At 35.0% G+C, this 144179-nt stretch overlaps 1 pseudogene; it reads left to right on the top strand.

The window, feature by feature from the left end:
* The first annotated feature begins 102846 nt into the window (after positions 1 to 102846).
* LOC100064034 (mitochondrial calcium uniporter regulator 1 pseudogene) lies at positions 102847 to 103462 on the top strand (annotated as a pseudogene).
* The last annotated feature ends 40717 nt before the right edge of the window (positions 103463 to 144179 follow it).

Here is a 144179-nt window from a genome sequence, read left to right as displayed (position 1 = left end):
TATCTTCTCCCCTCTATGCTCACATCAATAAGATACAACTGACAATTTCTTCCGGACCTAAATTCCCTCTGTGTCTGAGTGGGACACAAACAGAGTCCGTTACTCTTCTTTATTCACTTTGTGCATACATTTGTTATCCTTGTCAAAGTGTACTGAAATAATATCTATACACATTCCCTCTTTCATCACATGTGGTGCTCCTAACGAACATGGCCATGTCTTCTTTATCTTTGTTCCGCCAAAGTTTAAGATAACAGGCATTTAATAATTATTGTTGCATGAAGAAAAATATGTTTAAAAGCATACATTAAAGACCAGCGAGTCCCTTAGGTTAGTCATTTTGATCAGAAAGGGATGTCAGAGCCAACATTTGATGCTTTGGAATTTAACACAACAACAACATTTTAGTGACATTTTATAACCTATTGTGTGTGTTTTTTCCCTGTGTTACATCATGTATTTTAAAAAGTATTTGGAGACACTTATTTGACAAAGTTAAGTCTTTACTTAAGAAGTTGCTATTCAACTTTAAGTCATATTCTACTTTTTTAAAAAAGAAATGAGTAGATTGTACAGACTAGAACTTGCCATTTTTACTTTCTTCAGCTACAGGAAATGATCGGGTATTCAACGTATGTGAATAATACGTTTTGCATTTCCAGACCCCAAATAAATAGCCAAATCCATTGTTTCCTCCTCCAATTCATGTAGCAAATTTAAATCAATCTATTAATATTTGAACATCTTTTGATTGCCAGCTATTAACATATCAAAGCTATACCAGCCAACCTGAATTCAGTGAAAACCAGAAAGATCTAGTTATTGCGATTAAATAGGTTGATTGAAGTTTTATGCCAATGGGAATCAATGGAGACTAAATTGAATCATAATTCCCCCTCTCCATGATCTCTGCTCCTGTCACCTATGAAAACTTTATGTTCTAATCTATATTGAGACTCTGAGGCAAAGTTCAGAGAACAGAATTGTCCATATCACTGTCATTGCCATAGCAGTTATTCAGCTTCTGCCCTCAAAAAAACATAGCACAGAGAAAATGCAATATTTCTACATGACCCTAGAAAGCCCCAGAAAGTCCTATAAAAGCAAAGCAATCTATCTTGCTGTCCTAATTATTAGGGAGCTATAAACACCAGTCACGCTACTCTGTTGAGTTATAAAAGGTTGATATTATAAGGTGTGAAAAAGTGTGGAAGGGATATGATTCACAAAATGTTTTCTGAAGCTTTAGTTCAGAGAGTAAGTAAAAGGTTGAGCTGGCTATTTTTTCCCTTAACCTGAATATATTGATCTCTTTTGGCTCAGAAATCAGATTATGGAATTAAAAAAAAATTTCTATCAGGAGTAAGAAATTAGCACAAAATGTCTTCAAGATATTAGAAGAGTCTTTTCTTACACATCATAAATCTCAACAGTAAGATCTAACATACATCATAATAAGGATGAAGCAGGGACAGTCTTAAGCAATGGCTCATAATCTTCCTCACAACTTTAGACCAAATTCAACTCATCTAACCCTTCGGAGTCTGTGATTGGTTTTGAACTCCCTGATAGCAAGGCATTTATTTATAGAAAACCCTGACTACTCACCTATCATGGATTAGACTCTTTTAAAAAGGTTTCTAACCAGAAGATTTAGGAATTATATTGTCCTGCACTTCAGGTCACCCTGATTCTGCAAAGTCCTAAAAGTGTGATTTCTCATCATAACTTCATCTTTGAGGGCAAAAGAACTATGACACTCTGTCTTACTGTCCATTGGGCATTTTGTTGGTTGCAGCTTTTCTGAATTGCTAAAAATACTGTAGAGAAAATAAGTAAAAGGTTTAGTTTCCATCTTTCCTACTATGTCTCTGGGCCATATTTTATTCTCTAACATCTCTCATCTAATTAACTCTGCATAGTTTAGTACTCCTTTGGATTAGGAAAATATTTTGGTTGATTTTGCATATCGTTGAAACACTAAAAGAATACTCCTGAACATAATTCACAATTAAGCTTTATATTAATATAGTACAGACTTAAAGTTAACACTTTAGAGGATATGAGTAGAATTCAAAATGATTTATTAAAATGGTCTGAAAGTATCAGAATTAATAAAATATGACAGACATAAAAATTTTGAATATGTTGCCTTGTAGAAAAGAGACAACACAAATGTATAATTATTCTTGTTCTGCTAACAACTCCCAAAGGAGAAATGGAAAACTAGGGCAGTGCTATATCACACTACCTCAGTTATGTATCCATTATGTCAATGAAAAGGAGAAAAACCTATACTAGTCCCTTGGAAACCTTAAATAAATTTATCGTTACTTTCTCCCTCTTCCCTACCTCACCCCTAGGAAATGAGTGTGAGCTTCTTGTGGTAGGTAGAATAATGGCTACCCAAAGATGTCCACATTCTAATCCATTGGATCTGTGAAAAATACATCATATTGTATGACAAAGTGAGATTAAGATTGCAGATGGAATTAAACTTGCATATCGGATGACCTTAAAATAGGAAAATTACCCTGCATTATCCAAGTGAATCCAATGTAATCACAAGGGTCATTAAAAGTGGAAAAGAGAGGCAGAGTAGAGTCAGAAGGTGATATGACTATGGAAGAATGATCAGAGATACAACTCTGCTGATTTTGAAGATGGAGAAAGGGGACCCAGTGGGAAGCAAGGAATGTAGGTGACCACTAGAAGCTGGAAAAGGCAAGGAAATGGACCTTAACACTGCTGTTAGTAGATTCTTATTGTAAAGACTACAAATATAGTTCTTTAAACTGATAAATATTTATTGAACACCTATTTTGTTATGAAAGGAATTCCATTAGACTCTGGGGGACGTCATGAGATCAATCAGACACAAAACTTCCTATAGGCTACCACACAAATAAAGATTTGAAACTTTACTAGCTCACATTTTGATGTTAAAATTTTAAAAAGTTTAGAAAAATAGCATAATTAGGCTTTTAGCATATTATAGTAAATACTACCATGTATCCAAGAAAGCTCATCTAGAATAGCTACTGTAATGGAGAATTATTGGTTTCACCTTCTGTATTAGTTTGCTTAGGTTGCTGTAACAAAGTTCGACCAACTGGGTGGCTTAAGCAACAGAAATTTGTAGTCTCACAATCAAAGAAACTAGAAGTCCACGATCAAGTTGTAAGCAGGGTTGGTTCCTTTTCAGGGCTATGAAAGATAATATGTTCCATGCCTCTCACCTAGCTTCTGGTGGTTTTCTGGGAATCTTTAGCATTCCTTGGCTTGGCTTGTAGAAGAATCACCCCATTCTCTGAGTTTATCTTCACATGGCACTCTCCTTGTGTGAATATCTCTTTGTCCAAATTTCCTCTCTTTATATGGACTCCAGTCATATTGGATTAATGCTCAACCAAATGATCTCATCTTAACTTTATTTACATCTGCAATGATCGTATTTCTGAATAAGGTCACATTCTGAGGACTTCAACACATGAATTTCAGGAGGGACAACATTCAACCCATTACACCTTCCCACAATTCATTCCTGCTAGTACTAGCAACATTAGCTCTTTTTCTTTTTGGGAACCCATTTAAGATGCCTGAATATGAATGAATCTCACCTACCTCTGCAGAAACAGGCATATGTTTTAAGCCAGGCTAATCAGTGCTGCATCTCCAGCCACAGTGATTGTTCTGGAGACTGGAATATGACTAAGCTAAGCTAATGAGCACCATAGCTTGAAGTTTTGCTCCAAGTATGGGTCAAGAGACCCTCATGTGGTTGATGTCAAAATGAAATCTTAGAAGAACTCTTGACCAAATTCTTTATTCTACCATTTGAGTAGAGGTTGACTAATAATGAAGCCAACACAGAGAAAATTGGAGCACTGAGAGAGAAAAAGAGCGTTCTGATACACTTAATAATTTCTATCTATCTGTACCTGAGAGCTTTCCTCTGAACAATCCATTTTATAAATAAATGAATTCCCCTCTTGCATTTAAACAAGTGTGGCTTGGATTTCTGGCATCTAAAACTAAGACATGATCTGCCCAAAGTCATTTCCTGAATGACCAGTCAGGGGCAAAATCTCAGGTACACTGATAATTGCAAAGTGTCAGTAATACAAAAGTGTATTCAGATGTAGTATCTATGCAGCAATGAAACCTCAATGACACGATTAAATATACAAATATGATTTGAACTGTTTTTACGTAAACATTCTATATACTTTTGATGGTCAGTCTGACACATTTTCAAATAAAAATAAAATTACATTTCTAAATAAAACGGAGGACACTGTGGAGGTACTTTAACACACTATATTTTATTTAATCAGTTATTTGCCCTTAATCGTTATTATGGGAAAATTCATACTACTTTATTCTCTTACTTTGCCATATTTTTCTTTATCAACATACATATTAGCAAGAATTGTGTTTCCCAGTATCTTCTTCCCTGTATGGTTCTGAATTAGAGTTGGCCAAAAGAAATACTCACAGAAGATTTGGATGGTGAAGTAGCAGTCTTCATTATTGGAAGGTTATTGTAGTCAAATATGGTGACAGAGGTACCTGGCAAGTCACACTGTTCCATCTCTTTTCAACTGTTGCATCTGTTATCCAACTGTGTCCCCAGGCTCATCACTGGATGCTTGGATGGAGTCCATAGATGCAGTAGGTATATAGAGGCAACAGCTTCCCACAGATCTTTCTACAAGCTCCCTTTCTTGAACACATTGCAGGGGCAACAAGTGATGGATGTCTCAGATTTCCCTGAGAGTGTTACCTGTCTACTTATACCAGTGCTTCAGTCAGATTGTTGTTGAATCTTTTCTTGATCCTCCCACACTTCCTTCAGCTGCTTTCTTCACATCTGTGTAAGGTGTAGTTTTCATAATAAATCGCTTATACTTACCTCACTCATGGTAACATTACTTTCCTGACTGAACCCTGACTGAAAAATGTACTAAAATTACTGTTTATTCAGAAGCCATGCTAAATCTTAAGCCTCATGCTCTCATGTTTTCTCAGTGCATGACTATTTACCTGGTTCTTTTTCCTGATGCTCAGAAGTGTGGATATTTAATAGAGGAAGTTTGTTTGGGTTTATATAATAGTTTTATTTAAATGTTAACTATCTAAGGAACTTTTTCAACCCCATTGGAACTGACAATGTCATGATTATTCTTTCTTTCTCAAAATTTAATTCCAAAAGAAAATCAAAGACAAAAATTTAGAATACAAAATCAGTAGTGGCAAAAATCTTATTTGTTTTGTGTATTACTTTATACCTAATACCTACAACAACATCTGGCATATGGTAGAAGCTGCATTAACATTTGTAGGATGAAAAAATCAGATGAATTAGATCTTTCTAATTTAAAAATTATTTGTTGAGGAAAACTATACATTTTTTTAAAGCACCACCCACTTCCACTCCTAGAAATAACTGGTTTTTTTTCTCTTGGTAAAATTTTACCTCATCACTTCAAACAAGTGATTCATTGGGCCAGCCAGCCACAGTGGCCTAGTGGCTAAGTTTGGTGCACTCCACTTTGGTGACCTGGGTTTGGCTCCCAGGAGCAGACCCATACCACTCATCTGTCAGTGGCCATGCTGTGGTGGTGGCTCACGTACAAAATAGAGGAAGATTGGCAGCAGATGTTAGCTCAGGGTGAATCTTCCTAAGGAAAAAGAAAAGTGATTTGAATGTGAGATAACATAGTCTACATATCTGCCATAATTTTCTTATCAAGACTTGATTTTGTGACTCAAACTGAACTCCGCTCAAGTGGCTAAAAGTGATTTGTCTCAGTATGTGCAATTGATCAGAGGTACCAAATTAGTGTATTCTCTTGGATATTTCATTATTTTACTAAGGAAAAGGAGGCATTTGGGGACAGGCATTGTGCATTTAAAGTTTTGGAGCTCCCAGAGCCATATTTACTCCCATGTGGAGGAAGCTGGTTGGCAGTGAAATGAATATTGCCACTATGCAGAGAAGCAGAGATTGGAGATCAAACTCTTCTTTGAGGTCTCCAAAACATGTTTCCAGTTCTCTTTAAGGCCCATCTGTAGCCCCACGTTTCCTATAGTTGAGGTGATACAGGTTTCAGATGAAATAATTCAGCATCATTACAATACTTTTCATTTATTTTGCTTATGTTAAATCCAATTGGGTTTCTATCCCTTGCAATTAAAGTAGTCTGGACTTTATTTGTTAGAATAGAACAAGCTGTGTTGCAATAACTAGCAAATCACTCTGTCTTAGCGGCTTGACGCAAGGCCCAAAGTCTCCCCAGGGCCCTTCCCTTCCAGGTGGTGATTCAAGTTTTCAGATCATTTCAGCCGTATGCTCAGTACCATCTTAATACATTGATCCAGCTGTCACTCCAACAGCTGAGGTAGTAACACAGAGAACTGACAAGAGCTGTTAAGCACTTGAATTAAAAGTGGCAAACATCACTTCTACTCAAGGCCCATTTGATAAAATTAGTCATATGGCCCCCAACCTAACTATAAGAGAAACTTGAAAAAATAGGTAAGCAGATGGAACATTTGGTGAGCCCCCTCTCTCTTAAAGAAGAGGGATACTGTCTTATTTATGTTTATGTCTCTAGCATCTAGTGAGATAAGTAAAATTTAGGAAATGTTGGTCCTAATTGAATAGCTTCACTTAAACATCTGTAATATAAGGAAAGAACATTCCCTTTAAAAACTAAAACACATTTTAAACATAACACATTTTGAAAAAACGTAGACATGTTTATCCTACACTAAAGCTTATATTTATGCATATTCACACATATAAATACATCTGTTCCATAGACCAGTGATTTCCAGTGAGGAATGAGGGCAGGCAATGTGAAACTTCTTCAGAAACATATGTCATTTTGTGAGGAAAGGAGGAGGATGTGGCCTGACAACCCTCATTTTTGGTTTGATTGGCACTGCTTAGTGAGCCAATATTACTGACAGGAGGATGAATTAAGGTATATTACAGCAAACAAGCGATAAAGAATCACTTTATTAGCCTATATATAACTTTATTCCTATGAGAAAATGCAAGGGAAACCTCTGAGGATTAAAATGAACAGGTACGTACAGCAAAATTTTTAAACATTTTATCACTGAAAAGGATAATATTAATTATCCTAAAATGTAAATTTTGAATAAATAATGCTACAATTTTATATAGCCCTTCAGTCTTATGCATTTATGGGATGATGAGAATTTGTTTATTTCAAGAAATCAAAGATGTATTACCCCATTTAAGGCAGAGAAGAAACAACTCTGAAGGTGTCATTCTCTGAGGAGCTATTCTCCCTCTTAACTTTCTATTGACCACAAATTATAAAATTGGTCATTGAAATGCTATATATTTTTTCAATAAAAATCTTTTTGTGACTCATTTCTCCATAGAATTTGTTTGCCTTCAACAAAGCCTTATAATATCTGCAAGAAAATATAAATTTCCTCATTGTTGAAAAATTTTTAAAACTTTAATTGATAGACCTCTTCACTTTGCAAAAGCATTCTTAATGTTATATATTTTTTAATCCCAAGTCTCCCAAGTGAATTGAAAATAATTTATTTTTAAACCATTTTGATACACAGCAATTGACCACTTATGTGCTAAGTAAATAATACTTCTTTTTTACTACTATTCATGCAGTCTGATAAGGAAGCCCATTACATCATGTGATTTCATTATAATAATTAAAATGTATTTGCATGTGTATTTTCATATGCATAAATATGAATAAATCCAGAAATGACTCTTTTTAAACTTAAAATTTTCATCAAATACTCTCCTTCAGTAGGCACAAATTAAGTACTTAATGCAAGGGAAATGCTGCTCATTGACTTTTATTTCAAGATCAAAAAACAGAAAAGGAAATTGAAGGCAAAAATCTCATTTCTTTCATCTGTTAGTGAGATATAATGATTAAGCTATTAATACAATCTCATGGGCTACTTAGGTCATATTTGATATTTGGGAGGAAGTAATGGCATTTCAGGGGCTCCTGCTGTCAGCATCTTCAGGCTTGGTGATATTTAATCATTTACATTTAAGATAATCTAATAGAAATTCCCACTTAATAAACAACCTTTGATATTCTGCCATCTCAGCCTAGGGGCTTCATCCTTATTTTTCATTTTTGAATTCATCTGTGCCTACATGTCTCCTGATAACCTGCTATCATTGAAACCTGTCTGCTTAACTGAGATAAGCTGGAAAGAATTGATATGCTAGCTTTCAAATAAAGCCTAGAGATGTGGAAAAGTAAAGCTTTCAATGACTCATGTATTCCCTTAACTAGGAGAGATATCAAGTTCTTCTGAACTACCATGAAATCCAGTGAGTGCTTTTCTGATCTGTAATACTTGCCTACCGGTAATAGAGAACAGATCATATTGTTCAAATTCATCTGTTCAAAGTCTTAAAATTCCAGCTGAATGAAACTACAAAGGGGGAAAAACAGACGCTTTGTTCACAAAGTCATCAGGATCTGAGAGACTGATTTTGATCAGCACTCTAAACTAAGGAATCTCCTTGAGGGAGAAAGAAAGGAACTTAGAGCTTCATACCAGAGCTATAAAACAGAATCTGAAGAGTATTTATGGTTATAATCTACACAGATCACTTGGTGCTCTAGCACCATGCTCTTGATCACAGAATAAATCACACTTTAATTTTAACCTTTGCAGTCCATCAATAGATTCAATATCAGAAATAATTCAGGACTGACACTATTGGTTTACAGGTAAGTTTAACAAGAATGGGGAGGCCTAGTGATGTATTAGTTACCTTGTCAACTGAGGCATAAAGATTCATGACTCTTAACCTATGTTTCCATCACAAACTCAGAGCTATAAATAATGCAAGCAGCTAATCAGGCATAGAAAAGATATATAGCATCATTGAAAATCAGTTATTTGTACTGTTCAAGCTTTTAAAAATGTATCCTATAAAGTAATCTGGTGACATAACTCATAAAGGATCTGTGCTGACTCACAACCTGTATTCAGTATGTATTTTAAAACTTTTATTAGTTCCATAGTACAGCATTATTTCTTAACAGTTACAGTCTTTTCTGGACAGAATAATTTAGTTTAAAGTTGTATTATGGTTTACACATAATATCAATTGCTAAGATTTAAAGTGAATTCCAAGGTAATAATTTGTAACTTCTTTTCCTTTTTCATACTAAGAAGTTAGTAAAAGAATTTCCAAGAGATAGTAAAACAAAACAGAAACTAATGCAAGTTTAAGAGATTGATTGAAAATTGTGTACACAAGAGGGCTGAGAATTTTTTCTCTGGACCCGTATTAATTTCCTAGGGTGGCCGTAACAAAGTATCACAAACTGGCTTAAACAGCAGAAATTATTTGTCTCACAGTTCTGGAGGCTAGAAATTCTAGATTAAAGTATCAGCAGGGTCGGTTCCTTCTCTGAGCTGTGAGGGACAATCTGTTCTGTGCTTTTCTCCTAGCTTCTGGTAGCTTTAGGCATTCCTTCGCTTGTAGAAGGCATCTTTGAGTCTTCACATCGTATTTCCTCTGTACATGTCTGTCTCTGTGTCCAAATTTCCCCTTCTTATGAGGACATCAGTCATATTGGATTAAGCCCCACCCAATGAGCTCATCTTAACTTGGTTACCTCTGCAAAGACCCTATCTCCAAATAAGGTCACATTCTGAGATGCTAGGTTTTAAGACTCCAACATATTTTTTGTGGGGGACATATTTTGAGCCATATTAGACCCCAGCAGGCCACCACATCTTGAAACATTGGGTTCAGTGAAAACATACATGATATGATTACAAATTTGTCTATCCAAGAAGAGCAAGCAAGGCAATAATTGTGGAACTAGGTGGGTATATTTCACATTGAAAGGAGAATGATACTTTTCTCCAAATTTTATTTCAACCTTTTAGCAATAATTATCTATAGGAAGGTTGTGAGATCATGTCACTCAGTCACAATTTTTGGAAGTTGACGATTGTATAATTTTTTTATGATGTGTACCTATTGATATGATAATGAAAAAGAAAAAAAAACAGAAAAGAAGGGAAAAAAGATGGAAACCATGTGAATCAGCCAGAATAGACTAGTTTATGCCAAAGAATCTACCAACTCTAAAAGTTCTGTCCCTTAAAACGACAAAAGTTTATATCTTGTTCTTACTACATTTGCAAAGTGGATTGACCAGGGTCCATTTAAACTTCACACACTCAAGGATCCAGGTGAACTAAAGTTCCACTATTTCTTGTCTTCCCCTGGGAATTATGAGATTCCTCATTTGCAATAATAGGAGAATGGATCATAAAGAATCACACTCCAGCTGTTAAATGTTTCATTCCAAATGGGACACATTTTTATTCACATTTTTTTTGTGAAGTCTAAGCTTCAAAATAGTCCAAACTAGTGACAACTTAAATATCTTTTTGAGACAAAAAGATTACATATTATTGTTAGAGTCGGTGGCAAGCCCTAATTAAATTCCAGGCACAATATTCCCCTTTCTCCATAGCTGAAAATACTTAAATCTTCTGTTAGCCTGAACCCAGTCTTGTCCCTAAGACCAAAGCTTTTCTGAGACAGAGGGTCCGAAATAGTCTCAATCCAACATTTGATCTCAGAGTTGTCATGTGATGCTCTTTCATTTTCCTCTTTGCATCCTAGAAATGGTGATTGGATTTTAGTATTGTTATGAGTAATGTTCTTAAAGGTACAGTATGTACTCTTAAAAGTATTAGTATGTATTCACAAAAGATCCAGGTTCATATCACCTCCTGATTTGATCAAGAGCTATTTCCTGACTATTCCAACGATCAAGGTTTGGTAATTTGTTATCCTGAGGTCCTCAAAAATCTACCCTCTTCTTAGTTCCATGTGTAATTTTTCTCTTCTAATCTCTCTCCCACTGGACTTTGATCTCCTTAAAGGCAGTGAGTGTGCATTACTATCCTCAGAGGAATGAGGACGTAATCCAGTGTGTAAAGCATGATACATAATGCATCTTTGTTCAGTGAAGCCATTTATTTAACTTGCAGGTCTTCCACATAGTACTTTAACTATTTTATTTGAACTTAACTTATAAAATGATAAAATAGACACAGTAATATGCAACACATGCTTGAAAATATATATTCAGACAATCCCCTATTTACAATTGTTTGACTTTTGATTTTTCAACTTTATGATTGTTCAAACGTGATAGGCATTCAGTAGAAACCGTAGTTCGAGTTTTGAATTGTGCTCTTTTCCCAGGCTAGTCATATGTGGTACAGTACTTACTCATGATGGTGGGCAGCAGCGGCAAGCCACAGCTCCCAGTCAGCCATTGATCACGAGGGTAAATAACCAATAGGCTTCCAACCATTCTGTACGCAGACAACCATTCTGTTTGTCACTTTCAGTATAGTATTCAGTAAATTACATGAGATATTCAACCCTTTACTATAAAATAGGCTTTGTCAGATGATTTTGCCCAAATGTAGGTTAATGTAGGTGTTCTGAGCATGTTTAAGGTAGATTAAGCTAAGCTATGCTGTTCAGTAGTTTAGGTATATTAAATGCATTTTTGACATGACATTTTCAACTTATGGTGGGTTTATCGGGACATAACCCCATTGTAAGTCAAGAAAGATCTGAAGTCATATATATATATGTATTATGCATAAACCAAAGTAATACCTTACATATTTAGTACAGTAAAGGTTGTAGGTAGGTTGGTAGTAACTTCCTTTTCCAGCATCACTTTTCTAGGCCACAGTTTTTGCCTTATTAATTACAAAATACATCAGATCTCCAAGTCAGAGCTTTTTTTATTATTATTTTTTAATTTCCTTCCCAAAGAGGAACTAAATTTGTCCTAAATTCAAGTCTAATGGATGAGATACTGTTACCTGCTGGCCTAAACCTATAAATTTCCTGGCCACTGATTCCCCTGTCTCTGTGTTCTCCCCTCCTTCTAGGAAATCCTCTATTGTCCTTTGACTTGAGCTCCAACACCTATGCCCGGCTTCAACAAAAGTATCTTTTCCCATATTATTTCATCTACAACAGAACTGATCTCCCAGCAAAACAGACATTCAAATATCTTTTCTAGACATCTGTCTACATGGCTGGAAATAGTTCTTGGGTTCTGTTCCCAGGTTTGCCTAATTTTCACTGTCCGAGGAATTTTACAGGCCAGGCTTGGTCACATCCCAAGAGAGAGTCTACCAAAAGTTAACTTTAAAATTGTACCTAGGACTCATCATCATCCTTTCTGTTTAAAGACACGGAGAAGTGTACTGGATATGAGAAGTGTACTGGACCTTGCAGTGATTTTGAAGAAAAATCAAAGAGCACAGGCTAATACAAGTGTCTACTATTTCATTCAGGAAAAGAACAGAAAACATAAACAAGTATGGACAACTGTTCTGGATTATACTATGAAGACCTTCATGATGTTCTAGAGTGTGTCTGACACACTGGTTTTCAGTTGGGAATGATTATATTAAATGAATGAATTGTCTAAATAATTCACATCCATTAACAAAAGATGGTAAACTTTGATATACTATGTATATGAAATTATAGAAGAATAGAAACCAACATATTTGAAAATCTAACTAAATCTTTTCTAGACTAGGAGTTTTGAAGAGAAGGAAAGGACACTGAAAAGAAGGTGCCTACGAGAAAGAGATACAGACCTCACTGCCTCCCTGCAGAAGTCAGAAACAGGTATCAAATAAATATTTCCAGGGCAACCCTCAACTTCTTTTCCCTGGACAAATAGGAAAGAGAATAAAGTGTTCATAAGTAAACACAGCATCATTTCAGGGAACTACATAAGTCAACAAAGAAAAAAAGAAAAGAAACTCTCCCCATACTTGGTAAATTCAGATTGATTCACTTTAGAAAGAGAGAAAGTCTTTTACCTCACAAACAAAAATAACAGTTTTAAAAGAAAATGTTGGTTAAAGTTAGCTTTACCCTAATGTAACCTGGCATTCAACCAACAAACCAAAGGATAAGAGAGAAAAATATTTTCTTGTTTGATGGACACATGCTGGTGGAAAAAGAAAGGAATGGAACAATTTTTAATGCCATAAGTGGTTCTTGCCTGGAGTACGTAAAGGGCAATGAAAGACAAAATTGGGTCAAAGGATTTGGAACTGTAGGAGGCTAGGTTGTGCTAAATTATTTTGAAAGCAGATCTCATGGACAGAAAAAATAAACACAACAAGAAATTACCAGTAATATGTGATATTCATTTGAAGTTTAGGGTAAAAAATAATTCCATTCAATGTAATTCTCAAACATCACTGTTAAACATCTATTATTATCATCTCCACTATAGAAATGGGAAAACTCACAAGGGCAGAAATGCAAGGCTACTGCTGTTCCAGAAGGAGTGATTCTACTCCCTAGTTTGCTCACAAAGGTAATGGTTTATGCTTGTTTCTGTGAAATTATACAATAGGCATAAAAGACTTGGGAAGTAGAGGTTGAGCAGCCCAGCTGGAGAGAGAGAAATACAAACGGTCTTGGCAAAAGGGTTGTCATCTTCTGTAGTTTAAATCAGGGAATAGATCTAGGATTTGTGAGACAGGAAATCTGTAAAATTATAGAGCCTCTTTCAGAAAAATGTATCATGATGAAAAAAGTTAAGTACAAAATCAGTATTTTTATATTATTGGAAAATGAATTATAACATTTTTCAAAATCTAGAAATATTGCATAATGCATTTATTAATTTACTGTATGATACACTTTTACAAGAATCATTTTGAATGTGAAGGTAATCAGTAATTCTGCATGAATATATAAAATTAATCTCAAATTATAGCATACACAGGAATAGTTCAAATACATTTTTAAATTGCTACTTTGTTGTTTTGAGCTACATAATTTTTTAATCAATGTATCTTATGCTATCTACACTGATTTCTTGATAAATCCATGTAAAGATTTGTCATTGGAGTACTTCTTTCTTCAAGCCATATCACCACGCATGGTGGACATGTGGCATGTTGTTTGTCTGAAATCAGCAGTCTTCATTACAGAGAGATGCATTAGATACACTAAGACAAGATATTATATGTTAAAATGCAAAATGCGTGAAACTCCATGCATAGACAGGCTTGCTGCTGATGGAACTTCTCCCGTTTTTTCTCTAAAATACTATTCTGATAAGCTTTTTCTTTATAATAAACCCTGTTTGTGTATGTGATATTTATTGCTGTACACTTTATATTGAGTATATTCCTATATTCCTGATTGGAAAGAATTTCCATTCTGGCTAATGTCAATGAAAGCTGAATCCTCCACTTATAATTTTTCTTTTTCTTTTTTTGAGGAAGATTAGCCCTGAGCTAACATCTGTGCCCATCTTCCTCTACTTTGTATGTGGGATGCTGCCTCAGCATGGCCTGACAAGTAGTGCATAGATCTGCACTCAGGATCCAAACCAGTGAATCCCAGGCAGCCGAAACAGAACATGCAAGCTTAGCCACTGTGCCACCGGGCTGGCCCCCTCCACTTATAATTTTACACAGCTGATGACTGGAAGAATTTTTCATAGACTAGTTTCTGGTTCCTCAATTGTCAACCCCTGTTTCTCCTCCACTCCTCACATTGTTCTGATGCTTGACTCTGTAGGTCCTCCTCACAATGGAATGCAGCATTTGGCACTTCACTTTAACAGAATGATATCAGATATATCTGAACAGTTTGCAGCAGATTTTCTGTAATTTCATCCTTGCACCATGAAAATATACAAAAAAATACAATATACACAAAAGGGCCTCAAGCTATCCAAATGTAGCTCAGTAAAACTTAACTAAAGGTGCTTGGAGTGCAAATTCTGCTAGATCCCAGAAAAGCATGTAGCTTCAGCAACATTGCCCAATAAGAGGGGAAAAAAGGGGTAGAATAAGTGGGAATAGAAACAAAGATTGATTTTAATGTATGGTGGTTAAAATTCTCTAGTTCTGCAACTAAAAAAAAACACGTGAATACATTGCTAGAGCTAATTCCAGAACATTGTAAGAGTCTGGTGCAATTCAAGAAACTTGAAGCTTAAGCTTTATTTGCGTCACAGGAAATTTGCCACAGAAATAAATCAGCAATCGTTATTTCATTCTGTATGTTGGATAGCATTTATTTTGTAGGAAAATAAATAGTCTTTTGGAAGCAATGAATTTAAGAAAACAAGAGAGTAAGTTTAATAATCAATTACAATCTAAATATATTTTTCTCAAGAAATTTGATGATGAAAGTATAATGAGGAATGGTGAAAATTGCTGGAAACTGATGGTTTAACACATTTAGCTGCAGAGGAATCACATTGACATATCACCTTGAACGTTTTACTAATTTTCTATTCCGTTGATTTTGTTTTCACAAAAAGTGAAGCCATAGCTGTGATGTGTCGGCTTTATTAGCATAGGAAAAGCTTTGCAAACACTTAAATGAAGGCAGCGTCATCTACTTCCAATAGAAAATTAATTTATTCTAATAATGGTTCCATCATTTTATATAATTCATGTAATCAAAGCTTTTGGAAGTAGATTTGGTTGATGATAAAATATTTGATATTATAAATGCTACTGAAAATTAATCTAAAAAATTCAACATTAAAGTAAATACAAGTTTTAATGAAATCATGGTCAGGATAATGTTCTTATTATACTATGAACCTCAATATAGCATAAAATGTATATTGAATTGTTTGGAATGCATTCATAATTTATAATTGTATCTAATAAAGACATGATAATCAGTCAAAATAGGAGGCATAGTTTTTGAAATTAAGTGTGATTAATATAGAGAAATAGAGTATCTTAACTAGAAAAATTTTGTGACTAATTAGATATTTAATCTAAAAAATGTATATTTTAAGAGATCAGCATTCACTTGGTCTCTTTACTACCTTTCATTAAGATTGTGCAAACATTTGAGGTTTTGAAAAGCTATGTTTTTACTAAATGTAAGTCTACAATGGCATTGGATAGTTTCATAAATTTCTTAAATTTGATTGTAATTTGTTAAAAGTATGTGAACATTTTGAAACCAATTATTCAATTTGGGGAGTTTAAAAAACTACATTTTTTGTAGATTCTGGTGAAATGCAATGATTGGAAACAAAGTTTGTAAATGGGACAGACCTTGAGATTTATCTCCACAAAACAGAGTAAAACTAACCAAATTAAAAGCTGATAGAACAGATAGTAGACAAGGTTTAATTTTGAAAATCTATAATTAAGCTTTGGAATTTTTCAATATATTGAAAGAATCTTGATGAATCTACTACTTTATATTCACAGTTTTCAACCAAAGGTGATTTTGTACCACAGAAGACATTTGGCAATGTCTGGAGCCATTGATTGTTATGACTTAGATGGTACTACTGCCATCTAGTGTGTAAAGGCCAAGGATGCTGCTAACTATCCTGCAATTCACTTACAGACCCCCATGGAACAGAATGATCTGTTCTGAAATCTCAGTTTACTGAGGTTGAGAAACGCTGTTTTCATTGGAAAAATTTCTCATTTATTCCAGAATTGAATGAAATTAAGGCCTATGATTTTGAACCATCTAGTGAACAGCCAAAAGAATCATACATAAAGACTACTTATTTGACAAATGTCCTATAAAAATATTCATCAAAGACAAGTTTTCCAAAAGGAGAGAAAAAGATAGTAGCTCTGAAAACACTTACACTGAAATATTTACACATTACTATGTAGAAAGCAGAATTGATAATTATCTCCATTTTTTCAGCATCTTCTTGTCAGATATATGTCAGATTATTTCATTAGGAACAATATCTAGTGTTGGAGTCGCAGCATCACAGAGTATGGATTTGTGCAGTGCTCAATTTCACTTTCATCTACAGGTTTCTCTCAAGGGAAGTAGCCTATGAAAGCTGGTATATTTTCCCAAGTACGTAAGAGTTCTGTCAAACATAACTTCCTCCATTTTATGACCACTCATGAGTGTGCCTGTTTTACCTTTCCAAAGTTAAGTTTCTGAAAGGCTAAGGTGCAAGCTAGACTTTCTAAATTCTAGTTTATCCAAATTTACTGACTCAGCGTTTCTTCATCTGCTGCTGTGGGAGTAAATTTAAATAACTTAAAGCTGACTCCATTTCATTACTGGCCATCCTGCTTCCATGACTATATAAGAAAACACTTTCATGATACAGACATGTTTATTCTACTGAAGTTTCTCTCCACCGTAAACTTGTTTTACAATTTCCCCTCAATATACCATTAGCACTCTTCAAAGTAACTCATTTGAAGTACATTTTGTATCAAAATGTACAAAGCACATATATATTTACATATATCTTTATTGACCAATTAGTTTTGCATTGTCCAATACAGTAGCCACTAGCCCCATGTGGCTTTTGAGCACCTGATAAGATAGTCCAAATTGAGATGTATTGTAATTATAAAACTCATACCAGATTTCTAAGACTAAGTTTGAAAAAAAGAACGTGAAATATAAAAACTTAGTGAAGTTTTGCATTGATAATCTTCTGAAATAATATTTTACATATAGTAATATGTAATTCAACTTTTTTAAAGTTACCATTGGGAAATTTAAAATTATCTGTGTGACTTTTAATACATTTCTATTGAACAGTGATGCACCAGATTATGAGTCCTACTAAGAAGAGCCTAATATCTCAATCATCTTTGTATTTCTCACACCTAGCAGAGTAAACATCTATTAGTTTGTACATTAAATGAATTGCATGGAAAATAATGTTGTATAATAAAAGAAATATATAAAATACATCAATACTACAACAAACACCAGTCAAGTTCCATGGGTTTGTTGAAACATATGAATACGAAAAATAAGAAGTTAGAATGTAGATTCTTAAAAAAAAATTCTGAAATTTATAAGAATAAAAATGATTAAGCAAGGGAATATAACATGCACAGAAGGAAAAGAAAAGCAATACAATATATACTTTAAGATATTTGGGATCAAAAATTTTAAGCCACATTCAAAACAAAAACAAATACTGAAAATTTTTCAAATTAAAAGTTATCCACTGTCTTCCAACCATCCTACTGTATTTCTATTTTAAAATGTAAAGATGGGTAGCTTTCTATTTTTCTTATTATTTAATTGATAACACAAGCCATCTCTATTCCAAATTATAGCCTCAATGAGGATCCTAAAGTTTCTGAGCCAGTGGACCATCTGTGAAGTCTGCATCCACTCAACCGCAGCTGACTTCAAATCAAGAAATAGAGAAGGAAATAAGACTCCCCGTTGTCTCTGTCTCCGTCCTCCTAGGCTTCAGCTCAGGCATTTCATCTGGGGGAATGGATCCCAGCTGCCTCAAGGTAAGGACTATCTGTGGGCAACACAAAAAATTGAACCATTTTGGATAAAGTCAGCACGCCATTAGCTTTCTTATTGCCTACAGAAATTGCAAGTTTTACTGAAAAGGAGATTTACATTTTAATTTGGAGTCTCTTAGTCCCAAAGTACACGCAGAGTTCCTGTCAAGAATCCTGGCTCTGCAAAAGAGATATTACTACAAGTAGCAGATCACAAAAGACAAGAATGCTTAAAAATTGTGGTTCTACTGATAATCCTGAGAGGAGACTTAAAGAGCTAACTGAATCCATAAATGGGTGTTTTTATTTTGATCTGTGTAGAGGGGTTTGAGAGAGGAAAACAAAATAAAATTTTAGTCTGCATTATGTGCTAGGGACTATCCTATATGTGATTAAGTTAATCTTCTGGACAATCCTGTGATGAGTATATAGTTCTCTCTATTTTAAGGATAATAATACTGGGTAATCTTCATGCCTTGATTATCCTCCTTTCTAATCTGAAACTCATCTTCCCTTTTGCATCCCTGTTTCTTTCAATAATAGTTTTGTTCTTGGGACAAAATGGATATTGTCTCCCAAAACTGAAGGAATGCATTCAACAGCTTAAATACTTTATTCTATGGTCTTTTGCTTGCCTTCTTCCATCTTTCAACCAGAGCAAACTGGGCTGGGTTCCAGGGTACTCTCTCAGGGGATGCCAACTGACCCCTACATTTCTGCTGAATGACTTTTCCGTCCAGGAATTGGAGACAATGCTCCCACACCTTCAAACTCATTGTAATATTATCAGGCTTCATATATGGGGTTTATTCAGCACAAATGTACCTACCTGGCCTATTTTTATTTTGTGATTTTTACCAGGACCAGCTATGACTGATTCTATCTCAGCAGTTTTTGTTTTGTTTTCAGAAATTTATTAACCAATCCCCAAAATAGATCAAGTTAACCAAAAGGAACAAATTTATCTTAAAAACACAATCAAACTGTGATAAGTATATAAGGATTGCACATTAAGATAAGTGAAATGCCTCCTGAATCAAAGAACTATCTCACAAAGTGGTATTGGGAAAACGGAGCTCATCATTGGTTCAGTGCTGATATGGGACCAGCCAAAACCATCAAGTAACGCAGCTGGAAGGTATTTATTTAAAACTGTCACCAGAGGTCAGAATACCATTCTAGGTGACCTTCAGGTTTAATTGCAATAGACATACGTATTTTTAACCAAATTTTCCTTCTTTTCTTTATTTCTCTTTCTTTTGTTGGTCTCTAGTAATCTTTTGTTCCATTACTGTGATGTTGAGCAAGTTACCCAACACCTATGAGAATCAGTTTTATTACTTCTAAAACAGGAATAATAATGATTTATAGAGTCACTTGATAACTGATATAAGAACGAATGTGTAGAGTCACAGTATTTTGTCAGTACTCACTAGTTTCATTGCTCCATAAATATCAGTTGGCGTGTTCCCTCCATCCCATGATTCACAATTGCTAATTTGCATTCATTCTTCAGTTTATACATTGGAGCACATGCATCTGTTCCTGTGGTTATTTCTTCATTCCAACAAGAAATATTTTAGTAAGCATATATACTAGCAAAGGGGAATTTCTCAAGGAATGAAGATTATACCTTCTTCATTTTTCACATACCATATTGGTCAATATTTGCTATATCCGGCATGAAGCATCATACTCCCATCTTCAATTGTATTCAGTTAAAACACTCAACTTCTCTGTATAGACAGTTTAGGGCTCTCCATGGATAAAGGGTTAAAATATCGAAAATATTTAACAAAATTAGACTAGTGATATTAGACAGTACAGACATAGGATTTGAAAGTGTAGTTCTGATGTCAGAAAGAAGACCTGGATGCAAATCTTGTGTAAATCATTTAGTAGTTATATGATGCTGAGAAACTGCTTTACATCTTTAAACCTTAGTTTTCTCAACTGCCAAATGGAGCTAATTATATTAATAATAATTCCAATTTATGAATTGCTTACTATGTGCCAAGCACTTATTTAATCTTCACAACAGTCTTAATAGTACATGTTATTATCATTTTAATTTTATTCAGGAGATAACTAACACATAGAGAGGTGGATAATAAGGTCACAGAGCTCATTACTGGTAGAGCAGAAAATAGAGCATGTGAGTCTGACTCCAGAGCCGATCGAATTAACCACTCTGTGGATGCCTGTTGCATTGGGTTGATTTGAGTATGAAATGAAATCATGCATATAAAGAGCTTAGCAGACTGCCTGCTATGTAGTAAATACTCCAGGTATAATAATACCAATTACAATTGTAATTATCATCATCAATATAATGATAGGATTGCATAAAGAGCAAAAGGAATCAGAATGAAGAGAAAAATGCTACATGTTTGTAACATGGGAACACAATACAATGAGGCAAAGATGAATGGAATGCCATTTTACGGTGTACAAATCAGCTCTGAGTCTTTCTGTTGAACTATACTGGGTTGCAAACTAAGACCAAGTTGTATTGTATCTAATACTCAGAGCTTTTAATTTTTAAGAATAATCACTCCTCCCACATTCAGTTCTGAAAATGTACCTTATATCTTCCTCCTATACTATAGCTACTTAAGAGTCACCAAATATTTAATTATATTTCCAAAGTCTGAGAATAATTTAAGAAATTATAGTATTCCCTTGGTTTTTTTAGTGTCAATAATATTATCTTCATATCAGATTTTTTTCTACCAAACTAACAGTGAAATATGCAATTTACCTGCGAAAGAATTCCCAGAATGACATTTAAGTTGTCCTGCAGATGCAAGAAATCCCTTACTTCATTAACACACCAAAGAGAACATATAACCAGCTTCTTAGTGAGCAACTCCAGTAATATTAAATAATTCCCTGGCTCATAATTCAGTGGAAGTACAATGGAACTATAATTCACATTTTAAAATCCCAGATAGCCTCCCACTTCTACATAAAAGTGTCATGTAAACCAGCATTATTGTTAATAAACAGCAAAGCCACAGGTCCCCAACTGTGTGAGTTCTAGTAGGAGGCTCAGAGTCCCCATGTCATATTTCAAAATCAGTCCTTTTCATTTTTATTTCTCTCAAGAAGCTTAACAATATAGAATGTGTGAAAATCTCAGCTTCCACATGATGTTCTTTATTAGTGTACTATAGACACAATCGTTGGGCACTGTTACCAAGCTGTTATCTGGAGACTACAACATTTCTGGTACATAGGCATTCTCAAAAATGTGATAAGACATTTTCCATTACTTTAAACCACAAGCACAAAATTTCTTCATTGTCTGCCTTTATCTAAACTAACATCAAACCCTGAAAAGTCACAATGAGAGTTTGCTACAATGACATGTATTTGTGTAATTTTACACAGGCTTCCAGTTTGTGAGAAACAGAGAATCACTCCATTTATTTCTAGAAATTCAGGTTAATAATATGGATACTTATGGAAATGACAGTAGCAGGAAACTTGACCCTTTGGTTGAGCCTCACAGAGGCTGTGATATCATTATAACACACAGCAATAGTCCTAACATGTTAACAACAACTCTACTGATTAATTTCTGAAGAACAATAGTTGTTCCCAGAGAAGCTTGAAGTCTCTGATTGCACACTTAGTACTACATCATTAACATGACTCAATATGCAAGCCAATATGATTAGTTAAATTTACTTATTACCATATTTATGTATATATGTTACCATAAATATGTGTGTATATATTTTCATTGATCATATTGAATATATATTCATTGAATACATTGAACGAATATATATATATATTCATTGAATCATTGATTCAATGATTCATATAATCATTGGTTAAAAATAGCTGTAGCCTGGTAATGGAGTCATATTATAGAACCTAGTTACACGTGTATAAGTACAAACTTAAACTTCTCTCTCTTGAGGATGCTGCAAAGGCAATCCCCTCAGAAGGAACGTTAAACTATGATAAGTGAATGAAACCCAACAGACCCCTTTCTAGACCACTGTCAACTTCTGAAAACTTAACTCTAAAATATGTTTTTAAATCTCCTGTAATATTCTAATATGACATAGTATGTCCGTTCAAATTCATTATGTTATTTGCTCAGACATAGTACCTCTAGTAAATGAGAATTTTTAAATGTCTTTTGGTATAAAAATTAATGGCTTTAAGGAGTGTCTCTCATTCATGAACAACAAAGCTGTTAAAATATTAAAGTGCCTTGTCAAAAGTTACGGAAATGCAGAAACAATCTTCTTGGTGCCAAAAAATGTTCATTATCCCAATTAGAATTTACTCTGTTCCACTGTAAGTCTTACAGTTTCCATTTTCTTCTGATTGCTCTTTCCCTTCTCAGCAAGCCAACAGAATAGAAATGCAAAGGTGTAGCACTGCATCTCAAAAGTTCACCTACTCTATAGGTTCCCATGAAAGGAAAAAATGAAGATAGCTTTAAATTGCTTCATTTAGGGAAAAGAAGCATTTGCTTTGTCACTCACCATAGTTTCTACAGGTCACATTAAATAAAATTATTTATTTATTAATTTATTGCTATATTAAACACTACGAAATTGCTGAGATAATTAGAGGAAGAAGTTAAAATAGGTCCTGCTATTACCTCTAAAGCTTAGTAAAAGAATATGTCAAGTTTTTTCTTATTTCAGGGAAAATATTGTAGATATTTTTACCTATAAAATAGGTAAAAAGTATACATAGCCAAACATATGCTACATTTTGCAAGGTATCATGTTCTTCCTTGAACAAGAACTGCAAATTATCCTTTATAAATATAGTACACCATAAAATGGACTGCCATTTTTCCCCCAAAGTTAAATTTGAAGAAATAAAAGTGATAATAATTAATGAATTTCACAACATGCTCTTTCTTGCTACAGGTATGTAAATCATTTTAAGCTGGATGTTCTCCTCAACAACGGAGACTTTCATTAGAGTTTTTCTTCCTTTAAAAGAGTCATTATCTCGTATTGAGTAATATAGAGTTACCTGTTTTGAATCTGTTATTACATCTCCTCAATTTCACTAATTAGGTATCTCTCACCTTAGTTTGCGGCTAAACAGAAAGGTAGAAAGTAGAGTAGGAAATACTTCTGAATTTTCTCAGGGCAGATCTTTGTACAAAGATTAGAGACTCATACTTTTGGTGCACTGCTTGTGGGAGATTCATTGTTTATCACGTGTATAGTGTGATAGTTCTCAAGTGTTGGGGGCTGTGGAATAGGAGGAAGGGAATTTCTCTCCAGCATACCTATGTTTATGCCCTTATGCCCACAGTGTATCTCATAAAGCCATAATCATAATGGGGAAGCTGGAGGTCATGTATTTTGATCAAGCCTCCTGTGTGATTTAAAAATGCTGGCCACTGAACTCTTGAGGACCACCAGCCTTGATTATGAATTACACGACAAAACAGGTATGTAAGAAAAATATTAACAAACCTTGTCAGATATTAGTCATGGCCTGGTGAAAATCTAATCTCTTACTTTGGAGAAAGCAGTGTGCCCAGCTACTTCCTATATTCTGTGATATTTTGGAGTGGCCATGTGACAGTGTCTTGAGAGTGCAATGTGAAAGAGTTGGCAGTGTGTGCTTCGGGGAAAAATTTTGTGTTCCTGATAAAAAGGAACAGGTAAAACCAGCACATACTTATGCTCTTGTTCCTTTCTTTCTGTCTGATCTCTGGAATGAAGATAGGATACCGGCAAGATGCAGCAGCCATCTTATGACAAACCTAAGTATGGCAGAGAAGGAGCTGTCAATCCTGCACTAAAGTTTACACCTGCAGATTGCTTTCTAAGTAAAGACAGTAAAGCCCTCATTTGTTTAAGACCTTATCAGGTTTTTGTTACAGACACCTAAATATATTCCTGAGTAATACACTGACAAAATATTTTTATATTCTTGAAAGATCACATGATAATTCCACTTTATCTCAAAATAGGGTCTGTTCCTCTTGTATTTCTCACTGTCCTATTTTTTAATATCCATTTCCCCTGCCAGCTGTCTTTATTTGATCTTAAGCCTTCCTTTGATCTTTCTCTACAACTAATAACTTGTACAGTATTGTCAGGGGCAGAACCGAAATGCGCAGTGGTGTTTGAGTCATGTCTACACCTGCAGTTAATATGGGAGAGCCCAAAAGCTTGGAAAACTCTAGATTCCTGAAGATTTTTCTTTGATTGAGGCAGAAACATATTTAATTTCCATGATTTTTAATGATCGCCAACATGTTGGAAACACATGTATTTTGGGTATTTTTTGGTAGGGGGAGGGAATAGGCTGACTTATGGCTCCCCAAAGACCTCCACATCCCAATCTTTGCGACCTGTGATTATGCTAGCTTACTTGTCAGAGGGGTTCCGTAGGTGTGATTAAGTTAAGGATTTTGAGATGGGAGGCAGGGTTATCCAGGTGGCCTCAAGGTAATCACAAAGACTTTGCAAGTGGAAGGGAGGAGAAAGAATTTGGAGTGATATAGCCAGGAGCCAAGGAATGCCAGCAGCGTCTAGAGGCCGGAAGAAGCAAGCAGTGGACTCCCCTAGAGCTGCCAGAGGGAATAGGCCCTGCCAATATCTTGATTTTAGCCTGTAAGACTCATTTTGGACTTCTTTCCTCCAGAACTGAAAGAGAATGCTTTGTGTTGTCTAAGCAACTAAGTTTGGGGTAACTTGTTACAGCAGCAATAGGAAACTAATACTCGGGGGGGTGGGGGAATCCAATACAGGAAGAACATTCTATCCTTGTGTCATTTAACCCCAAAAAGTGCTTATTTGTCTATAGATATAATTTTATTGACAAGTGCTAATGGACAACAACAAAAACCATTTCTGAGCTATATAATGTTCATTTACTTATCCACACATCCATTTATTGATTCAAACACTATTTGTTTCAAAAAGATAATTGTCTCCCAAATGCAAATCACTGAAATAAATACTGTGTTTGGAAGATATACTGTTAAACTCTCTTTTGAGCTTTAATCTCATTTATCCTTTTTATATATAGTCAATACGTTTTTGTCTAAATTTGTAAAACTATCAGGTTTCAAATATAAACACATTTGTCACGCTATTTTAAGATTTTGTTTGAACATAAACTACTTGCAATTGACTGGTGAATATGAAGTGCAGCTATGAATCAACAGGCCTATTTACTCTTGCCTAACAAGAACCACCTTTATACATATGAGTTCTTAAGGACATTGCTGTAATTGTGTACTCTCTCTGTCCAGAAATCTAAAGCCACTTCTGTAGGTAGCCAAGAAAAGTTGTCTTTCCTCTCACAGAAGGAAAAGAAAAATTATAAAATAACCCTCAGGCAGGGAAAATGAGCTCCACTTGCTTTTTCTCTCTGTTCTCATGATCTAGCTGTTGTTCAGTGAGACTGTGGAGCAAGCCTTTCCCACGGTCCCTCTAATCAGTGCCTGTCATGAACAGTCTTAAGTAAATGCTGAACTGACATCAGCATTCACACAAATTCACTCAAAGAGTAAAGTCAACCAGTGCATACTCAGGTGATAAAAATATGGAAGAAACATTACAGAATAGTAAAGAAATGACTGAAACTATTCAGGAAATATTGAATAAGAAAGGTAATTATAGTCAGATTTTTTTTTAAGATTATACTCTATCTCTCGTTTTTTTTTAAAGATTGGTACCAGAGCTAACATCTCTTGCCAATCTTCTTTTGTTTTTTCCTTCTTCTTCTCCCCAAAGCCCCCCCACCCCCACCAGTAGATAGTTGTGTATTCCAGCTGTAGGTCCTTCTAGTTGTGCTGTGTGGGACGCTGCCTCAACATGGCCTGATGAGAAGTGCCATATCCGTGCCCGGGATCCAAACCTGAGAAACCCTGGACCACAGCAACAGAGTGTGGGAACTTAACCACTCAGCCACGGGGCCGGCCCCTATAGTCAAATTTCAATGGAGATAAAGACATAGATTAGCAAATATTGATCAGAAACGTAACTGGTTATTTGGTGTTAACCAGAAGTTGAAAAGTTATGCATAAAGATAAAAAAAACAAAAATATGAGTCAAAAAATGTGTTGCTAAGAACTTTGCTTGTTTACTATTTTAAAAATAATCAAATTTCTTGTTTTTAATTTTAATATCACCTCAATATTTTGGGGGGTGTGGATAAATGAAACAGCATGGATTAATTGTAACAAACAAAGAATCTGGAGGCGGATTGCCTGTGTATGTCTCTTAGTTCTACCCCTAACTAGCTGTGAGTCCTCTGGCAAGAACTTAACCTCTCTATGCCTCATCTATAATATGGAGATCTTAATAGTGCTTACCTCAAAGGATTGCTATGAAGATGGCTTAAGTTAATGTTTATAGAATATTTAAAAAGTTACTGACACAGTGAGTACTAATATGTATATATATATGTATTTCTTAAATGGATTTATAGAATTTTGTAAACAATGATTTTAATGGCAAAAATTACATTTTTTCTCATTAATATTACATTTCTACTTCTTTTATTAACACCTCCTGCAAATTATATTTCTATCTAAAAGTATAAAATAAAAACCAATGTGCATGTTATTCCTAATCAATATTCTAAATATTAATCATAATAAACTTTTCTTATAAATTTATCTAAACTTCAAATTTTGATAAATTATAGCTCTATGCTCTGTGTTAATAGAAGTAACTATGGATAATATACTATAATTCAATCAAAAAAACAATTAAGATTCATAGGTCCTTTCACTTTTAATAAGGTTGAAAAATGGTCTTTTATGTCCCAGCCTCTGATGCGTGCTTGTGTTCTGAATTCCCTGCACTGCAGACTTTGTTTAAACGAACGAAGACTTAGCAGGTGTATGAAGAAGCAGGAGCTGAGGAACACTGTCTATGAATTTCATGAAGTTATTTGGTTAAAGTTTGTGCTCATTAACTAGAATGTGCTCTTGGACTTTGATTTTAAAAAGTGTGACAGGTGAGAAATCCAAACGAGTTTATTTACGCCACAGTTCGACAGGCTGAAATGAGAAGTGGCATTTGGAATAGGTTCAGTGCCATGACCTCTTTCAGGATACAATTTATGACTTGTGAGTGCACATGTGAATAATATTAAGCCAGCTAAAACTATGCCTGGATAAATCTGCCTTACCCAGAAAACGAGCAGCAGTGAACAAAAACTAGCATATCCTAATTCTTTATCTAGTTTATGTAGGTGTCTCAAAGGAATGCTGGACATGCAAAAAAGTCAAATGAGGCAAAGTCAAATGAAAAACAGCAGTATGTTTGCCAGGGTGACTATAGCCAAGTGTAATACATTAATATTAACTCTCAGTTTCAAATGTTTTGTCAAGAATAATATGGTTCCAGAATATATGTTTTGCAGGAAGAGCTTGCAAAGACATCAAAGTATAGTTACTTTAATGAGCAAATTATAGAACAGTATGCAGAGATGATCCCATTAACTTGAGAAAAAAAAACAAAGACACATATATGCTTGTATGTGAACAGAGTAGTATTTTTAAATGGATAAAGTATAGCTGAAACTCGGTAAACCTATTAAAATGAAGGGACTGAAAATACAAAACTTATTTTACACCAGTAAGCAGGGGTTAGGTATAGGTTTATGTGCTTTTTGGACTGGGCATGAATTGATATATGTTAATTATATTAACGTGCTTTAAATATTCCATAACTGTTACAGTATTATTTTGTATTTTTCAAATATTCTACTTACTAGATTAAGGAGTGAACTTTCACCTCTAGAATAATGGAGTAGATGCACTTTTCCCCATTCCTCCCATTAATATCACTAAAATCCCTGGGCATCATATATAAGACAGACATAAGAAGACTCTCAAAGGCAGAGAGAAGCAGGCAGAGCAGCTGGGGACCTCAGAATCTGAGGAACAACATGATGGTGAGTCCCCTGGGTTTTCACTTTGCTTTGTATATCCTGGCCTAGGTACTAAAGAAACTGGCAACCTGGAAACACCAAAGGCTAAAAAGGCCTCCCCAAAAGACTGATCTTTCTAGCCAAAGAAAAAGGAGGGGCAAGTGTGGCAAGACACAAAACTTCCAGACAGTAACCTACTTTAGGGAAACATTACAGAAAAATGTTTTTCTGTAATGTTCATTCTTGCTTTCTGGCAATAAGCAACTGTCCACTTTCAGTGTCCTTGAAGACTATGCTGGGAGCCCAAAGTTTCACTCTCACCTGGCAGTAACATTACCTGCTGTGCAGTGTCAGAAAAGGTCTGGTGGAGAGTTCAGGCTTTCAACACTGCCCAGAAGCAATGAGGATACCCTCAGCATGTCAATGGAGATAACGTGGAATAGCTTGAGAAGGATAGGTATTAAATCCTCTCTGAAATTTTGGTAGAATTCCCCAAGGAAGCTGTCCGGTCCTGGGGTTTTATGCTTTGGGATGCTGTTGATTACAGTTTCAATCTCTTTCCTTGTAATTGGCCTATTCAGATTGTGTGTTTCTTCTTGATTCAGCTTTAGGAGGTTGTCAGAGTCTAAGAATTAATCCATTTCTTCTAGATTATCCATTTTGTTGGCATATAGTTTTTCATAGTATTCTCTTATAATCTGCTGTATTTCTGTGATGTCTGTTTTTATTTCTCCTCTTTCATTTCTTATTTTGTTTATCTGAGCTTTCTCTCTTTTTTTCTTTGTAAGTCTGGCTAGGGGTTTGTCAATTTTATTTATCTTCTCAAAGAACCAGCTCTTTGTTTCATTGATCCTCTCTACTGCCTTATTTGTTTCAATATCATTTATTTCTGCTCGGATTTTGATTATTTCTTTCCTTATGCTTACTTAGAGCTTTGTTTGCTCTTCTTTTTATAATTCAGTGAAGGGTAATTTGAGATTGATATTTGGGATTTTTCTTGTTTGTTAAGGTGTGCCTGTATTGCAATGAATTTTCCTCTTAATATGGCGTTTGCTGCATCCCATATGAGTTGGTATAGTAGATTATCATTTTCATTTGTCTCCAGATATTTTTTGATTTCTCCTTTAATTTCATCAATGATCCATTGCTTTCATAGCATCTTGTTTAGTCTCCACATCATTGTCCCTTTCTCAGCTTTTTTCTTGTAATTAATTTCTAGCTTTATAGGATTATGATTGGAAAACATGCTTGTTATTGTTTCAATTTTCTTAAATACATTGAGGCTTATCTTGTTTCCCAACATATGGTCTATCTTTGAGAATGTTCTGTGCGCACTTGAGCAGAATGTGTATTCTGCTGTTTCTGGATGGAGTGTTCTCTATATGTCTATTAAGTCCAATTGGTTTAGCTTTTCATTTAATTCCACGTTTCCTTGTGGATTTTCTGTCTGGATGATGTATCCATTGATGTGAGAGGAGTGTTGAGATCCCCTACTATTATTTTGTTATTGTTAACATCTTCCTTTAGTTTTGTTAATAGTTGTTTTATAAACTTTGGTGCTCCTGTGTTGGGTACATAGATAATCATAAGCATTATTTCTTCTTGATGGAGTGTCCCTTTGAACATTATACACCACCCTCTTTGTCTCTCTTTACTTATCTTGAAGTCTACTTTGTCTGTTATAAGTATCATGACACCTGCTTTCCTTCATTTGCCATTAGTTTGGAGTATGATCTTCTACTCTTTCACTCTGAACCTGTGTTAGTCATTGGATCTGAGATGTGCTTCCTGGAGTCAGCATATTGTTGGATCTTGGTTTTTAATCCATCTCATCACTCTTTGTCTTTTTATTGGAGAATTCAATCCATTTACGTTTAGGGTGATTGTTGATGTATGAGAGCTTAATGCAGTCATTCTACCACTTGTTTTCTGGTTTTCCTGCATTTCCTTTGTTTCTTGTCCTGTGTGTTTTGGTCTATCCATTGAATTATATAGTTTATCTATGATGGGTTTCTTTGTTTTCTCCTTATTTATTCGTTGTGTCCCTGTTCTGCATTTTTGATTAGTGGTTACTCTGAGATTTGTATTCAGAATCTTGTGTAGAAGATAGTCCATTTTCTGTTGGCCTTTTAATTCCTTAGTCTAAACCAATTCAGTCCCTTTCCTCCTACCCTCCTAAATTGTTTTTCCCATATCTTATTCCATCTTGTGTTGTAAGTTTGTGGATAAAATGACAGGATTATGTTTGTTTTTGGTGTTTTCCTTCCCTGTAGCTTAATGCTATAGTTGAATATTTGCTATCTTACTCTGGTTCTGTCTACCTATTTTTCTCCTTACTGTGTGTTCTGTGTCCCCTTTCTCCCCCCCTTTTTTTTTCAGGTATTAAGGTCTTCCTCAGGATTTATTGTAGGGAGGGTCTCATGGCTATGAAGTCTCTTAGCTTTTGTTTGTCTGGGAAAGTTTTAATTTCTCCCTCAAATCTGAAGGATATTTTCATTGGATAGAGCATTCTTGGCTGAAGATTTTTGTCTTTTAAAGATTTTAATATGTCATTCCATTTCTCCTAGCTTGTACAGTTTCTGAAGAGAAATCCACTGAAAGCTTGATAGGGGTTCCTTTGTAGGTTATTTTCTTCTGCCTTGTTGCCCTTAGTATTCTTTCTTTGTCATTCATTTTTGACAGTTTTACTAGTATATGCCTTGCAGTAGGTCTTTCTACGTGACAAATCTAGGAGGTATGGAAGCCTCTTCCACACAGATTTCCCTCTCTTTTCCTAGGTTTGGGAAGTTCTCTCCTACTATTTCCTTGAACGTGCTTTCTGCTCCATTCTACTTCTCTTCTGCTTCTTGAATACCTATAATTCTTATGTTGCATTCCCTCATTGAGTCGGATATTTCTTGGAGATTTTCTTCATTTCCTTTTAGTCTTAGTTCTCTCTCCTCCTCTGTCTGGAGCATTTCAGCATGTCTATCCTCGATTATGCTGATGTGTTCCTCTATGAAGTCCACCTGAGCATTCAGGGAATCTGTATGTTGTTTTACCTCTTCCACTGTGTCTTTCATCTCTAATATTTCTGATTGATTCTTCTTTATAGTTTCAATCTCTTTTGTGAAGCAACTCGTGAACTCATTGAATTGTTTCTGTACATTCTCTTTTACGTCATTGAGTTTTTTGATGATAGCTATTTTGAATTCATTGTCATTTAGATTACATATTTATGTGTCCTCAGGAGTGAATTCTGCGTACTTGTCGTTTTCTCTCTGGTCTGGAGATTTGCTGTAGTGTCTGATGTTGGAAGGTCAGGTCTTATGCATTCTGATAGTTTTCAGTTGCAGTTAGCCCCTATCGCCATTGGGTGGGGGTCGAGAGCCACATATTCTGAGCCATCCACCTTCAGCTGAGATCCCAGGCATTGAAGCAGCATGGAGCAGGGTGTGTGGGGGGAGGGGTACTTCCTCCTGCATACACTTCGGACTTTCTCAATCAGCTCTCCCTATATGGTCTCCTGGGGTGTTGGCTTGATGAGGTCAGACCCCAGGAAAGCTTTCACTCCGTTAGAGGGCTTCCATCTAGGCTGCAAAGGCATTAGGGAGTCCTTGGTGATCCTGTGAATGAGCGACCTCTGCCCAATTCCTTCCCTCATGAACCCTCCTTTGGTTATGATCCCAGTCTTTAGGGAAGGGAGCGAATTCTCTCTTACCCTGTTCCAGCTCCTGCAAGGGGGGCTCCAGCTTCTCTGCCCTCATCATGTGGCTGCATGTCTCTCTGAATTTTTTGTGTCGTTAAGATGTTTTCTGTTGGAGAATGGTTGCCTCTTTTTGTTGTATGTTGGAGGGGAGAGAGACCTGGGGAGGTTCACTCTGCCATGACGCTGATATCACCTCAATGGAGATGACATGGGAAGCAGTAAAGGGGCACTCCTAGCCTTTTAAGCCAGAGTGGTATCACTGGAGGCCAAGTTGGGAGCATCAACCTGCAGTAACAAGCTCAAGGAAGGAACTTGGAGTTTCTTCCTCATCAGTGAGTAATGCAACTGCACCCCCTTTACATGCCAGCATGATGTCAAACAAGAACTGATAAAATGGCATATTTAACTAACATACAGAGTCTTACAACATAATACCCACAATATCCAGTATTCAACTGAAAATTACTGATCATAAGAACCAGGAAAAACCCAACCTGCATAAGAAAAGATGATCCACAGATGCTAAGATCACGATGACACAGATGCTTCAATGAGCCATTATGAACACACTTGAAAGAAATGAAAAAATAGAAAGTCTCAGCAAAGAAAGAGAAGATATAAAGAACCAAATGGAAATTTATAACAGAAAAATAGAATAATTGACATTTAAAAATCAATAGATGCTAAACAGAACAGAGAAGACAGAAGAAACAATCTGTGAATATGAAGAGTGCACAACAGAAATTACACAATTTAAACAACTGAGATAAAACAGAATGAGAAATTATGAATACAGCCTCAAAGAAAAGTGAGACTTTTAGAAAAGATCTAAAATTCATGTCCTCAATGTCCTGGAAATAAAGTAAAATGGTAGTGGGGCTGTAAAATATATAACTCAAGGAAATCATGACCAAAATTTCCCAAATTTAATGAAATGTACAAATTTACAGACTCAAGAAATTGAGTGAGCTCCAAAAGAGGATCTTCCCAAAGAAGTCTAATTAAGACCTATCGAAATCAAACTTAGGAAAACTAAAGACAAAGAAAAATACCTTGAAAAGGAGAGAGAAATAACATCTTACTTATAGAAGAAAAAAAACTTATATGACAGTAAATTCTTCATCAGAAACCATGGAGGACAGTAGAAAGTGACACATTTTTCCAATGCTAAACAAGAATTGTCAACCCCAAATCCTATAACCAGTAAAGATATCTTTTAGGAAAGATGGGAAAAACCAAGACATTTTCAGATAAAAGGAAAAGAAGAGAATTTGTTGCTAGCAGACTGACCAAAAATAATAGCTAGAGGAAGTTTTCTAAACAGAAAGAAAATGAAAAAAGAAAGAATCTTCTAAGGTCAAGAAGAAAGTATAAAGGAAAGAGTAGAAATACAGGTAAGTATAATAGATTTTCTTTCCCTTCTTGAGTTTTCTATGTTGTATTTGATTTTGAAACAAAAATTATAACACTGCCTTATGTGGTTCTAAGTTATTAAAAGGAAATGTTTAAGATAATTATATTGTAAATAGGGAAAGGTGAAGTAAGATAAAATGGGTAAGATTTCTCTACTTCACTTGAACTGATAAAATGTTGACACAAGCAGACTTTAAATTACGCATGTATAATAATACATAGACAGTTACTTGAAAGCCCATACAAGGAGATACACCAAAAATACAGTAGCAATAATTTGAAATGAAATTCTAGAAATGTCAAATAGTCCACAGGAAGGCAAGAAAAAGAGAACAGAAAATAAAAACAGAAGTATATAGAAAACAGAGAAAAATAAAATGAGAGGCTCTAAAAAAGTCAATTACAAGACAAATATAGGCAGATTGGATTAAAAACTAAAAATCATAATCCTACTACATGCAGCAATAAAAAGAAATGAACTCCTGACATATGCCATAATTTGGATGGATCTTAAGGGCATATGCTGAGTGAAAAAAGCCAAAATCAAAGTCATAACATTTTCAAAGTGACAAAATTTTAGAGATGGAGAACAGATTAGTAGTTGCAGAGATTAAGGATGGTAGGGGAAGGGGGGTGCGTATGATGGAACAGTTCTGTATCTTGACTGTGGTGGTGGTTATAAAAATCTGTACGTGTGATAAAATGCCAAGGACTATAAACACACACTGTACCAATGACGATTTCCTGGTTTTGATATCGTACTGCAGTTACATAAAATGTCATAATAAAGGAAAACTGGGCAAAGTGTACATGGAACATCTCTCTACTTTCTTTGCAACATTTCCTGTGAATCTATAATTATTTCAAAATAAGCGGTTTATAAAAAGAAAAAAGGATTGAAAGCTACATGATAAGTAATAATAGAGTGGAAAATGATAGATGTGTCAAAAGCATAAGAGATGATACTGAGTGAAAAGTGAAAATAATAGGGCTAATTATAGGTAAAGCAAACTTTGGAGAAAATAGGAAGTGATTATAGAAAATGAAAATGTTGAAGGGTGGGTGGTCAAGAAGCGTTATTTATTTTGTTGATGTTCATTGAGAGGGGTGATTATATTTAGAGTGAAATTAATAATGAAACAATGACAATATCACCTCAAGATTTTTTTACCCCGCAGAATTTAGTTACTTTACGTGAAGTGTACCTGTCAGCATCTGGTAAACTAATGTGCTAGGTACAGCCTGTATATATTATTATAGATTAAAAATTACTGGTTCCACCTTAAGCACTCCACATGCTTGTTTTATTCTTGTTCCACAGCTTCTGATAATGAAATGTTTTTATTTAGGCAATTTTATATTTTAAATTGTATAAGGCATTAGCTATACCAATTAGAGAGAGAATTGCCTTGTCTTTTATATAAAATATCTTGTTAAATTGCCACAATGACCTGGTAGGTATAATTATTGCAAAATTGAGAATCTCAGCCTTTGGATGGGTGAGCAGCTCGCCTCAATTGCACAGCTGGCCAGTGGCTAAATGTGTGAATTCACCACTTTGAAATTTAAATTCTAGGGTTTGTCGACTATTCATGTTGCCTCATCATGAATGTTGTTGAAAATATTTTCTACTATATCACACACACACAAACACAAAAGTCATCTTGAAGAACTTTAAAATAGATTTATATCATAACTTCTACTTAGAAAAGCAATCTGCCCTTATTTTATGGACAATATAAATCACATTACTGATCTTGTTTCCAGCTTGACTTTGTAACTTTTACGGAAAAAAATAATCCAAATCCTAATCAAAACTCTCATTTTAAAATTATAAAGAATACTACAATATAAGTTTTGTGTATCAACTGGCTCTCTAGTCTGTCCAGAATGTTGACTTTAATGTCTCATCATCCGGGTGTTATATCATCTGTCTGTCTGTCTAATTTATTGTGCTGCAAAGCTTAAGTAACTCACATTTAAGCCTTTTGTGGAAAGTGGCAGAGAGTAATCAATGTGTTCAAACTACTTAACTTTAATCTCCACTGTGGACTAATCTAGCATAATATTATAGAGTTCATAGTTAAATTAATTCCTAATTTTAAAGAGTATCCTTGATTTTCTCTTAATTAGTTCTTTCCCTATTTAACGTCTATACACTTCACTTTCAAGAAAGCAAAGTGCTTTTTATTCACCTGCTTAAAAATGTGAAAAGTCCTTGCTATGAATTCAGTTCTCCTATACAAATGAATTCATTCCAGAGGATTATTTACGTAAGGATAAAAACTGAAAAGTGAAAGGGAACATGATGCAGAGACAATGTAACAGAGATAGCTATTGTTCTCCAGCACTCGCTCTCCACTTGCATTTTATAGACATAGTATTGAAAATTTTATCTGGACACGTGGCTGCCCAGAATAAAGAATAGGTTTCCCAGCATGATATGCAGGTATGTAGGTCTGTGTCATATTTGGGCCAATAGGTTGAGAGCAGATGTGCTGTTTGAAACTACTAGGTTGTTTCCTTAAAGGAAAAGAGCATGTCTTTCCTTCTTTACCCATTCTTCAGGTTTCTGGACCATGTTCTGGTGGTGGAGCTATTTTAGACCATGTGGACAAAGTAACCACTTTGGGGATGATAATGCCACCATATGGAAGGAGCCTGAATTCCTAGTCAACTTTGTGTAGTATGTCAAAATATCATACTTCCAGAGTCTACACGATCATTTTTGTTGTTAGTTCCATTGAGTTGATTTCAACTCCTAGTAACCTTCAGCACAGCAGAGCAGAACCCTGCCCAGTCTTTTGGCACCATCTTCTCACCTTCCCGCACTAGATTAGACAATGGTCCGCTGCTATTCATAGGATGTTCGTGGCCAATTTTTTCAGGAGTGGGTAACTAGATTCTTCTTCCTAGTCTGTATTAACCTGGAAACTCCGTTGAAACCTGTCCATCATGAGTCACCCTGATGGTATTTGAAATACTGCTGGCATAGCTTTCAGCATCACAGCAATGTGCAGTCCCCACAGCATCACAACGGACAGCTGATGTGGTTCCCTGACTGGGAAACAAATCTGGCTGTGGTGGTGAGACCACCAGACCCCCAGACCAGCAGGGCTGGCTCTAGGCTACCCTATCAGATAGAAATAATCCATACTGCTTATGATGATGCTATTTGGGACCTTTGTTCAATGAAGTTAAACCTACATGCTAAATAATGGATCTACGAAGAGCCTCTTCAGTTTCTACTCTAAAATGTTGTAATCTTTTCCTCATAACAATGATGCAAAATATCACTCCAAATAACATAATTAGAGGTTTAAATAATAAGATTATTTTTCTTTACATTTCCACCCTAAATCATGCAAAATAATCACCTCTATTTCAGTTTGATGTGATATTTTTTAGCATTGTTAATTAAAGCCTGAATATTTGAATTTGCATAGAGCTGGAACACAAAGATTGTGAATTTATTTGCTTTCTTGTATCAGCAAAGATTAATGGGTAAAGGAAAAAATCTCTTTCCTCCGTTTCTTCGTTAATGAAAAATCCTCAAACTATTTGCTATATTTTTTATTGTACCAAGTCATATTATTAATAGACATTTTGTGGATTTTTTAAAAATGATTTGCTCAATAGCTTTAAAAGAAACATTTGAAATAAAATAGATTCTTAGCTTTTCTAATTTATCATTCTCGGTCTTGTCTAACTTTTCACTTCTGGTTAAATTTATTACAAGACTTTATCTATAAAAAATTATTCCTGGTAACCTATAATCAGAATAACAAGTACTAGATGACTATAGGGAATTTTAATGATACAGGCATAAATTTCTCTATGATTTTTCTTTTTTCTTTTGAGGAAGATTGGCCCTGACCTAACATCTGCTGCCAATCCTCCTATTTTTGCTGAGGAAGACTGGCCCTGAGTTAGCATTCACGCCCGTCGTCCTCTAACTTTATATGTGGGATGCCTGCCACAGCATGGCTGACAAGCGGTTCGTAAGTCTGCACCCAGGACCCGAACTGGCCAACCCTGGGCTGCCAAAGTGGAATGTGGGAACTTAATTTCTGTGCCACTGGGCTGGCCCCACTATATTATTTTTGAGTTGCAAAATTTGTGGCGTTTATTTATTCAATTTAAATCACACTTGGCTCTAGCTTTCCACTTGCAAAGGTTAGTGAGAAATCCATAATATGTATCCTTTTGGTATATTTTATCCCATTCCCTTAGTTTATTCTGAGACCCTGGGACTTATACCAAAAGTAAAATGGGGGAGGAACTACTGGCCTGTGGTAAACATTAGTCACTGTTGAGACAGTTATTGTGCAGGGTCACATAGATTTTTCCATGAGAAGAATTGTGTTGGTGGCATCCACTTCTTTCTTATACAGATCAAAGTCACTGCCCTTTACTATAGCTCATAAAACAAAATAAAAAGGACAATGGAAAATGATTTTTAAATTAATTTAGTAGGATTTTGAATTAAAGACAACAAATCTTTAGGTTTTTTCTTTGCAGTTACCTAGTGATATAGATGAATGCTTCTCCAAACTCTTTTCTTCCATCAATCTTTCAACTTCATAGCTCTTTTGGCAGGTTGCAAGTAGTGTCAAATGAGGAAAATTAATGTTGGAATTGGAGTGGTTATTAGTTTGTCAGCCTGTTGTGAAAGATTTCATTTTGTTATATTTTCACACGCCTATTATTTGGGGGCAGGGAGGAAGAATAACAGACTGTGAAATTCAGGTCATGGACAAAAGGTGGAGTGCTCATTTCTTTTTCAATCAGTTGGTCATCAGTACTTAGGTTTTCTTATTTGGGAATATAGGCTTATGCTGCGTTTCCCATTTTTCATTAGCACAGCACTAAAGTAATATCAAAGTGCTCTTATGAGGTAATGAGAAGCATCTTCTCTTGTCAGTCTAATGGATTGTTTGTGAAACGTGTTCAATAAAGTTGTCCTTGACTTCCCTCACTAACTCTAATGCCTATAACCAGCTTTATGGTGAGGAGATGTTGTAGATGAAATATATGTAGCAAATAATATCATTTTTTCACAGTTGAATGAAATTCTTTCTTAAGTAACACAATTACATTTAAAGGATTTGCCAAGGAGACACTGTACTGTGTCCTCTCTTCTTTTGAATAAGATGTCTGATCAATATATCACAATCATACAAATATATATATACACACTTACTACACATATAATTTAAAGCACACTTGCCTTTAAAAAGGTGTTTACTGTTTCTCTCAAAATATCATTCCTTATTTATCCTTCCCATGGCCTCTATACCTCTTGCAATAAAGTCCAGTCTTGCTGCTTCTACTTCATTTACCGTCATCAACTTGCTTATGTCAGTAATGTCTGCTACAACTAGGTTGCCCAGAAGTTGAGGTTAATATAACATAATGAGTATTGTTGGGAGATCCTGGCTTCAATTATTGCTATTATCCACACACCTAAAGGATTTCTAGATAGAGAAAACCCTTAGACAAATGACGAGAAGCAAGATGTCAACAAAATGAAGATCTTGGGAAATAACCTGTGAGCAGTCTTGCATAAGTCATTCCCATTAGGTATTTCTCTCTCTGCCACACTAATGAACTCCACTCTCAAGGGTATGCGTGACTTCCTGGATGCCAAACTAAATGGACCAGGTGGACCACTGCCTCCAATATCTGCTTCGCTGACAATGCCACCACAGCTCTTTGTGTCTTCCCCCCACCCCTGCTCTTACTATTTTAGTTATCTATTAAACGTATTTTCCAAGGGTTCCATTCTCAGACTTATCTTCCTTCTGCTTTAATGGAAACTGAACCAATTCTATCCATCTTACATCTTCAACTTCCATCTATGCCCTCATCATCACTCAATTTAGTTAGACAGCCCTCTGCCCTCCTGACCTCTAGCTCTCCCTTCTTCTCCTCTTCTTTCCTCACTTTTCTTCTGCTTTACTTTTCTCCTCTTTCTCTTTCTCCTCCTTCTTAATATTAAAAATTTTAATTTTGGAGCCGGCCCGGTGGCCAAATGGTTAAGTTCACGTGCTCTGCTTCGGCGGCCCAGGGTTTCACTGGTTCAGATCCTGGGCGCAGACATGGCACCGCTCATCAGGCCACAGTGAGGTGGCATCCCACATACCAAAACTAGAGGGACCTACAACTAAAATATACAACTATGCACTGGGGCGATTTGGGGAGAAAAAGCAGAACAACAAAAAAAGAAGATTGGCAACAGTTGTTAGCTCAGGTGCCAATCTTTAAAAAAAAATAAAATAAAGTAATAAAAAAGATTTAATTTTCATCCCTTCACACTCCCATGATTCAAACTGTCCTTATTTCATATCTTAGATATGGTAGGAATAACCCTTTGTGATTTTACCTTGTCTGCTTCATCCTCTGTCTGCCCATCCCTATCCCTCTGCACACATATATTCTTAAGTTCTACTAACCTTGTATTGTTGGATGCCCCCTAAACACTATATTAGATTAAGACTTTGGTGTTATATCCTTGTCTGTTTATTCATTCATTCAAAATATATTTTGTAAACACCACTTACATACAAATAATTAAAAGAAGACAAAATCTTTCCCTTTGAAAATCACCTCATCTAGTGATGGAGACAGAACATAAACAAAAGGAATGAAATATTTTTGTTAGAAGATATGAAATTAAATATAGAAAAAATAAAACAGGGAAGAAAGAGAAGGATGGCTCGGGCAAGGGTTACAATTTAGATAGAGTAGTCAGGGTGAGACTGGCTGAGGAAGCGATAAGAGTAAAGATGTCTTGTGGTATGGTATGGTGTGGTAAAGGCCGTGAGGCTATCTATGTAAAAGAAGTCCAAGGCTGGAATAACACCATATTCAGGGGCCTTGATGAGGCATCATGTCTAGTTTCTTCAAATAAGAGCAGGAGATTGTGTGTGCCTGGACGGGTGGAAGAGTAGTGACAAAAGCGGTCAGTTACCTCAGAGCCAGATTGTGTCGGGCAGGGAGGGTCCTACCAAGATTTAGACTGACTCTGAATATGATGGGGTGCCATTGGAAAATTCTGAGAAGATTACACAATCTAGATAACATTTTCAAAAATTCACTCTAGCTACTTTTGTTAAAAATCCATTGAGAAGACACAAATGATTCAAAGATACCAGTTAAAAGGTAATATCAATATTCCAAATGAGGGATAATAAAATGGAACTAAGGTGATACCATCAAAAGCCGAGAAGTGATTAATTTCTGGGTATATTTCAGTATCTCTACTCTAACCCCACATAAATATCCTTCTCATCTTTCAAAGTCCTCTAAGTTTTAGTGCCACAAAGGAAGCTTCCCAGAAACTTACGCTTTATATCTGAATTCCCAATATTTCTCATATACTCCTTTACAACTGTGGTTACTTCATATGCAAAGTACATTGCGGAAAATCATATTGCATGATGTCTTGGCTCTTGTTAAATGTTCAACAAATATTAGTTCCCTTCTCGACACTGTCTATAGTTAAAATACTCTTCCTTAGTCATCCCATAACTATTAGTATTTGTCAAAGAATTTGAATTATATTTAGTTTTAGAAATTGTAATTAATTGTAAATATAATAAGTATCATATTATATTTGAAACCATTCTCAAACATTCTAGTCTCAAGAACACTTTGTATTCTGAAAGATTATGAAGGACTCCACAGAGCTTTTGTTTATGTGACTTGTGTCAAAGGTGGCTGGTAAACCAGATATCTGAAAAAAAAGGCTCAGATTTGTAACATTTGTGATTTGCATCAAGTAAATATTTCTATCTTCTCTGATTTTTAGCTGCCAATACTTTGACAACAGCCTCTCGAAATTCCAGAATATTAAACAATTTCCTTTCCTGTGCCAGTATGACCCAATTCCAGTGCATTCTTGACTATATGTATTAATATTTATATATTAGAAATGAAAGTTATTTTTAAATATTTATGAATTTATATAAAAATAACAGTAATAAATCTATTAAATATTGGTAGAAATTACATTAAAAAACTAAATTTTTGAAAAACAAAGTAGTTTTGAGAAAAGTGGCATTATTTTCCTTATTTGCAAACTTTTTAATGTTTGGCTTAATAGAAGACAGTTATATTTTCATATCTTCTTTATTTAATATGTGCATCATATATTTTTTGTTGATATATACAGAGAAAATCCAGCCTCACTCAAATATCTTATTAGAAATAGATATATTTTAATGATTTTTTTAGATAATAGTGGATATTATTCTTTGACACTATTCCAAAGCTTGGCAGTTGCTAGCTTCTAAAAGCTAGTTGCAATGTGGATTGTGGAACATTATCAGTGAACTTTTTTGTTCAGTTACATTAAAATCCATTGATCTAGACTGCATTTGGAATGACTCATTTAATGTATGATTTTGTAGCATTAATCGAAAGTTATTTTGAAAACACTGCTCACTGTTACGCATATCTTTCAAATGCTGACATATTTTATTATGTAATGTAAAAAAATGCCATATGTTGATATTGCTAGCAATCTCATCAGGAGAGTGTTTACGTATCAGACAGTTCTCCAGTTCAAGGTGTTAAATACACGTTTTCCAAAACTTTAATTTTCTCTTGAAGACCCAAAGTTTATCACTGGCAACAAATACTGCTATTTTTCTTCCTTGAAATGACAAGCTTTGTTTATTATCAAGAACATGCCTCTCGAATACCCAATGTCTGATAGCCATTCTTTCAAATGAATATGGTTTTCCCTTGGAAAAAATGAAGCTAGTCTAGCTTGCAACTCAAACAACTGCACAAATTATTTTTGTCAAATCACTCATCATACTTTAGTTTGCAGCAGAAGAACTTATGTATATTTCCAATTTAAAAACCCATATACTCAATAGTCGAGATTTAACAACAATAATAAGTTTACTGCTTCTTCAGCACATTCCTAAGTGAAACTGATTTTTCTTTTCCCTTTGTGTGCATGGTAAAGAAGAATGTTATGACTACTAGTTAAATTTTGTGCCCCTGCCTTTATTTGGACCAAGACACCAAAAGTCTACATTGCTTTTTCACCATCCTTGAAAATATCAAAGCACTGAAAAGGGAAAGTCCTGTTTGATATGATAATGAAACAGCATTAACATGCAGATTCCCTGAAAATGCACTGAGGACCTAAGAGCTGCACAGGCCACAGTTTCAGACTCATAGTTCTAAATAACAATTACTAACATTTATTGAGGACTTTTTTCTTTTTTGAGGAAGATTAGCCCTCAGCTAACTGCTGCCAATCCTCCTCTTTTTGCTGAGGAAGACTGGCCCTGAGCTAACATCCATGCCCATCTTCCTCTGCTTTACATGTGGGACGGCTACCACAGCATGGCTTGCCAAGTGGTGCCATGACCGCACCGGGGATCTGAACTGGCAAACCCTGGGCCACTGAAGCGGAACATGTGCACTTAACCACTGCGCCACCAGGCTGGCCCAGGACTTCTTATTTTATGACAATGAACTCAGTACTTTCTCTTTCCATAAGCTAAATGACTTAATCCACAATTTTTATTAGGTAGATAGCGTTATCCCTATTTTCTCAGTGGGGAAATTCAGATGCAGAAAAGTGAAGTAAATTACCTGGTTTTACACCAGCTGGCAAATGGTAGATCCAGGATTTGAACTCAGGCAATTTGGTTTAAAAGTCTGTCCTCTTAACCATTACATTATATTGCCCCTCTAAATGTTTGTACATCTGTTTCATAGTGTTTCTTTGTAAATTAGGGCCACATATGAATCTGTACCAACCAAATGTATAACACATAGCAAGAACTCAATAGATATTGATGAATTACTTTTGAAGAAGTGCCCGAGATACTCTATGTTCATGATGCTTCCATTACTTTCAATATGTTTAGCAAAATCACATAACTAAAAACATCTGAGCCTTCCCAGGAAAATAGCAAAGAGGGAAATGTGAACCTCCAGACTAGAAAGATAATCCCAGTGGAAGAGATATTACTGATACAGTTGGAAATCTTGCTGCTGTTTTAGTATTTATGACTACTCCATCCATCCATTATCAAATGTTTTACTACAGTCTTCAGAAGCATATGGCTCTATAGCGTTTTTGCTTGAGCACCTCTCAAATCTTCTGAAAATAATATCGGAAAGAATTTAATGTTTTAAAGACCATATAGAGTTACCTTTTCACACACTTCTAGGAAAACTACAGGTTTCTATAAAGATATCCTATGTAACAAGCTCCAAAAGATTAAAAAATAAGTAGTTCACATTAAAATATGCCATTTAGAGGTCTGATATTCAATAATGAATTTTAATTTAACCCATTCTTCAGTTGTTACATTTTAATTTATGTGTAACATCTGTCCTAATCTATATAGTATGAAAAAAAGATGAATGAGAGCTCTCAAAGTGTTTCTTTGTATGAAATATTTCAAAACAGCGTATTGCCTCCCAAACTTCTAAAACTTGTAAGCAGTTGTGTTTAGCTGTTCAGATATAGAAAGCTATTTTAATAGAGAGGTGCATTACAGTACCGAAATCTGTCACAGCAGTGTTTTCAACATAGATAAAACCTAAAGTATTTACAAAAAGCAAAATGAAAACAAGGAAGGCAAAAGAATGTTCCAAAGCATATATACAAGTTGGTAAAGATATGAGAAGAAGGAGGTTGTCATCAGTTTCACTAGCACTCCAGCTTCATCACATTACTTTAGGTAATAGGTGATAAGTTGTTCCACTTATCCAGTACATTTTATGCCATCCATTACCCTTATATTTGCCTAAGGAAATTCATGTTCTGGGATATTAAATTCTATTAAAGAATATAGTGCTGCTAAGTAAATTAGTAAAATGAAGACAGATAGAAAGTAGTTTACTAGATTTGTATACAATTGCTGCCATTAGACCTGTCTTAACTTTGCTCATATTAACTTGATATTTCATAGCAATACACAATGGTATACAACTGAGTAGTAATCCTGGGATTTATTTACTTTGTATGATATAGGCAAATAAGTAGAAACGTTTGAATAAGAAGTCATCATGAAATGACCTATAATGTACTAATTCCTCGTGAGTTTAAGCATAGATCCAGATCTCATGGTTCAAAACAGAAGAATTTGGGATAGTGAAGAATCTCATGATTTATTTTATACTATCCAAAATTACTATATTTTATCTGTTAAATTACCCTCAATTGATTATACATCTCTAAATTGGTGGAATAAAATATATAAAAATAAACAATTCTGAAGCTAGAACAACAATTTGAGCCTACTTATTTGAGAGGGTACATCATCTACTATAAATTAAGAAGACCCCGTTTATGCATGGTACCAAAAATCTTTATCTAAAGAAAAGTTATCCCTGCTGTGAACAGTGTGCACTATTTAATCTAAAATTAAAAGGATCAAAAGTTTTAAAATCTCATTTACTGCTCTACGACAATCAGTTTAAGTATTTCAGGAACATAGAGGAGGAATAAAAAAGATATCTATCAAAGAGGTTAAGTTGGCAGTAAAATACATCATCAACTGTGAAAGAATTAAAATAAATAAAAACCTCCCGAAAAGTGAATTGAGGAGAAATAAAGCCCAGAGTGTGCAGGTTCCACCCCTGCACTGGGGAATTGAACAGGAATGGGCTTGAAAGAGCATGAGACCAGAGGTGAGCGTCTTGAGACAGCACAAATTTAGAGGAGAGGGAAGCAAGTCGAAAGGAGATGTCTCTTGAAGGCTTGGTAATGACAAAAAAAGAGAAGCATGTGACAAAAATTGTGGATCCTACAGAAACAGCGTAACATAAAAAGAAACTCTAATCCCTCACTTCCCCTTCAATAAAGACGTTATCTGTTTAAGAAATTACCCTTCTCTATAGCAATAGAAAAGTCTGCTATGAGCTAAGAAACCTAGTCAGCCACCCCAAACCATCACTCTTGCCTACTTTGAAACAACTGTTACTACTCCTGCAAGAAAATACAGGATCTTTCAAAATTAACGGATATAGCAGGTAACTTCTAAGAAAAAGGCTATTTTAAAAAGAAAGGAGAAATCAGAATCAAAAAAATTCTGCAGTTGAAAATATTCTCCAAACTACTAACCACCAAGTAACAAAAATAATATAATATTCTATAGAAGCTAAATATTTTTAAGCAATTGGATATAAGCCAAAACTGGATCATAAAGCTAAACAATAATATAGAGATGGCATAAGACACAGAAGGGGTGAAATGAATGTTGACAGCTCTCAGACATAAAATTTTAAAAATTAAGATGAATTCTCTAAAAACTGAAGACTAATTTCAAGTTCCTGATGGGAGGAGAAATTTGACTGAACTTGTAATGAGGACCCTGAAGAGCGGAATGAAAACTGCCAGGACTAAAAAGATAAAATAATAAAACGAAAGTAAAGATTTGACAATAAATGGACAAAGAAGATCTAACTATTTTATTATAGGGAGAAGAAAAAGAAGGAGAAGGAGGAAGAAGAGAAGGAAGAGAATGGGAAAGGAGGGAAGTTGGGGGAAAAGAAGGAGAGGAGAATGAAACAATAGATCCTAACCCAAGAAAGCTTCCAGGATTAAAAGGAAATTAAATCTCCATATTTAAAGAATCAATCATTTGCATGGAAACATTAACTTAAGCCGACCAACTTTGCATATACTCTAATATAAGTTTTTGAGACACAAAACTTTTTAAAAGATCCTTGAAGAGTGAAGAAAAGAAAATCACTTACAAATGAAAGATAGTCAGTTGGGCATGCAACATCTTGGTAGCAATATGGAAATCATACAACAGTAGGGCACCCTTTTAAAGAAATTCAAGAACGTGTGAGTCAAAGATTTTATATGAGCTGAGCTATCTCTCAAGCATAATAGCTATCAGAAAAGATTGAAATGTTTAAGAATTTAGAGAATAATGTAATCATTAGTTCTTTTTGAGATATCTAGTAGAATATAAACTTTACTAAACTAAGAAATGATAAGGTAATCTGGCAAATAGACTGACCATTAATGTTTTATATATTTAGTTGACTATTTAAGACTAATACTATGATGAGGATGGGGGTAGATAATGACATGTGAATATTATGTTTTCTAATATAATAGAAGAGTTATAGCTTAAAAATGGAAGAAGAAAGTAGAGAGAAAAGGTCAAGTAAAGTAAACTTATTGATTGCTACATTGGAGACAGGTAGGATTCAAAGTTTACCTTTTAATGCTCTATAGCAACAATTAGGAATCTAGGTAAGCTAGATATACTGGAAAAGAGTATAGAGATCCCTCAAAAAATTAAGAATGTGATCCAGCTATTCCACTTCTGGATATTTATCCAAAGAACATGAAATCATTTGCACCCCTGTTGGTCACAGAATTATTCACAATAGCCAAGACTTGGACAGACACTAAGTGCTCATCAGTGGATGAGTGGATAAAGAACATGTGGTATATCTATGCAATGGAATACTACTTGGTCAAAAAAAAAGATTAAATCTTGCCATTTGCAACAACATGAATGGACCTTAAGTGTATTATGCTAAGCAAAATAAGTCAGACAGAGAAAGCCAAATACTGTATGATTTCACTCATGTGGAAAATAAAAATAAGAACAAACAAACACATAGATAAAGAGATTAGATTGATGGATACCAGAGGTGAAGGGGGTAAGAAGAAGGGCAAAAAAGGGTGATAGGGCACATGTGTACAGTGGTGGATGGTGGACAGTAATTAGTCTTTGAGTGTTGAACATGATGTAGTTTACACAGAAAACAAAATATAATGATGCAGACCTGAAATTTATGAACCAATATTACCTCACTTAAAAAAATAAAGAAATCCAGGTGACAAAAAGGGCAAAAGCATTACAAAAAGATAAACATAAAGCAAAAATAACATCATCCCTATAAAAACAAAGGAATGCAGAAAGAACAAAGAGAACAAAATACATACAGAGAGAAATACAGTAAACAACATTATACATAATAGTAAATACAGAATAGAATAATAGGACAAATTTGAGACTAAACACATCAGTGTTATTAATAAACATGAAGAAAATTTGTGTGTAGTATACATATTTTTATTAGAGTATAGACATGTATTCAGATATATCACAAACACACACAAGATCTCTTATAGTATGAAACATTAATTATGATTCTAAAATACTTAAAGTTGTTAGAGAAAAAGGGATTAGGGCTAGAGAGCTTTAGACTCGAAATACAATATTAATTTTTTCTTTGGGGATGTCAATAATCAAGGTGTTTTTGTGTTTTACATTAAATGTACACAAGCACTAATAAATCTCAAAATTTCAAAAGAAAATAAAATTCATTTAAATTTAATGCAGAAATAAAACTCACAGTTTAAATGTTCTCCAACCCACTTAACAGAACAAATCTACAGCATTCAATTGGAGAAATAATTGAGAACCAAATTTTTAATGTCATATCAATACTGTATGGTCAAATATGATACATTAGATCATAGTTATTAGATCTGATGATGAAAACTAAGCCTTCCAATAAAAATAAATGGAAACCACATTGTATAACATTTAAGAGGAATATACTTTTCTTCCTTCAATCTTATGGATGTTTCATTCCACCCCATGGGTGCTGATATGATGTTATTGAACAACCTCTTCATCCAAATTAGATTTAAAAGACAATGATTCTAGAAGGCCAATGTTACTTAATTCCTTTTTTCCCCCTCTGAAATTTTTTTCAGAATTACTGATAGATCCACAAAAAGAGACGTAAAATTTCAACGTTTGTAAACTAGTAATACTGATCAATAAGCTGGCAAGCAGCAGGTGGAATGACCTCTAAACAACCTTCTTAGTTGCCATGAGTCAAAACGGAAGACCACAGAAAGGTCAAAGACGGTATAATATTTCTATCCATTCTACCACAGAGAGATAGAAATCTCATTGGACAGGGGAGAAATAAAACCTCTGTTGTCTGAAAATGGTCTTAGTATTAACAGAATCAGAATAGTCTATTGGTTTTTCTACATTAATACTATATTCTTTACTTTCAAAAATAGAAAAAATATTAAGCAAAGTAACATATCTAGCAACAGAAGTAAATATAGGATGCTATGTTAAGTCTGGACATCTGAAACTGGCAGGACATAGGGAAAAGTCTAGAAGAATAAATGATTGGAATACTCTTGGTATTAGAGTTATGCCTTCACTCTTTGGGGCAGGATAAATACTGTGACTACTTCAGAGCAAATAGCACTTGTCTTTGTGTGGAGTAGGGTCCCGGGGTCTTTCCTTACAACTGCAGATGTGTCAAAAGTAGATGGGTACATGAACAAATAGACCATCCCTCTAAATTATTATTTGAAATGAATGTTCACTAGCTATGAGTAGATAGTAATGGTATTCAGGGTACTCAGGGAGAATATATCCACTGTAATCCCAGTTAGGTCAACAAAAATGTTTTAAATGGCAGTAAGTACAAGAGACCAGTGGGGAACATTCTTTGTATTTGAAAAAATAGAACATGTTCAAGATACTGCAGCACATAAAATATTTTGGAAAAAATTTACTAGTAGTACTTACAAAAGAGACCTCATCTTGTTCCCAGTGTGCATCCACAGAGCTTAGCCTTTTCCTAGCAGCTCAATAGGTATGTAATGAAGAAACAGTAAGTTTGATTTCTTGCTCTTCACTTTGTTCTACCAGCTTTAATATATTTGGGCCAGTAAAACACTGCTTTATTTTACTTTAGCATAAAAGATTTTAATATCTGGTGAATCAATTCCCTCCAATTATTTTTCTTTTAAAGTTTTCCTTAGCTGTTATCAACCATTTACTCTTCCAGATGATGTCAGAATAATTTTGTAAAGTTTTAGTCTTATCATCAGAGCTTTAAATGGAATGAATTTAAATTTGTATAGCGTTTTATAGGAAATTAGCATCTTTATAATATTATGTCATCTTATTCAGGAACACAATAGTCTATCACTTTCCTAGTGTTTTCTCCTATGTGCTTGACTGGCTGGCACGCCTATTAAACACATGTAATAGAGGGCACAAGACAGTTCACGTCCTCAGGACTTGCTTGTGCAAAAACACAGGAGGGAAACTATTTTTAAATTCTGGTTTCATGTTGTCTAGTTAAGCTTTTTTTTCTCCATTTAAATACTTCATAGAGAGAATTGTAATGGTGTTTGGATACTCCTGTTAATGCTATGATTTGTGTCTTTTTTTAATATTTATTATTTTAAATATTTGTATATGACATTAATGAAAACTAGTGATTTTGGTAATATATTTTCAATTAAAGCACTTACCTGAAACACTGTCTTATAGGAAACACCATTTGGTAGTGTTATGTATCATGAGTATTGATATTGATTAGGATTGAATTAAAATCCCTTCTTTGCCACTTCCTATGGAACCCTTGGCAAATAACTTTTAGGTACATAGTAGGAGAAACAGTTTAAGTATCAAATTGGCTACCTCTTGGTAAACCCAGGACGATGTCTGACAGCAATTTAACTTTTCATTTAGATTAGATGATATGTAACACCTATTGTCAAGAGTGTATTTAGGTGAATTCTGAGAAAAAGAAAGAACGCTGCCTTTTAATATTACATTTCACTATTAATAAACCACACTTGCATTCATTGATATGCTGTCAGTGGGAGGGAAACTCCCCCCTCCTACCATGGTGCAAAAACAAGAAAACAGGAATTTAAGCTGTTCAAAATCTAGTTTGCTTACATTTAAAAAAAATCAGATGTAATCTATATGACATATGCATATACAAATTCATACATGTATCTCAATACAATTTTAGAATATTAACCAAGATTCTACTCTGTTACTTTTCACACATTTTCTTATAACCTTGTGACTTCCGCTTAAGAAGTCAAAGGCATGCATTGCCTCAGGAAAGTACTCAGAAGTCAGACACCAAAGTCTTTGTGATTTACATGCCAAAATGGACTCTTGAACCTCATGAAAGAGATGATGATTTTGAGAAATTTCTCCAAAATTTACATGAAAATTTTTATATTTACAGCAATATTGAAAATAGTTTATAGTAAGCACCTGCATACGCTCTTCCTAGATTTTACCACTAATGCTTTACTCTATTTGCTTTATCACAAATCTATCCATTTATACATAACTCTACTCATCTTTTGTGCATTTCTTTCTAAGGAATTTGAAGACATCAGCATACTCTGTTCTAAACTCTTTAGTATGTGTGTTATTAAAAAAGAAACTGTTGAGTTGAATGTCTAAGCTGTGTAAGATACAGACCCAGCTAAGCCACAAGGATAGATTGGTAAAGAACAGATGGGAGACGATTACTTCACCCTCTATGTTTATGTAAATGCTACTCAGTTTGATGAAGCACATCCCAAAAAAAGAGCAATAGAAGAAACATTGGTTTGCTGTTCGTCCTTGTAAATGTTAGAAGCCCCGGTGGAGGAGAAAGCACATGCTATGGGAGTCCTAGATATATAAAAAGGATTCGAGGTCTAGCAGACTGCTTTGCTTTTTTTTCCTGTTGAAGTGTGGGGAAAATACAAAGATGTCACGGGAGTTTGTTGTGCCAAGATGATGCCCTGAGTCTCCTCTTTGCAGACAAGAGTATGATAGAGCATGTAAGTGTTTCCAGAAGGGTGAAGAATGGCTAAGAAGGGCACCAACACATGTAACAAGATAAGAAAAAGAGCTCATGGATCAATGACCAGGGATGGTGAGAAGACCAAGGATGGCTTTGGATAAGACACTCCTTCCTTACTGATATACAGAATTCACATAGCTCTAATGACTTTGCCATCCTTTGGAAGATGAGATGGTGAGTGGAAATCTGAAACTGAATTAGATTAAAGATGAAATAACTTAGAAAATACTAAATTCGTGATTACCAGATATTTGGTCCTGTCCAAAATGTCCATAAGACATTGGGTCCACACCAAAATGTCCTTGATATTTGCAGGACCATCTGGTCCTGTCCAAAATGACATCAGAGGTTTGGTCCATGCCAACTGGTCTTTGATATCTCATCATATTTGACCGTGTCCAAAACATCCGTGGAGATATTGAGTCTATGCCAAAAGGTCCTTGATATTTGGTCCTGTACAAAATCATTTGGCATGGACTAAATCTGCTCATGGGTGTATTGGACAGGACCAAATGTCAAGGACCAAATATCTTATGGACCAAATGTGTAGAGGTTTCTCAAAGTTAATGGAATAAAATAATCTTCTGTAGTCAAGCAGGGTGCAGGTTTGCATAACACAAATGTGTGTAACTGAAGAAAGAAATGTAATACTATTTTTGGTTTCAGGATAATGCTTCTCCTCAGAGACTATTCTCCACAATAGTATCCTCAGATAATTTGATACTGGGGACACAGCTGATGTTCATTTTTTTCTGTCATTGTTTTCAATCTACAATTAAATTGTGTTAATTTGCTATCCTACAAAACTGATAAAAGAGAACCTTAAAATACTCTATGGTAGGTTAATAACTTTATCTTTGTATTTATTTTGACCATAAGAATTCTTGATAAACATTTTTCAGATAAAAAGAGATTGTATTAGTCAGGATTTGCACTGGCATACTACAATAACAAATAAACTCAATCTTTAGCAGCTTATATCAACAAATGCTCAATTTTTACTCAAAAAACCATGTCTATCCTTATCAAGCATCTTACTCCACTACATCTTTATTCTAGTACCCAGCCTCTATCTGGGTGCATTTCAAGTCATTGTGAATGAGAGCAAAATGACATGCGAAATCACGCACTGGCTTTAAAGCTTCTACCAAGAAGTGGAATATGGCACTTCTACTCACATTTCATTGGCCAAGCCAAGTCAACCTCAAGATCTCCAGGGCACACATACATAATCCTGCTACACAGAGGGCACAACCAGAAGAAAAATTGGATGTTTAGCAAACATTAATAGAACCTATCACGATGCTAATTTAACATATAATAAACATATTAACTTCACATTTAGGTAATTTTGAATTCTATTAACATATATCATACATATCCTTTTTTTCTAACACTTTCTAAGTACTTGTGAAATTTGATTTCTGGTCAGTTGTCTCAATATCTTACCAAGGGGAATATATGGTGATTTTGCTCACCTGACAACCATTCTTTTTTCTAATTGTCAGGGTGCCTGAAATGTATTTTAGGAACTACATCTTTCCCATTTTGGGAATTTTATTTTAGGTGGTGTATTTAGCACGTATTTTAGATGGTGCTATACATGTAACTCCAAGTTTGGTTCATGTGACCCTGCCCTGGTCACAGAGCACAGATACTCTATAGCCACAGTGTGACATGTGCTTATCCAAACCATGCCGTTTGATCACTCTGCCCAGCTTGATTCATATCTGTTGAGACATAACCGTTAAGATGTTTCAATCAGAATCAATCCTGGACATGTGTAACAGCTTGTCAGAAGGACAAAACAAAACAAAACAAAAACTCTCTCCATTTTTTTGGAGCCGGGAGGATGTAGGCATACCTGCTAGCAGCCATTTTTCACCATGTCACGTAAGTGAGTTAAATCAAGAGATGTACACAGGGCGAGACCTGATGACACGTAAGTTTGAAGAATGAGCTGTATCTGAAAATGGAAAGGAAAAAGGGAAAGAACAGAAGCAAATGGCAAGGGCCCCTATAGAACATGTAACCTATGAAGTTACGTACTTGTGAAATAAATGCCCTTTCTTTCAATAGTCAGTTGGAAGTGAGTTTTCTGGTTACCTGCAAGCAAAACTCCCAACTGATTCAAACACTATTCCAAATAGCACACGTGTTTCCACAGCTAATTTGCCATAATTGCCAGTCTCAGGCCTTTTTCATCTTGGCAAAGGTACTATAGTCCTGGATCCTGTGAAAGAAGACAAAACAACTTATTCACGTTGATCCTGGAAGTAAGACAAGATAAATAGGCTTCCAAAGCTCAAAGATGGGCCAACACCAATTTAACAGCATTCTGGAAGTCATGAGTAGAGAGAATTGAAAATAATTACTTTTTGAAGAGATAAGAACACATGATTTTCCAGGTTGGGCTAAAGCCGTGAAGACTCAGATTCAGGAATCACAATGGATTCAAGCAAGAATAAATAAGTTTTCCGTGGAAATCTCTATCAATAAGTACCTATATTTTAATCATCAAGATATCACTTTTTCTTTCCATAGAAAGTGATAATGAAGAATGATGACCTCATGTCTAGACTTATGCTTTTAACTCTGCTTCTGCTCAAGGGGTACTAATGTGTTTCAAAAGCTATCAATCACATGCCAAAAGCTGCCTGGATAATTACCTCTGAGATTTTCTGAAAATTTTTCATCTTTTTTAATAAGAATATAATTTCCGTGATATCCTCTCATCAAGACACATATCAGATTTTGGGTATCTGCCTTCTATTCAATAATCTATAAAACCTCATCAAGAGGATAGTCTTTTTATTGTGATTTTCAAAGAATTTAACAATGAAATGTATATTTTCAATCTTTAGACTCATGCACTCATAAAAACCTTGTAGGGACATCTTCACATCCTTTACAAGAATCTAAATACAGAAAAATAAGACAGTAAACAAGCTTCACCATATAAAGAGAAATCAAGATTGTACTAAATTTTTTAAACTAATGCATTGAAGACAAAGTATTTCCTCTAGACAGATGCATAAATGTTTTTAATCTGATTTAAAATAATTTGAAAAGGATGGTGTTATTATGTTGTCAATATGCCAGAAAACTTGACAAAGTAGAAGTGAATTCATATAGAAAGTAAGATCTGCTATCATGTAATGCAGAATTACTCTGTATAACAAGGAAAATTAGAAGAAAATCAACTGAGAATTGTAAAGAAATGTCTATTTCATTTGAATGCTGGAATGTTGAATATAAGTTATCATCAAGTGGTACAATGTATCCAGAAACATATCACATGATTTCACTGAGAATATAAGTACAATTATGAAAAGTATTACAAATAAATCAGTATACTAATCAAAGGAAGATGGTTAATGCAAAATGTTTCTATTTCACCGTTCACAAATGTATAACTTTACATACCACTTGAATAGAGCATATCACACCTGAATATTCGATATGCAGAGTGATCATATGGTAGCTTATGTTTTTGATTCTTATAAGTTGGTGAGAGGGGTGCATGAAACGTTATATTTGGGATCCTTTCTATTAATTACTTTATTTATTAAATACTTTATCATTACAAGAAGTCATCCTATATTTGTCCCTAGATCCTAGCTTTCTCATTGGTACGAGATCTGCATCAAATAGCAGTTCAGATAATTTGCATACCATCTAAGTGCACACCCAGAAAAATCAGACGGTGTGAAGCAAAACAGGAGAGGGGTTTGGAATTTCACATCCAAAGTGATAGATACTGAATGCCCTTCTAGGACCAAAAGGAAAAAAGAATCAATTAAATTTTCATTTCGTTGTGTAAACTCTGATAGAAAATCATTACATTCTCTATACGAATATTTTCAAAAAATTTAACCTTAGGGCTCTGAACTCATCATTTTAAGGTAAACTGCAAATATAGCTTCAGTATTCTTTGAACATCAACAAAATCAGCAAATGATTACAAATGGCAATTGTAATAAGCCCTGGGTATGGTTGACGTATGAGATAATTACAATGCTTTGCTGGAAAATCTAATAAATCCCAGAATAGTTATTTTCTAAAATCTATTTTTATGGAAATTAGAACCTGAATATACCATTTATTACAGCAAGAGAATTATACAGCTTTTTCTGACAGACTCAATCAAAAACTGTGTCGATTTATGAAAAGTAATTGTTTCTGAAGACTGGGGAAAAGTACTTTATTTCTAAAACTGAGTGGTTTAATATTAAAATGTATCAAACTTTTTAACTTTCACAACAAAATGAATTTAATAAGATTAAGCTACCTGTTTTGACACAGAACTCAAGAAAATAAATAAATATAACAACATTTAGACTATATTTGACAAATTTTTAAAACATAATTCATTTATATGGGGCCAGCCCAGTGGGGTAGCAGTTAAGTTTGCCAACTCCGCTTTGGCGGCCCCGTTTGCCGGTTCAGATCCGAGGCATGGGCCTACGTACCGCTTATCAAACCATGCTATGGCAGGTGTCCCACATATAAGAGGAAGATGGGCATGGATTTTATGTCAGGGTTGATCTTCCTCAGCAAAAAAAAAAAAAGAGAAGAAGGATTGGCGCTGGAGGTTAGCTCATGGCTAATCTTACTGAAAAAAAAAAACATAATTCACTTATAGTATAATTGTTCATGAAATAAAATATTTTATTCAGATCAGATGACTTATTTATTTTTCCCTCTATGTCTAAATGCTTTATGATTTTTTTTAATTCTCTTTTACTGTTATTCATGTGTGGATTATTCAAGGCTGTAGAGAAGATTATTCAAGGTAAGACATTTTAGAGGGTTTGAGTTTCACATAAAGTCAATCATTTGGTCTTAACAGAGTTGACAACCACGTAGCTACTTTATCATTAATTCAGTTTAGCCAAGTTTTTTCTCAAAACAATAATCAATATTAGCTCAACTGAGGACAAAATTTTCAAGTTTAATAACAAAGAGTATATACTACTAATATAGGTACATGAAAATGTGTTTATTTACATAATCAAGTTTGGATTTCTTACCTACATGCCCTCTTTCCTGAAATATTTTTAACATATTTTTATAATTTGTTTAAATTTTAAGTGGTATATGTATAAAAACTAGAAAAGGGAGAAGCTTTTATTTTTCTTGTCTGTATTTTTCTTGAGATATAATTGTCATATAACATTATATTAGTTTCAGGTGTACAACATAATGATTTGACATTTTATGTATTGCAAAATTATTCTTTTTGTCTTAAACTCTTAACTATACAATAAATTTTATATATACCTAAAACATTTGCTTCTTTCACTTAGTAATATGGATTTAAGTTAATCCCATGCTTTTTCATGGGTTGATATTCATTTAATTTTAGCAATGAATAGTATTCCGTTGGCTGGATGTGCCACAGTTTGTTTACCCATTTGCTTACTGAAGGACATCTTGGCTGCTTCCAAGTTTTGACAGTTGTGAATAAAGCTTCTGTGAACATCCATGTGCAGGTTATTATGTGGAGATAAGTGTTGAAGTCCTTTGGGTAAATACCAAGTTCTACACTTGCTGGGTCATATGGTAAGAGTATGTTCAGTTTTGTAAGAAACCACCAAACGGTCTTCCAAAGTGGCTGTACATTTTTGCATTCCCACCAGCAATGAATGAGAAGTGCCTGTTGCTCCACATCCTCCACCAGCATTTAGTGATGCTAGTGTTGTAAACTGTGACCATTCTAATAGGCCTGTAATGGTATCTCACTGTTGTTTTAATTAGCATTTGCCTGATGGCGTATGATGTAGAGCATCTTTCCATCTGCTTATTTACCATCTATATATCTTCTTTGGTAAGGTGTCTGTTAAGGTCTTTGGTTCATTTTTTAATCAAGTTGTGTTCTTATTGTTGAGTTTTAAGAGTTCTTTGTATATTGTAAATAACAGTCCTTTATCTGAAGTATCTTTTTATTCGAGATATAATTGATACATAACATTGTGTAAGTTTAGGGGTACAATGTGTTGATTTGATACATTTATATATTGCAGTGTGATTACCACCATAGTATTAGCTAACATCTCTATCAAGTCACATAATTGTCATCTTTTTCTTGTGGTGAAAACAATTAGGATCTAGTCTCTTAGCAACTTTGAAGTTTATAATGCAATACTGTTGACTGTAATCACTATGCTGTGCATTGCATCTAGAGAACTTACTTATGTACTAGTTATAAGTTTGTGCCATTTAACAGCATTTCTAGAATTCCCCCAAACCCAAAGCTCTGGTAGCCACCATTCTGCTCTCTGTTTCTGTAAGTTTGGCTTTTCTGGATTCCACATATAAGTGATAGCATGCATTACGTTTTTTTCTCTCTGACTTATCTTACTTAGCAAATTCCCTCAAGGTCCATCCATACTCTTCAGAGTTCATTGACCTCCCAGCCTTCCAGGGACACTAGGATCTGGGGCCTACATGAAAGAATGTGTCTGGGCTTGGGGCCAGAGATGGTCACTTTGGCCCTGGCCCCAAGGCACAAGTTAATAAGAAAATGTCCTGCGTAACGTTCCTTGTCTGGGCTAGCCACCCCAACCAGGACCTGACTGAACTATAGAAACATCCCATCTGTGAGAACAAGAGAAAATAACTTAAAGTATCACATGTCCTAAACCCTGAGTCAGAACCCAGATAAGTTTAGGATAAAAGGGAGTCCCAAGCATAGAACAATTGGGAGTCTCACTGAGGAAAGGACGCTTTGCCTTAGACTCAGACAATTGGTGTTCTTGCCTGCCGTACAAACTATTGGGACTTCCCTGGCTGATTGTGGTGTGGATGTTATAAGTACCGATTTGTTGATCTTTGCTTCCCCGCTCCTCATTCTGTTCCCCTTTATCAATAAACTCTAATTGCTTAAACAACCAAGTAGCCTTGGCGTTACCTGTCATTCTTTGCCCTTTGTGGCTGCGGGCAACACATACATTGCAAATACAAGGATTTCCTTCTTTCTCCAGGCTGAATAGTATTCCATTGTATATATACTACATCTTCTTTATCCATTCATCCATTGATGGACACATAGGTCGTTTCCATGTCTTAGCTATTGTGAATAATGCTGCAATAAATGTGGGAGTGCAGATATGTTTTTTGATATACGGTTTTCATTTCCTTTGGATATATACCCAGAAGTGGGGTTGTTGGATCATATGATAGTTCTATTTTTAATGTTTGAGGAATCTCCATATTGTTTTCCATAGTGACTGAACTAATTTACATTCCACTAAACAGTGCATAAATGTTCCCGTTTCTCCACATATTCTCCAACACGTTGTCTCTTGTCTTTTTGATGATAGCCACTCTAACAGGTGTGAAGCCATATCTCCCTGTGGTTTTGATTGCATTTCCCTGATGATTAGAGATATTGAATCTTTTCATGTACCTGTTGGTCATTTGGATGTCTTCTTTGGAAAAATGTCTATTCAGTTCCTCAGCTCATTTTTTAACTGGACATTTTTTTATTATGAGTTGTATGAGTTCCTTATATATTTTTTTATATTAACCTCTTATCAGACATATGATTTGAAACTATTTTCTCCCATTCTGTAGGTTGCCTCTTCATTTTGTTAATTGTTTCCTTTGCTGTGCAGAAGCATTTTAGTTTGGTGAAGTCCTACTTAAGGATTTTTGCTTTTGTTTGTTGTGCTTAGGGTGCCACATCCAACAAATCACTGCCAAGACCAATATGAAGGAGCTTCTTCCCTATGTTTTCCTCTAGAAGTTTTATTGTATCGGGTCTTATCTTGAAGTCTTTAATCCCTTTCAAGTTAATTTTTGTGAGTTGTGTGAGATAAGGGTCCGATTTTCTTCTCCTGCCTGTGTTTACACAGTTGTCCCAATACCATTTGTTGAAGAAGTTATTATTTCCTCATTGAATGTTCTTGGCTCCTTTGTCAAACACCAGTTGACCACATATTGGGGAAGGCTTATTTCTGGACTCTGTTCTATTCCACTGGCCTATGTATATATTTTTATGCCATTCCCATAGTGTTTTAATTACTGCGATTCTGTAGTATAGTTTGCAGTCAGGAAGCACGATGACTCCGGATTTGTTCTTCTTTCTTGGGATTGCTTTAGTTATGTGGAGTCTTTTTTGGCTCCATACAAATTTTAGGATTATTTTTTCTATTTGTGTGCAAAGAAAAAAAAAAAACTATAGGCCAATATTCCTGATGAATATAGATACAAAGATTCTGAAAACAGTGTTAGCACAATGAATTCAAAAACACATGAATAAGATCGTATAACATGACCAAGTAAGATTTATCCCTGGGAAGGAAAGATGGTTCAACACATGCAAATCAATAAATGTGATACACCACATTGATGGAATGAAAGATAAAAATCATATCATCTCAATAAATGCAGAAAAGTATTTGACAAAATACAACATCCTTTCATGATAAAATCCCTCAGAAATTGAGTATAGAAGGAACATACCTCAAAAAAATAATGCCTGTGTATAAGAAACCCACAGCTAACATCATACTCGGTGGTGAAAGGTTGAAAACTTTTCCTCTACGATCAGCAACAAGACAAAGGTGCCCAGTCTCAGCCCTCCTACGCAAGATAGTACTGAAGTCCTAGCTGGAACAATTAGGCAATTCAAAGAACTAAAAGACATCAACATTGGAAAGTTGTCATTATTTCCAGATGATATCATCTGATAGATAGAAAATCCTAACGACTCAACCAAAAACTGTTGAAACTAATTAATGCATTCAGTAAAGTTGTAAGATATAAAATCAACATGCAGAAATCAGTTAATTTTCTACATGCAAACAACAAAATATCGGAAAAAGAAAAAAGGAAAACTATCCCATTCACAATAGCATCAAAAACAAATTACTTAGGAATAAATTTAACAAAGTGAAAGATCTGTACGGAGAATGTAACAGGACTTTGATGAAAGAAATTGAAGAACGCACAAACAAATGGAAAGTTATCTCATGTTCATGGATCAGAACAGGGAATATTATTAAAATGTTCATACTACCCAAAGTCATCTATAGATTTAATGGAAAACCTGCCAAAATTCCAACAGCATTTTTCATAGATATACCTTTTATAAACTTTCTGTGACTCTGTGGCTTGTCTTCTAATTCTCTGGACATTGTCACAGAAGAGAAGTTTTAAATTTTAATGAAGTCCAGCTTATCAATTATTTGTTTCATTGCCATATTCAAAGTCATCTAGATTTTGTCTTATGTTATTTTCTAGGACTTTTGTAGTTTACATTTTACATTTAGATCTGTGATCCACGTGGAGTTAATTTTTGTGAAGGATATAAGATCTGTGTCTAGATTCTTTTTTTTTTCACGTAAATGTTCAGTTGGTTTAACACTATTTATTGAAAACTTTTTAAAAAATTTCTCACGACCCTTTCTTGTACTAGAATTTCCTTTTATTAGAAACTTATTTAGCAGATGCAAATCAAAACAAACAAACAAGAAGTCTAAGGTGATAATCAGAGATTTTATTGCATTTGTTTTGTTGTTCCTCCATGTTCTTTAAATAACTCATAGTTTCTAAGAAGTAATGTATTCTATGTGTTTATTCTGTTTTTTCCCCTTCATGTTGCAAGCTTTCCCAAGGTGTCTTGTGATTTTTGATTATCTTATCATAATTTACAGTGAAACTAGTTCAGTTAACTGTAACTCAGTATCTGATATGTTTTTCTATAAATTGGCAAAGTAAATGTTTGAATTGGAGCCCATAAATAGGTAAATCGGGAGGTCTGTGCCCTGAGAAACTAATGTCCACATTATCTGCACAATTTCTTCTCAGAGAGTTTATTCTACCTCTGTAGAAATGAACCTCAATGAATGGGCATTCATCTTATGATGTGCTTATGTGTGTGTGGTTGTGGGGGGATGTTCCATTTATAGATCTTTAATTGCAATTTCAGGCTTCCGTCTTACTCCTACCATCTGTCAGACATGGAGTTTCTTAGTACTTAAATTCCTACAGATTCTGCAGAGCAAATGAGCTCCTGCTTTATGCGTAGATTTTGACTTTCTTACCTGTGTCTCAATTTCACTCATCATGGTCTTTTATGTGCCTTTCATGTTACAAAATGCTTTTGAAATATTTCATTCAATGATGAACCATGTCAGTTCTTTTCATTCTTGAAATTTTTACCTTTTTCTTAAATTGCCATCGTTTTAATGGTGTGTTTCTAAGGGAATGCGGATGAACACATATTATGTCCATCTTCCTAAACAAGAAACACTATATGGTCTTTATATTGCAATTATCTTCAAGATACTGCTGTTATCTGATTATTTTTCTCTCTCTTCATTTGTTTTATTGGTTGCCTAATCTCATTTCAATCACACTTTAAATTTGGTAAATTCCTAATAAAATTCTTTTGCTTCAAATAGGCTCTTTGTATTCATTTACGTTGTAGGTATGGGAAACTACTCAATTTTTAATTCTCTACTTTTCTCAATCTGTTCTTCATAAATATTCTTGTATCTCTTTTAATCTCTCTCTTTACTCTTGAATCTTCAGTCTCTTCTTTGAAACATGACTATAAATCCCCTGAATGGTCAGCGGCACAGTTATTCTCCCGTAAAAAGATAAAAACTGATAACTGGTTTTTATGCAAATATAAATTAATAAGATGTAAATCACCAAATTACTGGGCCATCTTCATAAGTACATACAGGTATTGTGCTGATAAAATTGAATAACTGTATAGTCAGAGATTGTATGAGATTTGATATATAAAAGCCATATCATGGAATGTCTTTCAGGATGCATTAATTTTTTTGGAGTTTTTTATTCAGATGAAAAGAGAAGGCATTGAAAGGTTTTGGTCAGAATAGTGACATGACAAGTTGTATTTTTTTATATTTATTTAAAATGTAAAATGTATTATTTTGCTTCAAAGTAATTTATGTACATGTCTGGTAAATTGAATTAGTGGTCCTGATTCTTCACTCTCCTATATAAGAATTACTTGTACACATTCTTGCCAAAGTCTTACAGTGGAGAATACTTCACAGCCTAGGCCATTTGTTGTGTTTTGGCCAATGGAATGTTAGTGGGCATGATGTTTGTAGAGGTTGGCTGTGTACTTGTACTTACACGACTGTCATTGTTCCCTTGAGCTTCTGCCATCTCAATAAGAACACCATGGGTAACAGCTGACTGAAATTTGGCCTCCAGAATGAGACACATGCAGCCTAGCAAACTAGCAGATCCAGAGCCCGGGGTAGAATTGTACCAGCTAAACGGCAGCTATGTTAGTCAGAAAGACGTGCTTATTGTTTCTATGCCACTGATTTTGTGAGTCTTTGTTGTACAGCATTATTGAAAAAGTAACTAAGTGATATAATACGGTAAAAAAAATCTACCCAGAAGAACCTAAAGTTAAAAAAGAGATCAACTGCCCCACATTCCTAAATTTATTCTTCTGTTCCCAATGAGGATCCTTGCATAGCTCCGGAGAATGTGTTTCTGTATGTCTCTTGATTTTGTTAACTATAGATATTATTTATTAATGCAACAATAGAATAGGTGCAGATTTCTCTCATAGAACTTTCACTCCCTCCATATTTTTGACAGTTATATTGCCATGTTATTTTTAACACTTTTTTAACACTTCATAATATATTTCAATTTCCATATCCTATTTTATTAACTTCAGACACTGTCTCTTGACCCCCTCATCTATGATATGTGGTTATTGACATCCTAGACATCCCTTCTGACTTTTACTCACCATTTCTACTTCAGGTTTCAGTTAACTCCATTATCATTTTCACATTGATAATATTAATAGTATATACATTCAGTTTTCAAGATTGATTCTGTGATAAAGCTAGGTATGCCCAGGAATGAATTTTTCATTCAGTTGGTCTCAATCTAGGCATTCACCAATCTGCTGAGTTTTGTTTACGTTAGTTACCCGACATTTAAGCAGACAAGCTCAGCATCTGCAAAACAGTCAGGATGGGTGAGGCAGATAGAAAAAGATCACCTGAGGATGGCAAAACAGAGCTTTCCAAAGTACTTGGTGGGACCAGAAGGTACTATTGTATCTGTGGTCCCTTACGGAGTTCCAGGAGCCATGGACTCTTTAACGGGAGTATGTTCACTGTCTGGTTTCGTGTAACTGCCTCTGTATATACAGATATTCATATTCTTTTGATTTTCACCTTTTAAAAGAAATACTTTCATAGACATAAATAACTTTGTCTTTTAAGTTTCTGTCATTACTCTGTTACTGAATGCCCTCATAGTAGCCATAATTAAAAATACCGAATGATGATTTCCTGTAGCTTCATTATAAAAAGGAAAATAATTGTATGATTATTACTATGCAAATGTTCCCAACACCTATGTCATCATCCTGATTAAAAGCCAAAGAGGATTTCAGTGTTACATGGATTAGGCTCTTTTACATTCTGTCAATTGCGCAAAACTATGCTACATTTTAATTTTCCTTGTATTTCTTCACAATTCTTTTGTACACTTTTTAATCTTGTTTCTGTCTTTTGTTTCTTTGAGGAAGATTAGCCCTGAGCTAACATCTGCTGCCAATCCTCCTCTTTTTGCTGAGGAAGACTGGCCCTGAGCTAACATCTGTGCCCATGTTCCTCTACTCTATGTGTGGGATGCCCACCACAGCATGGCTTGCCAAGCGGTGCCATGTCCACACCCGGGATCCGAACCAGCGAAGCCCTGGCCGCTGAAGCTGAACGTGTGTACTTAACCTCTGCACTACCTGCTGGCCCCTTTCTATTTTTTTTTTTTAATGTTTTTGTTAAGCATTTTTATTGCTGATAATGGAAGATTGTGTTGGTCGTGTCCTCAAGTTTATCCACATCATCGATCTTATTCTCTGAATCATAAGGTCCATATTCTCACCAAAGTGTTCCTCCTTTTGGACACTTCTTTCTTTCTGCCCCAATACAGATCAGGTGTTAAAAAGACTTGCTTCAAAATTCCAGTTAAGCTTGGCATTGCATTTTCCGACACTATGATCTTGTATTAGATGTTCTGTTTTCCACATCTCATATTTTCTTTTTTCTTGGTTGCATCTTTTGTTTGCTGCTTTCTTTACAAATTTTCAAATATGTATATATATATGTGCTATATATATTTGATATATCTGATATATATATATATATATCATCTCACCCTTAAGAGATAATTTACGTTTTAGAATTCTAGGTAAAAACGAATTTGTTTATGAGACGACTGCTGCCATTATGAAGTGTCACTCTTCTGTAGTATATCTTCCTTCTTTGTCTAGTTAAGTTTATTTTTCATCTTCTAAAAACTTTTAAAGTTGTCTATTTTATCCTTGGTGTTCTGCAATGCCACAGGTAATTTTATTTTTGTTAATGCATTCTACTCAATGAATTGTTTGAATTTTAAAATTTGTTTCCTTCTTTAATTCAAAATAACTCATTTTTGTTAACTATTTCATTACTAACTTCCCTCTCCCATGTTATCTGTTTGCTTTGTTTTTCTTTGCTGAACTATTAGGTAACTGCCCCTGTAGCACTTATTTTTCTCTTGTATTTCCCATTTCGTTGCTTGTTTGCTATATTCTAGACTCTTGAATTCAACCTTCTAACCATTCTAGTCAGTACTTTATATTAAAAATAATGTTACTAATGTCAAATAGTGCTTATTCTATTCTCTTCTTTCTTCAAAATATCCTTATTTTGTTAATGGATTTTATCTTTTAACAAATTTATCTAAGAGTACTAATTACTTTTATAAAAACTCTCCTCAATTATTGTCACTGTTCATTTTGGTGTTTTTCTTAAATTGTGTATCTTTTATGTATCTGTTGATGCTTGTTTGGGCATTTATACTGAAAATGGAAACAATAGGCTGATTAAAATCACAGCAGGCAGGAGATCCCTTTGCTGTTATATTCCTCAATAGTTCTTGAACGGGTAACTAGCTAGAAGTTTAATACCCATTTGTATTTTTCCAAGCAGGTTTCACTTTAGGGGCCATGGGGAGGGGGTCAAGAAGCAAACAGAGCCCCCCAAAATGTGAAAACAGGGAGAGTTTTACTCAGAGGTGCTCACACGAAACTCCTCGAGCCCCTGAAGTAGTTTGTTCAGTTTCCTCAGAGATTTTGCCAGGAGACCAAAAGGAAGACAGCAGTGCTAAGGAAGGAGGAGGGTAAAGCGAAGATAGAGTTGTTTCTGTCCAGATCACCCAACGTGCTTCTTTACTTTTCACTTCACTTTGCATCTCCTGACTCCAGCCTCTCCAGGACTCTGAAAAGATGAGCTCCCAACTTCACGTCAGTCTTCTCTTGCCTACACTCTGGAAGGTAGCCTCTTGTTTTATTTCATCCACTTCTCCACTCAGATCCACTGTTTATATTCCTAAATTTTTTAATGATATTTTTAATAGTAACACTCTACTATTGTAGATTTATGTTATTTTATATTTATCTAATTATTTATATGAGACTTTAATAGACACAAGATAAAGTTTTCTGTGATGAGTTTACCTTCTTGAATTTGAATCACGTATGGATGATAAAACTCTCATAGTAACTTTCCACCCTCCCCTCCCCATCTCAGGGCGTGAAGCAAATGACTCTTGGTATATTTGACTCCAATTCATACTTAATTATACTCACTATTCTTTAATGACCTTACTTTCTTAATCTTTTGCCCTAAAAAAGTCTATTGTCCTTTTACTAGCATGCTTTCAATGAACATTGTTGATTATTTGGAGCATTCTATTCTCGAATATCGCTTGCTTGATCCTTTTATCTTGAACTGTTAACAAACCATTTCTCTTTAACATTGCAACATACAAGTTCATTCTTCTAAATCCCATTTTTTACATTAAGAATGGATATGGCAGGAAATGGTTATAAGGATAGTGTGATGGTCCATTCTAGCTTGAAATGTGGAGGAGTGACAAAAAAATGGATAGATTCAAAAGATATTAAAGGATAAAGTCAAAAGGACTGTAAATTGACAAAATGTATGAGATTACTTTTCTAATTTATAAAATTAAATGAATGGAATTACCATTTAATAAGCTACAGAACACGATGAATAGATTTCATCATAGACACCATAACATCAGTTTTGACCTTTAGTAGTTTGAATTCCTTGCAAGACATGCATGAGAATGCGTATATAGACAATTGTACTTGTATAGTGAGAAGTTTGGACCTGTGGACAGTGATTGTAGTAAAATGAAGAGTGAGTCATCTAAGAATAAAAATATGGAGTAAGAAGAAAAGATGGGCCAAAAGAGGGAGAGCATTGATAAATTCCATCATGTAATAGTCTGAATAGAACATGAGAACTCAGAAAACAAGCATAGATTGAAGCATCAAGAGAAGCAGAGAGAAAAATAACACAGCAAGTGTTTAGGGAGTTGTAGAAAGAAGGCAGCCTAAGGGAGCCTGAAGATCATGTCCCGGCCAACAAAGAAAAGCATAGGCCGTTTGCTCAGCCAACAAACCATTTTCAGCACCTATTATGTTCTAGGCTTTTGAACTAGGCCCTGGGGATACAGTGGGAAAAAAAATAATCTACGGCCTCAAGAAGTAAAAATGTAGCATGAGAAATTGCCATTGCACAATTAAATGAAAGTTTGCAATACATACCAAAAAAGACAAACATAGTATGCTATGAAATTGTTTAAGCATAATTTGGGGGTCATACATGCCGTTTTGGAAAAAGTGATGCTTGAGCTGTGACTAAAAGAAGATCAGTACCTCTAGTCTAACAAAGTTGGAGAAAGAAGATTGTGGATGGGATCCCTCAAAGAAAACTAGTTTTAGTTTCTCTGTCTAGAGTTTATGCAAAGAAATGAAAAATTAGCACAGATTTCCAAATATCTTAGCAATCTGCATGCACAGCTGAACCTGGTTCTGATGTGCGGGAGAGAAGGACAGAGGAGGCGAGCTACAGAGCCAGTTTCCATGAAACTGATATTGCAACATACGCGCTTGTGTGCTCTATGATGAGAATCGGAGGGATCACAGTCTCAAGCTCACCTGTAAGGTTTAAAATTATTGATGGGTCACAATTTAAATATTTGATAATTTAAACTATGAATTTAAAACTTTGACAGTAAATAAAGAAATTATTTGTTTTTGAACTTTCTAAACCCCAATTTCAATGGCAATTTTATTATTCTTGCAAAAACAGAGAGAATATTCAAATAAGTCTGAAAACGTCTCATCAGTTTCTACAAGTTGAAGAATATGTATCATCTTAGATAGATCATTTTCCTAATAACGGCTCTTAAAATGAAGTACCTCACCTATACAACTTCGTAAGTGATCTCCATCGTTTTCTTGACCTTTTAGCAGACAAAGTTTTCAGGGAAAAGATCATCTTGGTAACTTCTTAAAAGTCAAATGGAAATCTAAAGGCTATTTTCAAGAATTAGAAAAGGCCAAAACACTTAAAATCTTGCAACATTGTGTTTTTTTCACACTACAGAAAGTGTCTTAAACTGGCAGTTTCAGAAGGAAATCATTTTAAATTTGTCACTATGTGCAAGTTGCTTTTAAATTCTTAAATAATTGCTTCTACATTAGTGTGTTAGAGATTTGAGAGAAAGAATGTATTTCTGAGTCACCCAGTATGTAACTGATTACCAAGGAGTTAGTATTTGTATACACATATAAAATAAAAGTTATAAAATATTAAATATAATATATAATACACATATATGTAATGTATAATATATAAAGTATGTGTGATATATATACACATGTACATATGCACATATACTTACACCTACATACACATACACATTCAGAGCTCTAGCAAATAGTTTCAGATATTTTTGCTATGACAATTTGGATAACTAATACAAAATTTTTAAAAAAATACAAATGAAGAGGAATTTTATATTTATTACAAAAAGAACATAAAAACAAAAATGGATTTTATTGAAAGCCCAAATACTTTCTTTTGACATTTGTATAAGTCTTTTAAAGCTAAAAAGAAACTCATGGATTTGAACTTCAAATCATTTTCAACGAAGACTAGAATTTAATGGAGATGCCACAAGGATTGCTTTGAAAGAGCAAAGGAAAAAAAATAGAAAGAACAGGAATTTTGAGCATTTGTTACCACTTTAACCAAAATAAGCAGGTTTCTTTTTATTAACATATATTGAAGTTCCTCGTTTCTTTTTTATCAAAAAGAAGCAGCAGCAAACAAGTTCAGGATGGAAAAAAGAGGAAAAGTAAATGACATATCTATTCCAAATCTAGTCTAACATCATCACTGAATAAAACCAAAAACAAAGATTCAAAGAGGATGAGACTTGCGCAGTATCTGTGACCAGCCCCAGAACCTTGATGGTTATTTCATCTCTACCCCACCTATTTCGATCTTTTTGTTTCCTTTTCAAAGACAGGGTCACAGATTGATGGAGGTGGGAAAGGTGCAAACATATGAGTACTGTCTCTTATTAATCCTTTTTTATCTGTATGGTAGGATAAATACTTCTTGGTCAAATATCCTTTACCTGTTCTAGCTAGGCGAGGGAGATGGCCATTGATCTCATGGGAGGACAACAGCCTCAGTGAGGGACTCTTTCATCACCTCAACACATTGATATCTAAGACCTTTTAAAACTCTGAAGTTCATAAAGGAGAGGTTAGCTAGATTTAGTTCAAACATTTGTTAAGTTCTAGAAGAAATTCAAAATGTGCTAGAAGCAATAGGTATGTTTGCAATGAGATAATTCAAGTTAGAATTTGCTTGAAGGAGTTTTAAACTCAATATCGGGAAAGCATGGAAGGAAATGTTTCCTTCTATCTCGGTAACGGGAGAACAGGGAGAGCTTCATGGCGTGATCTTTTGTATAGGCCAATAAGTGTTCTTGACTTTCGCTCCACAGGGAGACATATCTTTTTTATGCTACACCATAAGCAAACCTGCTCTTTGATCTGGAAGGACACACTGTCTCTATATTTCAAGGCCGTTTGCTATACAAACATCTTTGAAAAGATAGTCTGGAACAAAGGTAGTCAGTGTCCACGCCTCTGCTCCCAAGATAGGCAGAAATGTGAGGGACCGATAGAGAATTGTCTCCCAATAGAGACAACTAGGCTACTGCCATAAGCCAGGGCAGAGATGCTCTATGCCTGGACTAGGGCAACAACCAGGGGAATTAAAGGAAGAGGAGTAAAGCCAAAAACATCACACAGGTCCAATAAAGGATGTTAATATGGGTTGCTTGGGAAAGGGGAAAGATAAAAGTAGAAGTTACTGAAGATTTGGATATGGATAAAGAATACATATTTTTGATAGCAAAAGTAACCGTACTTGAGTAGCTGCTATCCTGATTAATTGACAAGCAGAAGATGACCCAGAAATTCATGTATAAATGATTCACAAAAACATTGTATTTGTAATCTTTATCAGTTAAAATATTAAAGTTGTTACTTGGAAATTGGATGTAGAAAATACTAGTTCCTCTATAGAAAATATTATCTTGTTATTGAAACTTATATATACATAGTAATTAGATTGTTTGACAATCAGTACATTGGATGCTAAGTATATTTGAGTTGTCAGAAAAAAAAAAAAAGGTCTTTCCAGAGCTAAATGATAGGCAAGTGCATTTAAGTAATAAATAACCTTGAATTTAGTATACATTTATCAAAGAAAAAACATTCACATGAGAAATCTGGAGATAATGGTGAAAAACAATCATGGTTAAATAGATATATATTTCACTATGAAAAAATTGCAAGTTTTATTCACTCATGTTGTCTATAACTGATAGGTACATGATTTATTTTAGCTACAGTTGACAATTTAGTTATCGACAAAAAAATGGAAGCCCCTTACTTTGTATATTAGTAATCTGAATCATAAAAGCATGCAGAAGTTAAACAACAGAAAACTTTATTTGTACACTCAGAAAACCCAAACTGTGTGTCAAAGAAAAACGGTAAATATTAACAATGAAAATTTAGAGTGTGATTTTGGATTGATAATTAAAATCAGTTTAAAAATATAGAAAAGCAAGTAAAAATCTCATATACTCTTTTGAGAATATTTATATGGTAAATACATTATAAAGTAAACAGCAGAACAAGCAATGCTACAATAATTTCCTCGAATTTGGGCACAGGTATTTGTAATCAAACTCCCTGGACTTTAAAACTGGATTTAAAATATTGCGGGGAAAATGAGGTATGTTGTATTCTTAGCTCTGCCCTATCCCTCAAAGGAATATTGAAATACTTTACTTTGAAGCATCTATTGTTCTTAAAATTTTTTTCTTAATTTTGTGATGTTTTAATGTCTTATTTTTTCGCAATTCATAATCAATAATATTATTTTCCAATTCAGTCAAAATAAGTGATATGAATATGCTATGATGAAGCCTTATCAGATAAAATTCACTGTATAAGACAAAGCAATTTCTTCATAGTATTTCAGATGAAAGTAGGTATCTGCTGGCACAGAAAGCTGTGTTCTGAAAAATCAAGTTTCTGATGTCATTTCCACTTTTATGATTTTTTGGTTTTATAACTTTGTCCCCTGTCCTACCATCTGTTCTAAAATTTGATTTGGAGGGATGGAGAAAAAGTGAGAATGGAAAAGGAAAAGAAGAATGAACAAGAGGCAAGAAACAAAAAAAACATTGTGCTTGCTCTCAAGAAAGTTAAGGGTAACCTTAAAACTGCCTGAGAGAGAATGGGTAGGCCACTCTCTTTCCCACTACCTTATGGCTTGAATATTCAAAATCCCTATCCTAAATGAACCTAAGAATTTTTTAAAATTCTGATGAAACAAAGCTGCAAGTGGAAACCCCTGTGAGTACTATTCCCTGGGGATTCTCACAACAATTCATATTTTAGAACAATTCTCTGAATCAAATTATCATAAAGCACATTTAAAACTAAGAAACAAAGGTCTGAGTCCACCAATAGTTTGTGTCTTAAAAGGCCTAAAATCATTCAAAAAGGAATAACAAAAAAATGTAGGACGGGCATAGTCCTAGTGGGCAATTTACCTAAAGCGAGTTCACAAAAGATTTTGTCACTGACTAATCACCCTGAGAAACTCAAGAGCGGTTTCAGGAGCACTTAATTGTTTCTCCAAATAGTTTTTGTTGTTGTTGTTATATTAAGAGATGCATTCATCACCCACCCTGAACCAGACGGAGCCCCACCTCAAGAGCAAGGCCAGAGCAGATGAGCCCAGAGATGCCAAGTGAGCCTGCACAAGCAAATACCCACCTCTCCATTATGAATATTCATTCCCCACCAGAAATAAAAGGTGCCTGCTTCCCTTTATTCTGGGAGCCAGCACTTTGGAAATGATGCCATGTTTACGGCAAATAAGCTCTACTGTGTGTGACAACTACTTCTGGTGGGGCTGATTTTAACTCCGCAGGAGGCAAGCCCACTTTGGTTCAGTAAAAATTTGTTTCATTTCACTATGCAGACACAGCTTCTGAGAAAGCTGGGCCTCTTTGCCTCTTAACCTTCATGACTAGAACAAAAAAGTTAGAAGAGGCACGGTTGCTGCTCCTCCCTGCTCATGGGCATTTGCCTATCAGTTGTACTCTGCAGACTTTTAAAGCGTTTCTAGAAAGAGAGGTGAGCAGTTGAAGGACTCTTTAACACTACCTGCATGATGCTCCTCACCCCACAGTTAAAAGAGAAGTGGAAAGGGAAGAGTGCCTGTTGCTAATTCATTCTCTTCCTTAGAAGTTAGTGCTGCTCTTTGTAAGCAAACTGACAAATATTAAGAAATTAATAGCTTACTTTCCTGCAATTGAAATTCCCAAAACCCATGCTTTCTCTGACAATGTATTTAAAGCAATTAATGAGCTGGCAGCTATTCAAATAAAACTTAAAAATTGTTTTCCAAAGAAAAACAGTTCTTTTATAGCTATTTTGCTACTCTTAGATCATACTAATAATCAGAACTAACTAACACAGCTGTCATGATACAGGCATGAAATGTGGGCATGTATAAAAGAGAAAAAGATGCATAGCCAATTTACCTGACAATCCTTTGGGAAACCACCTTTCATTAGTCAAATAAATGTATAAAATATTAAATGACAGACTTACTGTCTTAAAAAATAGGAAATATGCATATAAATGTAAAGGAAATATATTTTTATTTGACAAATGTTTGTAAAACTTATATTTTTGAAATAAGAATTGTTTCTTGAAGTTCAATAATAAACATATAAATTTTTTCAAAGCATGGAAATAAGTTCCTGGAAGGGAATAATAGCCACTTGAAGATATTTGCCTGAAGGGTAATTCTTCTCTCTTTGTAAAAGGATGCATCTATCATTGGCAGTGTAGATGCTGATGGAGAAATGGAGCAGCCAATATCCAATTGGGTCAGAGGGTTTAATCCGCTGATCAAAGAGAATGATATATTTAGGGGAGCGGAGAGCTCAAACTTAATCTTCATTTTGTAAATACCCTAAATGTAATTTCTTGAAGGCTTTTAATTTCATTTGAAGGATATGTATGTGAACATATGTATTAGCTTATACAACTTCCTATGTGGTATATAAACGCATGTTTTCTCTACTTTTTTTATATTTCTCTTCACCTTAGGAAAAAAATCAAGATATTTTTTCGGATGAAAATATTCTATTGAAAGAGGAAAGACAAAATTAATTCACATAATTTGTTTAATTTTAGTGTTTATATTTATAAGTTTTAGACTGTATTTGTTCTCCTTTAAGAATGAAGCTACTTCATGCATTCACATTTAATGCCTGGTTATTAAGTTAATCTAGTTAATAATTTAATCATTTCTATCATCCTTCTGTAATTCTGGCTTTCAACTGATCCAGTATGCGCATAGAAAAGGGCAACTGTCAAACATGTAAATTAGAAAATAATCACTTTTTCCAGGATGTTTAAATTCATCAACTATGTAATGAAATGTTCTAGTTTTCTGCTAGTTTTTGTTTGTTTATTTTATAATACAGGTCTAAGATAGACCAATTATGCCCTACAGTACTACTGAATTGGCCAAAGATCAATACCATCAAGATAAATTTAGAAATCAAAAACTTGTACGTTGATAATTTTTGTATAATTACATTTTTGGCATGTGATACAAAACTTTATTTACCAGATGGTTATGGAAAAAAACTGATGCAGGAAGCATAGTAGGAGTGGAGGAGAGCATACAAAGTCTATGAAATATGCCAGAATACTGGAGCCTAGAGAAAAAGATGACTGTCTTAGTCCAGGCTGCTATAACAAAATATCATATACTGGGTGGTTTAAACAAAAAATCATTTATTTCTCAAAAGATTAACGTGCTGGCAGATTTGGTTTCTGGTGAGAGCCTTTTTCTTGGTTTGTGGACAGTTTACCTTCTTGCTGTCCCCTCCAATGGAGCCGGAGGTTACAGAGAGAGAGAGACAGAGACAGAGAGATATGTCCTATCTTTTTATCCTAAGGGCACTAATCCCATCATGAAGATCCCACCTTCATGACTTAATCTAACCCTGAGTACCCCTCAAAGGCACTACCTCCAAATACCATCACATTGTGGATAGAGTTTAAACATATGAATTTGGGGGGACATAAATATTTAGTCCATAGCAATGGCCAATGAGAAATTTCCATTGGTGAAGGAGCAAGGTAATTAAGCAATTTTTACAAGCATAGATGGATAATATTCAATTTTTCATAGCTTGTTTTTCTGCAATATACATTCCCTCTGTTTGCATAATCTTACAGTAAATTTTGTTTCCTACACATGCCTTATAAGTTTTCCACCACCATGATCACCCAACAGGAATTTAAAAAAGAGAAAATTTGAGTTGCTGTGGAGTAAAGAGAATAGCAGAATGAGATAAACTCCAGGTCACAATAACATTCTGTTGAAGCCAAAGATTGAAACTTAGATGTTTAAGTAAAAATAATCGTGAGTTTTCTTGAAAATTCCATAACTGTGGAGTGACTTTGAACTTCCTACAGGTCATTGGATAAAATACTTAAGTTTAGCTAAATCTCAAAGTGTCAAGCTAATATTTGGGTCACACCGTTTAGTTTATATTGATGTCTCTTTGTGGTTAAATTTTATAAAATAAACTTTTACAGTAACATAAACTATCTTACAGTAACCTACTTTTAAAAATCATTTTTAATACTTTGAAAATATGAAAATTGTATTACTTATTGTGGACAACAGCATGCTTTGAGCACTTGTTTGTCTTGTTTATTAACAATTGGTCCAATATGGTAAAACACTTTTAATCTTTAGCCTAAATTCTCATTTGCTCAAATCCATTTAGGAACAATTTAGACTGGAGATTTGTGGCAAGCTATAATGTGGTAGAGATAAGAAATATTTGTGAGAATTTGGATGCGAAAGACCAATTAAATTTTGCAAGTAAACAGGGAGATGGTAATTGTAGGAATCTGTATCCTCAGATGTATCCTTGAAGAGCCATATTACCTCTGTGAATTCATTATAGTCTCAGTTTTGATCCCAGACTTGTAGTTTCATAAATTCTTACTTGTTAGTGTCTCAGAGAGTCTTGGAGAATGTTAATTCATGCTAAAAAAGAAAACCCACAAAAGCCTGAAATATACAGACCATATAGTATATTACATATTTTTAAGCTAAATTATAAATATAGGACCTAAGAAATTAGTTCTTTGACTATGCTTGAGTAGGATATTTTGAGTAGGTTACTTTACAGAAAAGGAAATTGTCAAAAAGTCTCTTGATGAGAAAGGACTTAGAATAAAAATATTAATTACTTGATTTAATTTTGTATGGCATTGACCTCTGACAGTAGGATATATCTATCTCTGAAACAGAGGTAAAAGGCTAAAAGTAATCTTTAAATCTTCCTGAATCTTGCTGGTAAATTCCCTATTACCCAGAAATGATTAAAAGATATGTTTTCATTAAGATTCCTTTTGCTGCTTTGTTTCTTGGAACCAGAATGCTGCTGTCAAATATATTTATGGGAGAAGTAAAAAAAGAAGGGGCAGAGTTTTGTACTAACTCTCAGTTTGTAACTATGAGAGGAGACAGCTGCACAGAGTGGACCTATATCAATGTAGCATAGATGGAACAGAGAACTATACTGTCAGCACAGAGAAGATCAGCTTAAAGGAATGAATTAGCCTTCCTGGAGCTCTCTTAGTTGTCAGTGTAGCATGGAAGTTATGCATATGATCCCCAAAGCCTCGCCGAATGAAAGCTAGCAAAGCTGAGATCCAGCACCAGGCAGCAGAGTCTCTATGGCAGAGGGAGTGGTACGAGACTGCAGGGGTCTTGTATGGCACTAACTGGACCAGAGATTGTATGGAATGTGGCTAAAAGACAAGGATGTCTACAGCACTGTGAGACAAGAACAAGGCAATATAGAAGGACAGACAGTGAGCCTTGAATTAGCCAAATGAACAGATCCTGGGTTCAACACTTGAGTTTTCAGTAGCAGATGCCAGCAATCTATATAGAAACCTGAGAAAGGCACTAATGTGGAAACCAAAGGGCAAAGAGGAAAGCAGTGGATCTTTTATATGTGAGTCCCAGGTGTCCACACCCCTTCCACTGCAATTTCGTGAACGTCCTGAGTATGCCCTTTTAGGGAGTGAGAGAACATTCCAGAAGAACAGATTCTTACTTAAGGGAGTACCTAAAATAGACTACTTAAATTAGAAAAGATTGACATACTACTGTATTTTATCTATTATAAGAAACCATAATTTATAAGATGAAATCTAATTTTAGAGACATTAATTTGTAAAAAAAAAAAAAGTTCTTTAAGATGGAGGAAAAGATTGTTAATAAATATGCTTAAAATTATCTGTCACTCTCTACTGTATCCTACAGGCTATTATTCTTGGCTCTCTCGCCTGGACAAATCAAATTTAAATGGGACCTCTCAATACTTGGAATAATGATCCATAGGCATGATTGTCTATTCAACCAGGAATTATTTCAGCAGTCTAAATAATTAACCTGAATTAAGAAGTATTTTCATAGTTTTCTTCCTTTTCCGTTTTTATTTTCTGAAATGCCTTCCTTCCCCCACCTCATATGTATCTGAAGTCACAGACTACAGTGAAATTCTATTACTCAATTTGTTCCAACTGCACGGAAAAGTGGCTCTGTCAACACTACTGAGGGTTGGGATATATCCATTAAGTGTATGTTAATTAACATCAGAGCATTTGCTCAGATAGTTATTTGGATTTATGATATAATTTTCAAAATGAATCTAGAATTGAAATGTGTGTCAGGGAACACAGTTGCTTTTTTACTAAGCTTCCCCTTTGAGATACGTGTAAATGTAACAGGAGGGTTTTCTAGGTTTATGCAGCTGCACTGCTAAGTAAGATAATTTCCAGCTAATCCCTATTTTCCTTAGGTATCATTCTCCTATTTAAGTGCTAAATCCATTGATGCATTCTCCTTTTATACTTGCAGTAGCCGGGAGTAGACTTGATGTTCTGAGAGTACTCTACTTCCTGTGCTCATTTTGGGGAACCTTTGTAATATATTTTGCAAATATTTTGAAATTTGAATTCTCCCCTATACTATATCATGACAATACTCCTTTCTATACAGTTTTAAATATTTCTTCATGTAGGTATACCCAGATTCACTTCAAGTGACTGAGTGAGTCTCATGTTTACTATACGTTTAAATCAGTAATTTGCATTTGTGGTTTTTACAGCCCACTAGGAAGACTTGTACAAGTGTTTTTGCTTGTCATAATGCTGATGAGGTGTTCTCATACCGAATAACTAGGGAACAATGATGCTAAATGTCTTTGTATGCATTAAGACTGTCTTACACAGTAAGTACTATGCCATGGGGCTTTCCAATGGCCAAAAAGACACTGTATGGATGATAAACTTGTTTATAATGTATCTGAGCCTAAGACTTAATGCTGTTTCACATATAAATGGGAAATATTTTTGCATAAGTTCAAATACACTGATCTTCTATTCAGAATGTAAGCACTGAGGGAAAGTTACTTGATACTGTTAATAGTGGTTCTTGTTTTAAAATTTTACCAAGATTTTTTCACTGGAGTTGCCAACACATCTGTATCTCTCTGCATATGTTGTTATTGTACACTTATGCCTGTGCATTTATGTATTGAAATAAGCATTTTATTATAAAGGATCTTCCTTTCAGGCATTATATGTATTAATAAAATTTCCATTTGATCATAGAATTGGTCAGTTATCACCCCAATAATGCTGCGTTAGAAATCAGCCACAAATGCAGTAGCATACAGCCATGTACACTAATATCTTGATTTTGTGTAGACTGATTAGATAGTCAGGGTTTTGAATGATTTAGAGTAGACTGGTCCACAATCAGAAAGTTGAGTTCAGGTCTGCTCCAACTGTCCCCTATTCTTCTGGACCAGAGACAATCTGAGACATGTTCTTTCATTTCAATGCAGAAGTATAAAATATATAGCCCAAATGAATGAGCACAGCTCAAAGTTGTGTTGATATGGCATCTGTTAAAATCAGTTGGCCAAAGCAAGTCGTATGGTCAAATCAAAAATCAAAAAGTGGGGAAATTCACTCCACTCATCATGAGGTCAAAGTAAGACATATGTCCAAGTCCAACATTAATGAGGTAAGGAAGTCTATGTCTTCCATGGAGGTATGATAAGGGGATGGAGTGAATGTTTTCAGGAAAAGAATCTAAAACAATACCCATTATACAGATTTTTAAGAATTAGAGAATTATGTCATAATAGCTATGACTTGCATTCAAGACAGTAGGGTACTTTAAAAAATACTTCCCATTTCAAGTGCACATAGAATATTCAAGGTAGATTATATTGTGGGTCATAAAATAAACCTTAAAAATTGGAAAGACTCACAATCTTATAAAATAGGTTCTCTGACCATGAACCATGCAGAAAAATGCTCTCCCAAATATATCCACATTCTAATTCCCTAGATCTGTTAATATATTATCTTGCATATCAAAATGGAATTTGTAGTTGTGACTAAGTTAAGGATTTTGAGATGGGAATATCATTTTGATTTATCTGGATAGGTCCAAGGATCATTATAAAAAAGACACAGGAGGGTCAGAGTGAGGGAAAGATATGCGACTGCAGAAGTAGATGTCAGTGTGATGGCTTTGCTGCAATGGGGCCACAAGTTGAGGCAGGTGAGAAGCCTCTAGAAGATGGAAAAGGCAAGAAAACAGAACCCCAAGAACCTCCGGAAAGAATAACCCTGCCAAAACCTGATTTTAGCTCAGTGAAACTGATTTTGGACTTGTGAACTCTAGAACTATAAGATAATAACTTCATGTTGTTTTAAGCCACTGAGTTTGTGCTAATTTATTACAGCAACAATAGGAAACTAACATACACATTACCTGATTTTAAAACTTACTATAAAGCTAGCAAAGCAAACAAGTGTGATATTTGCAAAGAGAAAGACAAATAGATCAACAGAACAGAATAAAAGAGTCTGAAAATAGACCCAGACAAATATGGCCATTTGATTTTTTGACAAAAGTGCAAAATAAATTAATTTGAGAAGGAATAATCTTTTCAACAAATGGAGTAGGAATAATTTGTTATTATCATATACAAAAAAGTAAAAGAAAAGAACCTTGACCTAACTGTGATACTTTATACAAAGATTAATCCAAAATTCATCATAGATACAATTATAAAACAAAACCAAAAAACCTATAAAATTTTTAGGAGAAAATATAGGAGGAAATCTCCATGACCTGGACTAGGCAAAGGTTTCACATACATGATACCCAAAGCATGATGCACAAAAGAAGAATTTATAAATTTACCTTTATCAAAGTAGAAAAGTTTTGCTATGCGAAATACAATGTTAAGACAACAAAAAGGCTGAAAACTGAAGGAAAATATTTGCAAGTCACATCTAACAAAGGACTTATACTAACAATATATAAAAAAGTGTCAAAGCTCAGCATTAAGAACATAAGCAGCAATTTAAAAGTGGGCAAAAGAATAAAATGCATACCTTACCAAGGAGGAATGAAGGACAGCAAATAAGTGTAGAAAAGTAAGTTTAGAATCATTAGCTATTAAAGAAATACAAATAAAAACCACAATGAGATAATATTAGAATGGAGAAGTACAAAATAAAACAAAACAAAAAACTTAAAATACAAAGGGCTGGTGAAGATTTGGAACAATTGGAACTCTTCCACACTGATAAGAATACAAAATGGTACAGCCACTCTGGAAAATACTCTTCTCCTGTGTATTTACCCAAGAGAAATGAAAATCTATATTCACACAAAAACCTTTATGCAAATATTCATATCACATCTGTACATAAGAGTCAAAACAGGAAACTATCCAAGCATCCTTCAATGAGTGAATGGATCAACAAAAGGTGGCACATCCACGTGATAGAATACTACTCAGAAAACAAAAAGAACAAAACATTTTACATCCAATACTTCTGATGAATTTCAAAGACATTATGTGAATGAAAGAAGCTGGACTCAAAAAGTTATGTAGCGTATGAGTCCGTATATATTTTGACATTTTTAAAAGACAGACTCCAGTGATGGACAACAGATCAAACATCTATCCTAGGTCAGGACCACACTGTTTCAATTCCTGTAGCTTTGTAGGAAGTTTTGAAAACAGGAAGTGTAAGTTTCCTAATTTTTTCTCTTTTTCAGGATTGCTTTGGCTACGGCCCCTTTAATTTTCATATGAATTTGAGGCACATTTCTTCAAAAAATACTGTTTGAGTTTTGAACAGGATGGGCTCAATCTGTATGTCACTGTGGATGGTATTAACATCTTGACATCTTACCATGCCCTCCGTGGTTTCTGATGAGAGATTGGCTCTTAATTTTGTTGTACATTATGCATTGCTTCTCTTCCGCTTCTTTTGAAATCCTCTCTTTGTAATGGCTTTTGATAGTTTGATTATGATTGTCTACATATAAGTCTCCTTGACTTTGAGTCAAACTACTTGGAGCTCATTAATCTTAGATTTGTAGATTTTTGTATTTCATCAAATGTGGGACATGTTTGGCAAACATTTCTTCAAAAATTTTCCCTGTCTCCTTCTCTCTCTGTTTTTCTTCTGGGGCTTTGATGATGTACATGTAGATCGGCTTATTGAGCCTATCCCTTAGGCTCTATTTAATTTTCTTCAGTCTTTTTTTTTTCTTTCTACTCCTCAGACTCAGAAAATCTAATTGTACTATCTTCAAATTCACTGATTCTTTCTTCTTCCTGCTCAAATATGCTTTTGATCACATTTAATAACTTTTTTTATTTCAGTTTTTGTACTCTTCAGCTCCAGAAATTCTGTTTGGTTCTTTTTTATGATTTCTATCCCTTTTTTGATATTCTCATTTTGTTAATATTTCATTTTTCTGATTTTCTTAGCTCTTTGTCCTAGTTTTCCTTTAGTCCTTTGAATATAATTAATACAGTTGTTTTATGTTTTTTTCCCTAGTAAGTCTGATGTCTGGGCTTCCTCATGGATGATTTCTATCAGTTTATTTTGTGCCTGTGAATGGGCTATACTTCCCTGATTCTTTGTATGTGCCGTGATCTTTTTGTTGAAAAATGGACTGTTAAATATTATAGTGTGGTAATACTGGAAATCAGGTTCTCCCATTCTCAAGGTTTAGCTTTCTGTTTGTAATGTTGGAAGCCTGTGGTAGTCCACTTTCTTAGTGACTTTTCCAAACTATCTTTGCAAAGACAGTAGTCTTTCTCACGTGTGGTCACTAAAGTCTCTGTTCCCTAGCTCATGTTTAGCTAGCGTTTTCACAGATATTTTCTTGATGAGATAGAGCTAAAAAGAAAACAACAAAACACAAAGACAGCAATAAAAATACAATAAAACAATGACAAGCAAACTTCTCTCCTAGTCTTTGCAGATTATCTCTCTTCTGGCATGTTCCTTCACCACTTATCCAGGTTTGCACTGAGCCTAGGTAAAAACCCAAAGTAGAAGCTTATGGTCTTCTCAGTTCTTTTCTGAGCAGCCATATTGCCCTGCGTATGTATGTGGCTCTCTAAATTTCCCTGTATACCTAGGTGTTTTTGAATGTCCTAACTTCTCCAAGAATATTCCCCAACTTTTCCTCCAAGACTTAGCTGGTCTAGTGTATATCTTAACCCTAAATGTGTGTAGGTTGCAAGTTTGCCTGCTAGCATTTTTTGAGCAATGCCTGCCACTTCTGGACTGAGTTCTAAGTTAAGCAAAACAAAGTTGAACGCCTTGTATTAATCCTTCAGGTATCACTGAGACATGTTAGTACAGACATATACGGTAATTTGTAAATAAGATCTGTTATGCTTCATCAAGACCAGGGATCAGGGTTCCATACTGGAAACAGAGTCTGTAGTCATTTCAAGACTGCTACTGCCCGGGGAATGGGGTGGAGCAAGTGCAAGTGAAAACACCCACAGCTTTCCTACTCTTTTCAAGGTGCCTTTTTCCTGATTCAGTATTTGCTTGTTTGGTGTAAATGTTTGAGTGTTCTCCACTTCTAACAAAGTTGGTTCTGAAAGTTTATGCCTTTTTTTAAAAAAAATTTTTCTGTGGGAGATGAGAGTTTAGAGCTGCCTAATCTATCATTTTTCTGATGCCACTCTCCAACGTATTATCCTATTACTTTGTAGAACAAAATGGCAGCCTTATACATAATGATTCCTTTCCAAGGCTTATTATTTTGGCAGTTTTGTGGCTAGAAGGTGACGCTAATACACTTTGACCTTCAATACTGTCTTACTTTTTCTCATGCAAACCCCTCAGTTCTTTATACCTCTTGCCATGTCAGATAAAACAATGAATTTTTAAAAAATAGTTCAAAGACACTTTAAAAATCATAAACATATTATGATCTTTTATTGCATCTGTGTATATGATTACTATAGCATTAGTCATTAGGTTTTACTCAGAAACAACTGAGAAACATATATCCATTTTTTATGCTAAGTGTCACTAATGGTGTTCAGATAAATATAGAAGATAATTTTGAATATGTTATTTAAAACTTTTTCCGAAGACTGAATATGTTCAGATCAGCTATATTTTTTAAGGAAATGTTGTTGGTAGCAAAACGGTGTATTTTTATTTAATTTGGATATTTCCACATATCTATCCTACTGAAAATGTTGTATTTTTAATCTTATTTTTGAACCAAACAAAAAGGAAAGGAACTATGGTGAGTTCTTTCACTGCAAAGCTCTCAGTTCTTCACTGCCTCAGTCTAAAAGTATCAAAGGGGCAGGTGTTGGAGCATGATTTCAATAGGAAAAATAAAAATAGAGCCTAAGCCTTTGTGACAGATGTCAAGCATGCTGACAACTGTTAAAAGAAAAATCATTTTCCTGATCCTGTGCAGGGAGAAAGCTTGTAAGATTAAAGATGGATCTCTTTATCTATGTTTTTGGCAGATCATTTCCACTGAATAGGGCGTGAAAGATACTTCAGATGGAGAAAAGGACTCCAGGAATTTTCATCAAGTCAACCACACAAAGGGTAAAAAATAAGAACAAAATCTAAGCCAACCAGTATTTTCTGTATGATTTTAAGCCTAAATGTTACTATGATAAATTCTCTCTGGTTTAAAAATTCTTAAAATGCTCTAATAGTAAAGAAATAAATGATCAAAAAGTGAATTGTATATAGTAAATGATTAATAAATAATTATTAAACAATGCATATGCAGATGAATTTGATAATCAATGTTTGTTTGTAGCTGATGGTTCACCTTAGTTTATCCTGCCATCCAAATGGTTACTTTCCATTGGTGTGAATTTTATTAAGTTCAAAATATGTAATTTTAGTTAATTTTTAGCTACACAAATTATTTTGTGTGTATTCACAGTAAAAATTTAAAATATTAGAATGAGATTAAAGTTGACAATGTCTTTTAACTTTCAATTCTGGACTCTCCTATATGTCTACATTCTTCTTTTCATTTAAATGAATATATGTATCCTCTAAGAAACACAATATGTAATACAATATTGGGTAATGGTTTGTCTATTATGATTGTTTAAATATAACACTACATCATAGCGATATTGGCACAGTAGTACACTGATTTGCATAGTATTCCATAGTGTCGATTAATTAGAGCTTATTTATTTATATCTCCACTGGTGGGCATTAAGTATTTATACAGCACTTTTGCTGTTGCAAACACTACCACCTTGGATATCCTTGTATATGGTTCCTTCCACTTGCTGCGTATTTCCCCAATGTAAAAACTGACAAGTAGAAATATCGGGCAACCAGAAGTACACAGTTAAAATTTAAAATTATCTCATTTTGCATACATTTTGCAGTGTATTTCTTTATCATTATTATTACTATATGAGGAAGATTAGCCCTGAGCTAACATCCACTGCCAATCCTCCTCTTTTTTTGAGGAAGACTGGCCCTGAGCTAACATCCAAGCCCATCTTCCTCTACTTTACATGTAGGACGCCTGCCACAGCATGGCTTGCCAAGAAGTGCCAAGTCTGCACCCGGGATCTGAACTGGTGAACCCCAGGCCACCAAAGCGGAATGTGCAAACTTAACCACAGCGCCAATGGGCCGGCCCCTCTTTTTTATTATTATTACTGTTATTAGCATGGACACTGATCAGTTCTCCTAACCTCACATGTCTATTAAAAATGGACATATTTTCAGATAAGAAGTTAGAACATTAATAAAGGCTGTTCACTCCTCAACCTTTCATCTCACATTTTCTCTTATATAAATTCTGTAGCTCAAAGTATCTACTAATTATACCTTGAATATATTTTGTAACTTCTCCTCCTGTGTTAGTGTTTTTCCTTTTCTCTACTTACATACATCATATATTTTGTTTAGGTTCATTTTGAGGCTTCTAGCTTATTTGAAGGTGTCTCCATCCAATAAATAACATGGTCAACTATCCTGAGACTTTTTTCTTCCAAGTTTGCAAAACTTGACTTCCTAAATGTCAGGCATAGTGCTTTGAATATAATCAGTTTATTTTGATTAATTATAGTTTAATAACTATATATTAAACCAAAGGTATCTTCAAGACTGAGAGCATTTAGCTGAATTAGTTTTGATTAGTGTTGCTGATAAATGAACCTGGAGGTATTTAAAGATAAAAGACCAAGTTCATTTGGTATTTTGGCAAATCTATATTGAAAACACTAAGAACATAGAAATTATCTATATGAATAATTTGTAGAAAAAGCTATTATTCAATTTTATAACCATGAAAGTCAATAAGCATTTTTAATGTCTGACTTTTCTTTTTGCAATTTAAATCTATTCCCTGTCTAGATGCCAGTGAGGACTTAGGAAAGCCCCTACTAGTGTACATGTGCTATGTTTGAAAAACGCTAAATACTCCCACCATTGTGGTTCTCAATTCAACTCCTTTGTTCTTTCCAGATGGAGACATTCCCGATGCTGATCTTAAACCTTTTAGAATCATAAGTATACAATGCAGAACAAATTAAACATCGTAAAATCTTTCAATGGATGTTAGGCTTGGTAAGTCACACACAGGTATTCTCAAATTCACCTATCACGTTTGTTTTGGATTCAGCTGTAGTGACCACTGCTAGGTTTAAACTTATTGCGAGTGAAATGGAAACTCTCGATACACAATTACTTCCTCCAATTATCCATGTTTGCTGACAGTTTAAGCACAGAGTACAATTACCAGAGGCATCACTGTAAGGAACTGTGCTGATATAGATACACTGAAAAAACTGTATTTAAAAAGCCACATTAATAAAATTGTTCTTTTTCGTTTGTTTAACCATTTATTTTGGGGGCACAGACATTTATTTATTTGTTCACAATGGCAATGTTCATTTGTACTCTCCTACAACACCAGAAGAATAAATTATAGATTTATTGAAGAAGTATAATATTACACTTGGATTATATATGTTCTCTTGATCTCTTTTTGAGAAAAGAGACTATTCATGCACTGATTCTTTAGTATATTTGTACCTTTGCAATTTACACAACACCAAACAGTGGCTTATAATCCTTGGATATGTGTTATAGGTTCAATTGTATCACCCCAAAATTCATATAGGCTGTAACCCCTGATACCTCAGAATGTGACTGAAGTTTGAGATAGAGTCTTGTAAGAGTGACTTAAAATGAGGTTATTAGCGTGGGTCCTAGTCCCGTATGCCTGGTATCCTTTCTAAGAGAAGATTAGGACACAGACGTGTACACAGAGCAAAGACCATGTGCAGACACAGGAAGAAGGCAGTCATCTGCAGGTCATGGAGAGAGGCCACAGAAGAAACCAAACCATAATCTCAGACTTCTAGCCTCCAGAATGGTAAGAAAATAAGTTTCTGTTGTTTAAACCACCAAGTCTGTGATATTTGTCATGGCAGCCCTGCCAAACTAATATAGTATGAAATTAAAAATTACAAAATAAATAAATGTTATAACATGAAACAGAATGGTTTGGGGAAAGAATGATTTTATACAAGATGAAGAAGACATGAAAACTAGGCAAATTTGAATAATGACAACAATCTTAATATAGTGAGAGAAATTGTATATTGCATTTTTTCCCATAGATCCTTTTCTGCCTGTTAATCTCAACTTTTAACTCTTTACATAGTCTTCTTATTAAAAATCTTCTCAGTCCCTCTCTTTCTTCTAAACTACTGATCATGTATTTTATTTCACAGACAAAATTGACAATTTAAACATTTTCCCCTCACTACAAATTATTTGTAACTGTATGCAGATATCTCCTTTCCTCTCTAGTTTCTATGGATGAACCATGGTTGCTGCTAAGAAAACTTTTCTGCCTGTTTACTGCAACCTATGCATTCTCCCCAACATGACGTTGACACGCGTTAGCAAGTTTCCCTTTTACTCCTGTAACATCAGTTTTATTCCATACGGGATCATTCCCATCAGAGTCCAAACATACTATAAATTCTCAATTTAATAAAAACCTCCCTTGACTCTAATATCGCTCCATATATTGCTCCTAAATATCTGCAAAAAGCTTTCCACACACAGACTTTCTACTTGTTCGGTTTCCACTGTTTCTTGAACCCATTATCATCAGGCTTTTGTATCCACTAAGGCAACAGTTCATTTTTGTATTGAACAACCGCATTTATCCCTTAAAGGAGCATTTGTTCAGCTTTCATTACTTGCAAGAAAACATAGTGCACAGTGAGGATACAGCAATGAATTAAACAGACCAAGCCCTCGTCCTCCATGAGATGGATAGTACTTTTTTCTTCTTAAGAATAGAAATCAGATAGCAGGAAAAATGAAGGCCATAGAACCTGCTACTCACAGTATATTCTGGGACTTCTAGCAGTGGCATTACCTGGAAGCATGTGAGAACTGCAGAATATCAGTCCCCAGGCCAGGACTACAGAATCGGAATGTGCATTTTACCAAGATCCCCAGGTTACTGAAATACACAGTAACGTTTAGGAAGCTCTGGAAAATTCTTAACAGAAGACATCCACCGAGAAATTATATAAAAATACTGACCTTTAATAATTTAAAGGTAAGTCTTTACCAATTATTTTAATTCATGATTGTTTCAAAGTTATCTTTGCTTAATGTTATTTCTGTGGTTTGCATCATAAATTCCTCTATTTTGTTAAGATTTCATTTAGCTGCAAGAAACAGAAAACCCTGAAGCACATATATAAAGTTATTGCCATTCTTTTAGCTCCTTAGCAGCATCATTACTGATATTTCTCTGATTAGCTTAGATATTCAGTAATGTTACAAGGTGGTTTTTGCCTTTAAGCTGAAAAAGAGAGAAGGGATATATCAGGCATGGCTTTGTTTTAATCAAAAAAGTAGAAGCTTTCTCCAAAGCATCTCCATCCCAGGACTTATCTGTGTATTTATTGTGTGCTAAAACTGAGTAATTTGGCCACAACTAGCTGCAAGGGAAATTGTGAAAGTACATGGCTCTCGAGGTAATAAAGAGGAAAGTCATGAGAGACGTGATTAGAAATGTCTTTGGAGAAAAACAGCAGCAGTGTCTGCCACAATATCAGAGATACAGTTACTGTGTTTTTAAACTTAAAATAGATAATGATAATAATAATTATGCTCCACTACAACTACCACCACCGTGTCCAATATCTCCACGCTCCTTCAGAATCACTGTTGTACATTCTCACTCAGGAACTGCTGGGTATCTCCCAAATGAATCCAGTGATTTAGGTAATTCTTGGGAGTTATGTCATGTGCTAGGGGCACAAACCCCATATTCTTCATGTTTAAAGTAAAAAGAAGGAAACATATTTTTGGTGGACAGACTCTCCATTCCTGTCTTTGAAGAAGCCTGCTGACTTCTTTTGAGATACCTAGGAAGACAGTCACATGGCAGAGGACTGAGAGAACCCATTAGCTGATAGCCAGCAAGAAATGGAAGCACTCAGGCTGACAGCCTGCAAGGCCATCTCCTGGACAGCAAACTGGCAGAGGACCCAGCCATGCCGTGCCTAGGCTTCTGACCCACAGAAACAGTGAGACAATAAATGCGTGTTGTTTTAATCTGTTTGTGATAACTTTCTAGACAGCAATAGATAAGTAAAACATACTTTGAATGTTTTAAAACTATACTTTGATATATTTCATTCATCCATAAATAATACTCCTTAAAGTATTTGTTAAAATATATTTATGTGGTCTATTATTTAGAAATAGAAGCACATTGCTAACAGAATCTCTCTCTCAGAACTCACGACAGCTTTTCTACCCTGGATATAACCTTGTGACTGATAGTTTCTTGAAGTGATTGCTTTAAAAACGAATTCTCAGGGCCAGCCCCAGGGCCTAGTAGTTAAATCTGGCGCACTCTGCTTTGGTAGCCCGCGTTCGGTTCCCTACAGCCTGGGTTCGGTTCCGGGATGCAGACCTACAGCACTTGTCAGCAGCCATATTGTGGGGACAACCCACATACAAAATAGAGGAAGATTGGCACAGATGTTAGCTCAGGGTGACTCTTCCTCAGCAAAAAAAAAAAAAAAAAAACGAAAAAGGAATTACAAATTGGGACATCTGTATGTGTTTTTGTGTGCATGTGGAAGGCTTTTCCCAAACAAAGAGGCTTTCAAAAGCATGTCATATAGTTCCTTATTTGGATATGCATCATCCTAGTGATATGCACTTTAATGCAAACCTAAAATTAATAGACATTTGAAAATGTGGCATATATGCCCGTGTAGTTAAAAGAGTAAGTTTGAAAAATTGTGAATGCACATCACACCACATGGTCCAGGACAAGGGAACCTTTGGTAGAGGCTTTTTTCCCCCAATAGTTGTTTCACTAAATTTGTGTTTACAGCAGATAATTCTTTTTTTTTAATGTCCTATGATGACTTTCAATTAGTAAGCCATTACAGTGAACCTGTCAATTTTATTTTTGTCCCACCTAAGAAAGAGTTCATTTTCTCGTATCAACATTCAGACCATGTAAATCGCAAAGCTTGCTCTAATGTTTCTTTAAGTCACCTATTCTGGTTAATTAAGTCCTTGCATCACTGCTTACATTTATCCAGGAGAAAGTAGAAGGAAATTTTTCCAAAGCAAAGAACATTTGTGGCCTCAGGGAAGTGTGAACCATAAAGACAATGAGAATAAAAATCAACAAAATTATTTCTTTATTGTATTTGTCTTAAAAAAATATTCTTAGAAAAGAGAAAGAAACTAGCATTCTTTTTGTGTGTGTGTGTGAGGAAGATTAGCCCTGAGCTAACATCTGTGCCAATCTTCCTCTACTTTATATGAGGGACACTACCACAGTGTGGCTTGACAAATGGTGTGTATGTATGTGCCCTGGATCCGAACCCGTAAACCCTGGGCCACCAAAGCAGAGCCCGTTAACTTAAACACTATGCCACCAGGACGGCCCCTAGCCTTCTTGTATGTGTAATATAATTTAGGAAATTGAACACTTCTTCTAGTTTTCCATGGCCTCATTATTTTGTTTAAACTATTGTATGGCAGGAATTCGTTATGCACACTCATGCTAAATATCAATAAAAATACATTTTTGAGAAATGAATATGTAAAATTTGAATTATTGACTGTTTAGTCTCATCTCATATTTATATCATGAAGATAGCTATCCTCACCAAAGCTTAAAAAGGAATCCTTCTTTTGGCATTCTCTTCATTTACAATTGTGGTATCAAAGATTTTTCACAAACAGCACTCAAAACCTCTTGGAATTTCTCAACCAGCATCTACTTATCTCACTATAAAGGCTTCTTTTACAGCAGTGGCCATGGTTATCATATTGATACTTGCATTTCTAAACTAACAAAGTGATGCTCAAAAATACTTGTTGAATAGCAGAATCCTCTCAGATCAGGAGGATGGCAATGCTAAATTAGCACTTTTATTATAAACTTTAATTCACAAATTATTAGATTGGTACTTCAGTTAATTATTTCTACAGGTGTCTAATTTAGCTTCCCTAGAAAGCTTACAATATTATGTATCATTACATAATTAACATATAACATTTTTACTCATGAATTTTGAAATTCATACATGTTTTCAATAAGCATAATGGCACCTAGGGAGTGAGGTAGGAGAGGTCCATACTGTAAGCAGCCAGGAAGGGAGAAGTATTGTCAGGAGACCATTTAAAAGCAATCATAAAACTACTAATTTCAGTCTGCTTTTTATTATCACCATAGGTTATAAGTTCTAAACAATGTGAGTGATACAATTTTCTTCATCAATTTAGTAGACCACTCTTAAAGCCTCTGCCTTGGTAAATCTCTGAAGAATAAATCACTAAACAAGGACTGTTTCACAGTTAATTATAGAGTCTTACTTGCATCGCATTCCTGAAGGAAAGTGTGAACTTTGCAATAAAGAACAAATGTGCATAAACTAAAATTATAAACAGTTTTAATTAGGATACTCTGACAAGACAAAAAAAATGGAATAAGCAGGAGTGAATAATCAATAAGCAGCAATTTAAGAATATAGACATACCTCAGAGATCTTGTGGGTTTGATTCCAGACCACCGCAATAAAGTGAACATCACAGTAAAGCGAATCACATGGATTTTTTGTTTTCCCAGTGTGTATAAAAGCTGTTTATGCCATACTGTATTCTATTAAGTGTGTAATAGTATTATACCTAAAAATATAATGTACATACCTTAATTTAAGAATACTTTATTGCTAAAAAATGCTAACCATCATCTGAGCCTTCAGAGAGTTGTAAATTTCTTGTTAGTGGAGGATCTTGTTAAAAATGCAATATCTGAGAAGCACAAAAAGCGAAGCACAATCAAACAAGGCAGGGCTGCATCGTTATTTGAAACTTAGAAAGAAAGGTGCAACTTTTATACAACATATGCAACTGAATGGCTTGAAAATATTATTAGAACGTGCAAATTAAACCCAGTATACTTACTTGTAGTTTTCTGGTTTATTTATTTATTTTTAATTATTACATTTTACTCGAAGGTTAGTGGGTGCTTTTTCCCTAATTTGAAAAATATTTTATTAAGACATAGCACATAAATATCAAAGTACAAATATAAAGCATTGCTAATGCTATGCAACACTAGCTTTAGAAGCCATTGACCAGCTATTGGGCTATTTTAAAAATATGAATTTAATATCCTCCCATACATATTTTAGTAATTTTAACTACAACTGTTTCCGTCTTTCATACGTGCCCCCGTAGCACTTGGCTCATTCTCAACCTCACTGAAAGGTTCTATGAGGTTTGTATGTGGACATATCTGTCTCCTCACTTAGCCACAGACGCGTTGAGAGTATGTCTGTATTCCTTCTGAGCACTGGACAGGACAGTGCTTATTGTTGAATAAATATTTACTGAATGATTATACCAAAAGAAAATAACACACGCTTACAGTAAAAGTAGAAAATACGGATAATAAAAATGAAGAAAATGACAATCACAAAATCTCTCACCGAAGGAAATACCCTTTTTACACATGTCAGTGCATATTCCTTAGACTTGATATATTTATGCATATGTTATAAAAGGATTAGGGGTGTGAATATTATTTTATAAACTGTGTTTTAAAAGTTTAACAAATTATTTTTCCATTATTATTCCATAGGGAATAAAATTCTGCAACAATCACATTCAATGACTACACGTTATACTGTTGTAAATATGAGCTTTATGCATTAAACTCATCTCTTGAAACATTAGTTTTGCTATTATATACAATAAATACTCTGCAATAGTGTATTTATAGGCAAATTGTTATCCTAACTTTTATTGAATTTTTAGTATAAATTCCTATGGGTGGAATTTTCAAAGGAAATAATCTATATGGGGCCATTTTATATATAAAATTTTATGGTCACCTCACACATATAGCCACCTAATTCCCATAAGCCTTTCAAGGGACTGTGAAAATACTTGAGTAATGAAGGGACTAATGAGTTAGTTAAAAATGTTTAAATAAAGCAAGAAAATCAAAATTAATAATTGCCCTAAAGGTAACTCCTAATTTACTAATTATATTTAATATTGTTAAAATTTCACCTCATAGACTCACTTTGTTGCTTCAATTTTCTTACTTCATAAGAAATTTTAAGTAGGCATAGTTGTCAAAAAGAATCAGAGACAAGCATATAATTGCATTCCACACAGGCAAGCCATTTTATGAGGAACATTTTAAAATTATTCAAATATTTATAACCAAAATATTGTAATTAAAGTAAACGCATGTATTTTGATTTACTTGATGTATTATTTAATATATTTGATGTGGAGTGGGATCTTCAAAAGTAAGATGGATTATGGTTTACAAAGTTTTTGCAGAGGCCCAGGGTATGTAGATTTTTAAGACTGTGATATATGTTATCAGAAGGTTTTACCAATTTCGAGGAATTTAAAAAAAATTGTTGACATGCACAAATCAATGGGATGAATTTTAGTGCTGCATTAGATCCGGACCACTCCTCACTTTCCTGATGGAAATTCTGCTGTTGACCTGCATGCCAGAGAACAATACTTTTTTAAGGTAATATACTGTTGATAATGAAGCAACACATTCTCTTTCAGAGGGATGATAATAGTTATCCAATAAAATATTAACTCTTTGTCTCACTGATTTATTTATGTAGAATTAAAACAAGATCATGTGCAAGCTCAAAAAACAAAGGGAACAAAGACGTAAGAGGGATGAGAAGAGAAACTTTAGCTTGTCAAGATGTGAGTCCCTACGTTTTTAGAGAGAAAATAGTGTCTTTGATCCAGTGTAGTATATTAATGATTAGCATAAGATAATTATAACAGCAACCCACAATTAACTGGTTAATTTCTCTTACATTTAATTTTTCTGAACTATCAATTATTTTTCTCCTCTTCTATCAATGGCAGATCTGAGGAGACAGACCATTCCAGCACCCCACTTCAGTAGTAGAAAGGTCAAATGCCTATCCAGGAGCAAGCTAGCAGGGTGAATAAGATAAGAGATCCTACAAAAAGTGCAAATAGATGTACCTGCTATGTGGCTGGTGAGGACAAGTTTAAAAAATACACGCTAATTTGCTTTAAACCAACCAGTGACTTTGTTTAATGCTTAGAACGAGATTTAAATACTTTTTCTTGCCCTGACTATGTCTCTGATATCAGCTTGAACCACTGTTCTTCTCACGACGTTCCAGCCATTGAGTGTTTCACGCATCTTTGTCTTTGTTGCTATAGCTGGAATTCTATCCCTCCCCTTCTCAACATAATGAACATCTTTCTATCACTTCCTCTGTGAAACACTTCCTGATTAAACCCCAATATTCCTATCACCATTGCTTTATCCCACTGCATCCAATACATATCTCAGTAAATGCATTTAAGTCAGGATTTTTCAACCTTGGAACTATTGACAATTTGGACGAGATAAATCTTGTTTCGGAGGACTGTCTTGTGCATTGCAAGATGTTTAGCAGGATCTCTGGGCTATACTCACTAGCATGCCAACAGCATCTCACCAAGTTCTGGCAACCAAAAATATCTCCAGACATTGCTAAAAGCCCCTAAGAGACAAAAATCATCCCTGGTTTAAATCACCGATCTAGGCCTATTTTTTCTATTGCTCTTGCTTGCTTAGAGGCGTTTCATCTCCTTTTATGGTATTCTCTTCTTGAAAGCAAGCATCACCATGTCTGACTCATCTCTATATGCCTATGCTTATCCCAGAACCAAGCTCCTAGAAAACACTTGAGAGAAGTATATAAGTACCATAAAGCGAATTTATTGTTACATTGTATTGGTTGTTGAAGGCCATAGTTAAATTCCTCCCCAGGAATTTCCCTGATTGAAGGACATCCGAGATTATGCCCTTTCCTGGGAGCAGCCTACCTCCCATGACTGGCTGATGTTAATGAACAAAGGCCTAGCCCCTGTGGCTCATTTCAGGTTATGTCTCAGAGGTCATCCCAGCTTCTGAACTCTTTGTGGGATTGGCCGACACCTCTGTCACAGCTGCATCACAGTTCACACTCTCCCTCTGCACAACCTCGTGTTCCTCACACCCTTACACATGTTGTTCTCAAGTGCACTCCCTAATAAATGGCCTTCATACATCTGTAGAGAACCCAACTGCACAGAAGGTAGCCCCTTACATTGAGAACTTAGAGTCAGGTGCCTTTTTGTCCCCCTGAGTATGAAGGTGATCAGTGAAAGGACACATTAGGAAATATGACATTGACTGTCATATCAACAGAGAGATATAAAATACCCTACTTAGGAAAAATAGTTTTTATTGAATATAGAGTATTAGAATTTTTAATGAAAGGTGGAAATTATTAGTGATTAAAAAGAAAAAAAAGTCCTCTATTTGCACAGTAAGTCAAAGTAGTCAGTGACTGCGTTAGAGCACAACGTTTACTATAGTAGCATGAGTTGCTTGTTTTGCTCAGTTGAATAGTAATAAGTACATTTTAGTCTAAGAAGAAAAGAAACAGACAAAGGAAAAAATTTCCTCAGCCAGAATTCTTGAGTTTGGCCAAAATCCAACACAGTAAGATGTTTAAAGAAGTAAAACTAATTCCATTTTCATAAATATCATTAATATCCATTCTACAAAGTCTGGATTGTATCTTAGTCATGATCACAAGTCAGTCTCAATGTTGTTTCTAACATAAAATCCCATTCCCGTGTTATCTTCATTCCTTTTTCTAATTTTGGAGTCATTTTCCTGACAGTTTTAACATTTACACACTTACATTGCTTATTCTTAAATTTTAAAATATATCTTGTTGCAATGAAAAAACATTCGATATCCCACCACTGCTAAGCAACAAAAGTAATATTAAAAAATGTCACAGCAATTGCAAAGCCAGACAAAGAGTATGGAGGTAGGAATCTTCAAATACAGTGAAACCTCATCATTGAATATTTCAATGATTAACTATTGGATTCATATTTACTATTGTTCAAAGAGTTTTCACCCTCACAAAACTAAATACAACAAAAGGTGGGTAAGGCACAACCAAGAAGATAAGGAAATTAGGTATGTTTGTTGATGCCACCATTATATAAGGGGTTTTAATATTCTTTTTGTGATTTGATCTTCAACCGTTTGAGTTTGTTCTTATAGCACTTCTACAGTTATTCCAGCAAGAAACTAGTTCATTTTCAGACCTCATGAGTTTCACCAGTTCTAATTATTATCACCTGATATCAAGAAAGCCAAAACAGAAGGAGAAAACAGATTAAAGAAAAAACTTCATGGAAAATTTGGTCTCGACATCCACGTGTAGAGTTTGATGCTGTATTCACGTAGACAAGTGTTTATTTCTCTTTAAATTCTGGTTTTCAGTGAGCTAGCCAAGAAGGAGAAGAGTGACAGAAATAAATATCTTTAGGCTTCTTGGAGAGAGATGAGCTCTCAGTCCTTCTCCCAGTCCAGAAAGTCATTTTCCTAATAACCCTGGCTTTGACCCTCTCACCCACCGTCACGCACCCACACACACATGCGCTCATAAGCGTTAACAGGACTGCATTCGCTGCTGGGTGTGGTCGTGCTTCATTACATTGCCATCAATGTAAGAAAATTCCAAACAGGTTCAACTTCTTTGTTCTCCATGAGAATATAGATTTATCCTTGCCTCTCACACTCAGACACATTCTTTCTCTACCTCTCTCACACTTTTTTCTCTCTCACACACACATCCTCTTTGATTTTTCTCTCACTCTTCCTCACTTGCTCTCACACTCACACCATCTCAATCTCTCACACACACTCCCTCTTACGGGCACTCCCCCATCCTTAACCAGTCTCTCTCTGCTCTTTCACTTTTGTTTCTTGCTTACACACCCTCCTTCTCACTCTTACACATCCTCTCCTGCCCTCACACTCGCACCCCCTCAACCTCTCTCTCTCCCTCTCTCTCAGCTGCTTTAATTCTCCCTCATTCAATAATTCTTGCTCCCTCAGTCCCTCTGAAACTCCTGCACTTCCACTGTCTCCCGCGTTTAAATCCTCTCTTGAACTCTCGCTTTCCCTCCCACACCCTCTTCTCTCTCCATCGCACTCTCATCTCTCCTTCTTTTCTTGCATCCTCCCAACGCCACACTTCCACCCTTTTTAGGCAAAAGAAAGGAGAGATTGATAAGGACCTACCTCCTCCTGCGGAAAAAAAAATAGCAGTGAGCTTTTTATTTTGGACAGCACAGGTTGTGTGCTCTCTGCTAACCAACAGGTGACAACTATACTCTCAAAAGGAAGAAAGGCCTTTTTTAGGGCTTGAATACCGTGAGTTAGTTTAACAGGGTCTGTTTTAGGATGTAAGACACAGTCAAGCTAATAATGAAGTAGTGGTAGTATTTACAATTTGTCTTTTTTTTTTCTGGTGTATAACTCTCCTGCCACACACACTAATTTACATATATATATATATATATATATACACAACACATAAAATTCTGTATTAGATGTGTGTATATGTATATAATTCTAGGAAAAATAAGTAAAATAAAACATATGAATCTCTGCCATTTTATTACCATGATTTTTACATACATTTAACAAAAGCTGCATACATTTAACTTCAAAGTTACAAGACTAGAGTTTATAGAAAGAAAGAGAATACTTATCTAGATATTGATCTATCAAATGGCAGTAAAGGAGCAGAAACTTAACCTTTGATGACAGGAGAGAAAGGAAATTAACATATATGGAAAAAACCCTAAAACATCATTTTCACTTAAGAAAAAAGAGACGAGAGTATTTTATTTTAGTTTTTCATGGACTTATTACCTACTTTTGCTTGTTGGCCAATGTGGGCATATTGACCGATAGTATCGTTTTCGTCTTTACCAAATCTGCCTGATTTTGTGATAGTCAACTATTTCTCAGGAAAATTAATTTTATATATCTTGGAATTTTATACATTGTTTTAAATATACTTTTCTAGATTAAAGCTGTTGTTTGCTTGCTCTTCTATTGTAATGAAAAATTTGTGTTTTCCTAAAGATTGTCTGTGGATCACAAGTATTCCATAAGAATGTTTTTTATAATCCATTATATCTAACAAAAAACCATGAGGAGCTATTCCAGATAGTTATGCAGCAAGACAAGGGCCAAATAACTTGTGCAGGAGGTCAGTGGAAGTATTACAAATGTTGCTACCGTCAACAGAAACTGTTCATCTGTGATCATTTTCATTTTACATCTATCATGCATACACTGCAACTCAGATTTACTTTTTCCTAAGTCTTTTAAAATACAGAATAAGAACATTTTTGAAGGAAGGTAAAATTCCATATCCTTTATTCTATTTGCTTTAGAATCAATCCCATAAGGCCAATCTTTTATAAAGTAATTTTTTGAATTGAATTATTGTTGATACTAATTTTTAGTAATTTCAGCCAATACAAAATATATTTCAGAAAGATATAGTTAATGAATACATATTAACAAGGAATTAATACTGGAACAATTGATCAAATTCTTCAATGGCCTAATTCAACATTTAGTTGCATTTATTTTGTTTCCTTCCTGTGTTTAGGGGTGGGAGACCAAAAGATGAGATTGAATAAGGCGCCATTGATATTTTTAAGGCTTGTCAATCTACATAATTAGCTGCTTACCATTGTGTTTCAAGAATAAGCAGGAAATTGAAGATACCCAGTAAAATCCCTCCAATGATGAATTATTTTCAAATGACTTTTTGATTCTAAAATGGATCAATGTGATGACTTTGTATTAAAACACCCAAAGTATATTTGCTAGTTGTGTCTATTATGTTGAGTAAAGAAACATGAAAGGTATTTCAAAGTCAAAGAATTTGCTTTGCTGAGACTCAAAATGTATGTTGGATATAAAACGAAGATATTGTGGTTGACCAGGGAAACAGTTTATGATAGCAATTCTAGACTTTTTTAATAATCAAAAATACAAATTCATTTAACACTTTGCAACAACTTTTTGTACTAATTTGATTGATATTCTGAGATGTATTTATTACAACAAAGGTGTAGTTTAGATTACAAAACCATGTCTGAATGAATTTCTGAACAGGTAACGTCTAAAAAGCAGCCACAGTTGAAAGTACTGGGCTCTGTCTAAATCTACGCATCCCAAGATGCAAAGATTTCTCTCTCTGTCTCTCTTTTTGTCTCTCTGTCTCTCCTGATGTGACTGACAAATTCTGATAAGGAAATTGGTGTAGATCAGGTAAACTGAGATGGAAATTTTAGCAAAGTACCTGGTATATACTTCCAGAGACATTTCCACACATCAATGTTATATACAGAATTTGTAAACAACTGAAATTGTTTCTTTTTCATACCCTTGGTCAGCTTAATCAAGGATAGAATGCTAAGACTGACTCCTCTACTAGCCAAAGGCTTATTATTTACCACCCTCCTAAATGGTTGAAATTTACTCTTTCCAAACTGCTTGTAATTTTGTCTTTTTAATCCTACATTCCTTTTATAGATCATGTTTTTGCCTTTGTTGTGTGAAAATGTCCCATATATCAGTTTCTCTTTCTGTAGATATGGGATTAATATCAGCTGGTTTGTGGCAACCAAGAGTTTATTTCTGGGGATGCCTGAAGCCATGGTGCTAATTTTGGCCAAACTTGATTGAAATGAACTAACTAATGATTAATATAATCTTGTACTGAAATCTGAGACAGATCACAGGGCATGCTGAACCAGCTTGTCAACACTGTTTATAGAAAATGATACACTATTTTGTATCGCCATTTATGGTAAAGATTATCATGATCTCAATACATTTCTGTTCTTTGTGTCTTGTGAAATTGTGAAAGAACATGATAAATACATCAACAGATAGTTACTATGGCCCAGATCAAACATCCCATAGTCACAATTTTCCCCCAAATTAGGTGTGACCTTGGTTCAGGTAAATACTGATCTGCCAAAGCAACAATGTCTGCCCTTTCAGAGACATGGATGAATCTTTGCATTACGGCAGCCCTCTCTACAGTTTACAGCCTGTGAACTTCACATGAGAGGAAGACTGTGCTACATGTCACAAGCCTGTGACATAACAAAATGACATCTGAAGAAGAAAACTATGGGCTGAAGACATGCTCACATTGGATTGCTGGGAGTAGAAAGCTCTAAGTTTGTGGCCCTTTGCATAAAAACATATTTTATTTTAAGAAAAATATTATCTTCAAGAAAAATTTAAGTTGAAAGAAAACAGTTATTTTTTTCAATCTGAGAGCTCTTCTGCCTTTACAAGCTCTGAACACTTCTACTGTCTCTTTGTTAACAGTGGCTACGTGGCAACTGGTGTATTTCTGGGACATGCCAAGTTTTGTTCCCTGTCAATGCTGAGTACCTGGTGGATTGGGCGGCTATGGCAAGATTTAGCATCCCTCTGACAATAAGACATGTAACAGAACAATTTGTTCCTAGGGCAGCTGAAAATGACACCTGCTCAAGTGCGTGGACAGACATGCCTTTAGCTGAAACTACATAATAAAAATCCTTTTAATACAATTATTACAATATTAAATTCCTGTGCCCATGAACCACTCTGTACAATTCACTCATAAATTAAATGAGGTCAATTTGAGAGCCGGCACAGACCTCAGAAAACTTCAAGAAACACAGAAACATTAGAGGAGTTAATTTTGTCTGCAAGGAATCAATGTGAACTAAAGTATAATAAATGTTCTCTTCCATTTATGAAACAACATATCATCGATAGCTGCCTCAGGTTGTGCTAAGAGGTGGAGGTCAAAACTGCCCCAATGTCCATTGAGGCTGAGAATTACTCTTCAGAAGTTATTGATTTGCCAAAGAAATGTGTTTTGTTTCCACCAAATGGCAACCAAAGAAGTTTCTTTTTCTTTTCCAAATCTCATCAACTTAGGTTAGTATTCATTTTTTCCTATAAAATAGATTTCCTAAATAACTTCTTAGTAGTTGCTAGTTTCAGAGTATGTATAAACTGACTAATCTATTGATGATTGATGATTTGAATACCGTCTGCCTCCTTAAACACATGTTCCATTCATATTTTTCAAGATATCAATAGTGATTAAAACTCAAATTTCATAATTTCACAAGAAATTGATGAGAAACTCACTTTCCTCTAAATTTTTGGATTTATCAGTTATCTAAAGTTTCTTCTCTTTTTATTGTTTATTTCACCCAGCTGTAGATGTAGCAATGTCTTTTATCTCTTTTTAAATTAAATTTGAGTATCAAAATTGTATTATTTTCCTGTAGGATCAACAGCTCTTTATATTTTTGTTACTTTCAACCCCAAGCTCCTTTTTCCTTTTGTTTGGCGAGGAAGAATGACCCTGAGCTAACATCTGTGCCGATCTTCCTCTATTTTGTATGTGGGATGCTGCCACCCTATGGCTTGATGTAGGTCTGCTCCCGGGATCCAAACCCATGAACCCTGGGCCACCAAAGTGAAACATCCAAACTTAACCACTATGCCACCTGACTGGTCCACCAAGCTCCTTTTAACTAGTGTTTTCAAACCAAGAGATCCAGTAAAGTTGCAGAGTTGTTCAAGTATTTTTAATAGTCTCTCAGGACCAACATTACTAAGTAGAAGTTCAGGACCATCCTTGCTCCCATTAGAGGATCTGAAGTTCCAGGGAAATAAAGTCAAATTTTGAAGCTTAAAGATAATCCTAAGAATTCCTTTTCTGCACTCCCGTAGCACATTATTCATATCTATGGACAATTCAGCTGATGCTAATACTAAAATAATAGATAAAATTTATTGAATATTTGCTATTTGTTAAGCACAAAAAAGCACCACCTTTTATCATTCTGAAGATAGCATTATCGAATATGTAAAATTATTATATTTGTAAGTGGTAGTGCTACCATTTTAATCAAGGTTTATCTGATTTTTAAGACTTTAGTTCACTGCCCATATGTAATAATTCCAATTATACATTGTTTTGAAAATTTATTGCCTGGATGATTCCTGATATAGACTGAAATAAACTAAAATCCTAAAGCGAAAACTTTATCTATTATGGTTGACTACTAGTTTTTAAACTATCGCTTGGCAGGTAGCTTACAGTTAATAATTAATAAATGAATGAAAGAACAATATAATTGATTTTAGCATCGCCAGAGAAAGAATTGAGTATTTAATTTGTATGAGTTCCTTCCAAAAGGAGTTATTTATGGAAGCTTTAATTCTAACATCGAAATGTACACATTATCTTCATGTTCTTTCCAAGATATAAAATTCTACATTAACATGCAAAATGAAAGGCATTATCTTAGGTAATCAATTTCTTACCAGAAAGGACTTTTAAAATTGCTATTGAAACCATGAATTATTTCAGTCACTAAACTGGAAGATTAGACAGACAAGGATTTGGAACAGTATATGCTTTGCGATGTAAAACTGAGGTCTTAATCATTTATGGTAATTGACACTTTTCAAAGGAAAAAAACAAAAACAGTTTGAAAAGCCTGTGTATACTCCTATTCGTGAAATTTTCTTCTACTCAACTAAATTTCTCCTGAACTTTCAAATCTTCAAATGGAATTTCTTCCTGTGCTCGGCAGTCGAGAAATTTGCAGTATGGCATTATACAGCTATCAAACTCCACCCACAGGACCTGATGCAGCAGTTTACACAAGCAAAACTTCTGACACTAGGGACACTTCCACTTTTAGCATTTGTTGGGAATGAAGGAAAAGAGTTGCTTGATTTGGAAAAAAACTTCTTAGAAATTATTTGGCACGTAAAAAGAGAAAATATACAAAGTATCAATGAAGCTCTTCAACATATATTTTAAAAAATCAAAACCCAGAACATATTTGCTTTAAATGCAAAAGTTCATGAAAATATTAAAGATATTTTCATATTATATCTTATCATCTAGGAAAAGATCAACAATAACTTTCTTATAACATGCTTAATGACATTCTTATAGCATCTAAGATGTAGAGAGGAATTAGGCAAGATTAAGAACCAAACAAATAACACAAAAGACAGTGAATGAACTCAATGAATTTAAAATGAGTCATGAAAGAAAATACTAACGAACGCAACCTGTTTGAAAACACATTCAGGAGGAAGGGTTTAAAAAATGAAATCTATTGCACGATTTTAAAAGAGAAAATGGTCAATCAGAAACCTTATAAGGAAGTCTCTACTCAAACTCATAACCAATTTTTATATTCAAAACAGTATACAGCAGGTTTAGGAGGCTAAAGGTGGACAAGTGGAGAAAGAAGTTTTCAAGATAAAGGTTTCCCAGATACGTCTCAATTCTGAAAATGAAGTGGAGTTGTTTTTATCATACAAAGGTAGGGTTATAATGTTGGACTGAGAGGAATTAGTTGATGGAAGGTCAGGAATGTCAGGATTCTTCTCCCCATTCCTCTGTCTTGGGAAAGTAGATTTGGTCCAAAACTGAAACTAACCACATCATATAAAAATATACTGAACAATATGCTGGGCAAGTCGCCCAGAGTGAGGATGGAGTGGCCAGTATGGCACACTCGACGCCCTCATATTGTAAGGGAATGTGGAGGGGCACACTGCCAGCTTGCTTTCTGCCAGCACCCCATTCAGTCAGACCTCCAGTCTAGACACTCCACGCACATCCCTAGAGCTAGGAAGCAGCCTTTCCTTCCAATGACACATCCTTAAACTATCTGTACCAATTAATAATCATCTCCTTAAAATTTGAGCCCAAATCCAGGAACTGTTAGACCTTTAGGGAGAATCAGGAACAAAAAATAAAGACTCAAGATTAAAAACATAAAACTACACTTGGAACCCATATTTCCTGCCTTGCAATCCCTTTTTACAATGGATAAACTGGCCTTGCACATTCCCAGATCCATTCCTCTAGTCCTGACCTGGACCCCAACTCTCTGATGTACTCAGAGATTTTGCTCTTCAAAGTATCTCCTTTCCCTAAAGAATCATTAATTTTACCCCTCAGTTACATTATTCCCTATACAACCATGATGTACTATGTTTTACTGCAAAACAAAACAAAAAACCCCCCTAGATCTTTTATCCCTTTATCTTTTGGACAAACACTAAGTTCCACTTTAGAACCAAACATCATGAGAACGTTGCTTGCTTCCTGTTCTCTGGACATCCAGTGCAATCTGGCTTTTTGTTCCACCACTCATCAAAGGTCATCAATTAGCTCAGCATTACCAGACCTAAAAGTTAGTTAGGACCTGGAGACTGGGAACCCTCCAGCCAGTGTGCACCTTAAGAGTAGAGGCAAGTTGTGGCCTAAATCATGCGCAGTCCTGTCTGGTGCTGTCTGAACAGCTTCTTGGTGGTTGCAGGGGCAGCTGCAGCCCTTGCTTCCTCCAAGTGAGCTAATCCTACTGCCAATCACTGCAGCTAAAGCGCAAAAGGAGAGATGTCACTTCTGGGAGAAAGAAGCTCTTCTTTGACACCCAGATCTTAGTGTGTTTATTATTCAACAAGCAGAAATGTATCTGCATTTGAGTAGATCATGTATGACAACAAGGATGTCATCTACAAAGATGTGATCACCAAAATGCAGCAGATGGCTCTTCAGAAAATGTCTGAGATTGCTACTCTGAAAAAGGATATGATTATTTTGGAGAAGAGTAAGTTTTCAGCCCACAAAGCAGAAAATGAGAAAAAATAAAACTTGAATGACATCAGTGAAAACAGAAAGTAATGGATGAAGTGATCAAAGTCCAAATAGATAAAAGATTAAACTTCAATCTAGGAAAGAGCTGCATTAAAAAAATATCATATTCACTGTATGAAAGGAAGCTATGTGAAATGAGGACAAAAGTGGTAGCATTGCATGCCCAGCAAGATGGGGCTGTCATCAGATGGAGAGGAAGTGTGTATTCAGGGTGCTGGCCTTAAAACCTTGTAGGCATCATGGAAATTTTTTAATATTAAATATTTACCAGAGTCTGTATTTACATGCCTAACAATAGCTCTGAGATTTTATTGGCCATGGATACAATGAAGTTTCTATGTAAAGAATCTTTGTTTTCTTTTTACTAAAATGTGAAATATCATTTCCCCTCATTTCAAAGTTTAAACTTGCTTTTGCTTTTATTCATACTATTTACTTTTATGCAAATTATGGATATAAAACCAATGTAAACATGTCATGAACTTCATAACAGTTCCCTTATCTTTTCTGCTTCGTTGGCTTTATAATGATGAATGTTGCTGGACAATGTCCATCCAGCTGGAAAATGAAATTCACCTCACCTGTAGTGCTCAGTAGTAGTAAATACTTGAATAATATCATACAATTTAAAATTATTTGCAGAGAAGAAGTCAAGGTGCTAGTGCAGGCAGATTCTGAACTCATTGTCTCCCACGAACACAAGCAAGATACAACTATTTTTGGAAAAATTACGCTGGATAGAAAACTGGAAACTGGATAAAAAGAAGCCCCACAACAAGGGACAGTCTGGACTAAGGTGGAAGAGGCAGAAATTCCTTCTGGAGAGAAAAAAGTTCACCTTCAGGAGCAGGGGAGTTTCTCAGCCAGCCAGGCAAAATCCACCCTAAGGTACACAGCCATCTCTGGAGAAATGAGGTCCTGAGTAGGGGACTGATACTGCTATAAACATCCTTCCGACTCAGTACAAGTGAGATGAGGGTCTTACTATCTGGCTTTGCAGGCTATTAACTGCAGCAAGTATACCCCCAGAAAAGCCATTGGCCAAAAGTTGAAAAGACCCAGGTCTCAAAGACCCCACACACAAGGGCTGGCCCAGTGGTGCAGTGGTTAAGTGCACTTGTTCTGCTTCAGCAGCCTGGGGTTCACCGGTTTAGATCCCAGGTGTGGACATGGCACCACTTGGCAAAGCCACGTGGTGGTAGGTGTCCCACATATACAGTAGAGGAAGATGGGCATGGATGTTAGCTCAGGGCCAGTCTTCCTCAGCAAAAAGAGGAGGATTGGCAGCAGTTAGCTCAGGGCTAATCTTCCTCAATAAAAGAAAAAAGACCCCACATACAAACTCACCCATCTCAGCACGCTAAAATCACAAGAAAGTAGGCTGACAGTCCTTTGGTGAAAAGAGACTCACCTGGTGGGCTCTGGGTGCATCTTGGTGAGAGGAGAGACATCACTGGAGATGGAGACATTAGTGGTGGCCATTCTTGTCACCTAGTCCAGGTGTGTTAACACAGACAGGCAGACACCATTGAAGTTATTCCTCTGGCCTGTTAGTCCAGGATGTGTAACACCCACAAGAGTGCAGATTTAATCTAGCTTATCCAGGGTACGCAGCCCACCCTAGGGACCGATGCTACCCAAAAGCAAACCCTCAAGCTATGTGTCAGCCTGCATTGACTGGGTGCATTGATCCTCTACAGTCAGGAGAGTGTGCCCACCTCTATGAAGCAGGGCCTGTGTGAGGACCAGGCCCACTGTGGGGGGAATTGGTGGAGAGGTGGGAGCCTCTGCAGTGGAGCATCGAGGTATGCTCAGGGAGTTGGGAAATGTGCACAGACCAGGACTGTGTTGACAATGTGTGTGGTTCTGAGGGGCTAAGTTTTATAAATGGCAGAAAACCTGTGCTTTACAAATATGCATAAAAAGGATCAGCCCCAACTTCCAAAGCCTGAAACAATGGACTGTTCCATGCCTAGGGCCAGCTCCACTCAGGTGCACTCCTAAGAGAACTGACAACAACCTTGTAGGCCTGAGGCCTATAGCAACTGTAAGCCCCTGAGCCTAGCAACCAGCTACACTGGGTACCTATCCAATTAAGAGGAAAATTGCAACAGGAGTGTGTTGTTAGACTTTGTAGCCGATGATGCTGAGGGTCCCCAAACCACATTTACAAACAACCAGCCAGGGAAGGAAAGAATAGATTCCCTGGTACCTGAATTAAGAGCAACCCTACCACAGTAAAAGGACACAAGTAGCCCACAAAGGGGTCACTCCTGGATCATTTGGACTGGTGATGAGAGGGAAGCACACTGTTGGGCCTCAAACGTCATCTCTTACATAAGACCACCTCTCCAAGATCATGAGACATAACTGACTCACCTAATACATAGATATAAGCACAGAGAGAGAGGCATAATGAGGATACAAAGGAATACATTCCAAATAAGGGAACAGGAAAAAATCCCAGAAAAGGGACTAAATGAAACAGAAATAAGCAACCTACCTGAAAAAGAGATAAAAAAAAAACTCATAAAGATGCTCACAGATATTGGTAGAAAACTGGATGAACAGAGTGAGCTCATCAACAAATAACTGCAAAATATAAACCAGAACCAATCAGAAGTGAAGAACACAATCTGGAAATGAAAAGCTCACTAGAGGGACTCAAGAGCAAAGTAGATGATAAAGAAGAATGGATCAGCAAGCTAGACAAAAGACTAGAGGACGTCACCCAAGCTGAACATAAAAAAGAATAGGAGAGAATGAAAACAGTCTAAGGGAACTCTGGGACAATATTAAGCAGCCTAAGATTTGTATTAAAGGTGTCCCAGAAGGAGAAGAGAGAGACAAAGGGGCAGAAAATCTATTGGAAGAAATAATAGTTGAAAATTTTCCTAACATGAGGAAGGAAACAGACATCCAAGTAAAGGAAGCACAGAGAGCTCCAAACAAGATAAGCCCAAAGAGGCCCACAACAAGACAGATTATAATTAAAATGTCTAAAATTAAAGATAAAAAGAGAATCTTAAAAGTAGCAAGAGAAAAGAAATGAGTGACATATAAAGGAAGGCCCATAAGGCTATCAGCAGACTTCTCAGCTGAAACCCTAAAGGTAAGAAGGGAATGCATGGCATATTTAAAGTGCTAAAAGGAAAAAAACCTACATCCAAGAATACTATATCCATCAAGGTTGTCATTCAGAATGGAAGGAGAGATAAAGAGCTTCACAGACAAGCAAAAATTAAAGAAGTTTACTATCAAGAAACGAGTTCTACAAGAAATGCTAAAGGGGCTTATTTAAGTGGAGATGCCATGAACACAAATAAGGATAAAAAAATTACCAAAAAAAAACAGGCAATAAAATCACTGGTAAAGGTAAAAATATAGTAAAGGTAGCAGATCAAACACCTGTGAAGATAATATGAAGGTTAAAAGACAAATGTACTAAAATCATCTATTTAAATGATAAGAGGATAATGGATAGACACACAAAACAAGACGTTAGATATGATTTCAAAAACATAAAATATGGGAGGAGGGGAGTGAAAAAGTATTGGTTTTAGAAAAAGATCAAGATACTGAGTCTATCAACTCAATATAGACTGTTATATATGTAGAATATTATATAGGATCCTCATGGTAATCACGAATCAGAAACATATAATAAGTAAGCAAATAAGTAAGACAAAAGACATCAAATATATTACTAAAGAAAGCCATCAAGCCACAATGGAAGAGAGCAAGAGAAAAAGCAAGGAACAGAGAAGAACTACTAAAACACCTAGAAAAAAAAGTAACAAAATGGCAAATAATGCATATTTATCAATAGCTACTTTAAATGTCAGTGGACTAAATGCTCCAATCAAAAGACATAGGGTGGCCAATTGGATAAAAAAACAAGACCTATATATATGCTGCATACAAGAGACACACTTCAGACCTAAAGACACTAACAAACTGAAAGTGAAAGGATGGAAAAAGATATCCCATGTAAATGGCAAAGAAAAGAAAGTGGGGGTAACAATACTTATATCAGAGAAAATAGAATTTAAAACAAAAACTGTAACAAGAGACAAAGAAGGGCACTACATAATGATAAATGGAACAAACCAACAAGAAGATATAACACTTGTAAATATCTATGCACACAACATAGGAGCAACTAAATATATAAAACAATTATTAACAGACATAAAAGGAGAAATAGACAGTAATACAATAATAGTAGGGGACTTTAACATCCACTTACACCAATGGATAGAGCAACAAAACAGGAGATCAACAAGGAAACATGACCTTAAATGACACATGGGACCAGACGGACTTAGATATATAGAGAACATTCCATCCAAGAATCACGGAATACACATTCTTTTCAAATGCACATGGAGCATTCTCCAGGATTGATCACATATTAGGCCACTAAAAAAGCCTCAATAAATTTAAGAAGATAGATATAATACCATGCATCTTTTCTGACCACAAAGGTATGAAACCAGAAATCAACTACAAGAAGAAAACCAGAAAAGCCATAACAATGTGGAGATTAAAGAAAATGCTACTGAAGAATGATTGGGTCAATGAAGAAATCAAAGGAGAAATTCAAAAAAATTCCTGGAGACAAATGAAAATGAAAATACGACATGCCAAACTCTATGGGATACAGCAAAAGCGGTTCTAAGAGGGAAGTTAATAGCAATTCAGGCCTACCTCAACAAAGAAGAAAAATCCCAAATAAACCATCTAACAGCACATCTAAGGGTACTGGAAAAAGCAGAACAAACACATCCCCAAATCAGCAAAAGGAAGGAAATAATAAAAATCAGAGCAGATTTAAATAAAATAGAGACTAAAAAAAAAAAAAAATAGAAAAAATAATGAAACGAAGAGCTGGTTTTTTGAAAAGATAAACAAAATTGACAAACCCTTAACTATACTTGCCAAGAAAAAAAGAGAGAAGGCTCAAATAAATAAAATCACAAATGAAAGAGTAGTGATTACAATGGTCATCTCAGAAATATAAAAGATAATAAATAAACCATACAAAAAGCTATACGCCAACAAATTGGATAATGTGGAAGAAATGGATAAATTCTTAGAAACATACAACCTTCCAAAACTGGACCAAGAAGAAGTAGAGAATTTGAATAGACCAATCACCACTAAGGATATTGAAACAACAATCAAAAACCTCCACAAAAACAAAAGTCCATGACCAGATGGCTTCCCTGGTGAATTCTACCAAACATTCAAAGAAGACTTAATACCTATCCTTCTCAAATTCTTCCAAAAAATTGACGAGGAGTGGAGGCTTCCTAACTCCTTCTATGAAGCCAACATTATCCTGATACCAGATCCAAATGAAGACAACATAAAAAAAGAAAATTACAGGCCTATATCACTGATGAACATAGATGCAAAAATACTCAACAAAATACTAGCAGATTGACTACACAATACATTAAACATATCATACATCATGATCAAGTGGGTTTCATTCCGGGGATGCAACAATGGTTTAACATCTGCAAATCTGTCAACGTGATAAACTACATTAACAAAATGAAGACTAAAAATCACATGATCATCTCAATAGATGCAGAGAAAGCATTTGATGAGATACAGCATCCATTTACGATAAAACCTCTAAATAAAATGGCCATAAAAGGAAAATATCTCCATGTATGACAAGCCCATAGCAAATATCATTCTCAATGGAGAAAAACGGAAAGCTATTCCCCTAAGAACAGAAACCAGACAAGGATGCCCACCGTCACCAATCCTATTTAACATATTATTGGAAGTCCTAGCCTGAGCAATCAGGCAAGAAAAAAAAATAATAGCGATCCATATTGGAAAAGAAGTGAAACTATGACTCTTTGTAGATGACATGGTTTTATATATAGAAAACCCTGAAGAATCCACTAAAAACCTTTTAGAAATAATAAATGAATACTGTCAAGTCACAGGATATGAAATCAATATACAAAATCTGTTGCATTTCTATACACTAACAACAAAGTAGCAGAAAGATAAATTAAGAATACAATCCCATTTACAATTTCAACAAAAAGAATAAAATATCTAGGAATAAACTTAACCAAAGAGGTGAAAGATCTGTACCCCAAAAACCATAAAACAATGTTGAAAGAAATCGAAGAAGACACAAAGAAATGCAAAGATATTCTGTGCTCCTGGATTGGAAGAATTAACATCGTTAAAATGTCCATTCTTCATAAAGCAATCTATAGATTCAATGCAATCCCTATCAAAGTTCCAACAACATTTTTCACAGAAATAGAACAGAGAATTCTAAAATTTATATGGGACAACAAAAGACGACGAATAGCCAAAAGATTCCTAAGCAAAAAGAACATAGCTGGAGGTATCACACTCCCTGATTTCAAAATATACTACAAAGCCATAGTAACCAAAACAGCATGGTACTGGCACAAAAACAGACACAGAGATCAATGGAACAGAATCAAGAGCACGGAAATAAACCCACACGTTCATGGACAGCTAATATTCGACATGGGAGCCAAGAGCATACAATGGAGAAAGAGAGTCTCTTCAATAAATGGTGTTGGGAAAACTGGACAGCCACATGCAGAAGAATGAAAGTAGACCATTATTTCCCACCAAGAACAAAAATCAACTCAAAGTGGATTAAGGACTTGAATGTAAGACCTGAAATCATGAAACTTCTAGAAGAAAACATAGGCAGTATACTTTTTGACATCAGTCTTAGCAGCATATTTTCAAGTACCATGTCTGCCCGGGCAAGGGAAAACAAAATTAAAAATGAGCAAATGGGACTACATCAAACTAGAAAGCTTCTGCACAAAAAGGAAAACCATCAACAAAATGAAAAGACAACCCAACAGTTGCAAGAAAATATTTGCAAATCATATATCAGATAAGGGGTTAATATCCAAAGCATACAAAGAACTCATACATCTCAACAACAAAAAACCCAACAACCCAATTAAAAAATGGGAAAAAGATCTGAACAGAGATTTCTTCAGAGAAGTTATATGGATGGCTTATAGGCATATGAAAAGATCTTCAACATCATTAGCTATGAGGGAAATGAAAATCAAAACTACAGTGAGATATCACCTCACTCTGTTCAGAATGGCTATAATTAACAAGACAGGAAACAACAAGTGTTGGAGAGGATGTGGACAGAAGGGAACCCTCATGCACTGCTGGTGGGAGTGCAAACTGGTGCAGCCACTATGGAAAGCAGTATGGAGTATTCTCAGAAAATTAAGAATAGATCTACCATATAATCCAGCTATCCCACTGCTGTGTATTTATCCAAAGAACTTGAAAACACAAATGCATAAAGATACATGCACGCCTATGTTCGTTGCAGCATTATACACAACAGCCAGGGACTTGGAAGCAAGCTAGGTGCCCAAGAAATGACGAATGGATAAAGAAGATGTGGTATATATACATAATGGAATACTACTCAGCCATCAGAAATGATGAAATCCAGCCATTTGTGACAACATAGATGGACCTTGAGGGTATTATGCTGAGTGAAATAAGTCAGAGAGAGAAAGTCAAATACTATATCATCTCACTCAAAGTAGAAGATAAAAACAATGACAAACACATAGTAACAGAGATTGGATTGATGATTACCATACGGGGAATGGGGGAGTGGGGAGGGCAAAAGGGGTAATTAGGCACATGTGAGGTGATGGACTAGAATTAGTTTCTGGGTAGTGAACATGATGCAATCTACACAGAATTCAAAATATATTAGGATGTACACCTTAAAGCTGTATAATGTTATAATCCAATGTTACTGTCATAAAAAAAAAAAAAAGGACAGAGCTGGAAAAGAAACATAAAAAAAATAAAATTATTTGTGTGTATAGAATTTGGGTGCTCCATTTAAAGGCACAATGCCTTCATTATCTGAATAATTCACACTAAAGAAGAACTTCAAATCCACTTTACCCAATCTCAGTACCATACTTTTGGTTTCAGAGTACTTTGTTTCAGTGGTAGCTGGTTGGTGTGTTAATGGCATACTGGAACTTTTGTACCCAAAATAGTCCCCCCCCCCCGCCCTAGTAAATTATTCTTATGGTTACTTTTTGCATTCCTTCCAACAAAAAATTTTTAAAGGTCATGTTCCCTAGGAAATATTATAATGTAATGGAGACTTTTCTTTTACCTCTTTCAGAGCGCAAGATTTCTTTCTCTATCCCAAGCTATACTTACTGTCCATTTGTGGAATTATCCACTAGAAAGCTTATTAATCTTGCTAGATAGCTCAACAGAACATCAAAACTCTTGCTGCTGTACTCTATCTTACAAATATTCAGATGATTGCAAACATTAGGTCATAGCAAAGAGGAGGCAAAAGACAAAACTTATGAAAAATTTCCAGATAACAACTTTGTTTTTGTTGTTTCTTTACTTTATTCTTTTTTGCTGAGGAAAATTAGCCCTGAGCTAACATCTGTGCCAATCTTCCTCCACTTTATATGTGGGTTACTGCTGCATCATGGCTAATGAGCGGTATAGGTCTGCTCCCCGGATTCAAACCCATGAACCTGGGCCCCCTAACCAGACCATGCTGAGATTAACCACTACACCCCGGGGCCAGCCCCTTCCCAGCACATGGGGAAATTAGTCATAACTTGATACTCAAAATGCACCTTTGTAGGCAACAAGAAATAATCATTGTCAAATGCCTAAAACAGCATATCAAATGAGCAAATATATTTGTCTTTCCATTTCATCCATTAGTCAGAGTTCCTTCTTACTGCGGGCTCTTCCACTGTCTAGCATTTCCCTTTCTGCCACCCACTCACCACCTGCTATCTTCTTTAAAGCTGCCTGAACACCTTTTACACTATTACTGCTCCATTAATAAGCACCACCTGTTTGTGTGTACATTCTTTATTAGAAGCACAAAGTTTGATTTTGGTGCTAGTTTTATTGTCTCTGATTGGTTTCCAGCTTAATATTTAGCAAAAGTGATGTCTGAATGCATTCATCTTTTTCCTTATCCATATTAAGTGCCTTGGTTGAGAAATCACAATTTTGAAAGGACTTGGGTCAAATCAGAAATGTTGCTGAAATTTGTATCTGAGCCCTTTAAAATCAGACCCCTGATAATCAAGAGGTATAGTTGCTGTTACATAGTAGTTGGGCCAGGCAGGGAGGAATCAACTTTCTTCTAGGTGATCCCATGGCACCTCTTAATTCCCTCCTGCCTGGTTTTGATCGTAAATAGACAAGTTCAGCAGTGATGGCCTGAGGATGGCATAATGGCCAATGGCTACAATGGGTGACCCTGAGGTGTTACCTTCAGGGATGAAAGCTTTAATTTGTTGCACCAGATGAGCCACTCGGACCCCATAGGTGCTAACTGAGACTGAGGGTAGTCTAAAATGGACAGTAAAGGGAGAGGAAGGAACAGTCTAGTAATAATTGTTGCCTCAAGACCAACTTCAAGGACAGGTGCTGTAGTCTGCCCCACTAAATTCAAACTTAAAAATTTTTCCCAGGAAAGAAAAGCCTATCAGAATTCTGTATTTTCTGCTTCTAGAAGTTTTTATTTAAAAAAATGTGTCCAAGCAGTACAAAAACGGACTTTCATTGGTGCTGTGATCCACTCTCCAGATTCTCCTTCAGTGAGTATCTGGACTTCTTCCTCCAGATCCCGGGGTGCCGCAGGCTGACTGCCCTTGGCTGTTATACCTTTCCAGGAATTCTCCTCCGCTGGAGAGAAATGTCTCACTCTTGATCACACTCCCTTTCTGGCGGGAGGCTACAGCCAATGACTGCTTGATGGACGGTCAGCACAGAAAATTATCCTCTCAGAACTGACTACAACCTTTTTCCCTGTTTTTAATGTAGTGCATTAGCAACATACAAGGATAAAATACGAGTTTAGAATTTTAACTTGGAAAATATAACCTATGTTCCCTCCCCAAAAGGGCAAAATCTCTGACTCTATAGAATCCTCATAAAACTTAGCCTGAGAAACATAATTCAAATGCCCAATGTAATGATATATAACATTTTAAAAATATGAGAAAATTTAAATCTGGGAACTATTCGGGAGCTTGCCCCTCTTCTTTTACAAGATTGTTTCATCATATCTTGCTTCAAAAGAAAGAAACTCTGGAAAAGAAATCTGTCATTGATAGCTATCTTTGCTTTAATTGGTGTACTAGTAGCATTCTACAAAAGGATATTTTTGTTTTATGTAGGATTAAGCTAGATTAAAAGGAAATGAGGGGACCAGCCCTGTGGCATAATGGTTAGGTTTGGCACTCCCCTTCAGTAGCCAGGGTTTGGTTCCCATGTGTGAACCTGAACCACTCATCAGTAGCCATGCTGTGGTGGTGATCTACAGAGAAAATAGAGGAAAATGGGCACAGATGTTAACTCAGGGTGAATCTTCCTCAAGCAAATAAAAAAAGAGGAAGATTGGCAAAAGATGTTAGCTCAGGTCTAATCTTCCTCAGCAAGAAAACAAAAAAAGGAAAAGTTTTTTTTTTTTAATCTCACAGCTTTAGAGGTAGCATCAAAGTGTATTGGGAGGAAAGGCTGGGAAAAAAATGCAATCAGATGGATTGAGCAAGCACAGTGAGGGATAGCAAGGAATAATCTCATGTATACTCACCTGCCAACTGATGAAGAGGGGGTTTCTTGGCCTATCTCTCCTAGCTTAAGAGATCCAAAGAAATTGAGCCCCCAGGAGGGTGTCAGGTGACCCCATAGGCAAGATGAAGCTAACAAGTACAATGTTACTAAAGTATAATGCAAAGTTAAAAAGTCAATTTATATGTGATGATCCATTGATTAATCAAATTTTATTTTTGAGTAAAAATTTGAAGAAAGAGTATAAAGATAATGTTTATACCTAAGTATTTTGAACATCCCCCCCTTATTTTAGTAAAATGGAGTCCAACCTCAACATAAGAAAAATACCATAAAGAGTCAATGTGAAGAATAACACAAAAAAATAAGCATTAATTAGAGTCATAAAGAAGTTGACGATGTTAAAAACAACCACAAGTTATGTAGAATACAGCAGAAAACAATGATTTGTCACTGTATATCACCTGCTTTCTGCAGTGATATGAAATATATTCCTGTGAAAAATTCACCATTCCAATACAAAGAAGATGTAATTAGTTTATCCCCTCTAGGGTAAAATCTGTTGGTAGAAAGAGGCAGTGTATTTTTCCTCTGGGTCACAAAATAAAAGATCCCAAGAAACCTTCTAAAAGAGAAGGTAGAAAAATGGAGGCAGCAAAGAATTTTGGAAAGAAATGCTGGGATGTAGAGCTGAGAGGGTCATAATCACAGGCTATGGGAGCTAGAATGGCCCTTGGAGATAGTCTTGTCCAAAGCACTCAATCTTTTTGTTAGACCTAAAGACCTGAAGTGATTTTCAAGATTACACAATTACTAAATGAAAGAAAGGGAGCCAGGCCTCTTATCTCTCGCTTCCCAACTCTGTGCTCTGGTCTCACATGACTTAGAGTCTAAATTGTTCCAATTGTTCTGGGAAGTTTGTAGAAAAGTGGAAAACATATTTGTCTCACATGCAAATTAGACCATCCCGTGAGTTCCTACAGATTTGGTACATTTTCCATTTCAATCTGATATTCTCTGTGCCGTGCAATAGAGTTGCAGAAAGTGACTGCATGCATATTCTAAGAGCAGATCTTAAGAGCTTTTACAGTTAGTTTCAAACATTTTATTTATGCTGTTGTGCTTTTAAACCACCTATCTTCTGGCAATGCTGTTAGTCTGTAGTAATATAGTCAATGATGTCTCTCGGGAATAACATCCTCAAAATGAGCTTGGAGCATATTTTTCTGAGTCCATTTTCCATGTCCCACTGAATCGTCACATAAATAATCAATGGGAATTTTAAAGCTACATCCTAAAGACATTTTATTTACTAGGAACTTCCTACAATTATATACATAAGATCTGGGCTGTAAGGTTTTCTGTTGGACTAGTACCCAGGATGAATTAAAATCCATTTGTTACATAAAATTTAAATTGAAGTTGGAGGATAATGTATTAGAAATACTTCCTTTCTTCAATTACTTTAATCATAAACACAGACATAACAAAGCAGGGAGTTAAAAATAAATATATTAAAAGAATATACCAACTGGCATATATTTTTATCACAGATCTGAAGAATGTGTGGTTCACAATTTAATTCAAAACTCCCTTAAAATAGACTTGTTTCTTTATAGTTGTACCAGTGATTTGATGTGTTCCAGTAAATTGTAAAATAAATTCCCATGTAGGGCCATGAATGTGTTTAGATTTAAGTAGAATTTAAAAATTAACAGTAACCTATTGTCAGCATATGCGCTGTGTCTCAGGGATTTCTTCGTGTTCTCAAATATCCATTCTCTCTTCCTTCCTCTCATTCACTTTGATTTTTAGCCAGGCACATTGCCTTGGAGCTGGTGATGACACCTTCTATCCTCCCTTGCAGCTACAGGTAGCCACGTGATTAAAGTCAGGTCAATTGAACTGAGCAAAAGTGAGGTGTGGAGCTTCTGAGTCACATCCTTGCAAGCAAAGTTAGTTACTTCACTCTCTCTGTCCCCTTCTTGCTCTCTGAAAAAAATGAACATCACAGGAACATCCTCTTTGATCACAGAGATTACAGACATATATTAAGAATGGCAGATGTTCTTTTGAGCTTAGAGCAACTTAGATAATAGGAGGTGGGTTATGAGTTTTAAAAGTTCCCTTGTCGACCAGGAAAGTAAAGATTCTACATTTAATTTTAAACATGGACTCCCATGCTTTTAGGTAAACAAATATTATAAATCTATATACTATTTTTCTAAGGATGATATATGACTTTTTTCCTTTGAAAATGTCTAAACAATGGATTTAAGCTACAGATTTGTATAAAGAGGTGATTCTGTGAATCTCTAGGCAATTCTAGTGGAAAAGTGAAGATGACAAGAACAAATCTAAGTGCTCAACACTGAAATGAGAAGTTCCCCAGGAATGTTGATGTAAGGAATACCTTACTTTGTTCAGAAGCTCAGCAAATGTCCTCACAGGGCTCCATTTTTCCATTCTGTGGAACTCAAACAAACATGTTACTGCTTCAAAAGGCTCAAAGGATCCAAGATAATCTTTCAGTTTGGATCGTTCAACCAAACACAGTCAATGTTATTTGCAGTTTTCCCTTGTTTCACCTGTGGGAATATTGCTTCTGAGTTTAGATAATGATGTTGACACATGGAGGATTTTGAATGGCATCAGTAAAAATCTGCTAACACTTATGTTTAGAAGGAAAAGGGATGATTTATAAGTTTCTTCCTACTTTTGAGTCACGTCGTGAATCACTGTATATGCCAGATCTGTTCTGTTTTACTTCATGCCTCTTTCTCCCATAATCACTCCCACCGACAGCAGCTCGCGTAGAAGACGGGAATCCATATTTATAGTTTAAATTGCGGTCAAATGTATTCTATAAAATTTTGCGTGCCAGATTATCCAGATGGGATCAGTGACTTTTTTACATTATAAATTATGAGGAATTATTAATATTTGGAATAGTAGCTTAGACTGACTTTAAAATGTGCTGATAAATGTTTGTCAAAATATATGGAACTAAAAGCATAACTGAGATATACTGTTGAAAAAACAAGAGACGGTCTCTGAGTTAAGGCAGTGGATTGCTTTTGATAAAGTCATTGCATCACTAGGTTCTATTTAAACATGAAAAGGATGGCAGTTCCTGTATTTTCTTTTTTTTTTTTAACTGAGATGGTACTGAGAATATGTGCTTACTAAAAATGGTGTCGATTCCATATAGTGAAATATAAAACATATCTGTGAAATCAGGAGCAATCTCATAGAATTTTTGTTATAATTAAGTGAATTGTTACGCACAAATTTTAGCTGTGCGTGTTGCACTGTACATTTTATTCTCAATTGCGTATAGCGTTTTTACTCTTATTAACAGAATTACTATCACATGTCATTATTCAATCTGCACAACTCTAAAAAAAGAAAATATACACGCTTCCAAATGTTTGGAAAATTTCCTAGTAATTTGACTAATCATTTTCTCACTTGTTTAGGCTTATGAGTAGGGATCTGTGAAGTGTAAAGATCTATCTAAGCCATTCCCTTAATTATAGTTGATTCCTCACCTCACATTTAAAAGAACAGTCAGTTGCAAATAATCGTCTTACTTTTCTGCTATTTATTCTCTTTGCTCTTCCAGAGCCATTGTCTCCTCAGTCTCTACCTTTCCCTGCCTTGGTTAGTGTCCTGGAAACCCATCTATAAAGACTGTATCACCAGTGTTCCCTTGCCATCCATCTTTTGATTGAAATTAATCAAAGACGGGCACCAGCAAGAGAGTAGAAGGAGGGAGATGAGAGGGGTCGTGCTATAGTCCCTGGCTCTGCCCATTCCAGAATATATTTTTTTGGAACATTTGGATTGTATCATATTTGGCCGTATCTTCTGTGGTATTAAACCAGTTGAGAGGCACAGAGACCCTCAAGGAGCAGGCCACATTCCTTTGAAAATGAGCTCTGCAATACAAACACTAAATGTACACTCTAATTCCTCGTTTTAGTCTAAGCTACCGCCACAGGGAACGTTGGCCATATACCAAGGTGACTCTTCACTCTGGAAAGGGAAAGACTAAGACCTTCTGTCTCTGAACTGACACTCTTACCCATTTCCTGGGGAACCTAAATGCTACCATGGTCTTCTAGTTACAGTGGCTAATGTAATTCAGGTGAGAGTTGGAGTCTGAGTCACAGTCCATCTCACAGAGGGATTGGTGGGACTGTAGAAGCAAGCTGTGGTCATTTTCTCATTCCAAAGTGTATAATGGTGGCATATACTTATTAACAGACAGAAATCTCACAAGAATAGTGAAGACTAATTTTGTAAGGAGGGCCAAATAGAACTGCCTCCCATCTCTCCCCAAAATAATTACCGAAAGCAACACTGAAGACTACTTAAGAAATTTGCAGATATTAGTGTAATCATCAAAAACCGGAATGATACTAGGACAATAATTCCTGTCGCATGCCTATTTAATTTGCCTGTTTGACCAATCCAAAAATCAGATGGGTCTTGGGGAAGAACTGTGGATTATCATAAACTTATTTAGGCAGTGACACTAATCAGAGCTGTGACATGACATCAGATGTGATATGAAAGCTATGGCAAATCAACACATCACCTGTTTTGCAGTTATTTGCAGTTATTGAATTAGGAAAAGCTTTCAATTCAATTCAAGAATGAAAGAAAAAATCCTCCAAGTATTGGCCTAGGTGATTGATCTTGATTATAAGGAGACAAATGGAGACAAACAGGACCATACTTAGGACTCTGGGCCTTTTCTGGGCTGCCTCTTGTTATTTTTGCCCCATTAAAGCATACCAAGTAAAATTTGCCAGTACACTGAGAGGCTGGATGAGGGTAAGGGAACATGGAATACTGGTAGAAAGACTGTGTGAAGATCATCTTAGATGTCAAGACAAACAACACAAGTGGAGAGTGTAGCAATAATTATTTCATATCTCCTGCTTTTTCTTGCTACCTGACGTGATATCTACAGGTGATGATTGAATTAAAATCCCCCTGTAAAGATAGAGAGGCTGATGAGATTTTTATATTTCATCTAGGTTGTTAACCTGATTATTTTTTCTATCTAAACAAAGGACAAGCACAGATCTTTGCCCTTCAAATCCATCTTTCCCTACTCTCTGACCTGCTCTGTGCTCTGGGAGGTTCTCCTTTACGAACCTTATCATTCAGACTCTTTTATAAAGGAAGCCCTAAAATTTTCTTATTGAAAGCTTTCTCTGGCATCTGGTTGGCTTTGACCAAGGGGAGGCACAAGAATGAGGTCAGAGGGAAGAAGGAGGTAGAGGTACTCATATCTCCCCACCTCCATCTCTCTGTCATGACCTGCTCCTCTACCAATGGCCATGTCTTTCATTGAGTGGTTCCTCTCTCAGTTCAGCTCATAGTAGACCCTGTTACCATCCAGGCTGAAGTGACAATGAGAGGGACTGGTGTTAAAAATATTTGGATATTTCTGATTCTGAGATGCTTCACTACTGGTTCCCTTAACCTTGACCACAACAGATCAACCTTGATTTCCAGGTCCCTGACTGATACATTGTTTGGATAAGCAAAAACCAGCATTTTATTTAGAGGCTATAGATGATGATATTCAATGAATCTTTGTGGAATGTCAGATAAGACAGTGTATAAAACATGGTATAGAGATGGTATTTTTGGAGAGATTCTGAAAAATATATGAAATGGTTGCTGTTCTCAAAATGTAAGAAAATGTGAGAAATGAATATAAAGCTAATATAAAGTTCTCCAATATCACCGATGATGTATTTTAATCACTTAAAAAAAAACTTTCAATAGGAAAATTTTAGGACATCTTTTATAAAATAAACTAGCTGATAAAAAAATTGGCAATTAAAAAGAAAACAGAAAAGCCTAATTTCTAGTAGGTTATGGAAGATTTCTTACAATTTTTTAAATAAATTTAGATAAGACACTATTAATCCAGCATTTCTAAAAACTCTAACTCTTCCTATTAAATATACCAGAAAACTCTGGTAATACTGAGCATGTCTGTATGACAGCCTCACAACCCAGAACATAAAACAGGCTCACACGATTTTCTCATCAAAAGCACAAATTCTATCTTCGTATTTTTCTGTTACATAAGGATAGCTAAACTGATATGATAATTTCCCTTCTCTACAGAGTCTAGAGAATAAGTGTGCTGAAACTTTCATGTGTGTGTAATCACTTGAGGGAGTTGGTTCAAAATGCCATTTTGGGGCTTTACCTAGAACAGTCTGATATAATGGATCCTGATATACGGCCAAAAAGTCGGCCTTATTGAAACCATGTGATTTCAGACTGCCAAAGTACTGCACAGATAGTAAATCAAATGTCTAGGAAATAAAACAAAAATAGTTATAAAATTCAGAGTAGATAAAAAGAAGATAAATAGGAGGTAAAAGGGAAAAACTGGTCATAGACTTCTAATACCTATGGATTTTGAGAATTGGAGATTTTCTCTCCTTGAATGATATCTTTGGTTTACATATAAGTAGAGGCTATATTTATATAGCTATACCCCAGATTATTCACCTGGTCTCTACAATTTACTACCTGGGAAGCAGAATTATTGTATTTAAAAGATTTTAGTGTTTAGAAATGACCACCAGGGCCGGCCCTGTGGTCAAGTAGCTGAGTTGGTGCGCTCCTCTTCAGCATCCCAGGAATTTGCTGGTTTGGATCCTGGGAACAGACATGGCACCACTCATCAGGCCATGCTGAGGTGGCATCCCACATGCCACAACTAGAAGGACCCACAACTAAAAAATATACAATTACCTACTGGAGGGCTTTGGGGAGAACAAGAAGAAAAAAAAAAGAAGATTGGCGACAGTTGTTAGCTCAGGTGCCGATCTTTAAAAAAAACAAAAAAAGAAATGACCACTCATAACTGTCCCTAAAAATATTTATAATTTTGTTTATAATTATTTCAACTAAGGAGAAAATAAAGAACATCATCTGCTTATGAATTGCACAGACAACATAGGTTCATTTAAAGTGAATGCTTATTCTGCATATATCAGACCCCCATGACAAACTTCCCCCAAAACTTAGAGTCTTCAAACTATGACATATTATCTCACACAATTCTGTGGGTCAGGAAGTCATGCAGGGTTCTGCTCCATATGACTTGTCTGGGCCATGCATGAAGCTGTATTCAGCTTGGAACAGAACAGGAGCTAGGTGTCCAGGAAGGCTTCATTCTTATGACTGGCAGCTGATGCTGGCTCTGAGCCTTGATTTCCCTTTCCATGGGCTTTCTTCCTTTCATAATATAGATGGTCATCCAGTAGAAGCCACCAGACTTCATATGAGCTGGGCAAAGAATAAGAACAGGGTAAGTCTGCCCATTTTAGTGGCCAAAGCAAGTTCAATCCAGATGCAAGAAAATAGGAAAGCAAATCCACCTCTTGAAGGAACACAGGGCATTGAAGTACAGGGAGGAGAGGAAGTTTGGGCAGCTAACTTTGGAGAATATCTATCACAGCACATTTGAAACACTGTGTTATAGTTCTACTCTCTCTCTTTCTTCCACAAAGTTTGAAATAATGTAAACCCAAACTTCGTTTGAAAATTCATCTGTAATTTCATAAACTAAAAATTGGCAGATCAAATGTTTGAAAGCTGCATACATACACTATTGCCATATGAAGGGTGAACTTCAGCTGGCAAACATAAAATAGCAACCAAACTATGTAAATTTAATTTGAAACAGGTTGCTGTTTATATGAATCAGAATTTCTGCCATAATTTTAGCAAATATTTTTCTCTTATTTAAATATTCCCCCTTATAATTTAAAATCTTCTTCCTAGACTATAAACATTTTATATCTATTACAATCCACCAGTCTTGCTGCTGAAAAATGAACCCTGAAAACAATCCATAAATTTTGGAATGGAAGGAAGATATGATAATACACTATGAATAAGGTCAAAGCATCACCACTATATGAGAGAATATCTGTGACAAAATACATGGTGTTGGTGAAATAAAAGGCGTCCATAAGTTAAAAAAAGTAATCTGCAATGTTTTGAAATTTATGAGCTCTAGGAATCCCCTGTTCCTATCTTCCAAGACTATTCCTGTGGGAAAATTCGATTTGAAGTAGAAACTAACTATGTCTCTATCATACAAGTGAGCACCCTGGACAGCAGCAGAAGGAAAAATGTACATCTTCAACCTGGTCAGCCTATGTTAACAAGGAGAATATTCTTCTTTCAAATTTTCATAAGATTGTCTCATTGTGCAAGTAAAGTGAGTTCAATGAATAAGAAATAAGACTCCCCATAAAAAGTATAAGTCTCAGCAGCAAATAAGTAAATAAACAAACAATAAATAAATTCCACTTCTTGAGTGAATGCATTAGGGACAAATGAGTTACCAATTCAGAAACAGGCACATGTTAGAAAATTAAACCCAGTGGCCATGCAATCCATGTGAATTCAGGTGAGGCACTGACACCTGACCAGAAATAGCTTTTCACTTTTGTATAAAACAACTAAAAATAGGAACCCTGTACCAGTCAAAGCATGATCTAAGAGAATTCCCTAATGTTATATCTGTTACCGCATCTATCCTGAAACAGAATAGGTACCTATCTTACAGCAGACTGTACACTTACCTTAGGTTAGAACCAAAGGTAAGAGACAGGTGAGGGAATAAAAGGAGAAAGTAACATGTCTTCTTTTTTGTCCTTTATACACAAATAACTCTTCCTGTTTTCTTTATGAAAAGCTTCCTTTAGAACAAACAACTTGACCAGTATACTTGATACAGCTTATACAATAGTCAAAGAATATAATCTCAGGTTATGCTAAGGAAATTCGACTTTATCTTGATGGTGGTAGGGAGTCACTGAAGGTTTTAAGAGGAAAAGTGACAAGATTTAGAAGCTAACTCTAGCAACAGTGTGAAAAAAAAGAGTAATGATAAGATATTCTGGATAAAAATCCATCATAGTAGTTAAGGAGAAATACAAAGTTCTGGAAGAAGGTGGTAGCAGATGAGATAAAGAAGAAATGAAATCAATGAAGATTAATATGGTAGAATAAAAAGGATTCAACAATTAACTGAACTAAAGAAGGGTGAGAAAAGAGGAGCTGCATTTGTTACGTGTGGATGAAAGTATCATTAATCAAGATTTATAATACAGGAGGAAAACTAGTAATACAAATCATAATTATAAACTATGTAATTATAAACTATAATATGAGGAAAACTAGTTTGGGGGAAAACGACTCCACCTTTGGATATAATGAATATGTTGAAAGAAAAATAAGATATCTTGCTGATATTCTTAGCAACAACAAAAAATTACTATTTTCTTTTAAACAAAATCACATTAAATGGTAAGTTATGATCATTGCAGTTTCTTTAGTGTATGTTGTGGGAAAAGGAATTTATTCACATATTATTCTATTATTGAATACTATTGAATACTCACTATGCATTTTCATTGATTTATATCTCCATCATTATATGGGTTGCATGATTTCACTTGATTACAAGAAATTATTGAGATTCTTTGCCTTAATTGTTTCTACAAACCTGAAAAGAACAAGTTGGTAATCCTAAGAGACTTCTCTCTGAATGTCATTTAAGTCTCATTTCTTCTTCAAACTAAAAACTTCTATTGAAAAAATAAATTTATTCACAAATTGTGCTCTGTAAATATTCCACTGAATATGACCTCATTGATCTTGTATTAAATAAATTCATCAGTATATAAAATGTATAATTATCTTATCCAGTCAGGAAAAATCTCACAGACCACCATGGAAAAAAAGTGATGACAATTGGGAAATCAATAAAATTACTCAAAATGAAAATGAAAAGGAAAAGTAAGAAGTTTCTGATAAAGAGCCAAAAACCATCTTATACATTTTGCAACTATCTTTTAATAATTCTTCAGTCAAAGAAGTGCGAAATGGTGCTAGATTTTCTCATAATAAATTTTTTACTATCGTAGTAATATTCTTGTCCAAAAAAGAGAAAACAAATTTACCATATTTCCCATTATATACAATTTATAATTTTTACGTAAGAGTGTAACTTAATTGAAGTTTGTTCTTTAGGTTTCATGTTTGCATAACAATTCATCTGGAGTTTTGAATCACCATTTTGCATAAATTTACATTTTGGTAAATTCTACTAAATTTAAATATATATAAATAATCACACGAATTATTTGCAGCAGCAACTCTTCAGATTACGTCTTAGAATTTCAAAAGCATCTATTCTCAGGTGCTCATTATTTTCAACATTTTTTGATGTACAATTATTTTTCAAAGATTTACTAGTCTGGAAACATTATTCAAAAAAGTGTTTAACATTGATTTAAGCACAGTGATAGCTGCTGGAAACAACAGTGTACAAAGGACCAATGGTTGCTACCTCCACAGATGAATGCTGTTTTTTTGTAAGAATCCAGGGTGGGAATTATCTACAAAAACCTGCTCAGAAAGAGTGATATTGAAGCTGGTACAGGCCAGGTAAGCAGAGACAGTAGAAGAAAGGAGAGGTGAGGTTTAGTTCCACACGGGGGAAAGACATACAAGAGCTCAGAGGTAAGTGTGAATGTGGTGTATTCAGGAATGAAAACAGTTCAGCATAGGCGCAGCTTAGAGTGAGAAGCGAAGAAAGTCAAAATATGAGAGAAAAGAAATGAGTAGCAATCAGATATGGGACGGTCTTCTAAACAGCAAATGAGTTTTATTTTGATCATAAGGGTAATAGAAAGTTATCTAAAATTTTTAAGCAGGAGAAAATATTTTCAGATTTGCATAACTGAAAGCAAACTCTGACTGTAGTATGGAAGACTACTGGGCACAAACACAAACTGGAGCCACAAAGTCTCGTTTAGAGACTTTTTCAGCGGACAGAAGAGACAAGACAGTGATTGAAGTGGGATAGAGAGAAGCAAATGAATTAAATCAAAGAGAGAGCAAAATGAAACAGAAAGCAAGATTATCAAAATAGTCGTGAAGTTTAATACAGGGATTTTTTATTCTAAATCTCTGCCTGTAACCATGCAATGGAACCACTCCTTTCATGGAAGGTTGCTCCACTAAGTTTAAATTGTAGCAGTCTAACTTACTCTTGAGCCCTGTCCTCACCCTAGAAAGAAAGAAACGTCTCTCAGGAGCAAGTGACCCCAGATGGTAATTAGGAATCCACATCAACAAGCAAAAAACACCGGTAAAGGTACTTATGTAACTATAAAAGACACCTTTTTAAATATAGTATAAATCTGATGCTGCTAACTTAGGATATATATGGAAAATCCTAGAGCAATCATTAAAAAAACTATAGTGAAGAAATTATTAAAGAAATTAAAATACTATATTAGAAAATATTCACTAAACACAAAATCAAGTGGCAAAAGAGGAATAGAGCAACAAAAAGACACGAGAACAGCTAACTTTACCCAAAGCAAGAACAAGAAAGGAAGGATTAAAGACTAGAGCAGAAGTTAATGAAGGAGAGAATGAAAAAAACAGAAAAGTAAGTGAAACCGAAGTTGATTCTTCAAAAAGGTCAAGAAAATTGACAAAACTTAGCTAGATTAAACAAGAAAAAAAGAGAGAAGACTCAAATTACTAGAATCGGAAATGAAAGATGTGATCTTACTATAGACGTTACAGAAATACAAAGAAGTATAAAGAAATATTTTGAACAATTGTATATTTACAGATTAAATAACTTAAATGAAATGGACAAATTCCTAGAAAGACAAGCACAAGAAGAAATAGATTATCTGATAGAGCTATACCAAGTAAGGAGATTAGTTAGTAATCAAAGTCTATCCACAAGGAAAAGTCAAAACCTGAATGGCTTAACGTTTTTTAAAGTTAAGCATGCACCTACCCTTGACTCAGCAATTCTACTTCTACTTATTTATCCAAGAAAAATTCAATACATATATAGACAAAATAACTTGCATAGGAATGTTCACAATAGTTCATAAGTGGAAACAATGCAAACATCCATCAACAAGGGAATGCATAAAGAGATTTGGGTATATCCATGGAATGGAATACTAGTGAACACTTCAAAAATTACTGATACACAGCCTCATGAATGGATCTCACAGATGCTACACTCAGCACAAGCAGCTGGGCACAAAAGAGTATATGATTCTATTTTTATTAAGATCTAGAAAAGAAAAAAAATTAACCTATGGTTTAAAAAAGAGCTGTGGTTGTTGTTTCTGGTAGATGAATTGACCAAGAAGAAAGAAATATAAGGGAAATTTCTGTGAGTAGGAGAAAAAATGTGTGTGTATGTTTGTGTGCATGTGTAAACATATATATATGAAAAATAGGAAATAAATGTGTGTGTATATATATATATATTCTGAGAGGACTATTGATTTTGGGGTTTATTGATTCCATTTGTCAAAATTTATGAAATTTTAAAGTTAATATTTATGCTTTCCAATATATGCAAATTTATTGAAAAGATATTCAAACCACCAAAAGAATGATGCCTGCATTTTAGGGTGACTATGAAAATTGAATAATTTATTACATATAAACATTTGGTAGAGTAACCAAAACATAGTAAACATGACAAATTTTAAATGGAAGAGGAGAGGTTAGTTTTATTTACATTTTCAAGCTTTTGGCTTAAACTTAGAATTAAGTGAAAAATAATTATTTTCCCTGAAGGACAAACAAGCAAAAAATTATAACAAAGTGAAAATATCTAAAAATTCAGGTCAAATATACAGACAGCATAATTCTCTTAGGCTATGTCTATTCCCTATTTTTTGTAGTCCATTCCCAAGTCAAGACTAGTTACTTTAGACATGCTGAATGCATTATTAATGCTTCATTATCCCAATATAATGGGCCTTATTTTCCGATAAAGTGATCACATGAATCCAGATTTTAACTTTTACTAGACAAACCCAAACACTGCAAACTCTGTATAACCACTTCTAAAAGTGATCTTTTTATAGAATTGATGTCATCAACACTGTTTTTAAAAAAATAAATAAATTTTCATATCTACGTTTCAGGATGTCTCCACTGAAAGCAATTACATATCTAAATTTCACAAGGAATACTTTATATAGATGTACACATGCCCTATAAGAAGGAAATATATTAAAGGGAGTATATTATGCCACTATTTGTAGATATTTACTTTAAATTTTATCGACTGAAAAAATTAGCTGCAAATTATAAGGATGGAACAAATGTATTAGATATTTTATGAGAAAAGCATAATAACACAATTACTTTCCGAGATATAAAATAGATATATTTAATCCTACACTGTCTTAATACATGGCAAACTCAGTCACTTGAAAATCAATTTTATTTTAACCTTTACAAATTGCCATCTCTTTATATTACAGTAAAAAATACCTCTTTGTTGTTTTGCCATATCACCCTTTATGTACAAAATTGAAGAGGCTACTAGCAAGTGAATATGCCTATCGAAAAGCCTTCGCAAAATACTCTTACACCCTTGTATTATTAGAGAGATGAGAAAAAGTACTCTTGCATGAAATAACATATTTTATTACTGCTTCTAAAAAAAATAATGAAATGGAAGGAAACAGCTGAAAGAAAAGAGATCGAATTTACATAAAACTGTAAGCACACAGAACAACAAAAATTCTCTAGATTTGACAAAGTGTTTTGAACTTGATTAGTACCATTCAGTGTGTACAGATTCTATAAGAAAAATAATACTGTTATCAGTAACAATTAGCCATTTACAGTCTTTTCAAAACAGAGTTCCACGATAGGTGGAAAATTACCAATGGGTTTTCAGCAGCTCATCAGCCATTTAGCATTTAGCTCAGTGCTAAAGTTTTAAAAGTTAACTAAGGAAATGAAAGATATTTCTAAATTCTCAGAAAAGAATAATTTTGTGAAGATTCTTTTATTTCTTTCACAAAACGTAAAAAAATCAGCATTTAGTATTAAAATTTATCGGGACAATAGTAATTAACACAACTTATCCGTGCTAGATACCAATTCACAATTAATTATAAATTCGCCAAAGTTATTCTTCCTTTAAATTGTCAGAAATTGATTACAAAAATCACTGCAGTAGCTTGAAAGAGACAAGTTTGAGAGATCAAAACACTAATCCCCATAAATTACCGATGTTTCTTCAATTGTTGCCTCAGACCTAACTTGGTATCTGTTTTACTTGTGTGGCTGCATTATTTGTCCTCTACATCTCAGTCTTTTTAAGAGGGCTATTGGATAGTCTACAGGAGACTAATCTCTTCATACAATCTTTTACAGGTAACAGCTGCTCTGGCAATCCAAACAGCTGTGAAAAGCGTGAACAATTGTCATCAAGCTGGGGTAATGAGAGTTTACAGCAATGTTCTAGAGAGTTACCAGCTGCGTCTCTGAGTGTCACAAGCTTCTCACGTTTTGTGATATCTCTTCATCATCAACCATTTTCTTATCATTTGATCTCATTTATAAGATGCTCTTTCCTATGAATTCCTCTGAATTACAAGAGTTTTTAAAAATTGTCTCAGAATTACAAAGAGACAGAACATTCTATATTTTCCTAGTATTCCTCCCATCTACAAGATAAGATCTCTAACTATTAAAATCAGCAAGATATTTTCAAATAAAAGTGCTGAATAGGAGTTTGTCTCATGACATAAACACACACACACGATAACTTTTTGTCCAGTATACATTTATCTTAATATCTCAAATATTCAAAGGCAATATTACGCAGTAGTAGCTTCTTACCCATATTTCCACCTCACATTTTCTTTTCCCTTAATTTAGATTCTGGAAATCTTATCAGCTTTTATGCACAAATTCACGTGTCTACTTTACCCACTTATGTTGCACTTGCAATAATTTAACTACCTTTTATCTAAGTTTCTTTAATGCTCCTGTTGTTTGATTTCCATTCAAAGCCAAAAGAAGCATAGGAACATTATCATCATCAGCTCGCATTCATTTAGCGTTGACTGAGTCATAACACTAGGACCTGAATTAGTCAGGCATTTAGACTGTGTATGTCTTGCATTTTATTAGTAATTAACATAAATAACTATCACATGGCATGACTTCCCAAGGTGAGAGAAGTAGAGAGTCACATTGTGGTTCAATTACAGTGTCTTTGGGATCTTTTGCAGTTGTCACAGGTAAAGTAGATTATAGTAATAAAACTTAATGGCATGAGGTACAGATCATTTTTCAATAGGAAAGGACACTGTTCTCTGCAGCAAAAGACGTAAAGCAGCATTTTGGGTACCCAAAGACATACGGGAATCCAGTAGCCATTTGGGTATCTCATTTTGATATTCCAGGAAAATTCCTTTTGTTCCTGATATTGAACATCATATTCAATTAAATGCTAGAATATCAGCGCAGGATAAAATATTGAAAATCTATAGGCAGTGAAAGGAGGAATGTGGGAGGGTGAGAGAGGAATTGATGAGCAGTGCAATGAGAGGACTCCAATAAAGTTTCCCATGGAGAGATGGTGGAGTGGGGGAGGGTAAAGAGTCTGTAAAGGTGAAATGGGGAAAAGGAACGTTGCTTCTTCACACATGAACTGCATCTTCAAAATTTTATCCCCATTGGCTGCAAAAGTATTTTTTTATTTTTATGAAAAATTAATCAACATTAACTGAATTTCTTTTGTAATAGGAAGATATTGTCTTAGTCATTTTGCAGCCTGTCACTCAGTAAGTTTCTGTGTACACCAGGAAGAACTCCGAACATATATTAGGTGATAAATATAGAGAAGTACAGTGTTCGACATCACAGGAGAAGCTTATTAAACAGATGCATAACTTCAATAAAAAAATCAATTAGTGTTTGCATGCAATCAATATCTTTTATTTAGGAAAGATCCTTTTGAAATCAAATTTAAAGAGATTTAAATGAATCTGGGGTATGTCCTAGTTAGTGATTCAAAGTATAATTCATTAGTCTCTATTGTTGAAGCTGATTTTTAGATGCATTAATGTAACTGCAATATCAGTTTAGCTTCAGTAAAAAAATAAATTAACGAGTTATTTGCGTTATTGAACATCTGTCATAGAAGGTATCCTTAATTTTTTGTCTGAAGTAGCATCATTCTCAGTTTACCAATGAGGCTATACTTTCACTAGCTGGTTACCAGAGAACAATATTCAGAAACCTTTGTTTATAAGACCCTTTGCATTTTAAAAAAGAAAATAATAATTCAAACAAGGATAACTTCTATTTGTCATTATATCTTTCCAGTTATCATGTCATTATCCTGCATCATTCACTAGAGAACATTACACTACATGTTAAATTGAGTCATGTACCGAAATGACAAAGTTTTAATCTTCACTAAAATTTTAAAAGACATACAGCTATATTTGGCTGGTGAAGCTGCCACTGCCTCATCTATGCATTTTTTTCCCCAGCTGCAGGAAAAGTTGCAGCCATTTCTTCCAGGCCTATTGTACGTTATAAAAAAACAGTGCCTCAATTAATTCAACCTCCAGTAGAAAGAGCTGGAAATAAAATTACTTGAACAGGATGTGGTTTAGTCAGTTAAGGGAAAAATGACCTTTTAAAATTCAAAAATAAAATATTCTTTCTATTTAAGATAAAAGTAATCTAATGATGGCATGGATAGTGAAATGTTATATCCATTTAGAGACAAAATATTAAATGTCATAAGCATGGGAATTAGAATGCACTCCTCTCAGTGGCAATGGTGCATTCAGAAGTAGACAAAACCAAAGCCATCTCTATATTCACAATTAATAAAGGAAAAGAATACATTTCTCTATCCCTCTATAATTTGAATGCCATATACATTATCTCCACAGGTATTTATTGAGCGCATTCATGTGTATCTTTTCTAAGCACTGAAGAATTTTCATTTTCTAAATTAGATGCAGGGCTGACTTTCTATATATTTAAAACCAATTCACACAGACATGTTTTGATGTGGGTATGTCATAACACAAAGGAGCATCAGAGCTCAGGAAGTGAGACACTGATGTCAGCCAGAGGACGCTGGAACAAATGTCAGTGGACAGAAACCTTTTATTGGCAGTTGATGGCTAAGTATGAATAGTAATATAACAGATAAAAGGCTACAAAAATTTCAAGATAGATAGTAATAGAAATAACTATTTTGAGTTGGGAACAAGCATAATATATTAATAATAAATGGGGACTATTGTTTTTCTGAAGTGAAGAATATGTGCTAGAGAACAGTGGGAAATGACAGGAGAGAATCAGAACTTTGGATGTGGGTAAGATGGATAAATCCAGTATTTCCTATGCGATGAATGAATACATTGTAAGATGGCATGTACATCTTACTGCTTAAATATTATAAAATGTTTTCAATGTACAATTTGATTACATGCTAAATAGTAAAACGCTGTGCCAGGAGAGGCAGCATCGATTTAATCGATAATGGTCTGAACTGTCTCCTAGAATCTTAGGTTTTGTAGTGAGTTCCATCACTGCCAACTCTAAGGAACATTTGCATGCCTGTAACTGAGCTGCTTTAAGAGAGGAGAAAAAGGGGTGTTTCTGTTTTGTTTTTTAATCCAGTACTTCAAACATAATGCTCACTTCCAATAGAAGAGAAAAAAATGTGCTATGAAAAGTTTAGCAACATGATGACACTTAGGAAGGGCACCATTAAGAAGACAGATCTAGGGGCCAGCCCCGTGGATGAGTTGTTGCACTCGGTGTTCTGCTTTGGTGGCCCAGGGTTTCAACAGTTTGGATCCTGAATGCAGACATGGCACTGCTCATCAGGCCACGCTGAGGAGGGGTTCCACATAACACAACCAGAGAGACCTGAAGTTAGAGTATACAACTCTGTACTAGGGGGCTTTGGGGGAAAAAAAAAGAAGATTCTCAACAGATGTTAGCTCAGGTGCCAATCTTTAAAGGAAAAAAAAAAGAAAGATCTGTTTATAGAAAGAGTAGATTCTCCTGTCTGAGTACAAGCAGGGGAAAAAAAAAATCTCATGTGAAGAATGCTATTTTTTCTTGTCTTTCTTATTTTCTAGATGCTTGTGGCATATTATTTCTTTATCAACCATTTCTACATACAATGGATTTGAAAATAATAAATATGAATGATATATCATATATTTAACAGACTAAAATTGTGATGGGAAGAATTTTAGTTTAGTTTATAAGTTAGGAGGATTAAAATCTCCATGTCACAGAATTAAGGCCATTTTATATATATTATATAATCACATTGTAGATAAATATATAATTGGACAGTTCTTTTATGCTATGCATAAAATAAAATTTACTCTATAATTATTAGTTATTTCAAATTAAAAGTAAAACTATTTTCCAAGAATTATCATAATTATATTTGAAGAGACTCATTTTTCAGTTTAATAAATGAACATTAGTCTTGTCAACAACAGTGAATTCTGACAATCATTTAATCTGACACTTTAAGCTGTGCTCTTCATTATAAGAAACTTTAAGACCTGAAAAATTGAGAAATGTTTATTTCATGTGAAATGTGTCTTATTGTGTTAACTGCTACTCAAAAATAATCACCATCAAAAGTTTTCATTTTGAATTTTAGCAGTTTCTAAATTCTGAAAGTAAAGAATATATTAATGACCTACAGACAGAAATATGTTGCCAAATCTATTCTTTAATAAATTATGCTTTACTGGCATGCATATATCTTTATTTATTCTATCTTTATAATCAATCTACTGAAATGTTGAGATAGTTATTTTTAATGTTCTTTGAAGTTGCTATTTACTGCGTAAAATTACTCAGAGTTCCTTGTCCAATGCTAGGGAAGACCATTATTTTGGAGGAAAATTTCCCCAAACAATTTTATTTTTGTTTGGATATTGGAAGTCTTTGCTTTTTTCCCCCTCTTCAGAAGTTTTTCCTTTTGTATTGCAAAAGCAGTAGAATTTTTAAAATTCTATGATGACTGCATGAACAATCTGATGCTCAAGAGAAATTGAAAAGCTTAAGAGTCTTCAGTCAAATAAAAAGACAAATGTTTCATTAATAGATGTCAATGCAACGTTTTAGTAAACTAAATTAAAATGTTGGAGAAAATAAGAAATAAAAATAGTTATTTTCAAATAGTAGGAAATGGCCTCAAAGTAACTTAGAAATGAATAATCACATTTCGAACAAGCCAGATTTATTTAATAAAATACATAGATATCTAGGAGTAATAACATAAGCAGAGAATTTTGTTGGAGATACATTGAGTATGTAATATCGTCTGTGCAATGGTTTTACAAAATTCTATTTCACTAAAAGAAAAATAACACTGGATAATCAAATATGCTCTACTTTAGATATAATGACATTTTCTAGGCAACAAAATCACAGAGATTTGGAATTTTTACTCGCAGTAATGAGATACTGGTTTAGTGTGTTTTGAATGAAATTAGTTTCCAACATTTCTCTATTTTTAAGAAGAAACAGAACAAAATTTGAGTGGAATTATTTTTATGTGTGCTTTGAAATTGAAAATCTGTCTAGATAATATGCTTAAAATTAAAACGTTAATTTGTACAGATTTTTTTCCTATTTATTTCTAAGAAAATTCAGCTATTTGTTTCTTACAATGTATTACATACTGTCTTTTTAAAATTCTACTTAAGCTTCTCAAATTCACTGAACACCCAGAAAGAAGGTTTATGGCAAAATAGATCATAATAATTTTGACAAATTATATTGTAGTCTTTATGGTTTTGTGTATGAAAAGTATTAATCAGCTAAATATAAACTTTTTTTAAAACCTATGTTTCTTTTTTTCCTCATTTTCCATTTTTTAAAAATGACTTGAGCATCTAGAGCTGTGCCATCCAATATGGCGGTCACTGGCTACGTGTGGCTATTTAGATTGAAATTATGGTTAAACAAAATACAAAATTCAATCCTCAATCACACTAGCCACACTTCAGCTGCTCGGTAGCAGATTATAAAATACAGATCTTTGCCTCTTACTATATAGTATATTTCTCTATATAATTATAATTCCAATGCTGCCCCCATCCTCTTATTTAAATCTTACCATATAGCTGCTAAATTTCATCTATATTTTATCAATTCTGACCAAGCTGCTAGATCTTACCAAAATTATTGCTTGCAATAACTTTTAACCATTAACCACTTTGGGGATAAGGTATTGGATCTGGAGAAAATCTGACCTGGGTTCAATGTTGGGTTCACTTATAACCTAGTGATCTTCGGTAAATCATGTAAAGCCCTCTAAGGTTCACCTGTGAAATCAGGACAATGGCACTTAATTTAGAAAAATTTTATATGGTTTAAATGAGGTATTCAAAAAGTACTGAATCCACCCCTCTGCATTTATGAACTCTTGTGTCACAAGAGTTCCTCAGTTCTGTTTTTTTGTTGTTTTTTCTTTCCTCCCTTTTAAATGGAACAGGATGACTAGAGCGGGCTTGGGTTGGATATTTCTATTCTCCTATGCGGAAGGTTAGAGCCAATTGGAGTCATGTACTTCCAGGCCCCCTCTTCAATTAGGCTCTGATATTACCCCACAGAGTTAGTCTCTGGTTAACGAGTTTCTCCCCCGGGCAGGCCTTAAGAAGAACAGAATGCTCTGACCATATTTCAAGATTGTTCCTTTTTCCTTACCTTCAGGAAGCTTGAGGGAATTTTTCTTTGATATTTACTGTGAGGACCTGGTCAAGTTCCCAGAGGTAAATCTCACAATATTGTGGGGCCTCTTAGGAGTGGGTCCCCCTGGAGTTTTTAACTCTGAGTTGTCTGCCCTGAGCCTCCAAAAATTCTTCAATTACCATTCAGATATTCCTCCCAGGGCTCTGGTTCCTGTGGGGGTTTCAGCTTGTGAGACTCTGCTCCAGGAAGCAGCAACTCCCTGTATGCCTCTGTCCTTGTAAATAACTTATATCATTTATAATTACTTTTTTGTTCAATTAATTTGTTGAATATTGCTACACTTAGTATTTTTGTTTAATCCCTTCATTTTCAATCTCCCTTTATGATTTTCTATTTAGATGTGAACCTTGAAAATATATAGCTGGAATTTGTTTTCTTACCTATACTAGAGTGTCTGTATGTTAATAACGTATTTTAACTAATTTTAATTTATGATTAACTGATATGTTTGGAATTAATCCTGTATTCTTATTGTTCTGTTTACATGATAATTTCCGGTTACACACAAACACACACTTTCATAACTTTTGAGATTTATTGCATTGGTCAACTTCTTGTTACACAATTTTCCTTTAGTATTTTGAAAATAATATATTATGTATCTCTTCTTGAAGTCTTCAGCCTGAAATGTTTAGCACACCTGTAAACACCCTTTAAGTAAAAATATAAAATTGATCAGTATCTCTATTCTCTCATTCAAAAATGCAAGAACTATGGTATATTTGAATTTTTCCATTTTTCCTTGTCTCTCCATTTTTCTAAAGTAACTTGATTTTTTTGTGCTAAATTATCTTTTAAGGTAATATGTTCCTTCATTTTATTTGTTTCTTTGGTCATTGTATTCTTAAACTCCATACATTGTTTTTGTGTTAATAATCTTAATTTGGCTTGGAAATATCATCTATGAGTTATTTGGAAGATTATCTATGGATTGCCAGCATGGAATCCTTATATTTATCATTTATTTTTCATTTTGTCCTTAGAATTAAATCTTATTTTGGCTGGGTACAGAATTCTAATTTTTCATCAACTTTAAATCTGAGACATCTGATAACTTTTGCTTTGTGGCTAGTTGTTTTCCTGTCTGCAAGATTTTTGAATTTTGATCTCTTCCCTCACTTTTCTTAAATTTCATCTGCAATGTAGTTTCTAGCCTGTTACTCATAATTAAAACCTGCAAGTTGGGAGCCAACCAGGAGTTTCCTTTTAGGCCATTGTTTCCTTCTTTAATAAAATCCTATCTTCTATCTGCTTTTAATCTTTAGAAAGTGCCGAAAAATAATTTTTCTGTCGATGGTTCTCCTCTTGTTTTCCTGTGCCAGCATGGCATATGTCTAGGTAAGAGATACATGTATGTAACAATTTGTTTGAGGGATTTGGGATAAGAGAAAGAAGCAGGAAGATTTAGTAATTTTCCTACCTTCCTCCATTTGTAACAATTTGTTTTTATTTTTTAAAATGTAGTTCTTAAAATCAGGATCATGTACTTTTGTACATATCTTAAAATAGAAACTTAACAATATAATGATTTTCCAGGAAATATCCTTTTTCATAATGATATCGTAGAACATCCTTTGAATTTAACAGTTTAAGGTTTATTTTTTTCACCACAAAGCTTTCGCTATTACAAATAGCACTGAAATATATTTTTGCACATAAAATAGGATTCTGCAATTAGGTTATGCTATTAATAAAGTTTACATGTGTTTCAATTACTACAAAAGTACAACTTTTTAAATATAATCCTTTTTAAAAATTATAACTAGAACTAGATGGTGACAATTATGTGAAGAGTATAGTTTTAAAATAATTTTCCCATGTTACATATCATGTTTGCAATTTTAGCTATCATAATAAACAATAAGATTATATACTTGTATTCTTTCCTTAGGATTTATTTCTAGAAAGAGAATAATTATGTTATAAGGTATGTATATTCTTTATGTGAGATACTATTTCCAAACTGCCTTCCAAAAAGTTTGGAACAATCTAAATTCTTACAAGTGATGAAAGTGAGCCCATTTCATGTCTTCCATTAACAAAAATTAATCTAATGTAGGTTTATCTTATAGATCAAAACATGGCAACTAATTATTTTAATTCATGAACTTAAAAAAATTTTTTACAGATTTTTTAACAAGAATATAACCAATGAATCTTTTCTTTTTTAAAGATTGGCCCTGAGCTAAAATCTGTTGCCAATCTTCTTTTTTTCTTCTTCTCCCCAAAGCCCCCCAGTACATAATTATATATTCTAGTTGTAGGTCCTTCTAGTTCTGCTATGTGGGACATCGCTTCAGCATGGCTTCATGAGCGGTGCTATGTCCACGCCCAGGATCTGAACCGGGAAATCCCTGGGCCACTCAAGCAGAGTGTGTGAACTTTACCACTCAGCCACGGGCTGGACGTCCCCAGTGAATCTTAACTTCTTGAGCAACCAATAGAGGCAATAACACTTCCTTGCCTCATAATTTTGTTTTGTTAGAATTAAAGGAGTTAATATATGTAAAGCATCTATCACAGTGACTGGGACACGATAAGAGTTCGATAGATACAAATCCCTTTTACTTTCTCTTTCTTTTTCTTTTGCCTTTGTTTTTGTTTTTAAACGAAGTCACAACTACTCAAGGACATACAAACTCCGTGAGAACACACACAAACACACACACGCATCTAACGATGAGTGCTTGGTAAAAGATTCACTTTTGCCTAATTTTATCCAACATAATCTCTTCTCTCAGGTAAAGCATCCTGTGCACAATGGTTAATTTCATGTAATTGTATTTGTAGTATCTTTTTAAAGCCTTGGGGTTCTATAGGGAAGGGACAATGCTAGTTTAGGGGATATCTGTATATTTCATGGTTTTTTATTAATATCAAACTAAAAGACATAAGCATTTTCATATCTTGTAGGTAGTTTTAAGAAAGAAAGAAGTTCATAACAAAACACCACATTTGTATACTTTGAAAGGACAGCATTTATTGTTTAATTATCTTATAAAGTGAATTTTCCTTGAACATTTCCATAGTCTTTCCAAAAATAGGCCAATATCTTCCTACAGAAGTTGTTAATTGGGTAATTTGATTAGTAAATTGGTTAGAAATAAAAACCCTATTATACATTTGTGGCCTAGTGATTGACTAATTTTCTTCGATAACTGTTGTTTATTTCTTGCCTCACTGCATGCTGACGATGTCTTTTTTTAGAGGCCCTACAGAGAATTTCTAATTCTATCTTTTTCCCACAAGGACAGTCTAGGATAAATTAATTTCATAGATTTTGATTCCAGAAAGAGGCACTCTTTGTATACAATTATGGAACTGGCAAAATACCCTATTTGAGGACACTCCAAGCAAACAGTAAAATTGATATTCAGCACTTAGCATTACTATAGTTGATGTATGCAATCTGTCCAGACCTTGGAAGTCTAATAATTCTGATTTACCTGCAAATGAGGAAAAACAGGGTAACATTAATATTGATGTCTCTGTTCTATAAGTACTACCTCCACACCCAAGCACGCGTGTCTTACAAGTACATTTGAGTAAGTTCATTCACATCCTTTCATTTTGCTTTCTTCAACAGGAGGCCCTCAACTGCCTATGGGGTCAGTGTCACATGTGAAAACACCAAGACCTGAGGGAAGCCACAACAGCTAGGTGAGCCTGCCACAATTATTCAGCATTTTGTTAGAAGTAGAGGAGGGCGGGGAGGCCTGATGGCCCTTCCTCAACTCTGTTAAGGCATTTGTCAGCTCTATCCTAAAGGAACAAAATATTATGAGGGCATAAATACAGTTTCTCTCAACTGCTGCCTTTGATCCTTCTCTACATGGAGAATTAAAGAGCCATTTTCCCAGATGGGAGAGAAGATATTCAATTCCCTCCAATGTCCTTGTCCCTTCTACTTTTTCATTAGCAATCACACCTTCTTCTTCAAAGCACATATTGCTCACAATTGGATTAAGATTTGCACATAAAGGCAGGAAAAGGTCACTTCCACAAACAACTAAACTCATATTCCCACTTTGGGTTTTTCTAGACGTTAAGCTACACAAATATGTTAGGGGTTACAAATTCACTCTTTACTAAATTTGCTTTTGGGTTCAGTCACAAATGAACACATCTAGACTCCTGAAGTCCCTCATATTTTCCTTAATGAACTCTTGCTTATGTCTAGCAAGATGGAATGCAAAAATAAGAGTAATTTTTGTGTTAAATTCTCATTAGATATTAATAATAAATATCATCATGGATGGCTGTTAGCAACATGGAGCTGAACACTTTACCAGAGGAAGTTACTTGACAATGATTTATTTCAGCACTGAAGTGATACTGCTAGCTTTGGTGTAGATATCAGCAAGGGAACTTGAAAATTTGTGTATGTCACATTGTAGTCTAAAGAAATATTAGAGTAAACATGAGATATCGCTCTACATTCTCCCAGGAGGAGCAAGTTGATGAAATATTTGTGAAGTAGAAGAAAAGTACTTTAAAATCTTGCAAATATCAGTGGATACTGAATTAAAGTGATTTCATTGGTTTTGCTGTAGTTGTATTCTTACTGCTATGGTGAAACAGCTGAGTTAGAATAAGATACTAAAAGAGCAAGAAAACAATTTGGTAATGCTGTTTTCTTATTTATTTTAAAATACTTTGGTAAAGGCAGTGTGATGTAAATGGAGGTGAGTTTTAACCTATGCGTTTGAATAGTCTGTTGCCCTAATAAGAAATAAAACTCCAAGAGATTTGAAGACCATGCACCCGAGGCAGCAAATACACTTTAGCTATCTGTATCATCAGTGTAATGAGAGTCAAAATTGCACTATTACTGGTGAAATTTGTGGTGTTGGCTAGAAATATTTTGGAGTCGTTCTTATAAACGTCTAAAGACTTCTTCAATGTTTTTCTAACCAGAATGATACTTCCGGTGCTCTGGTTATGTACCAATAATGCCTTAACCTCAAATAAGTCCTCTCTGATTTGCTGGAGCTGGAAGTCTGCAAACGATATTTCCCAAACTCCTTTGCTAGGTTTTGCCAGGATGTACTGTTATTGGAAGATGGGGCTGTGAAATAATAGGTGGATAAAAGATATTCTTTTATTTTTATATTGGGGTAACATTGGTTTATGACATTATGTAAATTTTGCGCTCACCCTTCCCTTCTGGCAACCACCAATTTTGTCTTTTTTGTGGCTGGTATATATATATATATATATACACACACGTATATAAATATATATATATATATGCCACATCTTCTTTATCCATTCATCCATTGAGGGGCGCTTAGGTTTCTTCCAAGTCTTGGCTATTGTGAATAATACTGCAGTGAACATAGGGTGCATCCATCTTTTGAAATTAGTGTTTACATGCTCTTTGGATAAATACCCAGAAATGGAATAGCTGGATCATATGGCGTTTTTATTTTTAATTTTTTGAGAAATCTCCATACTGTTTTCCATAGTGACTGCACTAGCTTATATTTCCACAGCAGTGTATGAGGATTCCTTTTTCTCCACTCCATCAGAATGAAAAGTATTCTTTCTCTCTCTTTTTCTTTGCACCTTTGTAGCATCTCTGGAAGTATGTGTATCCTTACATTGCTCCTACCATTGGCTTCAAGGTCCCTCTTCTAGTCCCAGCACCATCCGAAGAGCACTCTCACAGGTTCAGAAGTAAGTAAACTCCAAGGCTCTGGCACTCCCTCCTCTGTTTTGTTTTACCCAAGCCCCTGTCGTGATAGCTGCTGGTAGCTGCTTTTTACAATTACTTACATTTGTGAATTTCCCATTCTTCTGTTTTCCCCTCTAGCTCTGTATTCCTTTTACTGTCCTACCATCTGTGATATATGTATAACCAATTTCCTAGATTAAATTCCTTATGTTTTTCTGACTGTATTCTGACTGATAGACCACATTTGTATCCTTGATGGATCTATCAAGACATTGATTCTGGAGTGTATTCTACTTGACTCCAACTAGATATTCAGCTAAATCCTAGCACTAATAGACAGTTGCAGGTGTCTCAAATGAACCTTTTTTGAAAATGATATTAGCACCTGTGATGATTAATTTTATGTGTTACTTTGACTAGATGGTGGTGCCCAGTTGCTTGGTCAAATACTGACCTAAATGGTGCTGTGGGGATATTTTGTAGATGTGAGGAACATTTATAATCAGTTGGCTTTAAGTAGAGGACATTGTATTGAATAATTTGGGTGGACCTCATCCAATTAGTTGAAGGCCTTAAGTGCTAAAACAGGTTTCCTGGAGAAGAAGGAATTGTATTTCAAGACAGTAATATAGAAACCCTGCCTGAATTTTCAGCCTGCCGGCCTTCTCTACATATTTTGGACTTGCCGGCTCCCATAAGTGCATGAGCCAATTACTCTGTGTATGTTTATACAGTGCAGTGAGAGAGAGAGAGAATGAGAGGGAGAAATCTCTCCTATTGATTATCGACTGTTTCTCTGGAGAAACCTGACTAATATAGCACCTATGATTTGATAAAGCTAACAAGGTTGAATTTTGTTCCTACCTGATAATAAGTAAAGTCTACTTTTGTAATAGTTTATACTAAAATTTGCTTTCATTCTCATCTAGTAGTAAGGTAGTAAGTATAGGAAATATATAGTCCTCGCTTACTTTTAACTATTGGAGTATACTGATACTCATTTAAATAAAGAAAAGAATAGTAATTGGATGTCCAGGTTTCTTATGTCTGGTCAAAACACGCTGTTTTATATAAAATCTCAATACTACTTCAACTGGGACCAAACATAAATATCAACATTTATCTACTTTGAGTGGTACCAAACACTGCACACCAACCAATTTGTGATCTGGATTTATTGTATTCACTATATGTCCAGACTAATGAAAGGAAATGAGGTAAGTATTGTTCAGATGTATCCATAATATTTCCCTGTTATTGTCAAAGGAGTATTTTCTCCAAATATGAAAAAGACAAATGAATATATATTAATTTCCTTAATACATCTATATTGTAGTCAACATTATTAAATACCACAAGAAAGGAAACCAAAAAAAGCAGGAAAATACACAAAGCTACTCACAAAGACTACTGTCGTTAAGTTGCATAGAGGAAATAGAAATTAAGTAAACACTAGTGATACAACATGAATTTGGAAGTAACCTTTCATAAATTGTCTTGAAGTGTATGTAAAATGTCCAAAAGCGGGCAAAAAAAAAATGATGTATAATATTCTTGCCACAAGTGTGAAAATAATTGACGGAAATATGTCAAATACACAGATTACACTACATGCTCCTTTCAGACAGGTAAAGATGATAGTTGACAACCCATGGACCACCACACAGAGCAGGAGGCACAGCAGCACCCAGTGGAATGCCAATGCTGAAACAGCAGACACTGCTACTTTCACTCACCAAAAGTATCCAGTGCCTAGGCCTGACACAGAACCGGTGTTCAGTAAATCCTTGATAAGTTAATAAATGCATCAGTGAATGAGGAGGAGTTAACTAGAGAAAGAATGGTGGTGGGGGAGGATATTCCAGGCAGAGAGGACAGGAAAGAGCTTGGTGTCATTGATGTTGGGAAGAAGGCTAGTGATCCTGGAAAGTAGTGGCAGAATAAGAATGGTACCACAGAGGGTTAGAGAGCAGGGCAACAAGCAGACACAGCCTAATCCTGAAGATAGGATTAAAGATTCTGGATTTTATTTTAAGTATAGTAGAAAATGATTGATGATTTCAGAGCCTGGGAATGGTAAGATCTAATTTGCATTTTAAGGTATTCCCCATCCAACTGCCAGGTGGAAAAATTTGGGGAGAGAGAGATACTGAAGAATGAAGAAAGAGAGAACAAGCAGACAGATATAGCGGTATTACTGAGTGAAGACCTTGGCTTGCGTTGGATTGGATTAACTTCTGAAACACACACACATACATAAACGTATACATGTATAAGAAAAGCTTGGAGACTTGAAGGAGAGAACTTACCAGAAATGAACATGGTCTGGGAATCATGAGACCTGAATTCTGGTCCTTACTTAGCATTTATTAGCCATATGACTTTGAGAATGTAAATTAAACACATCTATGGGAAGAAAGATGAGAATTAGATGAACTTTAAGATCTCTTTTAGTTCTACAACTAGAGAGATTTTAATTTTTGAAGGAAGATATTGTTGAGCCTGAAATTTAAAAAGGTCAATTAACCAAAGTCTCCAGGGAAATATGCCACTAACACAAAGATTTCCATGGTAATAAAGAATAGAGATTTGTTTTCAAACATTATAAGCAAAGCTGAGCTTTAAGACATGCAGTGATTTCCTAATTCACAGGTCAGAGAAAAGAGATTTGAAAGCAAAAGAGTTTAAACACATAAAAAACTATACACTTTGGATTTTTAAAATAGCTCTAAGTAAATTTTGCGTTAAAATGGAATAAATTGCATTTATATTCAGAGAATAAGAACACACAACACTTCATATAAAAATATGTATGAAATGCACCCAAAATAGTGGCCATAACAGAAAGCAAAATCAGGATAGATATATACAGTATGATCTTTTTTTAAGGAAGAATTGCATTATATTGCACTATATGCTCTCCATGCACATTAATTTAATGAGAAAAAAAGTAATATGTGTGAAGTCATGATAAGCAGCTTGTGGAATATTTTGAAATTTGTCACTGATTGACATCTGTCCTTTAACCTATTTGCTGCCAAAAGCCTTAATTAAAGAAGGCCCCTCATCAGTAATTCTTATAAATAAGGCCTCAATCTGTTTGCTCTCTAGCAGTCTCTACCTCTTCCACAATCTGTCAAGAGAATATCGCAGGCCCACGGCAATCTAGTACATGACTGGCAATCGTATTTTTCAACTTCATGTAGAAAATTACTCTTAGGTACAGCTGATAAAATTCTTCAAAAAGGTGCATGGTTGAGTTAGCATTTAAATTTTAAATTTCAATACCTGGGAACGAAAAACAGCAACCTGTGACATTCAGGAGCTGGCCTGGTGACCACAGTGTGTGGATAATCCATGTATTCTCCCATCAAACATAAGAAATGTCCCAGAACTCCAGAACACTAACATCAGAGAAGCAACTGTGACTATGATGGAGCAAAGACTATAGCAAGACCACCCACAGAGGGGAACTTGTGTCCCCACTGATGAGCACAGAACTTGTCAAACCACAAAATTCACCAAAATAACTAACATGAGTGGTGCAAGCTACTTTGTCATAAAAACTTTAGCCTTTCTACAGACATTTTGATTAAAATTTGGCATTATCTCCAATTCCTGATAGCATCCGACATATAGCAAACCTCATTTTTGTAAATGCTCATGAAACTTATCTAACACAAGCACGGATCTCATAATAACTCCTCTTACTGAGACACCCTATTGTTCCCCACGATGTACAGTCTCCTCATTTTCAATGATGCACTAATCCCAATTTTGTCTCACTATAAGTATGTCCCTTGTGGTTTTTGAGAAAAGTGGAGGGTTCCCCAAGATTCAGCTATGTCTTTCACTGCCACAGACAAAGACTAATAATAGCTTGCACATTTGGCAATCACTGTGGGTTACCATCACGGCCTGGGTTCGTCTCCCTGTCAGGGAACCACACCACCCATCTGTCAGTTGTTATAATGTGGCAGCTGGGTGTTGCTGTGATGCTGAAAGCTGTGCCACTGATATCTCAAATACCAACAAGGTCATTCATTGTGG

This window comes from Equus caballus, chromosome 19 (genome assembly GCF_041296265.1).
Source record: "Equus caballus isolate H_3958 breed thoroughbred chromosome 19, TB-T2T, whole genome shotgun sequence".
NCBI classification, from domain to species: Eukaryota; Metazoa; Chordata; class Mammalia; order Perissodactyla; family Equidae; genus Equus; species Equus caballus.
This window is presented reverse-complemented; position numbering and strand designations above follow the sequence as displayed.